General features: G+C 45.6%; 1 protein-coding gene, 1 long non-coding RNA gene and 1 other non-coding gene across 7 annotated transcripts in view; 1 reads left to right on the forward strand and 2 right to left on the reverse strand.

The window, feature by feature from the left end:
* Nucleotides 1-4695, reverse strand: part of LOC115837266 — a 9323-nt gene extending 4628 nt beyond the window's left edge. Inside the window, exon 1 of the long non-coding RNA XR_004032321.1 lies at nucleotides 4558-4695. This is a non-coding gene — a long non-coding RNA (uncharacterized LOC115837266). The remainder of the gene's footprint in view (nucleotides 1-4557) is intronic.
* An 18463-nt stretch (nucleotides 4696-23158) lies between these two features.
* Nucleotides 23159-77338, reverse strand: ARHGEF37 (Rho guanine nucleotide exchange factor 37). 5 transcript variants are annotated; one of them, XM_030826734.1, is made up of 14 exons: nucleotides 77085-77338; nucleotides 76538-76776; nucleotides 60267-60463; nucleotides 56766-56889; nucleotides 48315-48462; nucleotides 41229-41428; nucleotides 39685-39815; nucleotides 38950-39054; nucleotides 37532-37642; nucleotides 35943-36272; nucleotides 33877-34005; nucleotides 30747-30942; nucleotides 29054-29211; nucleotides 23159-26148 (listed from the first exon to the last, which is right to left on the reverse strand). In XM_030826734.1, exons 3-14 carry the CDS (start codon nucleotides 60450-60452, stop codon nucleotides 25939-25941), a joined length of 2028 nt encoding a protein of 675 aa, XP_030682594.1. In that variant the 5' UTR covers nucleotides 60453-60463; nucleotides 76538-76776; nucleotides 77085-77338; the 3' UTR covers nucleotides 23159-25938. The 5 variants fall into 5 exon arrangements, 4 of the variants coding, with proteins under 4 accessions (XP_030682594.1, XP_030682592.1, XP_030682601.1 ...); XR_004033106.1 differs by lacking the exon at nucleotides 76538-76776 and adding an exon at nucleotides 31517-31664 and having other exon boundaries at nucleotides 26094-26148; XM_030826732.1 differs by lacking the exon at nucleotides 76538-76776.
* Nucleotides 51277-51381, forward strand: LOC115831832. Its single transcript, XR_004027324.1, has one exon. It is a non-coding gene; the product is annotated as a U6 spliceosomal RNA (small nuclear RNA).
* Nucleotides 77339-105721: the final 28383 nt, after the last annotated feature.

A 105721-nucleotide genomic window follows, 5' to 3' on the forward strand; every position in this document is an offset into this window, starting at 1 on the left:
AGCTTGCAGTGAGCCAAGATTGCACCACTGCACTCCAGCCTGGGCGACAGAGCGAGACTCCGTCTCAAAACACAAACAAACAAAAAAATGTGTGGAATCAGAGGAGTCACCTCTAAACTCCTCCGCAAGCCCCCTCTACTCCTAACTAGAGAGCATGCCTTTTCCCAGAAGCCAACACAGAGCAGGAATAAAGGTTTTCAAAACAGCCCAGGATTCAAATCCTAGCTCAGCCACCAGCGTCTAGTTAATGTACCCTCTGATCCTCGGTATCTTCCTCTTTGATATTTAATATTACCTACTTCACAGGATTATATTCCTATTTAAGATTACCTACCTCGCAGGGTCATGTGGGTTTAAATAAGATAAACACATTGTCTGATATATACTTGTAGTAAGCACTCGGTTGTGGCTATTATTTTTTTCCTCTAGTTCTTCTCCTCTTGGCTGAATCAGCTGTGTGGGTATAAAGACTGATTTGCCATAAGGTAGGAAATTCCAGGTTCAAATTCCACAGAGTTCAGTGGATTAGATGTCCCTGGCTTTGTCTCTTCATTTGCCTTGGCTTGAGTTGCTATCTTCCAAGTCGTTCCTTTAATAAACCGTCATTCTCAGCAGAGGGACCATCCACTTCCTTGTTTATCGCCACTTCATAAGTTAGAAATAGTTGAGAACAAGAGTTTGGTTGAGCTCAGTTGTTTTTTCAAATTGGGCTTCCATTAGAATCACTTGGGGCAACATTTTTAAAAGCATCAGGTCAGCGTGTTGGCTCACGCCTGTAATCCCAATGCCTTAGGAGGCCAGGGCAGGAGGATTGCTTGAAGCAGGAGTTTGAGACTAGCCCAGGTAGTCTACAAAAATAAAAATTAAAAAAATTAGCCTGGCATGGTGGCATGCACCTGTGGTCCCAGCTGCTCAGGAGGTGGAAGGATAGCTTGAGCCCAGGAGTTTGAGCTAAGATTGCACCACTGTACTCCAGCCTGGGCAATAGAGTGAGACTTTGTCTCAAAAAAACAAAAACAAAAACAAACAAACAAACAAAATGCTAATGACTGGATCTGGTCCCCTTCCTTTTCCTGATAAAATTCGTTGAGAGAGTGGGGCCCACTCTCAACCCAGGTGATTCTGATGGAAGCAGGGGCAAGATCCACTGGTTTCCCCTAGTGTTTTTCAAACTTTAGCATGCATCAGAATTGCCTGTAGGGCTTGACCTGTGCATTTGCATTTCTAACAAGCTCCCATATGATGATAGTGATGAGGCTGCTGCCAATCTGGGGAGCACACTTCACTGACACAGATGGACATGAACCTGAGTGGACCTCTGTGGGCTGTTTCCTTCCCAACATCCTGTCCCCAGCTGGTAGCAGCTCCTGATGTGCCTTTGGAGAACTGCCCCTCCTCAACCCTTAGACCAAAACATGTAAGTGACACTCATCCACCTCTTAACTTCAGAGGCAGGCACATGGGCTAGGTCTGGCCAATCAATAGAATCTATACCCCGGCTCCACTTAGTGATCCGGTCAGCGATGGGCATGTCACTTCATATAGTCCAGTGAGAGTCAAGGCTGGGACTTCTGCTGGAGCCCTTGGGAAGAGGTGTTAATTTGGCAAGGTGTGAACCTGACACTGCTGGTGGCCACGCTGCATTTGTCTAGGAAGAGCCTGCCTGAAGGCAAAACAGGCAAAGGAAAACAGAAGAGACTAAGAGAGACCGAGTTTTGATGACAGCCTCTTATTCCCAGGATCCAGCCAAGCCTGAGTCTAGATCTAAATTTTTCAGGTGCATGAGCCAATAAATTCCTTTTTTACTTAAGCCAGTTTGAGGTGGATTTTTCTCATATGCAGCTCAGAGAGCACTGACAATGTGGTACATCTCCAGCGCCTTTTCACCCAGAGAGTGTGATTCCAGCTTCTCCCCTGGATGCTGCTTCCATCGGGCAACGACCTTCAACAAGTCCCCAGAACTGAGCAGCAGAACTCTGAAAGGTCACTTAGTCCCATCCCCTCCTTGTTTATATGGGAAGACCCAGGGCCCAAGAGAGGCAAGGACTTGCCTGGAGTCTTGCATACAACAGAGCCAACTGTGATATCAGCCCTGGCTCTGTCAATAAATACACCCATACCAGAAGGGTGATAACAGCAGAGGCAGTGCCAGAATACCAGTCAAGTCTCCTTCTCAAGGACAGTCCCTGCAGGGACAGGAGCTCACTTCTTTAGCATGAAAAAGGGTCTTATTGACCTTTTCTCAATGCCTCAGTTTCTCTAATTACAATTAAAGAAACACACTCATAAATGTTGTTACTCTTAATCATAAACGGAGTGTACAGACATGGCAAAAAAAAATTTCAAGGGACACAGATGAACAAAAAGGGAAAATGAAACCCTCCAATAATCTCAGCACCCTGGCTAACACTGCTAACATTTTGGAGTTTTGCATATTCTCTCTCTCTCTCTCTGTGTGTGTGTGTGTGTGTGTGTGTGTGTGTGTGTGTGTAGATTTGCCTTGGGCGAGGGACCCAAACTATCCTCCTGAAGAATAATTGGGGCACATCGTTTTTTGTTTTTTGAGACAGAGTCTCTCACTCTGTCACCCAGGCTCGAGTGCAGTGGCACAATCTCCACTCACTGCAACCTCCACCTCCCGGGTTCAAGCAATTCTCCTGCCTCAGCCTCCTGAGTAGCTGGGATTACAAGCGTGCCACCACGCCCAGCTAATTTTTATATTTTTAGTAGAGATGGGTTTCACCATGTTGGCCAGGCTGGTCTTGAACTCCTGACCTCAAGTAATCCGCCTGCCTTGGCCTCCCAAAGTGCTGGGATTACAAGCATGAGCCACCATGGCCAGCCCAAAAGGTACATCTTAAAGGTGAGAAAGGAAGAGACCTCTGATTCTCTGGGGTTTGTCAGACAGGGTTCTGCAAGCACCAGAAACTAAAGAGATGGGGTGTTGTTTTTGTTTGAAGACCAATGGAAATTTACAAAATTGATGAAAGACTAGAAGAGCAGACGCAGGTTAGCAGAAATTAAGGAAACTCTGAAGAGCCAAGAAGCAGGAAGCAGGAAGCAGGAAAAGCAGTCACTGCCTTGAACAGGGACATAGGTCAGGATGCTGTAAACGGCCCCTCCACAACTGCTATTGCTACAAAGACAATGGCCAGAAACCATTCCCCTCTCCTTGCAGAGTCAAAGTCCTTGGAAATAGCATTTTAAATAAAGCATTTCCCACTGATTTGCCCAGGAGGTGAGGAGAGGAAGGATCTGACTCCTTTGCCTTCAACTGGAGGAGGCTAGCGGTGGGAGGCAGGAGCCAAGAATGATCCCTTTCCCAAGGCAGTGGGGAGAGAAGACACTTTCCCTTAATGGAACTGGGGTGTTTACTGGAGGAGGAACAGTGCTCTACAGCCCCAAACCAAGAACTGCCCACTAGTGCAGCCTAGAAAGAGCAAGAGCTTGGGAGGCTGCTGCTTCTAGGAAGAGTTTGTAACTGAGCCTGGAAACTGGTCGCAACCTGGCTACCCTAGCACACTGTTGGTAAATGTGTAAACAATTGTATTTGAGCGTGTATATAAATAAATAAAGAGCTGTAACACTAGATGTTCAGTGTGTAATGGAGTGACCATAGCTATGTGGGACATGTCTTTTCCCTATCCCAAAGCCCCCGGAGTAACAAATGGAGAACCAGCCAAACGAAGCATGCCTGGATCAATAAAGCGGGTTTCTATAGTGGGGTATAGACTGCACCTGGGCCTGGGCCTGCAGGTGTTAGCTTCCAGGCTCCTGCAGACGTGGTCGCAGGGGACTGCCTCTAGGCAACAGAGTAGCTTCTTTTCAACAGTGCCCTCATGTGGCAGTGCCAGAAACTGCAGGGCACCTAATGATGAGGCTTCCCAGGTTTTTGTCATTCGAGATATGGGAACTAGCAGTGCCCCTTTGGACTAAGTAACTATCCTAGACATCCTAAGAGGGAGAGTCTCAACTAGGGAAGAGAGTCGTTTTCAGAAAAGGTGGGCCAGATGTGGTGGGTCAAGCCTGTAATCCCACCAACTCAGGAGGCTGTGGTGGGAGGCTGAGGTGGGAGGACTGCTTGAGGCCAGGAGTTCAAGACGAACCTGGGCAACATAGTAAGCCTCTCATCTCTAATAAATAAATAATAATAATTAAAATAAAGAAGAGGTGGGAGAGAGGCTCAAGTCATTAAATTTTAGTAATAAAAAATCATGGGGCAAAGCATCCTTCTATGTGAAAACCGATTCACCAAAATTGTTTGGGTGCCAATCTTCTACTCTCGGCCCTTGAGTCCATCTCATAATTTTCCATCATGCTTGACCATGGGAATATCATGCACCTGCTTGTCCACTGCCTTGCTCAAGTTCAAATATACTAGGTCACTGTTACTTCCTTGTTAAAGAGGGAGTTTAGGGACTCAGTAATTGAAGGGAAGAGGGTAAACAAAATCTCTGCCCTTCAGCATCCACTTTGATCCTGGACATGGTTTGTAGGAGACTCCCACTGAACTGGAAGTCAGTAGTCTTGATCCTTGGTCCCAACTTGGCCATTTACCTGCTGCGCAATCTTGAGCAAGTTGCTGAAGCTCTCCGAGCTCCTCATCCCTCCTCAGGCAAAGAACCTCTGCATTGCTCACACCAGCGGCCTGCTTTGAATGAAGTTAAGGCTGTAAAAACCTAGAAAGGACAAAGTAGGTAAGTATTAACAATAAATAATGTGGGGAGGCTTTTTACTGCAATAATGCCTTTTCTGTGTCTGCAGAGTTGGAGAATGAAATACGGTTCTGGGTCAGAAAAAAACAGCTCTTAAAGGATCTCTTTCTGTGTGTGTGGTGTGTGTGTGTGTGTGGGGGGTGTGGTGTGTGTGTGAGAGTATGGTGTGTGTGTGGAGTGTGTGGGATGTGTGTGTGTGTGGTGTGTGGTGTGTGCGTGGTGTGTGGTGTGTGCGTGGAGTGTGTGGGATGTGTGTGTGTGGTGTGTGGTGGTGTGTGGTGTGTGTGGTGTGTGTAGTGTGTGGTGTGTGGTGTGTGTGTGGTGTGTGTGGTGTATGTGGTGTGGTGTGTGTGTGGTGTGTGGTGTGTGTGGTGTGTGTGTGGTGTGTGTGTGTGGTGTGTGGTGTGTGTGGTGTGTGTGGTGTGGTGTGTGTGGTGTGTGTGTGTGTGGTGTGTGGTGTGTGGTGGTGTGGTGTGGTGGTGTGTGTGGTGTGTGTGTGGTGTGTGGTGTGGTGTGGTGTGGGTGTGTGTGGTGTGGTGTGTGTGTGGTGTGTGGTGTGTGTGTGTGTGTGGTGTGTGTGGGTAGTATGTGTGGGGTGTGTGTGTGTGGTGTGTGTGGTGTGTGTGTGGTGTGTGTGGTTGGTGTGTGTGTGTGTGTGGTGTGTGTGGTGTGTGTGGGGGGGTGTGTGTGGTTGGTGTGTGTGTGTGGTGTGTGTGGCGTGTGATGTGTGTGTGTGTGGTGTGTGGTGCCCTGAGGGTTGGTGTTGCTTATATTACATGGCTTGGGAGTGGGTAAAGGATGCATCCGTAAAGGACAATATGGATTCTGTAATTAGAAGCTAGAGAAACAGGTAATGAGCAGGCAATACACCACCACACATGTGATTTCAGTCCTCCCAGCAACTCCATAAACTGGTACTAATCCAATTGACAGGGAGGAAGTACAGCCAGGAAGAGCACCTGGCACTGTTTGAGGGCACGCTCTGTATTTCTTCAGGGTGCCTTGCTGGCTTTTGGAGAGGACTGGAAGCAGGTGTAAGGAGCCATGGGGAGGATTTTGAATTTTGAAAATTGACTGACTTGGCATAGTGGCTCATATCTGTAATCTCAACAATTCGGGAAGTCGAGGTGGGAGGATCTCTTGAGCCTGGGAGTTTGAGACCAGCCTGGGTGAGATCCCATCTCAAGAGGAAAGAGGAGAAAAGAGAGAAAGAGAGAAAGAAAGAAAGAAAGAGAGACAAAGGGGAAAAGAAAGAAAGAAAGAGAGAAAGAGAGAGAAAGGGGAAAAGAAAGAAAGAGAAAGAAAGAGAGAAAGAGAGAGAAAGGGGAAAAGAAAGAAAGAGAGAGAAAGGAGAAAAGAAAGAAAGAAGAAAGAAAGAAAAAGAAAGACAGAAAGAAAGAAAAAGAAAGAAAGAATCAGGGCACCCCCAAATCTTATGGGGTCTCCTCCCCTGCCTCCTGAGGCATGTGACTTAGGCCTGTTCAATTATTGTGTTCAATGTCTCTTGCCACGGGACTTGATTTGAGATGGACAATAGCCCCAATCTCTTCCATGAGAGTTAGTTCCTAGTTCTTGGGCTCATAGTCTTGTGGGAGAGAAGTTTTATTTCCACTAGCTGCCAGATTTGAATCTGGAGTTTTCAGCAATTATTTTGCAACTTCCTGGGGGGATATTGGTCTGAGAATGAAGTTAACACAAGTGATAGAGATAGAGAAATCCTAAGCTGCTGGATCCAACTGGGTCTGATGCTAGAAAACCCTGTATATTTCAGTCACATGAGCCAATCCCATTCTTGGTCAAGCCAGTGGACAAGAAGAAAGAAAGAAAGAGAAAGAAAAAGAAAGAAAAAAGAAAGAAAGAAGAAAGGAAGGATGGAAGGAAAGAAGGAAGGAAAGAAAGTTGGCCTTTTTTAAAGGACCAAGACAAAAGAGGTGGAATCTGGGCCCAGGATCAGTGAGGGAGACCCAAGGAGCTGGAAAGAAACCATGTAGTAGATGGAACTACTACGGATGGAACTCTGTCTCTAAAAAAAAAAAGAAAGAAAGAAAGAAAGAGAAGAAGTAGGAAAAGGAGGATGGATTACTATTACTTCCATCCTCCTTTTCCTCCTTCTTTTCTCTTTCTTTTTTTTTTTTTTTTTTTTTCCTAGAAACAGGGTCTCACTCTGTTGCCCAGGCTGGTCTCTCAAGTGATTCTCCCCACTTCCCACCTTGGCCTTCCAAAGGGCTGGGATTACTGGCATGAGCCCTGACTTCCTTCTTGAAGAGCCTACCGTGCGGGTGTTCACTCACCCCCAGCCTCAGAGGCAAATCATGATTGGTCCAACCCCGTCATGATGTTTCCACCCCCCTTACCAATGACTGGATTATGTATGAACATGTGATGTGGTTCTGACCAATGATACACTGGGGGCTTTGGGGGAAGATTAAAAAGATAAAAAGACACAGAAAAAAAAAAAAAGACAGAGAGACATGGCCGGGCGTGGTGGCTCACGCCTGTAATCCTAACAATTTAGGACGCCGAGGTGGGTGGATCACTTGAGGCCAGGAGTTTGAAGCCAGCCTGGCCAACATGGCGAAACCCCGTTTCTACTAAAAAAATAAAAAAATTAGCCGGGCGTGGTGGTGCATGCCTGTAGGAGGCAGGAGAATCGCTTGAATCCGGGAGGAGGAGGTTGCAGTGAGCTGAGGTTGCACTGTGCTCCAGCCTGGGCAAAACAGAGCGAGACTCCGTCTCACAGAAAAAAAGAAAAAAGAGAGGCAGGCAGCCCTTCCTCCTTGGCTGGAAATCGTCATGTCTGGAACTGCAGCAGCAATGTGTAACCAAAAAGAGAGCCAGCCTGGGAGCCAGCCGACACCTGAGAAGGGCAGAGCAGAAAAATGGAAAGAACCTGAGCCGTTGACTATGGCATTGGGCCAGTGATTAACCAACCCTGGGCCATCCTACTTTGGGATTTATGAGTGTAGTATAGAAAATTGTCTCTTATTGTTTTGGCCAGTAGCATTGGGGTCCTCTCTAACTCGTAGCCATAGCACTAAGTGACTCAGACAGACTTCATTGATTGAGAGTTCCGGAAGAGAGATGACATTTTCAATACCAGCTATATATATATATAAATATATTTTTATATATTCTCTATAATATATAAATATATTTTTATATATCTATAATATATAAATATATTTTATATATTATAGATAATATATAAATATATTATAGATAATATATAAAATATATTTATATATTATGGATAATATATATATATTTAATATATAAATAAATATATAATCAATAATAAATAAATATATATTATCTATAATATATAAATATATATTATCTATAATATATAAATATATATATCATCAATAATATATAAATATATATTATCTATAATATATAAATATATATTATCTATAATATATAAATATATATATTATCTATAATATATAAATATATATATTATCTATAATATATTTATATATCATCTATAATATATAAATATATTTTTATATATCATCTATAATATATAAATATATTTTTATATATTATCTATAATATATAATACATGTATTATCTATAATATATTATATATATATATATTTAAGACAGAGTCTTGCTCTGTCACCCAGGCTGGAGTGTAGTGGCATCATCTTGGCTCACTGCAACTTCTACCTCCCAGGGTCAAGCAATTCTCACGACTCAGTCTCCCGAGTAGCTGGGATTACAGGCACATGCCACCACACCCAGCTAATTTTTCTATTTTTACTAGAGACAGGGTTTCACTGTGTTGGGCAGACTGGTCTGGAACTCCTGGCCTCAAGTGATCCACCCACCTTGGCCTCCCAAAGTGCTGGGATTATAGGCATGAGTCACCATGCCCGGCCAATGACAGCTATTGAAGCTCTAGGCAAACCACCTCTCCACTCTGGGCTTTAATTAAGAAGGAGGTATAGAATGGTGGCAAGAGGATGAGCTTCAGAGTCTTATAACCCAGATCCATCACTTACTAGCTATGTGCCTGATATGATTTGGCTGTGTCCCCTCCAAAATCTCATCTTAAATTCCCATGTGTTATGGGAGGGACCCAGTGGGAGGTAATTGAATCATGGGGGCAGGTCTTTCTCATGATGTTCTTGTGATAGTGAATAAGTCTCATGAGATCTGACAGTTTCAAAAACAGGAGTTTTTCTGCACAAGCTCTCTTTTTGCCTGTCGCCATCCACGTAAGATGTGACTTGCTCCTCCTTGCCTTCCACCATGATTGTGAGACTTTCCCAGCCATGTGGAACTGTAAGTCCAATTAAACTTCTTTCTTTTGTAAATTACCCAGTCTCAGGTATGTCTTTATCAGCAGCGTGAAAATGGACTAATACAGTGCCCTTGAACACATTCATTCTTCTTGCTAAGCCTCAGTTTCTCCATCTGTAAAATGGGAAGAATAACCTGTACTTCATCAGGCTGCTGTGAGGATTGAGTCTATGTGTACTAGTCTGTTCTGGTATTGCTATAAAGAAATACCTGAGACTGGGTAATTTATAAAGAAATGAGGTTTAATTGGCTCATGGTTCTGCAGACTGTACAAGAAGCATAGCAACTTCTGCTTCTGGGGAGGCCTCAGGAAACTTGCAATTGTGGCAGAAGGCAAAGGAGAAGCAGGCACATTTTACAGGGTTGCAGCAGGAGGAAGAGAGCAAGGAGGGAGGTACTATGCACTTTTAAACAAACAGATCTCACAAGAACTCACTCACTATCATAAGGACAGCATCAGGGGATAGTGCTAAACCATTCATGAGAAACCACCCCAATGATCCAGTCACCTCCCACCAGGTCCCACCTCCAGCACTGGGGATTACAATTCAACATGAGATTTGGGCAGAGACACAGATTCAAACCATATCACCGTGTGTAGGGTATCTGACCTGCAATTACAGTATCATAATGGCCATTTACAGAAAGATAACTTTTATCATAATGGCCATTTACAGAAGGATCACTTTTGTCTGTGCTTCATTAGACCAGGATCTCAATGATGCCCAAACAATGACTGATGAAGGGGTGAAACTTTATCAGCATTTCCTGAGAAGCTTTTTGAGAAATACAGATTCTCAGACTCCATCCATGGAGATCACAATTAAATAGATCTGAGAAAGGTTCTGTGTATTAGTCAGGACTCTTACAGTGGCAAGTAGCAGAAACACGTCAAGTAAAACTGGGTGAAGCAAAAAATAAAACAAAACAAAAATAAATTTATTGGCTCATGTACCTGAATAAACCAGGTGTATAAACTTCAGGCACGGCCGAATCCAGGTGCTCATAACATGACACCAGATGTATCTGTCTGCCTCTGTTTCTTTCAGTCTCCCTCTCTCTCTCTTACTCTCTCTCCCTCTCTCTCATCCTTTGTCATGGTTTGCCTGTTTGTTGGCTTCATTCTTAGCCACCAGTTCCAAGATGACAGCCACCAGCCAAAAGCCTAAAGTCTCTGAGAAAAGAGAACCTCTCTTCCTTTACAGCCTTGACAAAATTCTGGGAGCTGCCACTCCAGCCTCTGGATTGATCACTCTGTCTGTGACTGGCCAGGCCTAGGAAAATGCGTGTGCCTGGAGTTTCAAGGGACCAAGCAGCGTCTTCACTCACACCACATGGTTGATGTGTGCGGTAGGTATGGCCTCAAGAGAACATGGAAGCTATCCTTGGGGGAAGAGGAAATAGGTTCTGAGCAGATAAAAATGCTACAGGGCTCAGCATCTGCATTTCTCACCAAGTCATGCAGTTAATTCTGATTCCCAGGCAAGGCTGGGAATGACTGCTGGATGGATCACTGGTTTTAGGCCTCATTGGGGCTGTAGACTCTCCTTCCTCTTAGGAAATCTTAAACTAGGGAATAAATAAAATAGACTAAAAAAATGGCCCTGTCCTGGTAGAAAGAGGGCCTTGGGGGCCTCCTATCATCTTCCAAGTAGCCCTTAAGACACCTCAGGGGCTCCCTGAGCTGCCACCTTTGCAAAGCTCCAATTCTCTGCATTGCTTTCTCAAACCCCTTTGGGTCTGATTCTTCAGCCCTGCATTTGGTGCAACTGGCCAGGGTGAGGCTCAAAGAACTCACCCAATGCTGTCACCCACTGCAGCCCCCACCCGCATCTTAGAAGTCAGTGAGCCAGTGCCAGAGGAGTAAATAGGGACAAAAATTGCCGGTGGCTGGCTTAGAAGGTGCATCAGACATTCAGACATGCCACGTCCGTCAGATGCTTCTGGCTTTGAAAGCCTATCTTGGCCTGAGGCCAAATGACTTCCTAGGCTCTGCAGAGCTGCTGGGCCCTGGGGCTGCGTGGGTGGTAATGACCTGCCTGCCTGCCAGTGACGGAGGGGATGGCGACAGTGCTACATCAGTTGTAGCAGAGGGAGATGCTACAGGAATACGTTGGCTGGGGAGATGTGGTGGAGGATAAAGTCAATTTCACACTTTATTAGTCAGTTCAGGGCCAATTGAGGCCATCCAGAAACAGGGCTGAGGCCCCAACTCTCCCTCCTCCCTTCACCAGCAAGAAAATCCTCTTTCACCTGAAATTCTTCTTGTCAAAGCAGGAGTATTTCTTTCTACTCAAAACCCCACAGCATTCAAACAAGGAGTTGCAATCCCTTTTATTCTGCAAGAGATGCTGCAGTTGAGAGAGGCCTGCAAGCTAAGAAGTGAGCAAATGGTGGTGGGGTGTGGAGGCTGAGCCATGTTTTTAATTCATTTGTTCATTCCTCCATCATCCATTCAGCATATGTCTCTGGGAGCCTACTATGTGGCAGCAAACTGAGCTTGATGCTGAATGTAAATCATCATAATAATAATAATGGAATCCTCATTTGTGTACTTGTTCATTTATTCAACAGCTTTTCACTGAGTACCAACCACGTAGTAGACGTGGTGCCAGGCTCTGGGGATGACATGTGAACAAGACAGACATGGACTCTGCCCTTATGAAGCTGACTCAGTGGGAGAGACCCTCAAGTAAAACAGTAAAACAGCAACCTCAACAGAGAGGGAGAAGGACCTGAGTAGAAGGCTATACAGAAAGAGCACCTGAACCAAGCAAGGAGGACTTCCTGGAGGAAGTGACATGTCCCTGAGATTTGAAGGACAGTTTAGCAGGGGTGAAGGAGAGTGGGGAGGATGAAAGAGCACATGTCAGAGAGAGCAATAGAGAAACTTCAGCTCAGCCAGGGCAGAGAGTTCAAGTAGGGGTGGGAGGGGACTAATAAACAGAGGTTGGACCATAAAGCCTTGGAAGGAGTGACACAGTGAAATCTGTGCTTCTGAAAGCTGGCCCTGGTGGTGACCTTTCGAAGAAAAGAGGGAAGGCAGGAGGAACTGAGCTGGAGATGCCTTGAGAGGCTATTGTAGGATAAGAGATGCACACTCATGGACCCTAATGTGGGGTGTTTGTTGGCAGTGGGCATGATGAAAAGTGAGTGCTTTCGAGAGATCTGAGGGATGTCATGCTCTGCTGGGGCTCCCTGTAGTTCAGACAGTTGGGTATAGTGGACAGATTAGACTTCCAATCAGACAAAGCTGAGTTCAGAACCTGCTCTGTTCTTAATTCCTGTGTAGCCCTTGGCAAGTCCCTCGGTCTCTGGGCCTCCGTCATAGGATGGGACTCGTTATAGCCATCTAGTGAGATGACAGTGCATTAAAAAGTGTTCACACAAGGCATCTGTAAGGGACATGAAGAGAATGGTAAGCAGTCAAAACTCAGCCCAGGCCAGCAGTAGTGACTCATGCCTGTAATCCCAGCACAGGCAAGGGCATCTTTTGAGGCCAGAAGTTCAAGACCAGCCTGGGCAGCAAAATGAGACCCCTTCTCTACAAAAAATAAAAAATTAGCTGAGTGTGGTGGCACATCTGTAGTCCTAGCTACTTGGGAGGCTGAAGTAGGAGAATCCCTGAGCCCAGGAGTTCGAGGTTGTAGTGAGCTAAGATCATGCCACTGTACTCCAGCCTGGGCAACAGAGTGAAACTCCATCACACACACACACACACACACACGCACACACACACACGCATACATACGAAGAAAGAAAAAAAGAGAAAACCTCAGCCCACAGGAAAACATCTCAGTGCAATCCATCCACTTCCCTGCTGCATTAAAGCAAACACAGTCACTGAGCTGGTGTCCTTTCCTTATGGACTGGGGTTGAGATCTTAGCTCTGGATTTCTCTCTGTGGCCTTTCTGGTCAATTGATTTCACAGGACCTCAGTTTTCTCTTCTGTAAAATGGGGATAACAATACCTACATTGACAAGGCTGTTGTGGAGATTGACTGAAAGATGCCTGTAAGGTGCTTAGCACAATGCCTGGTATGAAGTAGCTGTTGAATAAATGATCATTAGGATTCTCATTAATATTCTCCAGTCTCATCATCACCCATCAAGGTAACGTAAGCACTGGCTTTATGCCAGATCCTGTGCTGGGTGTCAGAGATGAACGGAAGATCATGAAAATGTCTGTATTTTTAAATACTTACTTGATGTAACTGCTGTGTGTGTGTGTGTGTGTGTGTGTGTGTGTGTCTCAGTCAGTCACTTAACCTACATATCAATCAACCCTAGGACATAGGTACTGTTAGTATCAGCTCCATTTTACAGAAGAGGAAGTTGAGGCTCCGAGAAGGTAAAGAACTTTCCCAACATCATGCCAATCTGCCTCTTGAGGGTCTGAGGTCACCATCCCAGTGTGAGCCAGCCTCTCTGCTGAATCGGCTCTACCCAACTGCCACTGAGGACCTCCTTAGTTGCAACTGACAATGACCCCACGTGGCGGTCAAATGCTCTGGCAACTAACTGCGTGGGTTTGAATCCTAGCTCTGCTGCCTAGCATCTCCGAAACCTTGGGCATGTTATTTAAAGAACTGTTCCTCAGTTCTTCCTCTGCAGAGGGAATCACACAGGATCGTTGTGAGGGGACGGCATAAAGGAGACAGTCACCCGAAGCACCTGGCCCCAGCCTGGCATGCACAAAAATTCAAGAGATGTTGGCTATTATTCTTAAGCAAAAGGGGAGTCTATTGGTGCCTGTAAACAAACTACAGAAAAAGCAGGGGTGAAGCTGAGCTTGGGTCACTGAACTATGGGACTTGAACACTATCAGAGGGGCCTGTTGGCATCCCTGTGCCTCTTTCTCTTGGTCTTTCTCTGCCTCTCACAATTTCTCTCTGTCTCTCTGACCCTGTCTTATTCTATTACTCTTTCTTGTTTTTGTCTGTTTCTGTCCCGCATTCTCTCTCGGCATCACCTTTATTCAATCCCGCCCATTCTCTATGTTCTCTCCTCCTCTCTCTTTCCCTGCTGTCTTCCTTGTGTCCTCTCTGTCTCTCTCCACTAAGGTGTCTTGTCTCTTCTCTCCTCTTCACATGCCAGCTTCATTCTCTTGGGCCCATGTCCCCAAGATGTGAGACCGCGGGCCTCAAGTATGGTTGCCAGATAAAATGCAGGGCAGAGGCTGGGCGCGGTGGCTCACGCTTGTAATCCCAGCACTTTGGGAGGCCGAGGCGGGCGGATCACGAGGTCAGGAGATCGAGACCACGGTGAAACCCCGTCTCTACTAAAAATACAAAAAATTAGCCGGGCGTGGTGGCGGGCGCCTGTAGTCCCAGCTGCTTGGGAGGCTGAGGCAGGAGAATGGCGTGAACCCGGGAGGCGGAGCTTGCAGTGAGCCGAGATCGCGCCACTGCACTCCAGCCTGGGTGACAGAGCGAGACTCCGTCTCAAAAAAAAAAAAAAAAAAATGCAGGGCAGCTAGTAAAATGTGAATTTCAGACAAACAGTGAATAATTTTTTAGTATAAGTACGGTCCCAAAATGTTGCATGGAATAAGAAGGATAAAGACCCTGACTTTGAGGAGCTTACTTTCTCATGAGTGAGCCAGACAATAAACAAATACACAAACAAGGAAACCAGGAGTGATGTGTTCTGTAATGAAAATAAGACAGGACCGGGCACAGTGGCTCACACCTATAATCCCAGCACTTTGGGAGGTCAAGGTGGCAGACTGATTGAGCTCAGGAGCTTGAGACCAGATTGGCCAATACGATGAAACCCCATCTCTACAAAAAATACAAAAATTAGCCGGGCATGCTGGTACAGCTATTTGGGAGGCTGAGGTGGGAGAATCACTTAAGCCCAAAAGGCAGAGGTTGTAGTGAACTGAAATTGCACCACTGCACTCCAGCCTGGGTGAGAGCAAAACGCTGTCTCAAAAAAAAAAAAAAAGGTTTTATTTTAATAAAAAAAAGAAAATAAGACAGTGCGATACAATAGTGAGTGGTGAAGGGTGAAATGGGGAGGGCTGGAGGCCACTAGATTGAGTGGGCAGCGAAGGCGTCACTCAGGAGCTGACATTTATGCTGCATGGCATAGGAAAACTGGCCATGGGCAGATCTGGGGGAAGAGCATTCCAGGGAAGGGAACAGGCACTGCAGTGCAAAGGCCCTGAGTCAGGGATAAGCTTAGTTAAGAGTCACTGAGAAATAGAGACAGAGCAAGTGTGGCCCTCATATGGTGACCAAGGGGAGGGTTGTGCAAGGTGAGTGGGACAGTTAGGACCTCTTAGTTCAGAGTAAAGAGTTTGGGTTTTGGTTTTCAGCAGAGGACTGACATTCTCCAATTTCCTATTTTGAAGGATCACTTTGCTACTCTATGGAGAGTGGGTTGTGGGTGAAGGCTGAGGTGGGAGCAGAGACCGTCAGGAGTCCAGACAAGAGATGATGGGTGAAGTTGCGGAGAGGGTGGAGGTGGAGCAGAAGTGGACCAATTTCAGGTAGGTTTGGGAGGGAAAATGAAAGGATTGAATGTGAAGGGCTGAGAAGAAGAGAGGAATCAGGGATGAGGCCCAGGTTTCTGGTGGGAACAATTGTGTGGATGACCAACACTGTTTATTAAGAGGGGAAGACTATGGGAAGAGTGACCCAAAGCCTCTCTTCCCGTCATCTTCCCCTTTTAGTAAATTGCAGGTTAGGTGTTTGCAAGCTGCAAGTTGCAGGGCAGGTGTTTATTGTTGATGTTGCACCTTACAGGGGGCTAAAGAAATGTGACCAAATTTTGGGGGCAGGATTATATAATTTAAATTTAATATCCAATTTTATTAAAAATAATGTATTACATGCATATTGTTATCCATTAAGAAAAACAAAAAAAAAATTATACCCACAGCATAAATGACAGAAAGTAAATCTGGACAAAGTGCTTTTGGCTGGTAGCTGTGATTTTCAAGGTGGGAGTGGGGGCACATTGCTCCAAAGGGGAGTGCCACACCCTGGAATCTGGTGTGGGAGGTGGGATGGGGGTGTGTAAAAAGAAGGGGATGGATGTTGAGATTTTTCCAATTGTGTGTGTGTGTGAGTGTATGAATGTGTTTGTATTCTTTTTTTTTTTTCCTCACTCTGTCGCCCAAACTGGAGTGCAGTGGTGAGATCTCAGCTCACTGCAGCCTCAGCAGGCTCAAGTGATCCTCCTGCCTCAGCCTCCCGAGTAGCTGGTACCAAAGGCATGTGCCACCATGCCCAGCTAATTTTTGTATTTTTTTGTAGAGACGGGGTTTCACCATGTTGCCCAGGCTGGTCTCGAACTCCTGGACTCAAGCAATCCTCCCGTCTTGGCCTCTCAAAGTGCTGAGACTTTAGGTGTGAACCACCGCACCTGGTCTGTGTTTGTATTTTATGGTTGCTGTTCTGACCCATGACATTTCTGGGGAGCAGGGAGGATGAAAAATGGAAATAAAAGCATTTAGAAAGATGATTAAAAAATTTAAAAAAAAAAAGTAGGGGGAAGGTGCACTCCCACACGCCGGCCAATCAGCTGCAACTGCACCATCACAGACCAGGGAGGCGCCTGGAGACTGCAGTAACTCAAGATGGCCGACTGATCACCAGAGAGTATTTGAGGACATGGTTACAGTTACGTTCCCAGGGGAACAACCTTTGGCCTCTTAAGACATCTACTTGCTTTCAGTTTTGAAAGAACTCACGCAGCCATGGGGTATTTTTCAGAATTCCCGGCGGTGAAGAGTCAGAGCCATGGGCATTAGGGAGAAAGCTGAAGGCACAGCGGGTGTGAGTGTGGGGTCGCTGCCTGCAACACTTGGAAGAAATACGGGGAAGGGGGTGGGAGGGATCAAAACTGCCTTGTGTGGCCAAGGATCAATTTGTTATTAAGCACTTTTATGTGCCAGACAGAGTGCCAAAAGTCTCCCATGATGTATCCTGTGTCGACATCCCAACAACACCGTAGGCAGGACTCTTTCCTGATTTGCCCACAAGGAGGAAAGTGAGGCTTCAGAGAGATTAGCAACTTGTTTGAAGGCGGCCACACAGCTAGTGAGTGTGGGGACAGGATTTGAACGAGGGCATTTTGCATGGGAAGTCTGGCCTTCTGGCTACCACCCCCACCTCTTCATCCTGAGACCCTCTCCCAAGTCTGGCCCCACATTGCTCCCTAAGACCATCCTGTCCTCAAATGGGAGGGTTGTAAGCAGCTCTAGGGCAGCCACCAGAGCCCAATACGAAGTCCCTTGCACTGACAGTCATACTGTAACCCTGTGCCCAGTTCTCAGTGCTGCCTCCCGCTATGATCTCTGTATCTTTCATCGGCCTGATCTCTCCTTTCCCAGAGCTTAGTGCTTGAACCCCAACCAAAGATTGAAACCCTGCTGCCCGCAGTCTGACCTGGCTCTGACCTCTGACCTGCCTGGACACTAGGAAATGCCCATTCCCGTGTCCCATGGCGGCTCCAACTGCCTGCTGGACACCTGCTGCCTCCCCCACATCCCTGGGGAGTGTGCCCCAGGATCACCATGCCCTCCCAACTCCCGTGATCCTTCACCTGACTCGGCCCTCTTCTAGCTGGATCTGTGTCCCCAGCTCCAGCCCTGCCCCAGGGGAGAGGCCTGGGGCTCCATCCAGACCACTAGTCTCATGACAGCCCAATAGCATGAGGCCCATGGCAGCTGGCTGCTGTTGAGACTTGTGTTTGGTCTTTTAGCTTGCAGCTCTTGAGAGCTTCCTATGTGCCAGGCATTGAATTAGTCCTGTAAAGTGGATTCCCTCGTTTAATCTCAAACAGCCCTGTGAGTAGTGAATAGAGGCTGCAGTTATTGCTATTAACGTGCTGCTCTATTCCCATGCCAGAGGCTCTACTGATGTGCCCAGGAGCCCTGAGACCCCAAGACCAGCAGCCTCTGCCCTGGCCAGAAGCACCATCCCACTTCCCATTTCCCAAACCTGGGGCTCACTGCCCCCTTCCGAGTCGGGGCCAGACACATGCTGCTGAGGCATCATGGCTGGAAAATTGTGTTTCCTCCTCCCCTCCACCAGGGCTGTAGGGCCTGGCCCTTCCCCAAAGCCTGGCTCTGCGCTGACACAGTGCTCTTGGATTTCCTCCGTGTTTGTCTGCTCTGGGCCTGGCAGTAATGGTCTCAGCTGGCCAAGACTGGGGCAGCTCAGCAGACTACCACAGCCACTGATCCTGGAGCATGACCAGCTCAGCTCTTCTGGGACTGAAGACATTCCAAGAGCTCCATGTAGGAAGGGCTGACAGCCCCCTGAACCAGGGAAGGTGTGGATAGACCTAGAGATGGTTTCCATTGTTCCCCAAGGGCTGGGCTGCCTGAGGGACCATGTACCAGGGATGTGCCAGGGATCCCATAGCACTAAGACCCAGCCCCTCCCTGCAGCCCTGGCTTCCGAGTGGTATTTTGCTGCCCAGTCAGAAAGCAGAAACTACTTTATGCATTAGAACAGAAGGAATTTGGGCTGAGCGCGGTGGCTCACACCTGTAATCTTTGCACTTTGGGAGGCCTAGGTGGTTGGATCACCTGATGTCAGGAATTCGAGACCAACCCAGCCAACATGGTGAAACCCTGTCTCTACTAAAAATACAAAAATTAGCCAGGCATGGCGGCGGGTGCCTGTAATCCCAGCTACTCAGGAGGCCGAGGCAGGAGAACTGCTTGAACCTAGGAGCTGGAGGTTGCAGTAACCAGAGCGTCACCTGCACTCCAGCCTGGGTGACAGGGCGAGACTCCATCTAAAAATTAAAAAAAAAAAAAACAGAAGGAATTCATTCTAGGGAGTAGGTTACACAGGTGAAAGATCTGAGAAGCACCCCAGAGATGAACAATAGCAAAAAGACATTACAACCCCTCCACTGGAGGGATGCAAGGAAGATCCTAGTGTCTAGGATCTGGCGTCACCAGACAGAAACTGGAAGCACAGCCAGGCCTCTCTGATGGCACCTGGGACCAGGAGGGAGGGGCTGTCCAGTGGGAGCTGGGACCACGGAGGAGACCGGTCACTGGCAGAGATGCTACCTGAAGCAGAGAGGGGGGAAACTGAGGCATTTCTCCCACCTGCCAGTGCCTCCCATTGGCCAAACCTACCAGGCAACCAGAGGGGAGGGGAGCCGGGGAAATGGAGTTCCCCCGGCACAGAGCAGAGCAGGGAAGGGCAGGGAACAAACATGGCGGCAAGCAAGCAAACGACCCACCTCTGGAGATAGGAGCTGCTCAGGATGGGAGGGCGCCAGTCCTGGGTTTCCCCCGGCCCAGCCTGCCTGAGGGTCAGGGCTGTCCCAAACCGGCAGCTGCTGCTTACAACTCAGTTTCCACTCACAGGCCCTGAGGATATCCAGACCCTGGAGGACCAATGACAGGCAGACAGGCCCAAGATGGGGAACCCAGAAGCACCCTGAGATGTCCTGCCTGAGACCTCCAGGATTAACTGAACGCCAGCAGCTAGTGCTCCTGAGCCCAGTCATAAGTGACAGTCTATGAGGACAAACCTGGTCCCCACTTCTTTTCACTCCCTAAGCTACTACTGAAGCCTCCAGCAGACTCTTGGGCCCCCAAAAGCTGCTGCATCCCCTGGAAACACCTGAAAGGATGCTCCTGGCTGCAAAGCGCCCTGAGCCTATGACCACAGGAACTGCTCCATCAGTATCCACTGTGCCTGCTTATTGCCTGATTACCTGCCCGGCTTGTCCTTGTGCAGATGCAGTGGATGCCAGAACACCTTACGGCTGGAGAGAGGCGGGGAGACCCTCGGGTGCTTGTGCCCACGAACACTGCCCCAGTTTGGCAGCACCAGGGATGGGAGAGGAAGGAAAGCCCCAGGAATGCCTGTGGGGTGTGACAGCAGCCCTTGAGTGAAGAGCTGTGCCTAACCCCAGCTAAGCCCTCAGGACCCAGGACAAGGAGCCTTCTACATAGGAGAGTGGCCTCATCAGCATCCCACATACAGGGAGGCAGACAGGCCCTGCAAACCTTCCTCTAAACTTCATGCATCTCCTCGGAAGTCCTATGATAATGACAAGTAGGTTTATTGGGCACTAATGAGCTGGGTGCTTGGCTGAGTGGTTTATGTCAGCATCTCATTGAATTCTCCAAAGAACCTTGTATGCTAGTATTATGGGGAGCCTGTCTAGTGGGTCAGAAAATATGACCAACAATAAAAATTTGAAGACAATAACAACAATAATAACATTAACAAAGGGAACAATGCTTCCCAGAGATCTAAGGAAGGGAAATTAATGTCTGATGAAAGGATGATTAAAGTGAGGACGCAGAAAGGGATTTCACAGGAAATACAAAGATACGAAAGTAATTCTTCAGAGAAGATCTCCACCAAGAACACTCAACCCACATTCAGGCAGAATATACAAGGAGGCAAACTGTTGTGGACCACGCGATCTCCACATGGGAGATGTCACATCAAAAAATAAAAATAGGCCGGGCGCGGTGGCTCACACCTGTATTCCCAGCACTTTGTGAGGCCGAGGCGAGTGGATCACCTGAGGTCAGGAGTTTGAGACCAGCCTGGCTAACATGGTGAAACCCCATCTCTGCTAAAAACACAAAATTAGCCAGGTGTGGTGGCACATGTCTGCAATCCCAGCTACTCGGGAGGCTGAGACAGGAGAATTGCTTGAATCCGGGAGGCGGAGGCTGCAGTGAGCCGAGATCATGCCACTGCACTCCAGCCTGGGTAAGACAGAGTGAGACTTTGTCTCAAATAATAATAATAATAATAATAAATAAAAATAAATAAATAAACAAACAAAAACTCTGGCTCCTGGCGGCTTCTCTTGAAATATCAGAATGGTACCATGGCACCCTCCTTCTGATGTGGGAACAGTTGGTTGGAGCCAAGAAGCTACAGCTTTTTAGACCGAGTGTGCATGCTCTGGTCAACACAGTCCCCACCACCCCCTAATGCCTTTCACTTGGCCCTTCCTCTCATCTCCACTAACTGCCTGGCACCATGGGCATTTCGGATTGATCCCAAAGGCGCTTCCCAGCCGTCCCTTAGCTGATCGGAAGAGCCCTGCTGCCACCTGGTGGTCACAGTTCTCCTGTGCCATCAATGCATATCAGTGATATTCCTGATATATCTACCACCAGGCACACTGATTGTCTCTTATTTAATCCTTTTACCAACCCTGGAAGAACAGGAATTATTGTATCCATTTTACAGATGAGAAAACAGAAAAGGTAAGTTGGGAAATTATAGATAAGAAAAAAAAATGAGCAAAGTTAACTGAATAAATCATTCAGGATCCCAGATTCCATGATGTTGCCAGGAGTGGAATCTAGCTCTTTCCTTTGCCCCAGCCCAGGGTATTTTAGGCTCTGTCCTGCCACAAGAGGCCTTAAAATGACTCTTTCATGTTAGAAGTTAAGTCCTGGTGGAGGGGGCCAGGGATCCCTTGAGACGGGCCAGAACTCTGCAGTGAGTACTTTTGAGTCTGAGTGGGAGGACAGAGCAGCAGCCTGGGGGCCATCAGCAGATGTCTTCATAAATAGAAACCATGGTCCATCCATAGTCAAGGCATTTGCTGCTTGCCTATGGCCAAGTAGGTCTTGGACTCAGATTTTTTCTTTTTCTTCTTTTTTTTCAAATAAATAAATAAATAAAAACAAGGTCTCCCTCTGTCACCCAGACTGGAGTGTAGTGGCGCAATTATAGCTCACTGCAGCCTCGACCTCCTGGGCTCAAATCCTCCTGGGTAGCTGGGACTACAGGCATGAGGAACCGGGGCCTGGTGTGGACTTAGATTTCCTAAGGCCAAGTGCTGGGCCTTTTCATGCCACCACGCTGCCTCCCAGGCCTGGCGAGGCCTCCGTCCTGTAGAGGACAGAGTAATCCCATAGGATTGCTTTATTTTTATTTTTAGTTTTTTGAGACAAGAGTCTTGCTTCGTCACCCAGGCTGGTGTGCAATGGCGCGGTGATCTCGGCTCACGGCAACCTCTGCCTCCCGGTTTCAAGCAATTCTCCTACCAGAGCCTCCTGAGTAGCTGGGATTACAGGCGCACGCTGCCATGCCCGGCTAATTTTTTGTATTTTTAGTAGAGACAGGGTTTCACCATGTTGGCCAGGATGGTCTCAAACTCCTGACCTCAAGTGATCCACCTGCCTTGCCCTCCCAAAGTTCTGGGATTACAGGTGTGAGCCATCACACCCAGCAGGATTGCTCTCTCCAATCTTACGTATCCCACAAGGCCCAGCACCTGCACCACCTTCAACAGGAAACTGCCCCTGGCCACCTCAGCCTTCCCAAATCTCTCCCTTGTCTGAGCACCTATATGCCTGGTCCATAGCACCCCTCTGGGGCTGAGGGCATCTTTTCCTGTAGGGCCAGATAACTGCTTGATGTCTGACTCTCTAGTCAGCCAGGAGAGTCCTTGAAGGCAAGGCTTTGGTGTTCCTATCCTCTCTGGGATGCTTACTAAGCAATATGTATTGAACATCCAGTACTTGAGGCACATGACAAAGGCTTAGGGAGATTCTGGGATGAATCAGAAGTTCTCAGCCGCAAGGAGCATGCAGTTGCCTGTGGGCACAACAGGCACACAGTCAGAGCCTGGTGATCTTCCCAAAGTACAGCCCTGAGCACATCACTCCTCTGCTTGAAACCCTTTCATGCCTCCCCCACTGCCCTCAGAACAAAATCCAAGGCTCCTTGCCATGTTTGCTGCACCTCTGGGCCTCCAAATGTTCTCTCTCTGCCATCTTCACCTAACCACTCACTGGGCCTCAGCTTGGACATCACCTCTTCCAGGAAGCCTTCCTTGGCCTCCAAGTCTGAGACAGAGGCAGGCCTCTTCCCTGGCTTGCGTGGCACCTGCCATTACTCCATCCTGACACTTACACAGCATGTAATTGATGGTTGCCTCATCTGCCTCCCTTAGAGACTGGAATCTGGAAGACCGGGCCTCATCTGTCTGATTTCTTTCTGTATCTCCCAGAAGCTCAGGCTAGCTCCCTGAGGCATAAAGGGTGTCCATTAAATGGACACCTGAGCAAACAAGATGTCATTTTTATATACAGCAAGTGTCTAGCAAACAAATGGCACAGTGGGGCATCTGGCTACCCAATGGTTAGAGTCACACAAATTCCAGAGACTTTCCATCTTTGAAGTCCTTTATTCCCGGCAGTTCACATCAGTTACTCGTTGAGCTGGGGCTCGTCATATTAACCAAGAATTCATTCATCTTTTTTTTGATATTGTAATCTTGTCCTCATCTCCACAACTGAGTTGGGGCCTGAGGGGTTTAAGAGTTCTCACTCCATCACGGGAGGCAAGGGGTACCCTTGTGAACCAGACTTCAACTCCTGGAAGTCTTGTTCAGTTCATAGGCAAATATCTTTGCAAGTTTAGTATGTGACAGCCCAACAGTGAAATAAATAAGACGCAGTGCCGTGGTTCTTGGCATTTGGAGAGGGAAAAGGCACATTACACAGATTCCCCTGGAGAAAATACAGGCCATTCTCATCTTCTCAATATGCATTTTCCCACTCTTCAGTGACTTTTAATCTTATCCCCTGGTCTGTGAGAAACCATAACCCACATGCTACTGAATACATTTTTATTTTCCCTTCATGACATAGACTTGGTTCCAAGTATATTTTGTTTTCCTCCCTTATGCCTACAGGACATCCAATTTCGTTCAGGTCCCTTTTAATGGCACTTAATAAATATACATTCTGAGACCTGGCAGAACAGGCTGTCCCCTTTCACACTGCCTCTAAAGCACCTGTTTGAACTAGCTAGTGCAGAGTTCAGTTGGGGCACATCCTAGCTTACAGCTCATGGCCGTCTCTGGCACCAGGTCTATCTCTTCAATACTTTGTGTCTAGGATAGAGGTCCTTAACCCTGGCTGCACATTAGAAGCACCTGGGAAGCTTTCTGAATTCCTGAGGCCCGAGCCACACCCTAAACCAATTTCATCAGAATCTCTGGGTGGGACGGAGCCTGGATTCTGCCAGTTGAAACCTGCCATGGTAACTTCAGTGAGCAGCTACATTGAGAACCCCTGAGCTACAATTCTAGCACACAGTAGGCCCTCAGTAGGTATCTGTGGAGCCCACGAGTGGGTTTCCTATTTCATTTTCTGTTCCCCTATGCTCTCTATTTTTATCAGAAATCTGAGCAGGAAAGAGCAGACAGAATGAGTCAAGAGCATCCTCTAAAGTGAATTCGCTGCTGAGAAAGGAATTGTAGGGCTTGCATTTCTCTTGTATCATGCCATCTTCATGCTTTAACAGGCCCAGAGGAGGCAAGTTATAGACTGTCTGACACAGACATGTATATATTTCTTAAAAGCCCTTCAAAAACCAGAGCTCGCTGCTTAGGCACTATGGTCATAACACAGACATGTTCCTGGAAATATAGCTAAACTACCTCCTGTCTGGCGCACATTCTAACTTGGGTTGCTTACAAACTTTGTCAGTTGTATAAGATCACACTTGGTCACCTTTTCCCATTTCTGTGAGTCTTGCAATTTATCTCTGCCCAGAGCAACAGCCTAGACATGACAACCCCAAGCAGTGACCGCACTGCACCCAACATTGCCCCAGCGGCTCAGTCCTCCTTGAACAGGAACTGTTTTTGAGGGGCTCCAATTTCCAGGTTCTAGAATGGGGTGGCTCACTTACCAAGTTGAAGAGGCTGGCTACACAGAATGCAGTACTGAGAAGCCCCCCAAGGTAGAGCCTGGGTTACAGGAAAGAAAGCTATACTGATGAACAAGGTTTGCTGCCACAGGCATGGGTGTGGGGGAGGGCAGCATGGCGGGGGCCTCCCCGAGATCACTGCTGTCATTTACATTTGTATCACACTTCACAGTTTACAGGGAGTTCTGCATGCTTAGCCCCATGTCATTCCCAGCACAACCCTGTGAGTTAGGTCTTTCTGGATGGGAACACTGAAATTGTGTCCTACATCTAAGGTCCCACAGCCAATTGCATCATATCCACGGTTGCCTCCAGGACCTCAGGGGCCACCTGAAACCACCGGGGGTTCCCCCTGGCTCCCCTTCTATCCAGAAACAGGAAAGCAAGCCATTCCGTAACCTCCCCACCCACCCGGCCTTATCACCGCCTTCCCAGAGTTTCCTCTATGATTTAGATACCCCTTTGTTCCCTAGTCCAGAGAACACAGCAGTAGCTGTTCACCCGCTGCCAACAGCCTCACACACCCCACCTAACACAGTATCAAAATCCCCTCTTCTCTGGAACAGCCTCTGAATTTGCCCACACACATTCCAGAGCTATGACTTGGTCACATCCACTCCCAGGACCAGTCAAGAGTCTTGGGAACCTCTCTGCTACACCGATAAATCCACGGTTTCCCCACTTGAGAGGGCTCCCAGTGGGTCACTGCCCAAGATAAACTCAGCTTCCAGCATAGAGAAATAAAAGCTGACTCACTGGTTATGATGTCTCCTGATACCATGTGTAGGAAGTGAACTGTCTGACCAGGCAGTTCTAGACTCCTCCAGAACCCGCTTCCTGCAACCACACAGCATGCAGGTAACATTATCCCGTGTGACCCACGCCCACAGGCAGGCCTGGATGGAGGTACAGCTAAGACTGGCCGTAAGCTATGGAGAGTCCTGGCCAATCAGCTGTGACCTGCAGTCCAAATGCACTGTGACCCCACGTCGGAATGAGTTCTTCGTGCAGACATAATGAGCGGTCCTGGCTGGAGCCTCCTGTGCCCCCGCCACACCAAGCACTCTGCGAGGCCCGCCCACGTCTTCTGGCTGCCTCCTGAATGCGCTTCACCCATGCTGGCCTGGTCTCCCTTCCGCCTCCACCTTTCCTTTGCTTCTTTTCCCTCCAGGGTCAGAGCCTCTAAGCCTCCCCCATCACTTGCAGTGTGGGCTCCAAGGAGGATACCCTAAGAGGGCAGACTCCAGCCCCACAAAACTGGGCTTGGGCCCCTGGCCAGGAAGCCAGAAGGCACATAACCCCTCTGTCCATTCACTTCCACCAGGCTCCACTCGGGGTTCCCCTTCTTGTCCTGGGCCTCCAGGATGGTCACGGGCTGGCCTGCCTGCAGGCTTACTTCATGGCTGCTTCTGGCCACAAAAGGGTACGCGGCTATGACCTGAAACACATGGGGAGTGACACAGAAATGGTCAGGGTGAGAAGGTAGACAGACTGGATCCAGAGAGGCTGTTTATCCTGTTCCCATCCACCTGGCTCTCGTCCCCATTGCTGGATGCTCGTCACCTCCCAAGTACATCTTTTGTGCTAAAGGCAATGACTGCAACTGCTAGTACCACAGCCCATATTATGTGACTGGCACTGTCCCAGCACTCTGCTGGGTTTGGGTTTTCACAATAATTCTATCATTCTATTTGCTCCATTCGTCAGATAAGAAAAGTGAGGCTCAGCGAAGTCAAGGAACTTACTCAAAATTGCACAGCAGTGAATCTAGGCCTGTCTGACCTCCAAACAGGTATTTTTGATTCCACATCACTGAGCAGACTCAGCACCCTCTCCCTCTCCAGATCTAACAGTTTGAGCTGCTCAGGCCAGTTTCCCAGCTGAAAGTGGAGACAAGGATTTGGGCAAGTTGTTTACCTTTTACGGAAGGGTATAGAACTGGGCCAGGTGTGGTGGCTCACGCCTGTAATCCCAGCTACTCAGGAGGCTGAAGTGGGAGAATTGCTTGAGCCTGGGAGGTTGAGGCTGCAGTAAGCCAAGATCATGGCACTGCACTCCAGCCTGGGCCACAGAGCCAGACCCCGAAAAAAAAGAAAGAAAGGAAGGAAAGAAGGAAGGAAGAAAGAAAGAGAGAGAGAGAGAGAAAGAAAGAAAGAAAGAAAGAAAGAAAGAAAGAAAGAAAGAAAGAAAGAAAGAAAGACTGAACTAGAGAAAACAATTGGCGAGGAGGGCATTTATTAGGCTAATATTTAACCTCTCTGAGCCTGTTTTACCATCTGCCAAATGGAGGGAATGGTCCCATCCCCTTCAGGTCACTGAGAGAATTTCATGAAGGAATACATGTGTAGGGTTTTACACAGCGCCTGATACATACATAGCAAGGGCTCAATAAATGCAGGCTGCTTCGGTTTTTTGTTTGTTTGTTTGACCATTACTGTCATTACTGTTGATCAGGCCTCAGGAACATTAAGCACCATGGAAGGGCTGGGATGATCCCGGGCAAGTCCTGCAGAGTCCCAGAGGAAGCAGCTGATATGCTTGGGCAGATAGACAGCTGAGCTCACCCAAATGAGCCCCTGAATGGGGATTCCCTGAGACAACACCCCCATTGACTGGAGATGGGCAGCGGGGGCAACCTCATTCCTTTCCCCAGAGGCACCGGGGCAGAGGCTGAGCTGAGTGGTCAGGCCCTCCAGTGGGGCTCTGGTGGGTCGTTTGTAGCCCCTGGTGTTTTACTTCTGGCTACTGCTGAAGGATGCTGGCCTGACAGCCTTCCCGGTGGGCGTGGCACAAGCGCTAGAGCGGAGGGTTACCAGACACCTATGCAGCACTCACAGCCTGCGGCAGGCTCCTCCAGCCACCCTGGCCCGAGACATCCAAGTCTGTCCAGATCCTTTCTGTTGCTCCTGCTTCCCCTGTGGTGCACCCCCCATCACCCTCAACTGCTGATCATTGTGAGAGCAGCCTCCATTGAGGGAGGTTCACAGTACATGCAGCCCGGCTTTACTGTCTCATCCCATCCTTCCAACATCCCACTGAACTTCTTCCCCGCTCATGGACTCCATCCCTGCAAAGCCAAATCCCTTAATGGCTTCCAAACACTTTATTTTTCAGATATAATTCACATTCTATAATACTCACCCTTTTAAAGTGTACAATTCAGAGGTTTTTAGTATATTTGCAGATACATGCAACCTTCCCCACTAGCTAATTCCAGAACATTTTCATCACCCCCAAAACGAAACCTCACCCCAGTTAGCAGTCCCCATTCCCCACCTCCCACCGCCAGCCCCTGCCACTCATCCACTTTCTATCTCTACAGATTTGCCTATTCTGGACATTCACATAATGGAATCCTATGTGGCTTTTTGCATCTGACTTTGTTCACTTAGCAGCATGTGTTCAAGGCTTGTCCACGCTGCAGCATGTACCGGTGCTTCATTCGTCTCTATGGCTGAATATATTCCATTGTACGAAGAGCTCACATCGTGTTTATCCATTCATGTTGATGGGCCTGTGGGTTGTTTCTACTTTTTGGCTGCAATGAATAATGCCGCCATGAACATGCATACACATGCTGCCCATTGCTCTTCAGAGAAAGATTGAGACTGACACCCTCGTCAAGGCCACAAGGCCCTGCTGGCCTGTCCCTGCCCACCTTTCCAGCAGCATGACACTCCAGTCTGTCCCCTTTCTTCTCCAGCCACACTGGCTTCATTCAGTTCCTCATACACCTCCTGCCCTCTCCTGTCACTGGGCCTTTTCTGCAGAGCTCTTTCCATCTGCACCCCAGTACACTCTCTTTATCCAATTAATTCCCTCTCTCCCTTCCTGTTTGAGAAAAAGCACCATTCTTCTCAGCAAAACCTTTCCTGGACCTCTCCACACCTAGGGCTCTGGTACTTGTCTCTACTATTAACTTTAACTTCAGTTAGTCATGAAATTATTTTATTAATCACTGTTTTCCCTACTCTCAGATTAGAAGTTTGAGGAAAGCAAAGACCATGATTTAGTTTTGCTCATCATTGTATCTCTCATCTAGTACAGTGCTGGGCAAATATTGAATGAATGAATGAATTAATGAATGAATGAATCTCACTTGCCCTGCTGATGGGGAACGAGGGGTTAGTTCTCTGTGGTTGCTGTCATAGGGGTGGGAGGCCCCTTTCTTCAGGTCCCACTCCTGGCTGGGACACTGGCATGGCCATTGATCAAGGCCTTGGTCTCACAGAGTGGCAGCCCCACCAGACAGGAGGGGCATAGACTTTGAGAGAGAAGGAAAATCCAAGCCACAGTCCGGATGGCTGATGGGAGGCAAGCCCCCAGCCCTCTCCCATACTCACCTGGTTCACGGTGGGAATAGAGGGCACTGGAGCTGGGCTGGGCTCCGGTGTTAGACATCGCAGGTCTTTGTTCAGGCCCGCCTGCCTTCGGAGCTCCTCTGCACTGGGGACCACATGGTACAGCTGCAGTTTCCCAGCCGGCACATAACCACGATGTCCTAGGGAGCATGCAGAAGGTTAGCAGGCTGTGGGCCACCTTCCCGTCCCTTTTAATGAGGGAGAAAATCAATGGATATAAATGTCTCCAACACAGCTTCTCGACACCCAAGAGAACCAAAAGGTCATCTAGGAACCCTGAACCCCCCTGCCCCACACTCACCATTTCTGGCTTCTGCTTACACACCCCAGTGATGGGGGGCTCATTCCCTACTGGACAGACCACTCCCTTTGGTCAGCTATGATAGAGGCTAAAAGTTTGTCTCCGGACTGGCATGAAAACCGCTCTCCTGATGGAGCTGCCAGCTCCCATGCCTCTCTGGTGTCTGCCCAGAGCAAGAGCTGCTTCCTCTCCCCAGGACTGCCTTTCCCAGGAGGCAGAGACTGCCTTTCTCCTCTCCACGTGACCCCAGTTCCTTTGTGTTTAGCAACTAGTCCCGTGCTGTTCTGATTGCTGTCATTATGAATGGCTATCACTTCCTGAGGGCGTGCCAAACTACAGAGCAAGCATTTGATTACATAGTCTTCACATCAGCTCTTGAGGGTAGCCGATAATATTATCCTCTCCATTTTACGTTGAACCAGCCGAGCTCAGACTGGCTCCATGACTTTCCTGAGATCACACAGTCCGCAAAGTGGTGGAGCTGGAATCCAAATCCAGTCCTCTTGGCCTCGGGGGGCTTGCTTAATACCCGTTCTGTTGTTCCCACCTTAAGTCATGGAAGTGCTGTTTCATGATTTCTGTCTGATTTGTACTGCTTTCTTAATTTTTTAGTTGAATCACTTTTTAAAACTTAATCTAGTACTATACAATAATATGATTATAATCATGGAATTATGGACTGCTTATATTTTTTCTAATACACATTAAAATGCTTAAGTAACAATTATAATACACTGTCTGAAGGGGGAAAAACTGTCTGTGGATTCCCTGACAATAATCTCAGGCACCCCTCATCTTGTGGGTCACACACCCCTCTTCGGAAGATGCCCTCCTGGGCCATCTCACCTGGATTCATGGTGCCACTTCCCTCCAACCCAGTTACACTGGGGCACCCAGACCTCAGCAGCACTTCCCAAGGCCATAACCAGTATGGAGTGGGCAGGATGATCGCTCCTCTCATTCTGCACATCAGACTTCTGGCAGTATAGCCAGGCTCCAAGCATTCTATCTCTGTGCCCATCTCCATCTTTCAGGGTGGTCCTGGAGTTCTCTCCATACAGCCCTGTTGACCCCAGTGGTCTGCAAGGCCCTCCAGGCAGGGGCCTTGTCTTATATGCTCAGTGCCCAGCACACTATAGGTGACTCATGATAGACCCTGCAATGAATGCCTGAATTCCTCCTGTTGGCTTTTCACACTCCATGGAGTCACTCTAAGCTGACTGTGCCCTGAGCCCTGTGTGTGTCACCTGTGCCTACTCCCATCCTGGAATGCACAGCCAGACTTTGGCCCACAAAAGTGCCCGGGTCTCTGCACTGGCTTCTGTGGGGTAGTTTTCCCAGAAGGAGAAGAAGGGCTCACAAAGGCCCACGTACCCCCGGTGTCCACCAGCCAGCGGCCGCTGTTGCCTTTGGTGTCCTTGTTTTGAAGGATGGCCACGATTTGGCCCCGAGGCAGAGTCAGGTCCAGAGTCCCAGTCCCACTGATGTTGCTTGTCACCTGGTACAGCTTCCCAGGGCCATACCTGCTCAGGAGAGCCTGCACCTGGCGTTCAGACCCTGGAAGGAGCGGCTGGGAGAGGAGGAGCACAGACAGACACAAGTGTTTGAATAAACCTGTCAAAGCTGGCACCAACATTTGCTCACATCTTGACAGCCAGGAGTACTGGGCCTGATCCTAACTCTGCCACTGAAGGGCCCACCCTGATCAGGGCAACAGGGCCCTCACTAGCAGATGGCTGGCTCTTAGCAGCCTATGGCATTTTGGAAGAAACTTCTAATTTCTGGGATTCTCTAAAATTCTAATTCAAGTTCTGAAATCTCTCAGTTACTGAACTCCTAGGATTGGGCCCTAAATTCTGCCCATACCATCAGGCTAAGTTATCCCACAGCAGAATGCCTCGGACAGGTCTTTCAATTCCATTAGAGTGTGAGTTTCATGTGGGCACCAGACCTTATTCATCTGGTTTCTTAAATAGCCAGCCAGGGCCAGCACATGGCAGATTTCACATATGCACGAACGAGGGCATGTAACCTTTGATTCCATGAGTTTTCAGTCCACAGGCATTTATGGAGCACCTGCCATTTACAGGGCACTGTGGAAAACTTTGTGAATGCTGTAGTAGAAACACAGGAAAGAGTTTTACCTAGATGAAAATTGCCATCTAGCTGGAAAGAATGATTCGGTGGCCCTTTCAGCTTATCCAAAAATCTTCTGGCATTTCCTGTTTTTCCATTCCATGATACTGCTTCCAGAAGAGTATCAACAAGGAGAGACTCATGGATGCTTGTCCTCTTTTTGTAAAATCAATAAGAAACTGAATATGTTAAATATATATTTACTCTGTCTTGAGAGAGACGTGTGTGTGTGTGTGTGTGTGTGTGTGTGTGTGTGTTCACCATGCTGTATGTGGTTACTCCTTGGGGGGAGGTGTTGGGTGTGGGGAGGCAGGCAGAGATGCCCCTCAGGAACATTTGGCCACAGACTCTGCCACCTCCTTGCCCCAAAGGGGATGGCGTCTCAGGATTTAGAACCAGGAGACCCCAATGTTTCTAAACAGGTCCTTAAACAGGAATGTAGAGACGAGGTAGTTTTCTTTGAGAAGAGTGGTGTTGTGGTCATTTCTTTTAGAAGAGTGATATGCATGTGAGTATAAGAGCCAGTGGTGTCACAAATGCTGGCCTTCTTTCTCAAGGCTGACCGGCCCCTCCCTATGCAGAGAACAGCGTCATCCCCGGGAGGGCTCCCAAGGAGGGCTTGTGAAGATCCCGTGAGGGCTGCTCCTGTCCGGGGAGACCACCTCACTTGTGCTGGGTTCTATACCCTCAGCCAAATACAATAGGAATGTGCAGGAGGTTTGCATGTGCGTGTGTGTGTGTGTGTGTGTGTGTGTGTGTGTGTGTGTAGAGGTGGGAGGGTGGGAAGGGATGACACATTCAAGTGGCTGCTCTGCTGTTTATCCTCTGCACCCTTGCTCTCTCCCCAAGTCTCAGGGCCCACAGCACACCCCTAGTCAGTGAGGCCTCTGCTGGGCAAAACTCTCCATGTAGAGTAAGAGCGGGGACAGATGGGGCCAATGAGGAGGCAGCCTGCAGCCTTGTGGCAGACAGCAGGCTGTGAAGTTCTCCTATGTTCACGGCACTTGGGCCAGGTGTGGGCCACCTTTATCTGTCCTGTTCTGCTGGGCTCCTGTTCTTGTTTCTCTGTGTCCGTGGGGCCCCATTCTCCCTCTGGGGAACTCAGGGCTCTCTCTTGACTCTTCAGTTCACATGTTGCATGTGAGGGGACAGTTTCAATTTCTCAGATCCAGGTCTTGCCACAGTCTGAGGAGACCCTTCTCCCTACAGCTGCTTCAGTTACTTTTAAAACACAGACTGCCTGGGTACACTTTTCAAGTGACTAGAACAGATAATCGCTCCTTATATTTTAAAGGAAAATACATTTTTTAAAAAGCATGGGCCAGGCGTGGTGGCTCACGCCTGTAATCCCAGCACTTTGGGAGGCTGAGGTGGGCGGATCACTTGAGGTCAGAGGGCAGGGGTTCGAGACGAGCCTGGCCAACATGGTGAAACCCCCTCTCTACCAAAAATACAAAATTAGCCAGGCGTAGTGGTGGGTACCTGTAATCCCAGCTACTCGGGAGACTGAGGCAAGAGAATCGCTTGAACCTGAGAGGTGGAGGTTGCAATAAGCCAAGATCGCACCACTGCACTCCACCCTGGGTGACAGTGTGAAACTCTATCTCAAAAACAAAAACAAAAACAAAAACCGAAAGCATTTGGTCAGCCAAAGCTTTGTAAACCATCATGCAGCTGAAATACTCCACAGCAATAGGAAATTTAAATGACATAATCAAAATTTTTATTTATGTTGAATGCTCATGTTGAAGCTGGCATTAGAAGGCAGGGAAGGAAAAGGATACCTTTGCTTGGCTCACTGCAACTTCTGCCTCCCAGGCTCAAGCAATTCTTCTGCCTCAGCCTCCCAAGTAGCTGGGATTACAGGTGCACACCACCATGCTCAGCTAATTTTTATATTTTTAGTTGAGACAGGGTTTTGCCATGTTGGCCAGGCTGGTCTCGAACTCTTGACCTCAAGTGATCAACCCACCTCGGCCTCCCAAAGTGCTGGGATTACAGGTGTGAGCTACCATGCCGGGCCAAGGATACCTTTTGATGACAATTTGAAGAAGTTCTAGGTTTTTGGATGTCAATGCCAGTTGCCCATCATTATGTCTAATTTCACTTAAAAGGTCTGGGTTTTCTTTTTCTTGACTCAGAAGTTCTGTGCTGTTCTCCTACTTCTTGGATGTAAAGAGTATGTATGTATCTGAGTGTGTCCCTCACCCCCAGCTCAAAGAGAGAGGAGAGAGAAGAGAACATATTTCCATGGATAACAGAAAACATCGGGGGACAAAAAAGGAAAGGAAAGAGGGGATGGATGGAGCCTCACCCTACTGGCCAGTGAAGAACTGGACAGTCTTTGGGGTGGAGGAAGGATGCTTACTTGTGTGGTGGGAGGTGGCAGCACTTTCTCAAAGGTCTCTTGAAAGGAGCGAAGCTGGTTACTCGTCTGGCCCAGTGCATCCTCCACCAGCTTCCTGAAGGCAGGCTCTGGGACGTGGTGGTGGGGCAGCTAAGTGGGGACAGACACTGTCAACAGAGCTGGGCAAGAGGGTACAAGGAGATCCCTGGCTTGGTTTATATTACTTTCAACCCGAGGAGTTCTGAGTGATACTCTGTCCTGAGACCTTGACCCTGTGCAGGATCTCTTGCATTTTCATCAGACAACCTAGGAGTGAGTGAGGCCCCACAGCTTGTCACCAGATTCACAGCTTGTCACCAAACTCACTGATCTCAGTGCTGACCTAGAGTCTTCCTCCTACCAGGATGCAGGGAGATTGAGGTTTCTGCCTGCAGCCTTTCCTGGGCTCCACAGGGACAGGCCACGTGCATGGACCACAGGATACAGATAAGGCAGGCTGGCAGCTGTCACCAGCAGACTCTGACGGACCAATCAGGAAGCGCCCTTACTTTCTGCTTTTATAAACGTGACCACCTCTCTACTGGCATCCCCAAACACTCCCCAGGCTCTGCACATCCCAGCTTTAATGCAAGGGGTTGGGGCAGCTCAAGAGAGAAAACCTCTAGGCTATAGGAGAGGGAAAAGATCACCTCATCAGATTTACTCTTCTGCCCTCAAGGAAGAGAAACACTTCTTTTACTGATGGTTCAGGCCTAACTCAATTCGCAGAGTGTCTGTGACAGAACTCTGTGAGGGCCAAAAAGAGGAAAAGCTTGTAGTCCCAGTCCCCCTGCTTGAGGAGAAACACATTCATGGATCCCTGCAGCAGAAGGCAGGCTCTGGAAAGTACTGAGCACAGTTCCATCCACAGGGCTGCTGGAGTACAGAGGATAGGGAGATGACTTCTCCCCCTCGGGAGATGGGGAGCTCTGACAGCTTCATGGAGAGACTCATTCATCTGCCACCTGTTTGGGGAGCTCCTACTCTATGCCAGACACTGAAAGTGCTGAGGGACAATGGAGAGGGGCATTCTAAGCTGAGGCAGGCGTCTGTGCAGAATGGCCACATTCAGCAGCTGTGTGCTGGAGGGGAGCGCTGTGGGCTGGAAAGGCGATGGGGCGGGGAAGGCAAATCTTAGTAGAATTTTCATGCAGAGAATTGGATGGGGAGAAGCTGAGCTGGAGACCATGACACACAGGAAACAGCATGTTGTATGAGGAGTATTGAAATTGCTCCCAAGGTTGGACCCAACAGCAATTCAGCTCTGATGTTGACATCTGAGAGCAAGATCTGGAAGCAGTTGGGTGTTCTTTCCTGTATCAACTCCAGTCTTCCAAATTCTTAAATCAAAGTTTGCATTTGGAGGTTTATCCAAACCTCTGTGGAACCTATTTATGCTTTCAGCCGGTAGCTCCTTTTACAGGCTCTTGAGTGTTGTGGTTCAGAGCCCAGGCCCTGGAGCTGAACTGTCAGAGTTCAATGCTTGCTATTAGCCGTGTGGCCCTAGACAAGCTACTTAACCTCTCCGTGCCTTGGCTTCTTTATTTTTAAAATGAGGATAATTATACCTCCCCTGTAGGTTTGTTGTGAGGATTGAATGAGATCATGCATGGAGAGTGCTCCAAACAGGTACATCCTAAATACTCATGAGAAGACGGCTGCTAGAAGTAGTAACACCGGCTTGAGACATTACTCCTTACTGTGTAGAAATGACCTTCTGTCTCTGTCATTAACTTCAGTACACTCCAGAGATCAATCCCAAGGTCTGCTATTGTATGAGCAAAGCTTCTTCTGCTTCTGAGTTGCAGGACTTGGGAATGGTCTGGAATCTCAGTCCTATCCTTGCTTTCATGGTCTGACTTCACTAACAGAGGGAGACTGGGCATGAGAGAGATCTGGAAGGTTCCCACTGCCTCCTCCTAAGGGCCTGATGACCTGTTTTCAGGCCCATCCTCCCTCCATCCTAGCCCCTACACACAGCTGGCTGATGGGGCTGCAGGGCCTTGCCTGGCTACTCCCCACAGGTGTCCAGGTCCCAGAGGCCTTACCTGGGCCATGCTGCCTTCTGCCCTCTGCAGCACTTGCTTTGCAAGGTCCCTCTGGAGGGTCACGAACGTGCGCAGGATCTGGCCCAGCCACTGCATGACCAGCTGGTTAAACTGTGGGAGCTCAGCCACTAGCAGGGAGTTGAGTGCCTGGTATGTGTGCCGGGCGGCCTCCTCCTGGTAGGTCACACTGCCCACCTCCAGCAGCTTCTCTTCCACCCGCTCAAAGTCCAGTAGCTTGTCCAGACGCTTCTTGATCAGATTCTGAGGGCCAAGCAGGGCTTTGGCCAGGCTGCACAGTGGCTGCCACACCAGGCCTTCTAGCCGTTGCTTCTGTGGGGAGACATGAGAGTGGGAGTCAGGAATGGAGGTGGCAAAGGGCAGGGGCTGTGAGAAGGGGCTTTGGAAGCATGCAGGCCTGGGTTCCAGTCTAACTGCCACTGACTAGCTGGGACCTTTAGCATGTTATCTAGCTTCTCCGGGCCTCAATCTGCCCATCTGAAAAATGGGGACGATGCATGTAATGAGCTTAACAGAGTGCTTAGCACAGAGTAGGCATTCAATCTTATATAGCACTTTGAATCATTATTATGCAAAGACCTTGAAAAAGTTTTTTTTTTTTTTTTGAGACAGGATCTCACTCTGTCTCCCAGGCTGCAGTGCAGCGACGCAATCACAGCTCACTGCAGCCTGTCAGGCTCAAGCGATCCTCCCACCTTAGCACATGCCACCACACCCAGCTAATTTTATTATTATTATTTTTTGTAGAGACAGGGTCTATGTTGCCCACGCTGGTCTCTAACAACTGGGCTTAAGCAATCCTCCTGCCTTGGCCTCCCAAAGTGCTGGGATTATAGGCATAAGCCACCTTGCCCAGCCTTAGAAAAGATTTTGTATAGAGTGGTGGTCAGATCCCAGCTTACCACTGACCATCTGTATAAATGACCCAGGAGGTCACCTCCTCTCAGCCTCAAGCTCTCATCTGCAGAATGGGGCTATTCATAGTAGCCACCTCCAAAACCACATGTTGAGGATTAAATGATGTAAGGAATATAAAGAGCTTAGTATAGAGCCTGGCAGATAGTGAGGCTCAATAAATGTTAGTGGGGGCTATTTTTATCAGTAAAGTGCACTAATAATAATCTCTATGCTGCTGATCACTCAGGAAGATTACAGATGTGGTAATTGTGTGAAGTGCCTGACTTCTTTTTTTTTTTTTTTTTTTTTTTGAGAAGGAGTCTTGCTCTGTCTCCGGGCTGGAGTGCAGTGGCATTATCTTGTCTCACGGCAACCTCTGCCTCCCGGGTTCAAGCAATTCTCCTGCCTCAGCCTCCTGAGTAGCTGGGACTACAGGCACACGCTGCCATGCCCGGCTAATTTTCTGTATTTTTAGTAGGACAGGGTTTCATCGTATTGCCCAGGCTGGTCTCAAACTCTTGAGCTCAGGCAATCTGCCTGCCTCTGCCTCCCAAAGTGCTGGGATTACAGGCGTGAGCCACCGCGCCTGGCCAAAGTGCCTGACTTCTAAATATTATTCTTGTAAGCTCTACCACCTGCCTAACAAAGAAAGGAGAAAGGAAAGTTCCACTCACAAACTTCAGGAAGGCCTCAAGGTGAAGGTCTCTTGCCAAATTGCAATACTGCACTGCAGGCCCCTCGGGGATGTCCAGATTGTATTCGTGCGGCCTGAAGTAGAGGAAAGCCTGGACCCAGTACCAAGGAGAAACATCCAATCGTGGCCTGTCATGGCCATCTTACGCTGGAATCCCCTTTCACCATACCTTGAAGAGGTTTGCCAGGCTCTCTACACACCCCCAGTGAGAGGGACACACACAGCTGATTCTATCCTCACACAGCTTAAGTGATTAGAAAGTTCTGCCTTAGACTGAATCTTTCTCCTCATTCCAGTGCTTCTTGAACTTCATACATTTACACGCCACCTTTGTGGGGTTCTTTTCTTTTTTTTTTTTTTTTGAGACAGAGTCTCACTCTGTCACCCAGGCTGGTGTGCAGTGGCATGATCTTGGCTCACTGCAATCTCTGCCTCCCAGGTTCGAGCAATTCTCCTGCCTCAGCATCCTAAGTAGCTGGGACTACAGGCGTGTGACACCTTGCCTGGCTAATTTTTTTCATATTTTTAGTAGACACAAGGTTTCACCATGTTGGCCAGGCTGGTCTCGAACTCCTGACCTCAAGTGATCTGCCTGCCTCGACCTTCCAAAATGCTGGGATTACAGGTGTAAGCCACTGCACCCAGCAGTGCGTTTCTTTTTCCCCATGTCCATAGTCCACATGTTCTATTAATACTTTTCTCTAACTTTTCCTATTTACACCAATGCATTAAAAAAATGCCCCATAGCATTTAAATCTTTATTTAATTAGTTGCTCACATTGACGCTTCAGGAGATGTCATCAAAAATCTGAAAAATACCTGAATTTCCAGGTATGTTTTTCTTAAAGTCAGAAGAACTGGGCCCATATTCCCACCCAGCAACAACCCCTCAGAGCTGAGGAATAGCTGCTGCTTTAGATTTGATTCATGTATTCATTCATTCAGCCCTTCAAATTCCAAATATTATTTTATATTTAAGTTCACTGAAAAGCCTCATAAACAGCCTGTTAGACCCTAGGTTCCTATTGCATTGGATTGCCTATTACCTGCACACTTCACTCAGTAGCATTACCTGCCTGGCCCCATTAGGCACCTGAGTTTGTCTCCCCTGCTCTAGATGCTGGTCTGGCAGGGTTGCTCTGCGGGGCTCTGGTTCCAGTGAATTTTGGCCTTACGTGGTAGAAACTCCAATGGGCTCAAGAGCTGCCCCCAGTATAATGACCTGGGGCTGAGGAGTGCTGGCCAGCATTCTTCTGGCGGCAGCCAGAGACAGCATGACCTCATCTGGTTGGTTTCTGAGGCTGGTGCCTTTCCCAGCTTGTAGGCTGGGCCCTGCAAGCCTCCTGCCAGGGGAATCCAGCCCAGACTTGCCCTTTATGAACCCTGCAGGGTCCTCACCTGCAGATTGTCCAGGTAAGCAGCCACGTTGTTCTTCAGCTCAGTCACACACAGAGACACCCATTGGAACCTCTCTTCTAAATCATCAAATTCCTTGTCTTCTGTCTGAAAGTAATGTGTGTAGGGGTTGAGAATATCCACACGGGGGCAGTGTACACCGGCTCCAGTGTCCCAAGTCCTCACTGGGACAACCTTTCTACAGACTCGCCTACCAGAGCTGGTTCTCGCAACCCCAAAGCTGAGTGGGTGGTATAGCCTAGTAGTTTTGCATTCAGAGCACGGAATCAGATACACAAGCATGAGCCCCAGTTCATTGGCTTCCTAGCCGTGTGACTCTGGACAAGTGTTTTACCCTCTCTGAGTTTCTGTTTTCTCATGGGGATAGTGGGAACACTTATTTCATTGTGTGAGCATGCTTGGTTGAGAGCAAGCACTCCACCAACCTGAGCTGCTAGAAGTAGCTATTTAGGGCTGGTCCTTTGCCCAAACCCAGAGACCAGCTCTCCTATCTGTGTAAATAGGCCCCAAAGAGAGTGGCCCAAGACACTGGAGAAACCCCTCCACTGGCTCTTCAGAATCAAGTGGGGTGCCACCTCTGCCTCTTCCCAGCACCTCAATCTCTCAGCCTCCACTGCCTCAGTTCTGAAAGGAGCCTAAGCCCCCTGTCTACCCGCTGTGCAAGGCCTGGCCTTGGGGGTGGCTGGATGTGACTCTTCCTCCCAGGCCCACACTCACCCTGGGGATCAGCCCCGCCTCCTGCTTCAGCAGCTGGCTCAGCCGGGTAGTCTTCTTGGAGAGGGTGTGCGTGTTGATGCGGGCCAGCCGCTCCCGGAGGGTCAGCTGCTCTACCTTGGTGTACTTGGAGGCTGCAACGACAGAGAAGAGGGGAAGCACAGTGATCAAGCTGACTCAGGAAAGCAAGTGTCACGGACATGCCTGGCTGGGCACCTGCTTGGGCCCTCTGCTCCATCAGGGTCACATTCATCAGGTTGGTGAGTGACACAGGAAAAGCACAGGGTCCTCTGTCCGAGGTGTGAGCCCTGGCTGAAGAGCTTCCTGCCTGCTTGACTTTGGGAAGTCACCACTCCTTGGGGCCTCAGTTTCCTCATCCGTAAAATGGGACCAGCCACCTTGCAGGATTGCTGGGAGAGTCACCTAAGACACAGGGTCTGAATGAACTTCCTAAAGAAGAACCCAGGGAGAAGAGATTTGCCTGGGGTCCCTCAGCCACTTTGAGCCAGGCCAGCTGGGAACCACGCTTCCCGGTCCTGACTCAGTGCTTCCTACTGATCTGTCATAGGATGGAGAAGCAGGTGGGGAGGAGATCCAAAGCTGCTTAGTATAGCATGGCAGTGAAGACTCCAGGCCTGAGTTTGAAACCTGGCTCTGTCTCTTACCAGTTCTGTGGTAGGAAGCAAGTGATGTATGCTCTCATTTTACCCGACTGTGAAATGGGGCTAACAGGGCCAACCTCAGAGGGTTAGTGCAAAGACCAAATATGACAATGAAAGAAAAAGCATGGCACAGCTAGCCCTTAGTAAACATTAGCTGAATTGCCATTTTTATATTGTCTCAGTCATGTAATTGAGTTTCTCTTAACTTGGGACACTGCTTCGTTTTCCAAACCTTTCTCTTTTAACAACCTGAGAGGCAGGGGTTCCCCCTCTCCCCACGTATATGCACAGCTCTTTACCTCCCCAGTATTGGTTTCTCCTCCACAGTGTGGCAGTCATGTGGTTTGGATGAGATTGATCTCACCTTAGCTCAAGGGGTGGGTTGCTGACTGATACAAGCCAATTTATATAATTCCAACCCCCTGGCAACAGTGATTGATTCAAAGAAGGGCACATAACCCAGGCCTAAGCCAATCAGTTCATGATGCCCTAACTATGGTGATTAATTCAGGGTAAGCACAAGACCCAGGTGGGTCCTATCAAAGAGAAGCTTTGATTTAATTTTTGTGGCTAAGGGGAAAATACCCTGCCTTATCCTGGTAAGTGTGGTGTGCAGCTGTGAGTCTTGGAACAGCCACAGCTTACTATTATGAGGCAAGCCAGCCTGAAGATGAAGCTGATACAGAGTAAAGAGCAGAGACAAGGGAGTTACAGGGAAATGGAGCCAGCACCCTGATCGAACCCTACCTAAAGCTCGCATTACCTCTGGATTTATAGTTACATAAGCCACTACATTCTCTTTACTGGTGAAGCCGATTTTAGATAAATTTTCTGTAACTGGAAGCATTCCCACAAATGTGTCCCCTTAAATGCCCAAGTCCTTACCCACTTCCTTGCGCATCTTGTACTCATTGATATTGGTGTTCACGTCCTGGAGGGCAGAGAGAGCCCTCTGAAGGACAGGGTAGGCACTGGCATCAGGGACTGTGTTCTCCAGGATTTTCTGCAGCAGCAATGGGTACCTGGTGATCCTCTGCAGAGGAATTACCAGCAAGAAACTGAGGCCTGAAGATCCAGCTTGTGGCCTGAGGGAGAAGGCTGGTATTAGGCAGGTAAAGCCCACCCTTTGGAGGACCAGGGGGCCTGGGCTCTAGTCCTCACTCTACCATTTAGCTCACTGTGTGATCTCAGGCAAGTCACCCTCTGTCTGTGGTCCTCCAGTTCCTCATCTGTAACTTGTGAGTTCTAGATGTTAGGCAGGCAGTGACAGTTCTGGGCCTTGGTTTCCCATCTGTCCCAAATCCAATGTTCAAGCCCTCTGCCCTCAGCTTGCTCGGCCTCTCCACAGCAGACATGACTGACTACATCCTTGCTCTCGAAACACTTTCTTCTTTTGGCCCCAGAGACACCCTCTGTCCTGCTTCTCCTCATACTCTGCAGGCAGTTCTCTCAGCCTCCTCTGCTGGTCTCCCTCCAATGCCGGAGTGCCCTGGGTGTCCTCTCCTCCCTCTCTCTCCACTTTCTCTTAGTGACCTCATTTGGTCCTATGGCTTTAAACACATCCCAAGCCCAGATCTCCACCTCCAACTTCTGTTCCAGAGCTCCAGACTGACACGTACAACTGGATCCTTGACATCTCTGCTCAGGTATGTCCCGAGCGCAGCTCAACTCTGTGTTGCGTATCCACATGATATCTTATTTAATAGAATGGTCTGCTGCCTTAAAGAAATGTTCTTGTTTTTTTGTTTTGTTTTTTGGGACGGAGTCTCACTCTGTCACCAGGCTGGAGTGCAGTGGTGCGATCTCGGCTCACTGCAACCTCTGCCTCCCGGGTTCAAGTGGTTCTCCTGCCTAAGCCTCCTGAGTAGCTGGGATTACAGGTGCACACCACCACGCCCAGCTAATTTTTTTTGTATTTTTAGTAGAGGTGGAGTTTCACCATGTTGGCCAGGATGGTCTCAATCTCTTGACCTCGTGATTTGCCTGCCTCCGCCTCCCAAAGTGCTGGAATTACAGGTGTGAGCCACCACACCCGGCCAAAAAAAATGTTCTTAAAATCACAGGAACTTAATTTTTAGAGATTTATTTAAAGTATTTAGGGGTAAAAAGTCATAATTACAATTTCCTTCAAATTAGCATAAAAATAAAGCAAACGGCAAAATGTTAACACTTGTTAATTTTAGGTGGAGGGTATGTATCTATCACATTATAGTATTTTTCTATAGTTTTGAAACTTTTAATGAAAAAAAGTTAAAAAAAATTATTACTTGAGGCCAGGAGTTCAAGACCAGCCTGGGCAACGTAGCATGACCTCTGCTTCAAAAAAAAAAAAATTAACCAGGCATGGTGGTGGCTACTCAGGAGGCTAAGGCAGGAGGATTGCTTAAGCCCAGAAGTACGAGGATACACTGAGCTATGATCATGCCACTGTACTCCAGCCTGGGCAACAAAGCAAGACCTCATCTTTTAAAAAAAAGTGAAAACAAAAAAACTCTGGAACTAATGGTGCCAAGGTCCCTTCCAGATACACCACTGATGCACGGATGACTAGTTATAGTCTCCTTCTTAAGGATGTCTGGAATTTCATCAAGAGTCCCCAAGTCAATGGCATCTGGGAAGGGGCTCCACAGTCTTTTCTTGATTATGACCAGTAGACCCTAGGCCCAGCTTGGAGAAAGCCACAAAGGTTTCAAATCTCAGCCATCTAAGTGTGCCTTCTCCTTGAAGACTCAACCAATGCTGCTCAGGACCTTTCCCTGGGCCCTCCCTGATGGTACTCGTGCCTCTGGCTCTCCTTCCTTAGGAAAATCTCCAGACCAAATGTCCAGGAAAGATCAGCCATGAAGCTAAGAATAGGCAGAGCAGGTGGGAGCCCCTCAGAAGCTGCAGGGGGCGGGATTACCCATCAGGAGACGCCTACACTGGCCATCTGCTCTCACCAAGGGTGTCCTGGGGCTTGGCTGACTGTGGGCAGGGGAGGTGGAAACCACTGCCAGGTATTTGCAAAACTCCATCCTCTGGGCTTCCTTTCCATGGGAAAGAGCCAACTGTCTCCCGGGGACAGCTATCGCCTCACAAATTAGAGAGCAAGTGGTCCTGGAAGAGATGATCATGTACTTTCCTCACAATCATGAAGGAATTACCAAAGAATGAGGGCATCTGCTCACATTTACAGACTTTCTAAGGTAATTTGGACAATACTTTTTTATGCAGATTTTCGGAGAGGCAACAGAAATTGAAAGATGATACACAGAGCTGGGTGAGTGTGGAAAAACAGGCCTTCGTACATTCTCTTGGTGGGAGTATCAACTGGCAAGATCTTGGAGGGGCAGAGGAGTTTGGCAATTTGTAAAGGGTACAAACTCTTTCTTCCATCAATCTCATCCTAGAAACATACCCACAGAAATCCAAACCCAAGTGAGCAAAGATAAAGGTACAAGTTGTTCAGTGACTCTGTTTGAGTTAGTAAATAATTGGAAACAACCCAAATGTGCTTCAATAGAGGAATGGCCAAATAAACCATAGTCTAAGAACAGTCCAGGAAAGAAACTCTGCAGCCATTAAAAAAAACACTGTGCTGGGCGCAGTGGCTCATGCCTGTAATCCTAGCACTTTGGGAAGCCAAGGTGGGCAGATTGCTTGAGTCCAGGAGTTGGAGACCAGCCTGGGCAACATAGCGAAACCCTGTCTCTACAAAAATACAAAAAATGAGTCAGGTGTGGTGGCACACACCTGTAGTCCGAACTACTCAGGAGGCTGAGGTAGGAGGATCACCTGAGCCTGGGAGGTCAAGGCTGCATTGAGCTGAGTTCATACCACTGTACTCCAGCCTGGGTGACAGAGTGAGTCCCTGTCTCAAAAAAAAAAAAAAGAAAGAAAGAAAGAAAGAAAGAACACTGTAGAAATATCCATGCTGTCCTGAAAAGATATTCATTACTATGGTTAAGCATAAATGTAAGCTCTAGAACAGCATGTATAGAAGAAGCCTCATAAAAATTCTATCTATCAGACGGGCGCTGTGGCTCACACCTGTAATCCCAGCACTTTGGGAGGTCAAGACTGGCAGATCACGAGGTCAAGAAATCAAGACTATCCTGGCCAACATGGTGAAACCCTGTCTCTACTAAAAATATAAAAATTAGCCGGGCATGGTGGCGCACTCCTGTAGTCCCAGCTACTCAGGAGGCTGAGGAAGGAGAATCGCTTGAACCCAGGAGGCAGAGGTTGCAGTGAGCTGAGTTCACACCACTGCACTCCAGCCTGAGTGACAGAGCAAAACTCCATCTCAAAAAAAAAAAAAAAATTCTGTCTATCAATCTAATCATCTATCTGTCTGTCCATCTATCTGTCTCTCTATCTATAAATATACAGTAGAAAATTTGGATGGAAAACACTACTAGTGGAATGGACTTTTACTTTTTACTTTATATACTTGTGTGTTGTTGGAACTTTCCTTTTGTTCAAGCATATGTTGCTTTTATATTTAAAACCAACACACCTAGTTGATAAAGGAAAACAAAGAAGGTTATTTGCCTTCTGCAAACTCTGCTGCCTCAACCATCATTCTAGAATTGCAGTGCTTTGTGCTGGAAGGGCCCACCTCTGCAAGGTCGCCTTTTCCACCCTGACAGCTCTACCATTAGGACAGTCCTACGTAGGGCAGAGCTTCCTGCCCACTGCAAAGTCGAGTTTTTTTATTCCCTTGGCTCTCAGATGGGAAGAGTGGCCTTAAAAGACAATTGGCAAAAAAAGAATGAACATCCCACCCAAATAAAGGGTGGGGTCAGCGTGCATTTTGGAATCCCAAGGAATCTAATAACCTGGTGCCATCTATCCTAGCAGACTGAGAAAGAACTAATTATGGCTGGCGTGGTGATTCTTATTGGCCAGGCTCTGGAAAGTAATGCCACAGGCATTTAACGGGCAGGGACCAGGTACACTGGATGTCTTGCAAGGACAGTCCTGAACTGCAGCTAATTGTTCCATGTCTCATATGCCCCCCTGGACATTCAGAAACTGAACAAAGGCCTCGAAATGTGCTACACTTCTAAGAACCTAAATATGTTTGTCACACTTGGACTCTAACCAGTCATACATCATAATACTGGGAATTACTATGACACTACCTTTTATAAATCCCAATTTCAACGGTGTTATTTCCTTCTTTCTCTTATCATAAACAAGAAAGTCAGGTTTAGGCCAGGCGCGGTGGCTCATGCCTGTAATCCCAGCACTTTGGGAGGCCGAGGTGGGCGGATCACGAGGTCAGGATATCGAGACCAACCTGGCTAACATGGTGAAACCCCGTCTCTACTATAAATACAAAAAGTTAGCCGGGCGTGGTGGCCGGCGCCTGTAGTCGCAGCTACTCGGGAGGCTGAGGCAGGAGAATGGCATGAACCGGGGAGGTGGAGCTTGCAGTGAGCTGAGATCGCGCCACTGCACTCCAGCCTGGGCGACAGAGCGAGACTCCATCTCAAAAAAAAGAAAAAAAAGTCAGGTTTATTGTCACTGTCAGTTGCTATTCTAGGGTACACACATTCTGTGCCCTTTCATTTTTCTGTACTTTTTGTACAGAACAGCTTCAGATATCTGTCTTTAAATCCAAACTTATTTATTTTAAGTAGCTGCAAGCATCTGATGGCTTCCTTATATCTTTTAGTAGTGGTGTCCAAGCATATGCACACTGAACTATATAGCATTTTATTGGAAATGATTTTCCTTTTATTTCTCCTTTATAGTGAAGCCATTATATTGATTTTTTTCAGTTACATATATAGGTAGGAGAGATATATTTATTTATACATATATTTCAGGATATGTCTTAGGATAGTAAATTTATGTAATATTTGTTATAACAAGGGAGTATGGCACTGATAAAATTGAGAACTACAGTGTGGTCTCAGAGAAAACAGAATCCCTGCCTAGCCGAGATAACTATAATACGTGGGATTCATTGAGTGTCACTCGTGTGCAATGAATCAATGCCCCATGCGGGGCTGTTATCCCTCCCACCTTACACATAAGGAAACTAGATCCTTAGATATAAAATGGCTCTCTCATGGCCAGGGGCCAAGCCACATCCACCACCATGTAGCCCGGCTACAGAGCCCGTGAGCAAAGCCCAGCTGGCCTGGCTAGGAAAGACCAAAGTGCAGAGGATGTAATAAACAGCAGCCTCTGAGCCAACTAGGGCTCCCACACACAGTGTTTATTAAATGTCTGAGCTAGATGCCAGCACTGAACTCTTGAGAGATGTTACATCTAAGTTTCTGGCGTCTCTTAAAAAATCAGAGGCTCTGGCCACAATAGACCCTCATTTCTACATGGCAGCTGAGGCAGATGGTTTGCAAAAAAATCACTGCTATTATTCCTCCCCAAATTCTCTACAAGCCTTTGTCACTATGAAGCTCCTGCTACCAAGAAATGGAGTTTATTTCCCCACCCCTTGGGTATGGGCTGGCCTTAGGACTTCATTTGAATGACAATGTGCCAGTTCCCAGCTAAGACCTCTAGATGCCAAGCCCTCCCCACAGCCCTTAGAACCTTGAGACTATGATGTGAATAAGCTAAGAGCCGGGAAGAGGAGAGAACATAGGACCACAGGTGAGGCAGCTTATGTGTCCCAGATACATGAAAAAACCCAGCCAGGATCAGCAAAGCTGACCTGCAGGTGACTGCAGATATTTGAGGGTGCTAATGATTCCAGGACAATCATTTACTGAGTACACCTAAATTGCTAATATGCAGAAGTATGAGCTAAATAAATGTTTGTTTTAAGCCACTACATTTTGGGGGTGGTTTGTTATCTAGAAAAAGCCACTTGATAGCAACAATTAGCTAAGGCTGTGCTGCAGCTGCACGCTACACAGGGTCTGTTGTCTCTAGTTTGCGTGGCCTCCACTTCTCCCTTTTATCTCATCTCTGGCACCTTGCTTCCCTTTATATCTGTAAACTATAGAAATATATTTAGTGACTCTTGCAGAAGCCTGTTTGTAAGACCCATGAAGGATGAATAAAAAGGGAAAATGAATACAGTTTTTTGGGGAGCAGAGAGGGGCTAGGACACACGTTCTTGAAAAGGAGACTTTAGGCCTGGCACAGTGGCTCACGCCTGTTGTCCCAGCACTGTAGATATTTTTTACTGTAAAAAATACAGCCAGTCAGATATTTTTTACTGTAAAAATTTTGATGTTTTAAAGTTTTTGAATCATGTAATCATGTTACCCATTCAAAAATTTAAATTTGAATACATATTCTCTACATTTTTCTACCTGGGGCTTCTACCCATTGGTGCTAATTCTAAGCTATGAGTCCACCATGGACTGGTGATACTCTCCCTTTTCCATGTGGCAGGACTTCAGCCTGTAGAGAGGGAGCCTCAGGTGACACACACCTGCTTCTCATCACTATGGGAACACATGGGTCCCATCATCTCACTGCCCTTTCCTGTGCTTCTCATGAGCACTGTTCCCAAATGTTTCCGCTTCTCCAACCCTGGACATGTGGTAGGATGGCAGGCCCTGCCTCCTGGCTGTTGAATGAAGCTATGATTAGTCCTGGCCAATGAATTACGAGAAGTGATTAATATTATTTCTGGACCACAGCATTCAATTGCCAGCGTTAGACTTTCCAGAGCTCTTTTTTCTTAAGCCACAGTTACTGGCAATATCCCAGACAGTGGGTGGCTGCTGTGAGTTTGGGTCCCGAAGTGAGGATGACAAAGAGCAGAACCCCAAGTCAGCCTTCAATGGAGCACAAGGAAGACATAAACCTTTGTTGTTTGAAACCACTGAGATGTGGGAGCTGTTTGTCTCTGTGGCACAGCCTGCCCTATCCTGACTAACACAGGCGCTGACAGAGCAACACTCCTGAAGCAGCATGAATGGCATGAAAAAGGGGTGAGACCGTAGCTGCCCCTGACCCGGGTCAGTGGGGTAGGAGCGAGTGCTCACTGGCTGTTCTACTCACACCACCGCCTCAATGGTGCCCTGGATGTGCCTCTGCAGCTCCGGCTCCTTCCGGTACGTGTCCACCAGTAGCAAGGCCTGGTCGTAGCTGGCACAGTAGACCTTATAGACTTGCTCCAACTCCTCTTGGAATTCCAGAAATATGTTACCTGAGGGTGAAGATGCAACAAGGGGTCGTCAAGGGCATGTCTGTGTGTCCCCTAGCTTGGAACAGGGAGGCAGTAAGTAAACCCCTCCAGCTCTCCAGTGAGATTGCTGCGTTTACCAGCATGTCACCATGGGCAAATGACCTCATCTTCCTGACTTTCTGTTTTTTTTTTTTTTCATCTTTTCACAGGGTTGTTCTGAGGATTGAGTGACAAAATGATATACATCTTAGGCTGGGACACTGTGAGCACTTACTAAATGGTAGCTATAGTCATACCAGGAATATTAATAATGCTCACATTTGGACAGTGCTTTATAGTACACAAAATACACTCATAACCATTAGCTTGTTTTTTTGTTTTTGTTTTGTTCTGTTTTGTTTTTCTTTTGAGACAGTCTTGCTCTTGTCGCCCAGGCTGGAGTGCAGTGGCGCAATCTCTACTCACTGCAACCTCCGCCTCCCGGGTTCACGCCATTCTCCGGCCTCAGCCTCCTGAGTAGCTGGGATTACAGGCTCACGCTACCATGCCCGGCTAATTTTTGTATGTTTAGTGGAGATGGGGTTTCACCATGTTGGCCCAGCTGGTCTTGAATTCCTGACCTCAGGTGATCCACCCGCCTCAGCCTCCCAGAGTGCTGGGATTACAGCTGTGAGCCACCACTCCTGGCCGCTCATTTTATCTTTACAATTAAAGACAAAATGTGTGGCAAGCACAACGATAAATCCCCAATTTACAAAGACATGCTGCAGCATAACACAACTGGTTACAGTGTGGGCTTGGATTCGAGGGAACTAGGGCCAGATTTCCAGCAACCCTTCCCCAGTTGCGGAAGGGAAGTGTTTCACTGAGGCAAGTGTTTCACTCCTCTGGCCCTCTATTTTCTCATCTATGGAATATGCAAATAGAAACAGTACTTATGGCCGGGCGCGGTGGGTCACGCTTATAATCCCAGCACTTTGCAGGCCAAGACGGGTGGATCACGAGGTCAGGAGTTCCAGACCAGCCTGGCTAACATGGTAAAACCCTGTCTCTACCAAAAATACAAAAATTAGCCAGGTGTGATGGTGTGCCCCTGTAGTCCCAGCTACTCTTGGGAGGCTGAGGGAGAATTGCTTGAACCTGGGAGGCGGAGGTTGCAGTGAGCCAGATCGCGCCACTGCACTTCAGCCTGCACAACAGAGCAAGACTCCATCTCAAAAAAAAAAAAACTTTGTTTGCATATGTGTTATTTTTAATCGCCATCCTCATATGTCATATTACATATGTAATATATTTATTATATATGTCAGGCCTCTGAGCACAAGCTAAGCCATCATATCCCCAGTGACCTGCACGTATACATCCAGATGGCCTGAAGCAACTGAAGACCCACAGAAGTGAAAATAGCTTAAGTGATGACATTCCACCATTGTGATTTGTTTCTGCCCCACCCTAACTGATCAATGTTCTTTATAACCTCCCCCACCCTTAAGAAGTTTCTTTAGGCTGGGCGAGGTGGCTCACGCCTGTAATCCCAGCACTTTGGGAGGCCCAGATGGGCAGATCACAAGGTCAGGAGATCGAGACCATCCTGGCTAACACAGTGAAACCCCGTCTCTACTAAAAATACAAAAAAATTAACTGGGCGTAGTGGTGTGCACCTGTAGTCCCAGCTACTCAGGAGGCTGAGGCAGGAGAATGGCATGAACCCAGGATGCGGAGCTTGCAGTGAGCTGAGATCGTGCCACTGCACTCACTCCAGCCTGGGTGACAGAGCAAGACTCCATCTCAAAAAAAAAAAAAAAAAAAGAGGTTTCTTTATAATTCTCCCCACCTTTGAGAATGTACTTTGTGAGATCCACCCCCTGCCCCCAAAACATTGCTCTTAACTCCACCGCCTATCCCAAAACCTATAAGAACCAATGATAATCCCACCACCCTTTGCTGACTCCTTTTTCGGACTCAGCCCGCCTGCACCCAGGTGAAATAAACAGCCTTGTTGCTCACACAAATCCTGTTTGGTGGTCTCTTCACATGGATGCGTGAGACAATACACATATGATCAGTGCCACGAATTAAAACGAAGCCAAATAAAGAGTTAGAAACTGGTGGGGGATGTACTTGGGGAAGGCCTCTCGCAAGATGTGAATGTCTACCAGAGAGGCAGAGGTAACTAGCCCTGGGAACAAGCAAGGGAAGAGCAGCACCAAGTATTAGGGAAGGACACCTGCAGAGGCCCTGAGGCAGGAGAGTGCTGGCCACAAGGGCAACAGCAAAAAGGCAAGTGTGGCTGGAGTAGGTGAACAAGGGCATAAAGTAGAGGAAATAAATCTCCAGGTGGATGGTGTCAAAAAATAAAATAGGTTGGGTGCTGTGGCTCACGCCTGAAATCCCAGCATTCTGGGAGGCCAAGGCGGGTGGATCACTCGAGGCCAGGAGTTTGAGACCAGCCTGGCCAACATAGTGAAACCCCGTCTCTACTAAAAAAATTCAAAAATTAGCCAGGCGTGGTGGCAGGTGCCTGTAATCCCAGCTACTCAGGAGGCTGACGCAGAACTGCTTGAACCCTGGTGGAAGAGGTTGAAGTGAGCTGAGATTGTACCACTGCACTCCAGCCTGGGCAACAGAGCAAGACTGTCTCAAAAAATCAATTAATTAAAAAATAAAAATAAAGTAGAGGAAATAAGCAGGAAACAGAAGCCAGATCGTGTAGGGTCTTAAAGTAAGTGGAGTGCAGTAAGGGATTCAGGTTTTATTCTGCTGGTTGCAGGAAGCAACAGGAGGGCTTTGAGCAACGGTGACATGATCTGATTTCTGCTTAAAAGGATCACGCTGGTGCTCAATTTCAGCATCATATACACTAAAGTTGGAACAATATAGAGATTAGCATGGCGCCTCTGCAAAAATGACATGCAAATTTGCGAAGCATTCCATATTTTCAAATCAGAAACTAAGGAGATTAGTTACCTATAGTGGGTGGACGGACTTGAGAGGAAGTGGTGAGGGTGAAGAAAAATATATTAATCACAAGAAGGCAGGTGGGGAACCAGGGACCACAGGAAGCCCAGCTGACCCTACTGCCTGCCAAAGCCATGGGCTAGACCTGTGACCTAGACAAGGTCTGTGTTGGGACACATCAGTTGGTGGCCAGAGGTGCATGGTCCAGTTCTCAGCAAAGATCCCCATGGGGAGATCACCGTCCCAGGGCCTACCCTTTCCCAGTGTCAGTTCAGCTGATGCCTAGCAAGAAGTCCCAGGAGAAGCCCCTAGAGCCAGACAGAACATGACCACCCGAAACTGCAGCCAGGAAGAAGCTGTGTGAGAGAGAGATCAGCCAACTGCAGAGACGGCCCTGCTAAGAGATAGCCTGGGTGTGGCCGTGAAACCTAGGCCAGTTCCCACACTCTCCTCAACATGGGCGGGCGTGTCCTCAGGAATGAGACAGACATGCCAAGGAAACTGTGTCATACCAGTGTGGCCAGGGGTAAGGGTGTTTCAGTAACTAAAGGATGGAGGAAAGTGAACTCCCAGAGAACAGAGTGGTCCAAAGAGGCACGAATGCCAATTACACCAAAGGAAAGGCTTTTTTCCTTCCTGCTTGTCCTTCTCCAGTCACAGATTAGCAAACAATGTATTCCTAGCATCAAAGGGGACACTTTATCTCTAGCTGGGATTAGTTGGAAAGGAGAGAAAGGGGGGCAGCACGGTCAAGACCTAGGGCTCTAGAAGAGCTGGGTTCAAATACGAACTCTGCCTGGTCAAGCTGAGTGAACTGGGGAAAGTTACTTAGCCTCTCTGAGCATCAGAGATGTCTTTGGTAAAATGGAGATTATTATTAATAAGCAATAAGTAACGATATTATGAGAATTCGAAGAGCTCCTTCAGGTTAAGTACCTGGCATCATTGTTGGCACAGAGATGGATACTATTTTCATGCTCATTTTAAGGTGTCAGTAACTGGGACTCAGAAAGGAAAGAGCTTGTGGGTGGCAGGGCCTTGTTAGTCAGATTCCAAAGCTCTTGCTGTAACCACTAGACCTACAGTGCTCAAATACAGTAGTAACCAGCTACACGTGGCTACTGGGCACTTGAAATATGATGAACCCCAAATGCGATGTGCTGTCAGTGTAAAAGATACTGGATTTCAAAGACTTCATACAAAACAAAAGTAATAAATGATGAATGTTTATACTGATTACATGTTGAAATATTATTTTGGATCTATTGAGTTAAATAAAAGATATCATTAAAATTAATTTCAGTTGCTTCTTTAATTTTCTTAATGTAGCTACTTGAAAAAATTTAAATATTTGTAGCTAACGTTATATTTCTTTTTTCTTTTCTTTTTTTTTTTTTTTTTTTTGAAATGCAGTCTTGCTCCGTTGCCCAGGCTGGAGTGCAGTGGCACAATCTTGGCTCACTGCAACCTCCCTCTCCTGGGTTCAAGCAATTATCCTGCCACAGCCTCCCAAGTAGCTGGGATTACAGGCACCCACCAACACGCCTGACTGACTTTTGTATTTTTAGTAGAGATGGGGTTTCACTATGTTGGCCTGGCTGGTCTCGAACTCCGGACCTCAGGTGATCTATCTGCCTCAGCCTCCTAAAGTGCTGGGATTACAGGCATAAGCCACCATGCCCAGCCTCCCAAAAATCTTTCAAAATGCTGTTACTAGGCCAAGAGTTTGCAACCAGCCTGGCCAACATGGTGAAACCTAGTCTCTACTAAAAATACAAAAATTAGCCGGGCGTGATGGTGTGCGCCTGCAATCCCAGCTACCCGGCAGGCTGAGACATGAGAATCGCTTGAACCCAGGAGGCAGAGGTTGCACTGAGCCAAGGTCACGCCACTGTACTCCAGCCTGGGCGACAGTGAGGGACTCTGTCTCAAAAAAAAAAAAAAAAAATGCTGTTGCTGCCCTACTGGGAAAAGGGCTTTCCTTGCATAGCAAGGCCTAGGGGCTAGAAGGGGAATAGAGAGACAGCAGGCAGGAGCCAGAGCAGCCTGACCTGGCACATAGTTGCACTGAGGAGAAGAAAAGCCATGTGGGTTATTTGGGCCTCTTTTTGGCAACCACAAGAGACAAGGAGACTCTGCAGACTCTGTAAAGGCCAGGGAACAGGACTGCCAAATTTGCAGGGGAGAGAGGAATACAGGATGCTCTGTTACATTTAAATTTTAGATAAACAATGAATAATTTTTTAGTGTAAGCAAGTCCCGTGCAACATTTGGGACATACTTATACTAAAAAATTATTCGTTGTTTATCTGAAATACAAATTTAACTGATCATCCCATATTTTAACTGGAAACCCTACAGTGAAGTAGTGAGGGCAGCCCATGGACGTATCACCAGGTGTGATCAGGAGACAAAGTAACATTTTGGCTCTGTGGCTCCAGCACGAAGGCAGACTGAGAAATGAAGACCTTTACAAGGAACCTCACCAAACCTCAAACATGTAGCTATAGGAGAGCCCGAGCTCAAAGTCTTTAGACCCTTCGAATGTTTTCAGCCTGAGGCTATATCAATTTCCATTCAAATAAGTGTTAATTATTAACCGAAATAATGATCAAATGATGAAAGAGAAAGTACCTGTGAGAACATCTATAGGTACTTTTTAAATTTTTTTATTTTTGAGACAGAGTCTCACTCTGTCACCCAGGCTGGAGTGCACTGGCATGATCTCAGCTCCTTGCAACCTCCACCTCCCAGGTTCAAGCGATTCTCGTGCCTCAGCCTCCTGCATAGCTGGGATTACAAGTGTGTGCCACCACACCTGGCTAATGTTTATATTTTTAGTAGAGACGGGGTTTCACCATGTTGGCCAGGGTGGTCTCAAACTCTTGACCTCAGGTGATTTCCCCACCTTAGTTTCCCAAAGTGCTGGGATAATAGGGATGAGTCACCATGGCTGGCCTACAGGTACTTTTTAAAATCTTGTTCTTTAATTTTGCATTCCTTTATCATTTGTAGGGAATAGTAACTCACATTGCTATTTTAGTAAAGAACTGTATTTTCAAAGGAATGATAAACACACAATACACAGGCTTTAAGTCTCACCTTCTACCATGCAGAAGCAATTCAGTGTAGCAGTTCAGAGCTCTGACTCTCAGGGCCAACTAGCTGCATTCAAATCCTGGCTCTGCCCCTAGCTGCGTGACTAAGCAGGTTATTGCCTCTCTCTGTGCCAAAGATTCCTCAACTGTAAAGTGAGATAATGGTATCTACATTTCAGGGTTATTTTGAGATGAAGTGAATTAATATATGTACATAAGAACAGTGTTTAGCATTTTGTAAACACTCAGAAAGTAGGTTTTTAAGATTTGTTTGTGTATTTAGGCCAGGCATGGTGGCTCACACCTGTAATCCCAGCACTTTGGGAGGCCAAGGTGGGCGGATCACCTGAGGTCAGGAGCTCGAGATCAGCCTGGCCAACATGGTGAAACCCTATCTCTACTAAAAATACAAAAATTAACTGGGTGTGGTGGCGGGCGCCTGTAATTCCAGCTACTCAGGGGGCTGAGGCAGGAGAATTGCTTGAACCTGGGAGGCAGATGTTGCAGTGAGCCGAGATCATGCCATTGCACTCCAGCCTGGGTGACAGAGCGAGACTCCATCTCAAAAAAAAATAAAACTTTTTTGCATATTTGTTGTTTTTAATCCTCATCTTCATCATTCATGTCCAGGAAAAGTTAGAAGATTGGTGGTGTAAATGCCAGGGAGACTTGGGTGGCCACAGCACTGGGTACCTTCATCTCCTCCTCCTTTCTGCCACTGTAGTGAATCTGGCACCCACCCATTCACCTATATCTCCTGACTCCACTAGGAAACCCCTCACCATGGGAATCCTGGCAGCAGATGGGATGAGACAGAAGGAGACAGGTATGAGGTTTGGACCCACTCCTCCTTTCTTTCTGCTGTGGTCATCCTAACCATTTCAGAATAAGAAGATTATCCTCCTCAGGAGGCTGAGGCAGGAGGATCCTTGAGGCTGGAAGGTGGAGGCTGCAGCGAGCCATGACTGCTCCATTACAGTCTAGCCTGGGCAACAGAGTGAGATCCCATCTCAAAAAAAAATATTAAACCAAAGGAGACTATCCTCATTTCTCATCTGGGCCACAGTAAAGCCCCCAACTGATCTCACTGCTTCCACTCTCACCACCTCCTCATAATCCTCATTGTCCACAACAGCCAAAGAGATCTTTGAAAAACATAAATCAGCTGGGCACGGTGGCTCACGCCTGTAATCCCAGCACTTTGGGAGGCCAAGGATCAAGAAGTCATGAGTTCAAGACCAGCCTGACCAATATGGTGAAACCCTGTCTCTACTAAAAATACAAAAAGTAGCCAGGCGTGGTGGTGCACGCCTGTAGTCTCAGCTACTCAGGAGGCTGAGGCAGGAGAATTGCTTGAACCCGGGAGGCAGAGGTTGCAGCTGCACTCCAGCCTGGGCGACAGAGCGAGACTCCGTCTCAAAAAAAAAAAAAGAAAAGAAAAGAAAAGAAAAACATAAATCAAACCGTGTCACTTCCCCACTCAAAACTGTCCAATGGCTCCCCATCACAGTTAGAATAAACTCCAAACTCCTTGCCATGACCTATAAAGCTGTGCATGATCTGGTCCTTGCATGCCTCTTCTATTTTATCCCCTAACAGTCTCCCCTGACTAATTTCCCTGGAGCCACATCAAGCTTCTGTCTGTCCTTTAAACATTCTGGACCCATCCTTGCCTCAGGGCCTTTGCACAACTATGCTCTCTACTCTCCCTTCAGATATTCTCAAGGCTAGCTCCTTCCTGACACTCAGATCTCAGCTCACATGTTCCCTCCTCCAGAGGGCTTCCCTCACACCCAGAAGTTACCATGACTATTTATTTCCTTCAGATTACAAATTATTACCTACAATTCTGTTGTTTGTCTGTTTATCTTCTGTCTCTGTCACTAACTTGTCAACCCCATGAGAATAGAAGCTCAGACTCTCTTGTTGATGCTGTGCCTGCACACTGCAGGTGCTCATTAAATAACTGTTGGATGACTGAATGTGAAAGAGACACAGACTAAAGATTTAGCTGCATCACTAACAATTCTGTGACTGAGCATGTTCCTCTCTGTCTCTGGGGCTCAGTCCCTGTAAAGCAACGGGACTGGACTAGTTGTTATTTGAGGGCCCTGCTGGCTCTGATATGTTCTATTTTGGAGATCCCCAAAACAGACTGCCATTGAGCTGCATTTCTCTGGAACTCTGGAGACAGTTAAGCAGTGACCACTCGCTGAGAACAATTCCACGAGAATCTAAGGCTGACAACACCTTAGGTTTTTTGCTTACCAACTAGCTGCACTTGTTCCTCTTCCTTGGAGGCTGTCTCCTGCAGATCATGGAGCAATCTGCTGTTCACTTTGATGATATCATCCATGTTTGAGAACAGGACATCCAGATCTTCCTGTGGCAACTGGAAGGAACAAAGAAGCCATGGGAGGTGGTTGGGAATTCCATAGAATGTATTTGCAGGCTTTCAAGAGTAGGACAGAACACTCACACCATTCCCATCACTCTTGAGAAGACTGGCTGCCCCAGTGGAATTTTGCAAGGGTTTTGAAATGTTATAAATTAGGTATTTTCAGGCCAGACGCGGTGGCTCACGCCTGTAATCCCAGCACTTTGGGGGGCCGAGGCGGGTGGATCACGAGGTCAGGAGTTCAAGACCAGCCTGGCCAAGATGGTGAAACCCCATCTCTACTAAAAATATAAAAATTAGCCTGGCGTGGTGGTGGGCACTTGTAATCCCAGCTACTCTGGAGGCTGAGGTAGAGAATTGCTTGAACCTGGGAGGCGGAGGTTGCAGTGAGCTGAGATCGTGCCATTGCACTCCAGCCTGGGCAACAGAGCAAGACTCCATCTCAAAAAAAAAAAAAAAATTAGGTATTTTCATTACTCTACAAGAAGAGAGGAACAGATGGAGTACTCAGTGTGGAAGGAAAGCTGAACCGGGGTTTTAGCCTAGGTCTGCCGCCAGCTAGCTTCTCTCAGTTTCCCCATCTGTCATTGAAGGGTGAGAAGTTAGACTTCTTTCCAGCTCTGACATACTTGACACCTACCACCATGACCTCAAGATGCATTCTCTGGCCCCTATTAACCAGGCTATACCACTGTTTAAAAAGATGCAGGACATCTATATAAATGCACAAGCGTGGAAGGATGTGCTGGACACACACTCAAGTGGGAAAGCTAACTGCAGAACAATATCTAGAGTCTGCTCTTGTTTTTGTTAAAATAAATAACAACATATATAGTCATGAACTGCATAATAACATTTTAATCAATGATGGACTGCACATACCAGGGTGATCTCATAGGATTATAATATCATATTTTTACTGTACCTTTTCTGTGTTTAGATACATAAATACTATTGTGCTGCAGTTGCCTGTAGTGACATGCTGAACACATTTATAGCCTAGGAGCAATAGGCCATACCATCCAGTCTAGGTGTGTAGTAGGCTATATCATCTAGGTTTGTATCAGTGCACTCTATGATGTTCACACATGATGAAATTACCTCACTATGCATTTCTCAAAACATATCCCTGATGTTAAGTGACATATGACTGTATTTGCTTGTTTCATGCCTATAGAGAAAAATCCCAATTTCTGGAGGGTAAAATAAAAGAAGTACTTCACTTTCTACATTATCTACTTTGGTATTTCATTCAACGAAGACAGACTAATTTTTTTTTTTTTTTTTTTTTGAGACGGGGTCTCGCTCTGTCACCCAGGCACCCAGGCTGGAGTGCAGTGGTGCGATCTCGGCTGACTGCAAGCTCCGCCTCCCGGGGTCACACCATTCTCCTGCCTCAGCCTCTCCGAGTAGCTGGGATTACAGGCGCCCGCCACCACACCCAGCTAATTTTTTGTATTTTTAGTAGAGACGGGGTTTCACCATGGTCTCGATCTCCTGACCTCGTGATCCACCTGCCTCGGCCTCCCAAAGTGCTGGGATTACAAGCGTAAGCCACCACACCCAGCCTGAAGACAGACTAATTTTAAGTCTGTTATTTATGTGTCAAGACTGGGATATACTCAACTTAACAAAATATTTGCCCTTATGGAGCGCAAATGCTAGGGGATGCTTGAAATGTAGCAAGCAAGAGCCTGCATTATTTCTGAAACCCGAAAAAGAAAATGCAAAAAATAAGCACTATAATAGTTAACTCTCACAGTGATAATTTCTCCATGTCACCACCCTGCAAATGAGATAGTTAGAATGCAGGTCATGGCTGGGTGTGGTAGCACATGCTTGTAATCCTAGCTAATCAGGAGGCTGACTTTGGAGGGTGAGATGGGAGGATCGCTTGAGCCTGAGAGTTTGAGACCAGTCTGGGCAATGTAGTGAGACCCTGTCTCCTAAAAAAAAAAAAAAAAAGTTTGCCTTGGGCTTTCCTGGGTGATCTGAGCCTTGCCCTGGCCTTTTGGGTTCCCCTGCCTGAGGGCCTGCAGGGGCTGTGGTTGGAGACCTGAGGAGGGGACAGAGCCCAGCCCCTCTCCTGTGGCTGAGCAGGCCTCTGTGTCCATGACACCTGTCTTCGGGGACCTGGGAGCTGTGGGCTTATGCCCTCCCTGCTGGCTCCCCCAGCCCCTGCTGCTTGATGCTCTTGGAACTCTTCCCTAAGGAGTCAGTCCCCTAGAGGCCTATCAGGGAATCCTTTTGTATCTGCACTTTGGGTTTTAGTTTCAAAGCTCCATCAGGTACAGCTCATGTTTCAGGATGTGTGGAAAGCTTGAGAAAGGGCTCCCCTGGTTTGTCCTAGCTCCACCTTCCTTAGAGGGAGAGGGCTGTTGCAGACCCCCATCCATGCCACACCAGCTCAGCACTGCACATCTCGAGGTGATTCCCAAGACAGCTGGTGCCTCCTGGCCTTCCTGCACCAGGCCAAGGGGCACCTCAGAGGACGCTGGATCCTTTGCCTCTTCTTGGTTGAGGGATCTCTCTATATATGAATGTGTGTATATAAATATAATTATATATATATATATATATATATATGAGATTTATTTTTGTCTGGAATTCTGTTAGAAATGTAAAGAAAAAGCAAATGCTATTGATTTATCGAAGGGTGCCCAAAGAGGTTGTAGTCAATTTTTGGTACTAGGAAAGGCACCAAATGCATTTCCTGACTTTTAAGCATTTCCTTGTTGGAAGCCATAGAGGGCCAGGCCAAGTTGCTGACAATGACTTTGCAGATCGAATAAAGAGACCCTCGAAGGGGAAGCAGGAAGAAGAAGAAGAAGAAGAAAAAGAAGAAGAAGAAGAAGAAGAAGCAGAAGAAGAAGAAAAAGAAGAAGAGGAAGAGGAGGAGGAAGAGGAAGCGGAAGCAGAAGCAGAAGCAGAAGAAGAAGGAGGAGGAGGAGAGGAGGAGGAGGAGAAGAAGAAGAAGAAGAGGAAGAAGAGGAAGAAGAAGAAGAAGAAGAAGAAGAAGAAGAAGAAGAAGAAGAAGAAGAAGAAGAAGAAGAAGAAGAAAAGGTCAGTTTAAGCAATCTGTTCCAAACTTGAAAAGGGCTTGTTCATTAGCTCACATAGGTCTCCTGGTGATTATTCCGCTCACCAGTTAGCCAAGGAATACACTAAGACTCTAAGCCATGGAAGACCTTGCTGGAGGTTGCACGGCCAAGGAAAAGAAGCACTGGGGCTTACATCCAGGTCTGTCAGACTTCACATCCACCATGCTTCCTTTCTATCAAGCTTGCCCCAGGAATGGATGGGAAATCTCAGAAGCTGGGACCCACATTTGCCCCTATAAAGACAGGTTGTGTGTGACCCCACTAAAGTACCTGCTGGAGGCGGCTCCTGATGTCAGAGGCACAGAGCTGGAGCATGTGCAAATAGGAGACCTCGGTGTCGATGAGCTCCCGGACAGCCAGCCTCTGATGAAGCAGTGATCTGTCCTCAGAGGCCCTACCTTCCCCGTCCGGACTCCCTGACCTGGAGGACGGCTCGTCGGCTCCATGCTTGGCCATGTCAGCAGGTTCTGGGAAAAGCAAAAGCATCCCCACTCACTTCCAGGAAGAACTATTGGGACATGCTGTCTCTAATTCAATGACAATTACTCATCAAGAGGCCTAAAAACATCTTAAGCTGCAAACAGAGTCAAGATGAACTGTTTATTAGCATTTGTAGGCAGTACCTGAACAATATTGAAAGGTAGGTAACAGCTCTGCTAACTCTTGACATTTTAGGTGGTGGCTCATGCCTGTAATCCCAGCACTTTGGGAGGCCAAGGTGGGCAGATCACCTGAGGTCAGGAGTTCAAGACCAGCCTGGCCAACATGGTGAAACCCCGTCTCTACTAAAAATACAAAAATTAGCCAGGCATGGTGGCGGGCTTCTGTAGTCCCAGCTACTCAGATACGCTGAGGCAGAAGAATCACTTGAACCCGGGAGGCAGAGGTTGCAGTGAGCCAAGATCACACCACTGCACTCCAGCCTGGGCAACAGAGCAAGACTCTTTCAAAAAAAATTTTTTTAAATAGATAATTCTTGACATTTTGAATTCATTTCCCAGGACCCAGACAACATGCTTGCCTGGCTTTTCTTCTATTTCCAATCCATCTCTTGACCTAGATTTCTTTATCTGGTGCAGCTGAATCTTTCACCCTCTCCCAGTGGTCCCCCTACACCCCATCCCACCAGCTACCCCATTTAGGCCTTACTACCCATCGCCTGGGCTATTTCCACAGCCCCCAGAGTCAACCTTCCTAATCCACACTGCTCTCCTGCCACCACCACACCCATTCTTTCTGGACACGTTTCCAGTTTAAACTCCCTGAAACAAAGCTTGTGAACATGGTGTGCCCTGCTGTAAGACTTTAGTAGCTTCCTGCTGCTCAGTGATCTGATTCCAACCTCATTTCCCCTTCACAGACTGCACTCCAGGCTCTAACTTCATTTCCTCTTCACAGGTTGTACTGCAGTGGAAAGAGAGTTGAGCGCTCTTCTCCATACCTGCATTGGCGTTTCCTGCTTTTGTACTTGCCATGCCCACTCCTGTGTTCCTATCCACCAACATTCACTTCTCTAAGGCCACTCTTGATCCTCCCCTCATTTCTCACTGCCACCAGCTGCACTTTTCTTCTCTGAAACTCCTACAATCCTTTATCTCTAACTTATAAAGTATCAAGGGCCCGGGTGTGCTGGCTCACGCCTGTAATCCCAGCACTTTGGGAGGCCAAGGTGGGCGAATCACCCGAGGTCAGGAGTTCGAGACCAGCCTGGCCAACATGGTAAAACTGCATCTCTACTCAAAATACAAAAATTAGCCATGTGTGGTGGTGCACACCTGTAATCTCAGCTACTCAGGAGGCTGAGGTAAGAGAATCACTTGAACCCAGGAGGTGGAGATTGCAGTGAGTTGAGATTGCGCCACTGCCCTCCAGCCTGGGTGACAGAGCAAGACTCCATCTCAAAATAATAATAATAATAAAGTGTAAAGGGCCATACCATGGACAAGATGATCTGAAAAACTTTCCTACTACAAAACACTTAGGAATGCCAGATCAGTTATAATAAACTTTTTAACTGCGTGACAGATCTTGTAAGAGAGGAAAAAGAAATCACTGGGGCCCTCAAACAGGGAATTGAAAACTAGGGTGGGGAGCAGCTGAGCTGATGCAGCTGTGGCCCAAAGTAGAGGGGTGGGTAGGGAAGACAGTATTTGAAACTCAGTGAACCAGAGACTTGAGCATTAGTGCCCAGGTAGGAACAGGAGACAAGCTCCTTCACAGAACTGTGACCCCCCATCCACAAGGACTTCTGTGAAATGGTGGATCAGAAAAAAAAAAGAAAATGCAGCTATCCACACAGAAGATGACAAAGACAGTTCATCCTGGCTTGGGTTCTGGGTGAGGAAAAAAGGTCTCCTTCATAACATAAATTCGTAACAACACACCTGCCTTCACTGGGTTTAGGTCCAAATCAATGCTACACATGTGGTCCAGGTGGCCCAAAGCTGATAAATTTATACAAAAAGAAATCCTGAATTCTGAGTGGCCACAACAAAATAAAATGTTTCCGGAAGGACACGTCTTTAACCTAGGCCACAGATAACCATGTCCTGAGGATGAGTTTAGAATAAAATATATAAGAATGCCCCTGTGAGTGAGTACCAGCAGAAACAACAAGAGCAGGAGTAGACCCCAAGAGTGTCAGATAACCAACCAGTCAGATACAGGCCAAAACAGAAATGGGGAAAGAGGAAAGACACTAGGACAAAAAATAGAGACCTGTATAATGTTTTACACGCACCAAATAGGGCTGGGCACAGTGGCTCATGTATGTAATCCCAGAACTTTGGGAGGCCAAGGCGAGAGGCTTGCTTGAGCCCAGGAGTTCAAGACCAGCCTGGGCAACATAGTGAGATTTCATCTCTACAAAAAAATTTTTTTGTAATTAGTCAGGCATGATGGTGCATGCCTGTGGTCCCAGCTACTCAGGAGGCCAAGGTAGGAGAATTGCTTGAGCCCAGGAGGTGGAAGTTGCAGTGAGCCAAGATTGCACCACTGCACTCTAGCTTGGGTGACAGAGCAAGACCCTGTCTCAAAAACAAACAAACAAACAAAAACAACAACAACAAAAACATGGACACAGTAAGATATACAATTGTTACACAACATCCCTCATGTTGTCTTTTCACCTAATTCACTCCAGTCCCCATCCCATCCTAATCCTTGCCAACCACGAACCTGTTGTCCATTTCTATAATTGTGTCCTTTCCCAAAATTCATGTAAATGTAGTCACACAGTATGTAACCTTTTAGCATTGGCTTTATTCAATCAGCATAATTCCCTGGAGATTCACATATATTTTGGGTATCAATAGTTGTAGTTCCTTCCTTTTTATTGCTGAGTAGCTGAGAAGCTTTATTTGTTTAAAAAAGTACAAAGGAAATATGGCAAAAATGTTAAAATTAAACAAAGCTAGGAGGTAAGTACGTGGGTATTTGTTGTTTTCTGCTTTGTTATTTTCTGGATGGTTAAAATACTTCATAATATTTAAAATGGCACAGATCCCATGTAACCTTGTGCTCAGGGTGCTCATTTTCCTGGCTAGACACTAAGCTCTTGGAGGCAAGATGAGCACCTATTCATCTTGTATCCTCCTCTGTGCCTCACCACATCAATGATTAATACTATTTGCTACATAAACGGTTCTTGTGGATGTATTAGTAGTTGTCGAAGTTTCTGTCTTAGGCTGAAAGCATTGTTCCATGGATTGGAGAGTACATAAATGGGTGTTTGGGGAGGGCAGGGATGTACAGAGGGCAAAGGCCCGGAAAGATCCTGAAATAAATCTGTCTGATGCATAGCTGTATTCTAGCTCCTGAACACACCCCGTGATCTGCTGATTTGTCCCTGGCCTGAATGGCAACATTCACTACCTGTACACAGCTTCTCTAGAAAGATCCCCATAGAATTTCAGGAAAGCTATTCAGGTTCCACAACTCAAAACTCTTGCTAAATAAATAAAATCACGAGAAATACTTTACAGAGAACTACTAAAGACTTAAAACAGCATTAATTTGCACTTAGGTTAATTGCAATCTAGACCTCCTAGCAGGCAAAACCTCTCTGTAGCAGCATGTGTTATCCCTTAGATTATAGCCTGTGTAATGGAAAAAACCTCATTGTTATTTCTTTAAAAACATCATGCCCTTATTTGATCATTACACATTGTATACAGGTATCAAAATATCACATAGACTCCCCAACTATTATATATCCATTTAAAATAGCATGAAAAATAAACTAATAATTGTTTAAAGGAAAAATATCTATACTATTCAGCAATAAAAGAAATGAAGTACAACTGACCCTTGAACAGCATGGGTTTGACTGCATGGGTCCACTTATACACAGAATTTCTTCTGCCTCTGCCACCCCTGAGACAGCAAGGCCAACCCCTCCTCCTCCTCAGCCTACTCAACACAAAGACCACAAGGATGAAGACCTTTATGATGATCCACTTCCACTTAGCGAATAGTAAGCATTTTTTCTCTTCTCCATGATTTTTTAAATAACGTTTTCTTTTCTCTAGCTTACTTTAAGAATACAGTATATAATACACATAACATACAAAATATGTGTTAATCAACTGTTTATGTTATCAGTAAGGCTTCCAGTGAACCGTGGGCCATCAGTAGTTAAGTTTTTGGTGAGTCAGAATTTATAAGTGGATTTTCCCTGGCACAGGTTGGTGCCCCAACCCCCATGTTGTTCAAGGATCAACTGGATTGATATGTCCTACAACATGAATGAATCTTAAAAACATTATGCTTAGTGAAAAAAGGCAATCACAAAGGGCTACATATTTTATTATTGCATTTATATGAAATGACCAGAATAAGCAAATCTATAGAAACAGATAGAAACAGAAAGATTGGCAATTGCCTAAGGCTGAGGGGATGGAGAATTGGAGTTTGGAGCTGAAGGGTGCAAGGTTTTCTGGGGAAATGATGAAAATGTTCTAAAGTGTGGTGATGGTTGCACAAGTCTGTGAATATACTAGAAACCATTGATTTGTACACTTTAAATGGGCAAACCATATGATATAAATTATAGCTCAGTAAAGCTGCTACCAAAACAATATTATAGAATATAAAATGCTGGCAGGAATGTGGAGAAACTGGATCTCTCTACACTGCTGGTGAAAACGTAAAATGCCTAGGTACAGTGGCTTGCACCTGTAATACCAGCACTTTGGAAGGCTGAGGCGGGCGGATCACCTGTGGTCAGGAGTTCAAGACCAGCCTGACCAACATGGCAAAACCCCGTCTCTACTAAAAATATAAAAATTAGCCAGGCGTGGTGATGGGCGCCTGCAATCCCAGCTACTTGGGAGGCTGAGACAGGAGAATTGCTTGAACCCAGGAGACGGAGGTTGTGATGAGCCAAGATCGTGCCACTGCACTCCAACCTGGATGACAGAGTGAGACTCCATCTCAAAAACAAAAACAAAAACAAACAAAACCAAAAAAAAACAAGAAAATGTAAAATGGTACAGCCACTCTGGAAAATAGTTTGTCAGTTTCTTCAAAAATAAAACATACACTTTCTGTATAACTCAGCAATTGCCTGTGTGGACATCCCACAGTAAGAGAACTTATGTACAAAAACCTGTACATTAGTGTTCACAGAAGCTTTATTTGTAATATTCAAAAACTGGAAACAACCAAAATTTCCTTTAATAGATGATGGTTAAACAAACAGTGGTACATCCATGCCACTGAATACTCAGAAATGAAAAGGAACGAACTGCTGATACAGCAACAACTTGGATGGCCCTCGAGGGCATGATGCTGTGTGAAAAAAAGCCAATCTTTAAAGGTCACATACTGTGTGATTCCATTTAACAACAAAGAAAATTGTAGAGATAGAGAACAGATTTGTGGCTGCCTGGTTAGAGATGGGGATGGACAGCAGGTGGGTGTGAGCATAAAAGAATAGTAACAGAGAGAACTTTGTGGTGACAGTGTTATTGCTACAACAGAATATTCTGTAATTTAACTGAGGTGGTGACTACACAAATCTACACATGATAAAACGGAATAGAACAATCAAACACAAACACATATATTATACCAATGCCAATTTCCTGGTTTTGATGTTGTGCTATATTTAAATAAGATGTAACCACTGGGGAAACATGGGTGAACAGTACAGAGGACCTCCCTGTGCTATTGTTGCAACCTCATCTTGATGTATAATTATTTCAAAATAAAAATGTAAAAGCAAAATATTATACAGATGCTCTTCGACTTACAATGAGGTTATGTCCTGAAAAACCCATTATAAGTTGTAAAATGTGTAAGTAAAAAATGCATGAAATATACCTGACACCTAGTGAACATCATAGCTTAGCCTAGATTACTTCAAATGTGCTTAGAACACTTACATTAGCCTACAGTTGCCCAAAATCATCTAATACAAAAATCTGTTTTATAACAGTGTTCAATATCTAGAGTAATTAATTGAATACAGTATCCAAAGTGAAAAATAGGATAGTTGTATGGGTACTCAAAGTACGGTTTCTACTGAATGTGTATCACTTTTGCACCATCTTACAGTCAAAAATTCATAAAGTCGAATCATCATAAGTCGGGGACTGTCTGTATAGCTTAAGTTATTCACTATCTTTGCAATACTCTCAGGACAAAGCAGCTTAAAAGCCTGGGAGAAGCCAGGCAAATGGTCTCACACCTATCATCCCAGCTACTCAGGAAGCTGAGGAGGGAGGATCACTTGAGTCCAGGAGTTCGAGGCTGCAGTGAACTATGAGCGCACTACTGTACTCCAGCCTGGGCAACAGAGAGAGACCTCATCTCTTAAAAAAAGACAAAGGCTGGCTGAGCACGGTGGCTCATGCCTGTAATCCTCAACTTTGGGAGGCCGAGGTGGGTGGATTGACTGAGCTCAGGAGTCTGACACCAGCCTGGGCAGAAGCAATAGCCTGCTGCAGAAGTATTAACTCTAGAACATTCAACTTTTTTTTTTTTTTTTGAGATGGAATACAAAAGTCCTAGCTCTTCAGGAGGCTAAGGCAGGAGGATTGTTTTGAGCCCAGGAGGTTGAGACCACAGAGAGCCATGCACGGCATGGCCATGATTGTGCCACTGCAGCCTGGGCATCAGAGAGAGACTGCCTCAAAAAAGAAATAAAGAACTAAAAGAGGTCCTCTGTACTATTCACCCATGTTTCCCCAGTGGTTACATCTTATTTAAATATAGCACAACATCAAAACCAGGAGATGGGCATTGGTATAATACATGTTTGTGTTTGATTGTTCTATTCTATTTTATTACATGTAGATTTGTGTAGCCACCACCTCAATTAAATTACAGAACACACCTATAATCCCAGAACTTTGGGAGGACGAGGCGGGAGGATCACTTTAGCTCAGGAGTTTGAGACCACAGTGGGCAACGTGGTGAAACCCCATCTCTATAAAAAAACACATAAAAATTAGCCAGGTGTGGTGATGCACATCTGTAGTCCCAGCTACTCTGGAGTCTGAGGTGGGAGCCATTCTCTGCCTGGGAGGCAGAGGTTGCAGTAAGCCAAGAGCCAAGATCACACCACTGCACCCCAGCCTGGGCAGGAAGAGCGAAACTCTGTCTCCAAAAAAAAAAAAAAAAAAAAAGAATAAAATAGCCAGGCCAGACGTGATGGCTCACACCTGTAATCCCCACACTTTGGGAGGCCAAGGTGGGCGGATCACGAGGTCAGGAGTTCGAGACCAGCCTGACCAACACGGTGAAACCTCGTTTCTACTAAAAATACAAAAATTAGCCAGGCATGGTGGTGTGCACCTGTAATCCCAGCTACTCAGGAGGCTGAGGTAGGTGAATTACTTGAACCTGGGAGGCAGAGGTTGCTGTGAGCCAAGATTGTGCCACTGCACTCCAGCCTGGGCAACAGAGTAAGACTCCATCTCAAAAAAAAAAAAAAAAAAGTTGAATGATCTGCAGTTAATACTTCTGCAGCAAGCTACTGCTTCTGATTCTAGAATAGAATAAAACTGAGTTAATTCTCTTCTCTCTCTTCTCTTCTGTTCACACTGGCACAGAGGGATTTGGGCATTCCCACATTCATTCAACAAGTATTTGGAGCAACTACTACATGCCAAGCATTTTGCAGGATTCCAGAAATAAAAAGATCAGGAAAAAGCAGGTCTACCATTAGGATCAAGAACTTAAAATATCTGGTTATGGCCGGGTGTGGTGGCTCACGCTTGTAATCCCAGCACTTTGGGAGGCCGAGGCGGGCGGATCACAAGGTCAGGAGATTGAGACCATGGTGAAACCCCGTCTGTACTAAAAATACAAAAAAATTAGCCGGGCGTGGTGGCAGTCGCCTGTAGTCCCAGCTACTCGGAGAGGCTGAGGCAGGAGAATGGCGTGAACCCGGGAGGTGGAGCTTGCAGTGAGCTGGGACTGTGCCACTGCACTCCAGCCTGGGCGACAGAGCAAGACTCCGTCTCAAAAAAAAAAAAAAAAAAAAAAAATCTGGTTATTTGTTCCAGGTTTCACTCCACTAAAGGCAGAGGAACTATTTAAATTAAAACATGATGTAGGTTGGGCACAGTGGATTATGCCTGTAATCCCAACACTTTGTGAGGCTAAGGTGGGAGGATTGCTTGAGCTCAGGAGGTGGAGACCAGCCTGGGAAACACAGTGAGACCCCATCACTATCAAAAAAAAAAAAAATTTAAATTAGCCAGGCGGCCAGGCGCGGTGGCTCACACCTGTAATCCCAGCACTTTGGGAGGCCAAGATGGGAGGATCACCTGAGGTCAGGAGTTCAAGACCAGCCTGGCCAACATGGTGAAACCCCGTCTCTACTAAAAATACAAAAATTATTATAAGTCGGGCATGATGGCGGGTACCTGTAATCCCAGCTACTCAGGGGGCTGACGCAGGAGAATCACTTGAACTTGGGAGGCAGAGGTTGCAGCGAGCTGAGATCTCGCCACTGCACTCTAGCCTGGGCAACAAGAGGGAAACTCTGTCTCAAAAACAACAACAACAAAAAAATTAGCCAGGCATGGTGGTGCATGCCTGTAGTCCCAGCTACTTGGAATGCTGAGGTGGGAAGATCGCTTGAACTCCGGAAGTTGAGGCTACAGTGAGCAGTGATCATGCCACTGCACTCCAGCCTGGACAACAGAGTGAGACCCTGTCTTATAAATTAATTAATTAATTAATAAAACATTATGTGTCAATTAAAAACATAATAAAACTTTTAAAAAATGATATGGACATCCTGATTATTTAATCCCTTTCAAGAGGGAAGAAGTAACAAGAGGAAACGATACTCCAAACCTTTTTTTTTTTTTTTTTTTTAAGAGACAGGATCTCACTCTGTCACCCAGGGCTGGAGTACAGTGATGCAATCCTGGGCTCAGGCAATCCTCCCACGTAGCTGGGACTACAGACATGTGCCACCATGCCCAGCTAATTTTCTAACTTTTTGTAGAGACGGGGTCTCACTTGTTTCCGAGGCTGGTCTCTAATTCCTGGCCTCAAGTGATCCTCTCATCTTGGCCTCCCAGTGCACTGGGATAACAGGCACGAGCCGCTGAGGCTGGCCTAGTTTTGACCAACTGGAGGAACTGAATGGAAAAATGGAACTAAGCAGATCCCTGGGGAAAGTGAAACTATCATTTGAAAGTTCTTTCAGAAGATAAAATGTCAGGGCAGGGAAAGTTGAGGATCCGTCAGCCAGCTGACCACCAAGGCTTTAAAGAGGAGCCATTTTATTTATTTATTTAAAAAAATTTTCTTTTTCTTTCCCTTTCTTACTCCCGGAAGGAGCCAATTTAAACATTTAAGGAAGGGGAAAAAAAGGAAAACAATCTGCTCTCAAACTCCAGGAATGGTTCATAGAAAGCTGTCAAAGGTGAAGTTCAGACATCATGAGAGCAAAGGACCCTGTTGAAGAATAAAGGGGCCGGGCATGGTGGCTCATACCCATAATTCCAGCACTTTAGAAGATCAGGTGGGCAGATCACATGAGGCCAGGAGTTCGAGACCAGCCTGGCCAACATGGCAAAACCCCATCTCTGCTAAAAAATACAAAAACTTAGCCAGGCGTGGTAGCACACGCCTGTAATCTCAGCTACTTGGGTGGCTGAGACACAAAAATTGCTTGAACCTTGGAGGCAGAGGTTGCTGTGAGCTGAGATCATGCCACTGCACTCCAGCCTGGGTGACAGAGCAAGATTCTGTCTCAAAAAACAAACAAACAAACAAAAAAACAGGCCGGGCACGGTGGCTCACGCCTGTAATCCCAGCACTTTGGGAGGCCAAGGTTGGCGGATCACGGGGTCGGGAGTTCGGGACCAGCCTGACCAACATGGTGAAACCCTGTCTCTACTAACAATACAAAAAAATTAACCGGGCGTGGTGGCACACGCCTGTAATCCCAGCTACTCAGGAGGCTGAGGCAGGAGAATCGCTTGAACCCAGGAGGCAGAGGTTGCAGTGAGCTGAGATCACGCCACTGCACTCCAGCCTGAGTGACAGAGTGAGACTTTGTCTCCAAAAAAAAAAAAAAAAAAAAGAATAAAGGGAGGGAACACCTACAGAAACAAGAATGTGCACACAGGGACCCTGGCTACTAAGCCTGGTTTATAAAGATAGACACCATAGTCAGAAGGGAGGATCCTGTACAAAGGGCTTCCAGAACTCTAAAACCCCCAAAAGAGCTGGAATCAACAAAATTATAAGGATAACTTCCAAAGTCCCATCCCTACTATCACTACCAAGCATATTTTAAGACTGATGTTCAGAAAAAGTAAGAGAAAGGCACACTATTTGGTGGCCGTGCTTTCCTCTTCTTAGTTCTAAAGATCCATTGGGAGAGGTATGGTGAAGGTTAGGAGCCCAGGCCCCGGAGCCAGAAAAACCTCATTTCAAATGCTGACTCTGCAATCCATTAGCTGGCTTTCCTAGGATATTTATATAACCTTTCTTACAGGGTTGTTATAAGATTTCTTAAGATAATCCAAGTAAAATATTTAATAGAGTGCCCGGTACATGGTAAACTCTCAATTATAATAGCCATGGTTTTTTGCTTCTATTACTGTTAAGTTGGAAAGGGTAGCATTACCATTGATCAGATGTATGAAGTTGTCTAAAGACACATGGTCGATCTAGATGCATAATATTTAAGCAGGTGCCATGAACAGCTAATCATAATAATAAGAAGAACTATATATCAGAGCCTTACTGAGAATAAGACTAATACCATAGAAATAGAACTGAAAGACTGAGAAAGAGACTGAAATGATGGCATGACTCACTTCAGCCATGATAGAGACTGATTCCCTTTTTCGTATGAGCGAATACATTTTTATTCCTCATCCTCCTTTTGCCTAAGCCACTCTGAGCTAGATTTCTGCCACTTGATTAAAACAAATAGTTCATTAGCCCTTAGAAAGGGAAACAGAGATCATCTGGAGTCAGCATAGGCTAATTTAATAAAAACTGGTCATGCCAGAGTTTCCTCATTCTCTTACTGACAGTCAACTAAATCAGTAGATCAAAGGAATGCTGTAGTCCAGTGTATCTGGACCAGGAAGGTGTTGTCAGTCTCTTGTGACATACTTACACACATGGAATAAGAGGCAGTGGTAGAGGCTGGTGCAGAGGGCAGAGACAGGACAGTAATAAGGACTAAAAAGTGATAAAACTACCAAATTTGAAGAGTGTTGATCAGTGTCCACCGCTGGGCTCTGTTTTGTTTTATTAAAGATATCTACTAATTTGTGCTTTCCAACTCTGAGACCATCTGGGTCTAAACTTCCACCACCTTTCTCCTGGACTGGTACAACAGCTTCCTGACTGGATACACAGCATCAGAGTGGAGTGGTCTTTCAAAAACATAAAATTGGGCTGAGCATGATGGATCACACCTGTAATCCCTGCACTTTGGGAGGCCGAGGCAGGTGGATCACCTGAGGTCAGGAGTTCGAGACCAGCCTGGCCAACATGGCGAAAACTCATCTCTAACGAAAATTAAAAGAAAAATTAGCCAGGCATGGTGGTGCATGCCTGTAGTCCCAGCTCGGGAGGCTGAGGCAGGAAAATCACTTGAACCTGGGAGGTGGAAGTTGCAGTGAGCTGAGATTGCACCACTGCACAACCTGAGCAACAGAGCAAGACTCCATCTCAAAAACAAAAACAAAAAACAAAAAAACATAAAATTTGTCACTTTACTTCTCTGCTTGAAACCCAGACAAGTCTAACCCTGATTTCCACCACCCTTCAAAAGAACCACTCCTTTCCCGTGATAATTATTTTGTTTATTCTATTTGTTGTATTACTCAGAGGTTCATTCAAAATAATGTAAACTCCATGAGGGCAGGGATCATGTGTCTATTATTCATCAGTGCATTACCTAGTGTTTACTCTAGATCTAGCATATAGTTGGTGCTCAATTAATCGAATTAATGAATGAAAGGCATGGGCAAACACTGGCAGAATAAAGATCAAATTGTCAATGACATTGTCGCAACTGGAGTTAGACTGATATGATCATACACAACTCTTGGTTCTTCTTGGAAGCCACCAAAAAGTTTGAGGTCAGCTGTGGAATAGCAACTCCGTTTGAATTTTATATAAAATGAAAAATACAGGCCAGGCACAGTGGCTCACACTTGTAATCCCAGCACTTTGGAAGGCCAAGGCAGGCAGATCACTTGAGGTCAGGAGTTCGAGACCAGCCTGGTCAACATGGTGAAACCTTGCCTCTACTAAAAATACAAAAATTAGCTGGGCATGGTGGCACATGCCTGTAATCCCAGCTACTTGGGAGGCTGAGGCAGGAGACTCGCTAGAACCCAGGAGGCAGAGGTTGCAGTGAGCGGAGATCACGCCACTGCACTCCAGCCTGGGCAACAGAGCAAGACTCCGTCTCTAAATAAATAAATAATACAGTATGCACTGTGTAGTGTTTTTTGCCTGGGGCTTTCTTTCAGAAAAATTATTTTGAGATCCATTCATATGGAAGCATGTATCAATACATCATTACTTTCCATTGCTTAGCAGAATTCTGTTATATGGATATACCACAATTTGTCTCTTCATATACCGAATAAACAACTGTTTGTTTCCTGTTTCACTATTACAAGAAAGCTGGACCTGGGAGTGAAGTTTCTGGATAACATGATAAGTGTATCTTTAACTTTATAAGTTAAGTGTGTATTTAACTAAGACCTTTTTGAAAGTGGTTGTACCATTTTACATTGCAACCAATGGTATATAAGAGTTCCAGTTCCTCTACCTTCTGGTCAACATTTGGTAGAGCCAATCTTTTCATTTTAGCCATCCTAATAGTTATGAAGTGATATTTCACTGTGGTTTTAATGTGCATTTCCCTAATGAGTAATGATCTTGAGTATCTTTTCAAGTGGTTATTTGCCACCTATATATATTCTTTGGACAACATCTTAAAAAATTGTTTAAATAATGAAAGAGGCTCTTGCTCATTATATAACTAGATAAACAATATAGAAACACATAAAGAAGGCCAGGCATGGTGGCTCATGCCTGTAATCCTAGCACTTTGGGAGGCCAAGGCAGGCAGATCATCTGAGGTCAGGAGTTCAAGACCAGCCTGGCCAACATGGTGAAACCCTGTCTCTACTGAAAATACAAAAATTAGCCAGAAGTGGTGGCACATGCCTGTAATCCCAGCTACAATCCCAGCTACTCAGGAGGCTGAGGCAGGAGAATCACTTGAACCCAGGAGGTGGAGGTTATTGTGAGCAGAGATCATGCCATTGCACTCCAGCCTGGGCGACAGAGCGAGACTCCATCTCAGAAAAAAAAAAGAAAGAAAAAGAAACACATAAAGAAGAGTTCATAGTCAAAATTAGAAAAAAACATCCTAATATTTTAGAAACTACTATGAAACAAAATAGAGCCACAGAGCCAAAAAGGGAAGGAATTTTCCAAGTCACTGTGCTTACAGAAAAGGACTTCTCTATGTTGATAAATAAATGATTGGAAGTGAGGAGGAAAGAGAGCAACAGACATCCCCTCTCCCATACGCAGACAGACATACACATTCTCTCTCTCTTTCCTGGAGGAAAAACTCCCCTTTATAAATACATGGAGAGGACAGGTGGTATGTGTCTTAACCCAAATCAAATAGCAGCTATTCGTCCTTAGCCATATTTCCCCAGCTCTATTTGGAAGGCCTAAAAAGGTCTTCCAAAAGAGGAAGGAGACAACACAGTATGTTTTTAAAGCAGTTATTTTTATAGATAAGTGAGCCTGCCCAGGCTCTGTCATCATAAGTTTGGATCCATAGATTTAAAGTTCTTGAGCCTTCCAGTATTAGGGAATTAAGGAAATAATAACAATTATTAGAATTATAAAATTCTCTGGGTGCAGTGGCTCACACCTGTAATCCCAGCACTTTGGGAGGCTGAAGTGGCAGGATCACTGGCATCCAGGAGTTCATGACCAGTGTGGGCAATATAGCAAGACCCTGTGTCTACAAAAAGTAAAAAATTAGCCAGGTGTGGTGGCATATGCCTGTAGTCCCAGCTACTCAGAAGGCTGAGGCTGGAGGATTGCTTGAACCTGAGCGGTTGAGGCTGCAGTGAGTTGTGACTGCATCACTGCACTCAGCCTGGGCGACAGAGCGAGGAGATCCTGTCTCTAAATAAACAAACAAATAAACAAATTCTTCAGCTTATCAATAAACAAGCAATAGGCTTTGGACAGTCAAGCTCTACAAATGCCATTTTGCTTCTGTTACAGCACATGAAAACACATTCCCTACCTCATTAGTTAAATAAAAAGCCATTTATTTGATCTAGGGCAGAATCAACCAAGCTACTGTTTACCACAGTAATCTGCTGATCCAAGAGGGATGTGAGCCAACTGCCAGCAACTCTTGTTCCCTGGCAGAAATTCAGCTGAGGCTCTATTGCTGAGTAAGGGTGGATGCTGCTCAGGTCCCAGTTTATGTCCTATTTCCTCTCATTTAAAAACAAACTCTATAGGCCGGGCATGGTGGCTCATGCCTGTAATCCCAGCACTTTGGGAGGCCGAGGTAGGCGATTGCCTGAGCTCAGGAGTTTGCAATCAGCCTGGGCAACACGGTGAAACCCCATCTCTACTAACATACAAAAAATTAACCGGGCGTAGTGGTGTGTGCCTGTAGTCCCAGCTACTCAGGAGGCTGAGGCAGGAGAATTGCTTGAACCCGGGAGGCGGAGGTTGCAGTGAACCAAGATCGTGCCATTGCACTCCAGCCTGGAAGACAGAGCAAGACTTCGTCTAAAACAAACAAACAAAAAACAACAACCAAAAAAACAGGGTGTTGACCCCATTTGAAAGAGGCAAGTGAAGCCCAGTAAGCACTCCTTGTTACAGTATCTGGTAGTTTCTACTTTCAGCTTTTGATTTGGAGTCAAATATTGAGGGTAGTGCCTTGCTGCACCCTTATTTAGGATACCATCATGAAGGTATGTGGTGTGGTCTGTAAGTCTTAATAGGGCTGACTTTATTTTTTCATGTTTATAATTTTTTAAATTGTATTTTATTTCAGATACAGCCCAATTTCTTCCAGGTCATCAATCTTTCCTAACTACCACAGCTTTGATTTTGTGTGTCATCACTTTTTTTTTTAATTAATGCATAAGAGATGTACATAGTTTCAGGGTACCTGTGATACTTTAATATATTTATAAAGATCAAATCAGTGTACTTGGGATAGCCATCACTTTAAATATTTGTCTTTTTTTTTTTTTTTTTTGAGACAGAGTCTTGCTCTGTCGCCCAGGCTAGAGTGCAGTGGCACGATCTCAGCTCACTGCAAGCTCCGCCTCCCAGGTTCACGCCATTCTCCTGCCTCAGCCTCCCGGGTAGCTGGGACTACAGGCGCCCGCCACCACGCCCGGCTAATTTTTTATATTTTTAGTGGAGATGGGGTTTCACCGTGCTCTCGATCCCCTGACCTCGTGATCCGCCCACCTCGGCCTCCCAAAGTGCTGGGATTACAAGCGTGAGACACCGCGCCCAGCCATTTGTCTTTTCTTTATGCTAGAACCATTCAAATTATTCTCTCCAGCTATTTTGAAATATACAATAGATTATTGTAAACTATAGTCACCCTATAATCGTCAGCACTTTTATTGAGCATATATTATGTCAAGCACTAGCCTTTATGTTCATTCTTAAGTCTGACAATAACCTGGAGGATGAAGCAGACACTCTCATCCCCAGTCTACACATAAAACTGGGCCTTGAAGAGGTTAAACTATGCTTCCTGGATCACACAGCTAGCTGTCTGGACGCACAGCAGGTACTCCTCCACCAGCTGCCTCCCTTCAAAGGAGCAAAGAAAGTGCTCTGAAACCACCGTGCCTGAGTGCCAGCCTGCAGGCATTCCTTACAGCAGGAATTCATGTCAAATCTCAAACTGTGCACAAGGCTTTGTGTGAACCCTTCTGCGGGGAGTGGACACAGATCTCTAAGGGGTCAGGGACCCCCAGAAGGTTAAGAACCAGTGCCTGGGCAGGCTGTCCGCTTACCCACTGTAAGTTTCTGGCGTTCAGAAGCCGGATGTTTTGACTTCCAGTCCCAGCTTTGGCACGACTTTTCTGAGGGACCTTAGCCAAGTCACCTCACCTATGGATCACGGATTTCTGTTCTCTTTTTTCCTGGCCTTGACTGTCTATTCATAATTATATTTTGCTTGGCAAGGATTCTTTACCATTGTATTTTTCCATTGTTATAATGTATGCATTCTTTCTAAAAGCTGTCTGAAGTCCTGCACAGAAGAAGGCAGACAGAAACAGGAACAAAGAAGAATAATGTTTTTCCAGGCCGGCTTACCTCCCTGGGCCTCAGTTTCCCACCTGTAAAACGACTAGGGTAGGCCATATGGACCAGGTGGCTTACATTCCCATAAGGCTCAAGACACAAAGCTAGCTACCAAGCAAGTTGGGACCCGGGAGGTCGTCGCATCCTGCCTTTCTCTGTCCCACCTCCCTTTTCTGATCCTCCCAGCAGCTGTTTCCTGCACCCCTCCCCAGCCCAATCCTGCTTGACCAGGCCCCAATCGCCCGGCGGACTCACCTGCGCGCGCAAGGTGCCTGTCGGCGCTCACGCACGGAGGTCGGCCGCCCGGGCAACAGCGCAGCCGGGGCAGGAGGGGTTCGTCGCCCAGCTCCCGGCACCCGCGCCGCTCCGGGTGGCTGTGCCCACCGAGGGCGCTGGCGGGCGCGGCTATGCCCACGCAGCTGCCTGCGTGCGTGCGCCGCGAGGGGGTGGCTGGTCTCCAGCCTTTGTTAATTGTCTTTCTGGAGCAAGGTTGTTTTCTGTTCGCTGCTCCCGGAGTCAGCCCCGGCCGGCTCGGAACCGTGCCCTGGCTGGCAGCCAACCCGAAGCATTGCAGGCGGAGTTTAGCGACGTGCCGGCACCCACCCTCCCGCGGCCTCTCATTAAGCCACCTTCTCCGCGGGCTCGTCATCCCGAAAACAGGAGCCGGCATTTAGGCCACCCGGTGGGAATGCTGACCCCGGTATTACTGGATACCTATGCTCCTGCCCGAATCACCAAACTTTAGGGCTGGGCCTCAATTTAATTCTTAGTGTTGGTTGCCGAGGAGCCCTTGGTTCTTGCCCCAGCTCTCCTGGGAGCCCTGCACAACCTTAGCCAAGTCGGCCAGTCTCTTCCACGACATGACGGTGTTGGTCCATTCTTTCACTCTACTGGGAGCAAGACACTGTTCTGGGCACAGAGAACACAACACTTAACACGATAGACAAGGTCCTGGCCTTATTGGGCTCCTGTGCTAGACACTAAACCCACCATTGAAAGTGATAGTTGCTATGAAACGCATGTAAAGTTTCATATCGGGGCAACCAAACCTTGTTTGTAGCATCAGGAATGGACAAGATTAGCTTTTCTCATTCTGCCACTTCTTTTATTCTTATTTTCATTTTTAGGGCTTAATTTAGGGCTTATTATTTATTATTACTGCTGGTAGTAGTCGTATTGCTACTAAGGGCCAGGCGCTATACTAAATGTTTTACTTGTACTGTCTCAATTATCTCATTCACAATTTCTCTGAGAGATAGGTATCATTATTATTATCCTCATTTTCAAGAGAGAGAAACTTACGCTACAGAGGTGAAAATAACTTGCCCATGACACACAACTACTAAGTGACAGTGCCAGTATTCGAATTCAGACTATCTGTGGGTTCAGGGTGCTTAACCACCACTCTACACTCATAAAAACATGAAAGCCAAAACAGTGTCTTCTCTTGAATGTGACAGATGAGGGCAACTGAAGGGGAGAGGGGTGGTGTAGCTTGCAGAAGAGAAAAACCAAGGGTGCCGGGCGCGGTGGCTCACAGCTGTAATCCCAGGACTTTGGGAAGCTGAGGGGGGGGCAGATCACCAGGTCAAGAGATCGAGAGCATCCTGGCCGACATAGTGAAATCCCGTCTCTACTAAAAATAGAAAAATTAGCTGGGTGTGGTGGTGCATGCCTGTAATCCCAGCTGCTTGGGAGGCTGAGGCAGGAGAATCACTTGAACCCTGCAGGCGGAGGTTGCAGTGAGCTGAGATCACACCACTGAACTCCAGCCTGGCAACAGAGCAAGACTCTGTCTCAAAAAAAAAAAAAAAAAAAAAAAAAAAAGAAAAGAAAGAAAAAAGAAAAGCAAGGGAAGTTGAGGACTTTTCAAAAAAGTAGTCCTGTGGATTAGACCTAACCTGTGTGACCTTAGAGGCCACCAGGATGCAGAAAGCTGTAAGGAGATGCATTGCAATTTAAAATGTAAGGAAGAACTTTTCTAACAATTTGAGTATTTCAAAAATAACATCAGTTGGCAGGGCACGGTGGTTCACGCCTGTAATCCCAGCACTTTGGGAGGCCAAGGAGGGTAGATCACTTGAGGTCAGGAGTTCGAGGCCAGCCTGGCCAATATGTTGAAACCCCGTCTCTACTAAAAATACAAAAATTAGCTGAGCATGGTTGTGGGCACCTGTAATCCCAGCTACTCGGGAGACTGAGACAGAAGAATCACTTGAGCACTGGAGGTGGAGGTTGCAGTGAGCCAAGATTGCACCACTGCACTCCAGCCTGGGCGACAGAGAGAGACTCTGTCCCAAAAATAATAATAATAATAATAACATCAGTTGCCTGGAGAGCATATCCTGTCACTAAAAGTAAACATTCAAGCAGAGAAGCTTATTAGGGATGCTTCAAAGAAAAGTCAGGTACAAGTTAAAAACTGATTGAGGTGATCTCTAAGGTTCCCTTCAATTTTGATATTTTGTCTATTCTAACCTACTGATAAAGAAACCAACTGAGTCTTAGAGTGGCTAAGGGGCTTGTCCAAAATCAGCCGGGAAGTGAAGAGCTGACCCCAAAGCTGAGACTGATTCCTAGATCAGACTTCCTGATTGTTTCCAGGTGAGGGTCTTGTGAGTGCTCAACGCCTCAGTTCACACTCCTGTAAAGTGTGTATGTGCCTGACCAGTTTTTCCTGAATGTGTGAAATCATCTGCTTTACATGTTTTACTTTGCATTTTTTTCAGAAGTATGTGATGGAATACTTTGCACTTGTAATGTGCGCCCATCTTCCTTGCTTGTGTTGAGTATTCTGTGGTTTTAGATGTAAGTGTCAACACTCCCCGGGGCAGCTGCTGTATTATAGGATCCCAAGTATTTACTTGGCAATTTAAGGAGACCGAAATAAGCTGAATAATATCTTTCATTTGAAACTGATATTTCTTTTATTCTATTTTAGGACTCAGTTATTTTGAGTGGCATTTCTAATGCACTGCCACTAATTCCACCATCTTTCACCTTAGTCACACAGATTTTGATGAGCAGCAATCTACTTGTTGGCTTCAGAAGGGGCATTATTTTCTCAGTCCTCTGGAGAGATGTTTGCTTTTGACTGGAAACCTCTAACAAAGGAATCCATTTGCTTTCTAGAACATTTACAAAGAAATGGACATCACCTTGCCCTCAGTGACACTAATCCAAAGAAAAAAGGGTTCCCTTTCACTTCTACCTTTGACAGAGTGATCCATTTTTAAATTTTATGTATTTTGAAAAGAAAATACATGTGCCAGTTCAAAATTCAAAAGCATACTGTCAGGGTTAGCTTATTGATCTTTAGATTCCTCTTATTGCCTGGCATAATGCCTTGTGCATAGTAGGTGCTGAGTAAGTGTTTGTTGAATGGGTGGATAAGTGAGTGTGAAGACATTGTAGGAGGCAAAGAGGTGGATTAGCGTGGGGCAGCAGACATTTGAGAGTCAAGAGACAACAGCCCCTTTCCTTGGCATTTTTTCTTTTGCCTGAGGTATATGGGCCTTAAAGGGAGCCCTGACAGAATTCCTAGACCAGTTGCAAATTTGACCATGACTTTATTAAGGGATTTTTACTAAAATAAGCAGAACTGGAGTCTTTTGGGTTGCACATTACCTAAAGACTAGTTACTAGCCAGAGTCCATGGTTGCAAGCAACAAAAGCTGATTCTGGTTAACCAAAGCAGAAAAGGAATTTCTTGAAAGAGTAATGGGAAGCTCAAAGAATCAGCAGAAAGGCTAGAGAACAGGGTTAGTAATATAGACAGGCGCCATGGGAGGCCAGGTGGCCAGATCCACAGAGGAGACCATGCCAGAGGAAGGATGCTTCTGTTGGGGACACTGTGCAATGCCACTGGCCCTGCCATTCAGGCTCTGGTCCTGGGGACTGGATGCCATAGATGACCTAGCTGCCATTACTGTTACCGGATACTGAATGTCACCACCACTGAAATTCACTAAAATTTACTGAATAAACTTTACACATTGCCTGCTTCTCTTCACTCTTCTTTCCAGAATCATAATCAGAGAAAACTGATACCAAGGCCTTTTGGCTTCCATGAATGAGATCCAGGGCCCTGCTTTACACAACGTCCTGTTTCCCAAATGCATAATGGTAACATGGAGGCTGGGCAGCCAGGAAAATGACAAATGTCCACATGGCAGTCATCTTCTAATAATTTGTAGGCCCCAAACTAAAAGAATTGAATATGATCAGTATAATGTGCTTAATACAGCAACTGAGCTGAACTCTCAAAACCTGGAGAAGTGGGTGCTATATTGTTTCTCAACCTTTTATAATTTTAGCTAATCAGAGAACTTCTTTATAGCACTAATACTTTCTTCCCATACCATTTCTTTTAATCATCAGAATCACTTGCAGTTCCAGAGGTAAGCAAAGGAAGGTTGAGAAGAAAGAGGTAAGTTGTGCCAAATGTGTACTTAGCACCACAATACGGGCAATGCTATGAGTCAAGTAAATACATTTTTCTGATAAATTTTTAAAAAGCTGTCTACTTCTTTTAGAGTCTCAGTCTTGGGATCATATCTAATTTTTTATTCTACTTTGTGAAATCTACCACTCTTTCCATAGTAATAATGAAAATAGGTGCTACTTATTGAGTGCCTAATACATGTCAGTAATGTTTCATAGATTGTTTCTAATCCTGACAATCATCCTATATGATAGATATTATTTGCATCTTACAGATGATGAAATCGAGGCTCAGAAAGATTAAGTAACTTGTCCAAGATTATATAGCTCATAGGTGACTGGGATTTGAAGCCAAGTCTACTACTATACCACAGTGTTTCTCATGTGGTTGCTTTCTGCAAAGATCTCTATAACCATGTAAAAAGTGTATTCTACTAAGTCTAGAATGTAAGTTTTGAGACTTATTTCTTCTGTCCCCTGAGATATCAATTTTTTTTTCAGACAGAGTCTCTCATTCTGTTGCCTGGTCTGGAGTGCAGTGGCACGGTCTCGGCTCACTGCAACCTCTGCCTCCCAGGTTCAAGCGATTCTCGTGCCTTGGCCTCCCTAGTAGCTGGGATTATAGGTGTGCACCACCAGGCCTGGCTAATTTTTGTATTTTTAGTAGAGATGGGTTTTCACCATGTTGGCCAGGCCGGTCTTGAACTTCTGACCTCAGGTGATCCACCTGCCTCACCTCCCAAAGTGCTGGGATTACAGGTGTGAGCCACCATGCCCGGCCCTGAGATATCAATCTGTAAGAAAGACAAGTCAAGAAATTATTGGTTGGCCGGGCGTGGTGGCTCACACATTTATCACATAACAGACAAATTTATATTATGGCGGCTAAACATTTATCACATAACAGACAAATTTAGTAGCCTCATTACTAATGTATAATAAATTTTATAACAAGACTGTCTGCTTTATTGAGCCTATAAGCCAGGCATTCTGCTAGACGATCCTAAAAGATAAGCGTTACCATCTTCTTTCTACAAATGAGAAACCTGAAATTTTGAGAGATTCAGAAGCTCACACAGGCCTTGCTATTAGGAAATGACAGAACTGGGACTGAGACCTCAGTAGTATGACTTCAAAGCCTGCATTTCTTCCAGCATCTCATACCCTCTCTGGGCCTATTTTACAATTTGTTTGTTTATTTGTTTGCTTTTGAGACGGAGTCTCGCTTTGTCACTCAGGGTGGAGTGCAATGGCATGATGTTGGCTCACTGCAACTTCTGCCTCCCGGGCTCAGGAGATTCTCATGCCTAGGCCTCCAGAGCAGCTGGGATTACAGGCATGTGCCACCATGCCCAGCTAATTTTGTATTTTCAGTAGAGACGGGGTTTCACCACTTTGGCCAGGCTGGTCTGGAACTCCTGACTTCAGGTGATCTGCCCACCTCGGCCTCCCAAAGTGCTGGGATTACAGGTATGAACCACTGTGCCTGGCCCTGTTTTACATTTTGTATTGAAAACCACCACTTGGCCAGGCGCCAACACGCCCAGCTAATTTTTTGTATTTTTTGACGGGGGGGATGGCGGGGGGTTCACCTTGTTACCCAGGCTAGTCTCAAACTCCCTGAGCTCAAGCAATCTGCCCAGCTACTTAGGATGCTGAGGCAGGAGAATTGCTTGAACCCGGGAGGCAGAGGTTGCAGTGAGCTGAGATTGCGTCACTGCACTCCAGTCTGGGCGACAGAGCAAGACCCTGTCTCCAAAAAAAAAAAAATACTCCTTTGGTTGCAGTGACAGAAATCCAACTTATCCAAAAACTACAATGTCCAACAGAAGAAAGGACCATCTCTACTTTGTGTCTCTTCAAGAGAGGAAGCCCCTTGAAGAAGTTCTCCAGCAGACCCTTCCTCATGTCTCATTGCTTTGGATAGTATCCCATGTGCGTACCTAAACCAATCACTGGCCTAGAGGGATGAAGACCCAACACTGGGTCAGTCCCCTGAGCATAGAGCCATGTAGCCTTAACAAAACTGGGATCTTACTGGGTAAGAGGAAAGAAAAAGAGGAATGCTCTTAGGTAGGCAGCCAACGGCGTCTGCTACAACAGGGAGTTGGCAATTCTACAGGGAAATTAGGGAGCCAAAGATAAGGTGACCTTTCCTACCGAGTCTGTAAAGAAACATTTCTTACCAAGAAAATGAAAAGTTATACCAGACAGAAAGTACAGACGAGGCATAACAATATGAAACTAGCTTGTGTTTTCAGAAACTGCAGGAACTTCATTATAAGTGGATTGAATGATGTGCATGGATTATTCAGTGACAGACAAGACTGGAGGCATAAGCAGGCACCAGATCGTGGAGGGCACGGGTGCCATACTCAAGAATTTAAATGTAATCTGTAGGTAATGGGGGAGCCATTGAAGAATGAGAACAGCATAATATTATTTCATTCTAGAAAGATCATCTGTCTAGAGAGTGGAAAATGGATCCCAGAAGACATAAGGCTGAGGTGAGAAATCATTTAGGAAGTTGTAGTATTCGGCCAAAGGAGAGACAAAGCCTCAGATTAAGGTGCAGTGATAGTGAGGTAGGAGAGGAGAAAGTAAAACTTTGATGAAGTATCTGTAGAATTTGGTGACCTATGGGATGTAAGGGGATGAGTACCTGGGCTGACTCTGGGATTTTTATCTTGGATAGTCAGGTGGATGATGGATGAGACAAAATTTGGGCTAGCTGATACCTGTGCTATGCAAGTGAAGGTGTCAACGGGAAGATGGATGTAAGGTTCTGAGAGAGGGAAGTTTGGATTGGCAATATAAACTAGGTCACTGGCATATCCATTGTACATGAAGCCATAAGAGGAATGAGATCACTCTAGGAAAGCAGTAAATGCACAAAAAGAAGAGGGCTAAGGCCAAAAAACTGGTGAACACAACCAAGGGGCAGGCAAAGAAAGGGGAGCCAGCAAAGAATGAGATGGAGCAGTCAGATAGAGCTGTGAGGAGACCCAGCCTTTTAGTAAACTTCCTGATAGACAATATCCTCCAACTTCTGTGTTTCAGTCTGGTCCCATACCACCAGATAAAATTATAGTGGAAATTCTGGATCAGTACCCTTCCAAGTATTGTCTGAATGATTGTAATATTTGATTTTTATTTATTGGTTTCTAGATGAAAGTTTCCTGTGTTAGTGCACCTCTGCTAGAAACTGCATGAGAAAAAAGTCTAGTGAAAGGGAAACTCCCTCTCCTGAAACATGCATTCAGTTCCTTGGAATACAATCTCAAGGTCTTGTCACTACAGATTTAATAATCTGCCATTGTGTGGGCAAGGATAGAAATAATTTATAAAGGTGCAAGTTGATACAACCATTTTCACTCAGACATTTCATTTCTATTAATTTATCCTATCACACAAAGTGTATAAAGATATTTGCATAAGGATGTTTAGTGTGACTTAAAAAACCTCCAAGTGAAAAGTTAAAAATAGCCCATATAACTATCAACAGGATACTGGTTAATAAATCCCAGTATCTCACACAATGGAATACTATGCAGCCAATAAGAACAAGGTTAATCTATGAGTATTGACATTTAAGGATATCCATGCTATAGATAGGATATATTGTGAATTTTAAAAAGCAGGTTATAGGCCATATATTTATATATATGTAAATATATATATGGTGCATATATAATCTACTGAATCATTCAACAGATATTATTGAAGCAGGCACTGTTCTGGGGATACATTAGTAAACAGGACAGAAAAAGTTCCTGTCTCATTGAGCTAATATTCTAGTGAAGGAGGTAAAGTCAATAAAAGAGTAAACACACACACACACACACACACACACAATTTTAGATACTAATACATGCCATGAAGGAAAATAAAGCAAGGTAAGAAGTTGAAGAGTAACTGGGCATTGAGTGAATGTGGGTAAGGGGATATTTTAAGTAACTTGGTCAAGAAAAGTGCTCCTATGGAGAGAACATTTTAGCAGTGACCCGAATGAAGTAAGGGAATGTATTAGAGTTCTCCAGAGAAAAAGAACTAACAGAGTGTGTATACATACACACACAGAGAGGTTTATTTTGGGGAATTGGCTAATGTGATTATAAGACTTGGAATGCTATGGTTTGGATACAGCTTGTTTGTCTCTACCAAAACTCATGTTGAAATTTGTTCCCCATGTGGTGGTATTAGGAGGTGGGGCCTAATGAGAGGTGTGTGGGATATGGAGGCTTTACCCTCATGGGTGTCTTGGTACCATCCTCAAGGTAGTGAGTAAATTCTTACTCTGGTGGGACTGGATTAGTTCTTGCAGGAATGGATTAGTTCCTGTGAGAGTAAGTTGTTATAAAGCCAGGATGCCCCTTGGGTCTTCTTTCTTTGCATGTGCCTACTTCCGCTTTGACCTTTTCTGCCAGCTTGTGACCCAGCACAGAAGTCCTTGCCAGAAGCCAGGGCCACGCCTTTGAACTGCCAAGCCTGCAGAATTGTGAGCTAAATAATTTTTTTTTTAAAATAAATTACCTAGTCTTAAGTATTCTTTCATAGCAACACAAAATGGACTAAGGCACTTGGTAAGTCCAAAATCTGCAGTGTAGGCCAGCAGGCTGGAGATTCAGGGAAGAGTTGTAGTTTCAGTCCAAACACAATCAGTTTGGCAGAATTCCTTTTTGCTTGGAAGAGGTCAGTCTTTGTTCTCTTAAGGCCTTTAACTGATTGGAGAAGGCCTACCCACATTATGGAGGGTAATCTGCTTTACTCAAAGTCCACTAATGTAAAGTTAATCTCATCCAAAAACACTTTCACAGAAACATCCAGAATAATGTTTGACCAAATATCAGGACACTGAGGCCCAGCCAAGTTGATACGTTAACCCTCACAAGTCCATCACTTGTCAGCTTGGCACCCATATGCATCTCCTTAAACCATGCTTCTAAATAAAGACAATAACAAGTTCATACTTCCACCTGATATTACACACTATTCTGCATACAACTGAAAATGCACCAACCCTTTCCCCAGAAGAGAATGCAAAGTCCTTGGGTAATGTTTACTTGTCTCCTTGATAGCCTGTAACTTAAATACTACCATGTGAAGTTAATAATATTTACATACTATGATATGAAGTCAATACATCCTATGTTACGTAAGAGGATAAGAGAAAGAAGAAACAAACTATATATTCTCTCCATATAGATAACCAGTTTTTCCAGCTTCGCTGGTTGAAAAGACTTTCTTTTCCTCCACTGAATTGCTTTGACACTTTGGTTGCAAATCAATTGACCATATAAGGGTGGTTCTATTTCTGGACTCTCTGTTCAGTTCAATGTATCAATTTATCTATTCCTATCCCAGTATTACACTATCTTGATTATAGTAGCTTTATATAATAGGAAGTCTTGAAGCCAGGTATTGTAAGACCTCCAAGTTTGTTCTTATTTTCCAGGGTTGTTTTGGCTATGCTAGGTCTTTTGCACTTTCATATAATTTTAAAAATCAGGTCATCAACTTCTTTTTTTTTTTTTGAGACAGGGTCTCACTCTGTCACCCAGGCTGAGTGCAGTGGAGAGATCACAGCTCACTGCAGCCTCGACCTCTTGGGCTCAAGCAATCCTCCCACCTCAGCCTCCTAAGCAGCACGCACCACCATACCCAGCTAACTTTTTATTTTTTGTAAAGACGGGGTCTTGCTATGTTGCCCAAGCTGGTCTCAAACTCCTGGGCTCAAGTAGTGCTCCTGCTTCGGTCTCCCAAAGTGTTAGGATTACAGGCGTGCACCACCGTGCCTGGCCCAGGTTGTCAATTTCTATTTTTAAATAGCCTGCTGTGATTTTGATTAGGATTGAATTTAATCTGTGGATCAATTTGGTGATAAATGACACCTTAACACTTTTTTGTCTTCCAATCCATAAACGTGCACTGTATCCCCATTTACGTAGGTCTTCTTTAATTTCTCTCAGCAAAGTTTTGTAGTTTTCAGTGTAGAGGTCATACTCAACTTTTGTTGATTCCCTAAAATTTTATTTTTGTATGTAATCCCAGCTACTCAGGAGGCTGAGGCACAATAATTGCTTGAACCTAGGAGGCAGAGGTTGCAGTGAGCCGAGGTTGTGCCACTGCATGCCAGCCTGGGTGACAGAGAGAGACTCTGTCTCAAAACAAAGCAAAACAAAGCAAAACAAAATTTGGCCGTTTGCGGTGGCTCATGCCTGTAATCCCAGCCCTTTGGGATGCTGAGGTGGGTGGATCACCTGAGATCAGGAGTTCCAGACCAGCCTGACCAACATGGTGAAACCCCATCTCTACTAAATACAAAAAATTAGCTGGGCGTGGTGGCGCATGCCTGCAATCCCAGCTACTTGGGAGGCTGAGGCAGGAGAATCACTTGAACCTGGGAGGCAGAGGTTGCAGTGAGGCAAGATTGTGCCATTGCACTCCAGCCTGGGCAACAAGAGTGAAACTCCAACTCAAAAGAATCAAAAACAAAACAAAATCTAGCCAATTAAACATCTTTATTTTTGTGTACAATGTAAGTTAAACTTTTTTTTTTTTTTCGAGATGGAGTCTTGCTCTGTTGCCCAGGCTGGAGTGCACTGGCATGATCTCGGCTCACCGCAACCTCCGCCTCCCGGGTTCAAGCGATTCTTCTGCCTCAGCCTCCCAAGTAGCTGGGACTACAGGTGCACACCACCACGCCCAGCTTATTTTTGTAATTTTAGTAGAGACGGGGTTTCACCATATTGGCCAGGGTGGTCTTGAACTCCTGACCTCGTGATCCGCCCGCCTCTGCCTCCCAAAGTACTGGGATTACAGGTGTGAGCCACTGTGCCTGGCCAAACTTTTTTTTTTTTTTTTTTGAGATGGAGTTTCGCACTTGTTGTCCAGGCTTGAGTGCAATGGCAGGATCTCGGCTCACTGCAACCTCCGCCTCCTGGGTTCAAGCGATTCTCCTGCCTCAGCCTCCCGAGTAGCTGGGATTACAGGTGCCCACCACCATGCCTGGCTAATTTTGTATTTTTTTTAGTAGAGATGGGGTTTCGCCATGTTGGTCAGCCTGGTCTCAAACTCCTGACCTCAGGTGATCCACCCACCTCGGCCTCCCAAAGTGCTGGGATTACAGGTGTGAGCCACTGCACCCGGTAATATAAGTTAAACTTTAATTTTAATTTTCCAATTGTTTGTTGCTAGTATAGAGACATATAACTAATTTAGATACATTGACCTTGTACCTGGAACCTTGCTAAATTCATTTATTAGTTTTAGTAGGTGTTTTAAAAATTCATGATTTCCTATGTACCAAATCATATCATCTGTGACTAGAGAAAATTTTACTTCATTCTGTCTAATTTTTATGCTTTGTATATCTTTTCTTGCATTATTGTACTGGCTGGGAATTACTACTGCATACACATTAGAATGAATAAACATGAAAAATACTAAAAACATCCAATATAAAACAGTACTCCTACTTTGGAAAAAAATTTGGCAGTTTCTAATAAAGTTAAACATATGGTCAAGTGCAGTGGCTCACACCTGAAATCCCAGCACTTTGGGAGGTCGAGGTGGGCGCATCATCTGAGGTCAGGAGTTGGAGACCAGCCTGGCAAACATGGTGAAACCCCTGCTCCACTAAAAATACAAAAATTAGTCGGGCATGGTGGTGCGCACCTGTAATCTCAGCTACTCAGGTAGGAGGCTGAGGCCGGAGAATCGCTTGAACCTGGGAGGCGGAGGTTGCAGTGAGCCAAGACCGAGCCACTGCACTCCAGCCTGGGTGACAGAGCAAGACTCCGTCTCAAAATAAATAAATAAGGCCGGGCATGGTGGTGTGAGCCTGTAATCCCAGCACTTTGGGAGGCCAAGGTGAGCAGATCACCTGAGGTCAGGAGTTCAAGACCAGCTTGGCCAACATAATGAAACCCTGTCTCTACTAAAAATACAAAAATTAGTCAGGTGTGGTGGCAGGTGCCTGTAGTCCCAGCTACTCGGGAGGCTGAGGCAGGAGAATCGCTTGAACCTGGGAGGCAGAGGTTGCAGTGAGCAGAGATTGCACTGCTGCATTCCAGCCTGGGGCAACAGAGTAAGACTCCATCTCAAAAATAAAAATAAATAAATAAATAAATAAATAAATAAATAAATAAATAAAATAAACAGAAACTTCTCTTACTAGGACCCAGCAATTCAACTAGTTGGTATTTGACCAAAATAAATGAAAACATGTGCCCATAGAAAGCCAAGTACAATAATGTATATACCTTCTTTATTTATAATAGCCAAAATTTTAAACCTGTATATCCACTTATAGTATAAAGGATAAACTGTGTCACATCCAAACAACAAAATACTACTTTACAAAAAAAGAAACAAACTACTAATGTATACAACAACATGAATGTATCTCACATATATTAGGCTGAGCAAAAGAAGCTGGACACAAAGAGCACATACTATATGACTTCATATACATAAATATACATACACATTTTTTAGAACAGGGAAAACAAATCTATAATAAAAAAATCAGAACAGTTGTTATCTCTGAATGGGGAAGTGACTGACTAGGAAAAGGCTTATAGGAACTTTCTGGAGTGATAGTAATGTACTGTATCTTTTTTTTTCTTTTTTTTGAGATGGAGTCTCGCTCTGTTGTCCAGAGTGGAGGGTAATGGCACAATCTCAGTTCACTGCAACCTCTGCCTCCCAGATGCCAGCGATTCTCCCTGCCTCAGCCTCCCAAGTAACTGGGATTATAAGCACATGCTGCCATGCCCAGCTAACTTTTGTATTTTTAGTAGAGACGGGGGTTTCACCATGTTGGCCAGGCTGGTCTTGAACTCCTGACCTCAGGCCTCTCAAAATGCTGGGATTACAGGCATCAGTCACCACGCCGGCCAATGTACTGTATCTTGATAGGGGTGTGGGATACAAGGGTGTATACATTTGTTAAAGCTCAGAGAATTGCACACCTAACATTGTATATTTCTCAGTATGTAAGTTTTACCTCAAAACATTGTATAAATAAATATTGAATTTTAATTAGGTTTGCTTTTTCAGAGGTACAGGTTAGCAATTCTGAGTCTATCTTCTGTACATTTTAGGCTTAACCAAGTATATTGGCCAGGCACGGTGGCTCATGCCTGTGATCACAGCACTTTGGGAGGCCAAGGCAGGAGTACTCTTTGAGCACAGGAGTTCAAGACCAGCCTAGGCAATATGGTGAAACCCTGTCTCTACAAAATAAACAAATAAAAAAATTAGCCAGGCGTGGTGGTGCACACCTGTAGTCCCAGCTGCTCAGGAGCCTGAGGTGGGAGGATAACTTGAACCATAGATAGGTAGATAGAGGATAATAAGAATCAGGTTTCTGACTGTTAAGGGAAAAAAAAGTATGTGTGCAAAAGAAGAACGCTAGAATGCACCTTGTGAAGTTGGACTGGAATTAGATGTATATAAACTGATGAGAAAGAGAAAGAGAGGAAGAGATATCTGTTTGCTAAGAGGTCCTAGAAGTAATGACAAACCAATAGAGATAAACACATTTGGCACCCAGATCTTGGTTTCTAAAATACTACCATTCTCCACTAAAAGGAACCAGGGATCCTCAAAGAAATGGCTGATTCCATGGCTAAGGTAGAGAAAGTACAAGAAGGCCTGAAACAATTTATGCCGAAAACAAAGTGTCAAAGAATTAAGGGGACATGTTAAAAGAACATGGAGCCCAAAGGATACAGGAGTCAGCTTGAAGGGGCTTTCACTGACCAAATCTGGATAATTTAACCACCAAAATAAACGTTAACAGTTTATAATCTATTAAGTAAAATAATAATCCATAAGTTCATATTGATATAAATAACTGGATGTATAAAGAAATAAATGAAGAAGAATGTAAAATTCAACTAATAAATATAGAAGGAGTGGTATATTTAGAAAAACCTTAACGGATGCCACAGTGAAAGTTTAGTGTGGAACAGTATATTTATGTAGTCTCAAAATACCTTGCCACACATTACTTATTAACAAACAAAGGGGAAATGGTAACTTTGAAGTGGAATAACTTTGTGGACACCACCTTAACCAAAAGATAAAAGCTAATGTTATCAATACTGAAATATGCTGGGCTGGCATAATGTAATTTTTGATGTGATGCAAAGGAAAGGACACAATGTTATTTCAGAGGTATTCCTGCCAAAAAGCATAACCTGAATCTCATCATGTACAAACAAAATAGATGCAAATTAAAGGACGTTTTACAGAAAAACTGGTTTGTAGTTTTCAAAAATGTCAAGATGAAGAAGCATAAAAGCTGAAAATTCCAGACTGAAGGAAATTAAGACGACAAGAAATAATAAAATGTTTGATCCTGAATTGAATCCTGGACTGGTAAAAAATATAAATCATTACTGAGACAATCAATAAAATCTGAATATGGACTATGGATTAGACAATAGTATTGTATCAACATTAAATTCCTTGATTTTGATAAATTACTACAGTTATAAAGAAAACATAGTCTTGTTATTGGGAAATATACACTGAAGTATTTAATGAGTAAGTGACATGATTATATATATAATTAGAAGAGATATACGAACACACATATATACATATAAAATTGAAAGTGGGGAGTAGAATGACATGTTGGCCAGGCTGGTCTTGAACCCCTGACCTCAGGTGATCCACCCACCTCAGCTTCCCAAAGTGCTGGGATTACAGGTGTGAACCACTGCACCTGGCCCACATAGGGTTTTTGAAGGTTCAATGAGTCTAAACTTCTTCCAAAGCCAGTTTCTGGGCCAGGCGCGGTGGTGCAGCCCTGTAATCCCAGCACTTTGGGCGGCCAAGGCGGGTGGATCACCTGAGGTCTGGAGTTCATGACGAACCTAACTAACATGGTGAAACCCCATCTCTACTAAATATTAAAAAATTAGCCAGGCGTGGTGGCACATGCCTGTAATCCAAGCTACTTGGCAGGCTGAGACAGGTGAATTGCTTGTACCTGGGAGGCGGAGGTTGCAGTGAGCAGATATCGCACCATTGCACTCTAGCCTGGGCGACAAGAGGGAAACGCCGTCTCAAAAAAAAAAAATTAGAGTTTCTGACATTACAAAGCTAAGACCAGATCGTGGAATCAGATGTCCTCACCAAGTCATGATGACCATGAAAGGCCCTGTCTGATCAGTAGTGTAGTCTAGATCTAGGCTGTAAACCTCATAAGGGTTGGGGCTATCTTTTTTGTTCTTCATTGCAGTCCTGGCACTTAGTACAGTGACAGGTCCAAAGTGGTATTCAATAAATAAGCCCAGTGCTTACAGCCTTAGAGACATGCCTAATGGCTATCGTTGCTGGTGGCCACCTAAAAGGCTAGGTATATTTCAGTGTCTCTTGGTAGCCAGTATGTTTTTGCCATTCATAAATATATGTTGTATAGTAGATAGTAGCGCTGATCTGGGAATCTGGAAAACTGGCTCTGCCATTATTTTGACTTTGTCCCTTGTTGCCTATGCCTGTCACTCATTAAGCCACAAAATATTTACTAAATACTTATTACCCAGTGTGCTAATGCTGGGGACACAATGCAGATATAACTATAACAGGACTTATTCTCTGCTGTCATGGCTCATCGGTCCACTGGGAGAAACCAGTTTATAGCAATTATAATACAGTGAGATGGCACTATACTAGAAGGAAGAACAGGGTGCTTTGGGAGTAAATAAAAGGCCCCGTTTTTCTTATCCTGCATACATGAATTGATGTGCCCTAATGTGGTCCTTTTCATTTACCTTGTTCTGAAAGCACCATAGGTTTGCTCAATCTCCTAACACTTGCCTGGCTCCTCAAATGTTATTTTGGCCTCCTTGACTGTAGCTCCTTCCTGGGTATTTAACATCTGACTGTCCAGATTCAGCTTTCTGGCTGTGCCTGATGCTAGGCCACGGAAAGCTGGCTAGAATAACAATTACTGATCATATCCTCAAGATGGCAGCATTGTATAATCATTAAGATCATGATGTGCCATGGGTTTATTAACATACCTTGCTGTGCCATACCATGGGATCTACTAAGAGGATGTCTGGGAGTTTTTTTGTTTTGTTTTGTTTTTTTGAGACAGAGTTTCACTCTTGTTGCCCAGGCTGGAGTGCAATGGCGCGATCTCGGTTCACGGCAACCTCCACCTCCTGGGTTCAGGCGATTCTCCTGCCTCAGCCTCCTGAGTAGCTGGGATTACAGGCATGCACCATCACACCCAGCTAACTTTGTATTTTTAGTAGAGACGGGGTTTCTCCATGTTGGTCAGGCTGGTCTCGAACTCCTGGCCTCAGGTGATCCACCTGCCTTGGCTTCCCAAAGTGCTGGAATTACAGGCGGGAGCCACCGCGCCCGGCCGAGGAGGTCTGTTTTTATATCTTCCCTTAATCTTGAAAGAGATGAGCAGTTTCCTTCCCAGGGTGCTTTGTAGTCCTGAGATGCATAAACTGGAGAAATGAAAAAGCAGGTTCTTTGGAGTAAGAAAAATTTGAGTTCAAGTACAAGATGCACCCTTGACTCATTTAGTGCACCCAGGCAAGTTAAGTAAGCTATCTGGGCTTAAGTTGCCCTATCTAAAATTTAAAACAATGAAATTATTTTCCCAATGAAATTTTTTAATGATATAAGATAACATACGTAAGACTAATATTGTATAAGGCACCGTATAAATATTAAAGCACTTTGGGAGGCTGGGGAGGATGGATTGCTTGAGGATAGGAGTTTGAGACCAACCTGGTCAACACGGCGAAACCCTGTCCATCTCTACTAAAAATACAAAAATTAGCCAGGCGTCTTGGTGCATGTTTACAATTTCAGCAACTCAAGAGGCTGAGGCATAAGAATTGCTTGAATCCGGGAGGCGAAGGCTGCAGTGAGCCGAGATTGCGCCACTACACTCCAGGCTGGCTGACAGAGTGAGACTCTGTCTCAAAAAAAAAAAAAAAAATGTAAAGTAATTATTACCTATGCGTGGGAAAATCAATCAGTGTAGATGAAAACTCAAACTCAATATCTTCATGTTGATTAGAAGGAAGGTTCTAAAACCTTTAGAATAATCTAGAAATTTTTATCTGTTTCCTATGACACATCTGAAAGTCTACAGTGATGACCTTGTCAAAAGGAGTCTTCTACACGAAGATATCAGAAGTGGTCGTGTCATAGTTGTTACACTTTCTTATTTTTGGCTTTGGACAATAATTGTGAAGTTTCTATTTCAGCTGAAAGCTTGTTTCCCTCCCCCAGGAAGGTTAGAGAAAGTCACCTTTGGCTTGAATTGCCTAATAATAACAGCAGCAGGGTATATTTCTAAGAGGTTTATGGCCTAAACAAAGTGCTCTCACATATCCTATATCAACTAGGGCAGAAGCTATGGCAGTCAATGATACAGTGTAGGACACAAAAAAATACAGGCTAAGAAGAATGACAGAACTTGAAATTCTAAGCCACAAATCAAAACGTGGCTTGCATATAGGTTAGAGGGGGCTAGAAGGTAAGCAGAAAGAGTCTTAAGTCTATCATTTGCCTGGCCTACAGAACACACACAACAAAGCAAGATTTAGGAGCTCAGCTCAGGTTCGGAGTCTGACAGGAAGCAAGAAGGGCTGGTGGGTAGCTAAGGTTTAAATAGGTCAATTGGATTTAGAATCTGACAGGGAGAGGCAGAAGAAATGAACACTGATGAAGCAGGAATAAGCAGCATTGTCTAGGAAGGATGGCTGGTGGGGACAGGAGGACAGAGGTGAGTAACCGGGATCAGACAGCTGGATCAAGGAACTGGACAGCACGCCAGGAACAACTGGGTTTGAGATTCAGACACGATGAAGATGGGTGCTGACTCTCAAAACTGTGGGAATTCAGGCACAGCTGGAAGTCAGACCCTGACTGAACACCAAGCGGCAGAACTGAGATTTATTGAGCTGCAGATGAACTATGTAAATGAGCCAGGGGGGGAGGGGGATGATTTAAGTCAAATGTAGGCCTACTTACGTAGTCTCTGCTACTTTACTCCCCATTCAGATCTAGAACAGGCAGTAAGCTCTGGACAGGACACGTCCCCTGTAAAAGTAAACAGACATACATCATAGAACAGTGGTGTGGAATATAAGGAATCCTTCTTAAAAGCTGGTGTTCTTGGGTAAGCTCCGGCTTCCTCACACATACGATGGATACAATAGCTGCAGTTACCCAGCTCTTATACTGGCCAGGAAAAACACAAGTTAGTGAATTACAAAATACTCTATGAACTATACAGTGCCATATAAATACAAACTGACTTTTTATGCTTTGTGGATTACGGCCCTAAAACCCAAAGTTCTTTTTTTGCCCAAAGTTCTTTTTTTCCCTACTCAGGGCCCTGGCTCTGTTCACTGCAGAAAGTCTTTTTGCAGTGGTGTTGGGCTTAGCCAGGCTGAAATGGAGCAGTTAGTTCATTTTCTGTGATAAGTATCAGTGCTTCCTGGCATTAGCATGGAGAATTAAGAGTTAACAGGATGTGTTCTTAGGACCAGCTCTCCTCAGGAATGGCAACTCAAGCATCTTCCAAATTTAGTCTCACAAAGAAGAGTTAGATTACTATAGTGAGTAATAATGAGTCACGAGGAGCACAGTTTCATGCCCTTGCTAATGAACAATGCAGAGGAAGAGAACAGGGGCTGAGAAAAGAAAGGGACATAGAAATCGCAGAAACTCCAAAATACTATAAAATTCTTCCAAATAAAAATAGCTAACACCAATATTCCAAAATGCCACATATGACAGCACATTTCCAGGAATTAATGGTTGTTGTGATTAAAATAGAAAATTTAAAATACAATTTGATTATCTAAATATTGCCGGGACAGACTGATTAGAATAAGGTAATGGGAGTGGGATAGAAAACACAGGCGAAATGCAGCATTTAGTCTTTTTTTGTGCTTCTCAAGTACTGGCCTTATCAGTAATGTTTTCAATGAGTAGATGGAACATTGATGACTTGAATTTCCTCCCTGTCAGGACATATCTCTGGCATTGTATATATTACACTGTGGAGTGTTCATTGCAGACAAACGAGTTAAAGCCTCCGGCATTATTTCACAGTAACTCTTTGCCAAGAATTAGACTACGTTGAAGAGTAAAAGTCATTTTGTGTTTTCCCTTTATGAAAATCTATGCAAGGACTTTTCAGACTAAAAGAGATTTACAGAGTTCACTTAAGTAATGCCCCTCCCCCACCCCCAGGGAGAGCTATATTGAAAACTAAGGTATAATTATTGCCTTTTTTTTTTTTTTTTGAGACGGAGTCTTGCTCTGTTGCCCAGGCTGTAGCGTAGTGGCGTGATCTCGGCTCACTGCAACCTCCACCTCCCAGGTTCAAGCGATTCTCCTGCCGCAGCCTCCCGAGTAGCTGGGACTACAGGTGCTTACCACCACGCCCAGCAAATTTTTGTATTTTTAGTAGAGAAGGGGTTTCACCATGTTGGCCAGTCTGGTCTCGAACTCCTGACCTTGTGATCCGCCTGCCTTGGCCTCCCAGAGAGCTGGGATTACAGGCGTGAGCCACTGCACCTGGCCAGTATCTTCTAATTTCTAACTACCTATCTATTGGTATGTTTCGCGGTTAGAGAATCTGATTTTCCTAACATTTAAGTATTAAGGAGCACAAGTCAAGATCTGCCTGTCAGAATTTTACATTTTATCTGAATTTTAAGAAGCTGTAAAAGACAGAGTATGTTAGTTTCTTCCTTCTACTTCAAAATATAGGAGTCATCATCAGTAAATAGCACAATTTTTTTTTTCTTTGAAGGTACAAACAGGGTTTTACCATATTGCCCAGGCTGGTCTCAAACTCCTAAGCTCAAATCATCTGCCCCCCCACCCTCCAAAGTGTTGGGATTACAGGCATGAGCCACCGCACCCAGCCAATAGCACAATATTTTTAAAGCAATCTTAAAATCTGACTTATCTTTTAAAAGATTACAACATTGAAGTCCAGGAAAATATTTAAGGTAGAGTCACAATTAAAATTAGATTTCCTGACTAAGGTCAGGATAACATTTTCTGACATAATTTAACCTGTCCTTAAATGCCCAACTAAAGGGATAATTTGGTTTCTCTTCTCCCACCCCAAAATAATTTTTAAGAATAAAACAGACCAGGAGTGGTGGCTCATGCCTGTAATCCCAGCACTTTGGGAGGCCGAGATGGGCGGATCACCTGAGGTCGGGAGTTCAAGACCAGCCTGACCATTATGGAGAACCTCGTCTCTACTAAAAATATAAAATTAGCCGGGCGTGGTGGCACATGCCTATAATCCCAACTACTTGAGAGGCTGAGGCAGGTGAATCACTTGAACCTGGGAAGCAGAAGTTGCAGTGAGCTGAGATCATGCCATTGCACTCCAGCCTGGGCAACAAGAGCGAAACTCTGTCTCAAAAAAAGAAAAAAACAAACAAAAAAACCATGAGATTACTTTTTCTCATACTTGGCTCACTGTAGTTTTGATTCTGAAGACATCTATTCTGTTTTCCAGGAAACTCATTCTCCTCACCCCGCCCCCTGCTGCTTGCTTCCACAGAATCTAAGAATCTGTAGAACTCAATTGCTTCACTAATGGGCAACAAATGTGTCTTGTTAGCTATGTCATAAAACAGACATTTTTAATAGCATGAGCACATCCTTGCAAACAACAGACTTGCAAAATTCTTGAGATTTTGAAATTGGGGGGAGAGAGAGAATAGGAGAATTGCACTATTAAATTTATTCAGTTTTAGAACAATATACTGGTCAGAAAAGAAAACCTAACAATCTCTTTTAAGTCTGTAAAGATAAATGAAAAGATTGAATAGTCCATGAATATGGGTTTAATCACCACAAACTATATCAAAACACAATTGGAATTGTTGTTTATGATACAAGGAATTTTAAGAAGAGTAGCATTTCTAGAAATATATCCTAACCACTTAATTTTAGATGCCAGCAAAGATTTAGCTACAGGAATATTCATTACAGCATTAGTTTGTTTATATTAGCAAAAGTTTGGAAACAACCAGAATACTCAACTAGGATTGGTTAGACGTTGTTCCATCAATATGATTCATATTTAACATATGGACATTAAAAATGATATTTCAGAAAATTAGTTATATGGAAACAGGTCTCCGACAAATCACCACATGAAAAATACAGATCTCAAAACAAAATGTATACCGTGACCAGTTTTTGCACATTTCTTCCCCCCCAAGACGGAGTCTTGTTCTGTTGCCCAGGCTGGAGTGCAGTGGTGTGATCTTGGCTCACTACAACCTCTGCCTCCTGGGTTCAAGCAATTCTCCTGCCTCAGCCTCCCGACTAGCTGGGACTACAGGCATGTGCCACCATGCCTGGCTAATTTTTGTGTTCTTGGTAGAGACAGGGTTTTACCACGTTGGCCAGGCTGGTCTCGAACTCTTGACCTCGTGATCTGCCCGCCTCGGCCTCCCAAAGTGCTGGGATTACAGGCATGAGCCACTGTGCCCGGCCAGTTTTTGCAAATTTTAAGAAATGAAAAATAAAATACGTACTTATATTTTTTGGGACAGGGTCTCACTCTGTTGCCCAGGCTAGAATGCAGTAGTGCGATATGGAGATATACTGATACACATACACATATATACATATGCATAGAAAAATGCTGGAATTTTATACAGCAAAATGTTAACATTTGGTGATTACCTCTAAGAGATGTTTTTTTCTGATTTATCTGAATTTTCTAAATTTTTCAAATGTCACATTTATAAGGAAAAGAACAGTAAATATTTTATACATATATAAATACACACACACACACGCACACACACACACATATATATGGTTTTTTAAAGATCATTGGGTTGTCTGGTTGGGCGCAGTGGCTCACGCCTGTAATCCCAGCACTTTAGGAGGCCCAGGCGGGAGGATCACTTGAATCACTTGAGCTCAGGTATTCAAGACCAGTCGGAACAATATGGTGAGATCCCTTTCCCGCTTTCTTTCTTCCTTCCTTCCTTCCTTTCTTTCTCTTTCTTTCTTTCCTTCCTTCCTTCCTTCCTTCTTTCCTTCCTTCCTTCCTTTCTTTCCTCCCTCCCTCCCTCTCTCCCTCCCTTCCTTCCTTCCTTCCTTTTTTTTTTCTTTTGAGACCAAGTCTCGCTCTGTTGCCCAGGCTGGAGTGCAGTGGCACAATCTCAGCTCACTGCAACCTTTTCTTCCTGGGTTCAAGCCGTTCTCTTGCCTCAGCCTCCTGAGTAGCTGGGGTTATAGGCGCAAGCCACCATGCCCAGCTAATTATTGTATTTTTAGTAGAGATGGGCAGAGACGGGGTTTTCTCATGTTAGCCAGGCTGGTCTCAAACTCCTGTTTGGCCAGGTGCAGTGGCACATGCCGGTGGTCCCATTTACTTGGGAGGCTAAGGCAGAGGCTTGCTTGAGCCTGGGAGGTTAACACTGCAGTGAGCCGTGATCACACCATCGCATTCCAGCATGGGCAACAGAAGGAGACCCTGTCCCAAATAAATAAATAAATAAATAAACAAACAAATAAACAAACAAACAAAGCAACTCCATCTTGGAAACTAATCCACCATTTTGGCTTAAATGCTGTTCCAGGAAGTCCTTGAAAATTCCCAGTTTATCTATCGTTCCTTGTGTAACAGCAGATATTTACTGTAAATCCTACTCTTAGGTCAAACAACTTTGTTCCAATTTTAGTATATGTGCTGCCGAAGCGAGCACAGGTCAAACAACTTTGATGTTATCCATTTCAATTGTCCTACAGGTCACATCTGTTTTTTTCTTTCTTTTTTTTTTTTTTTTAGACGGAGTTTCATTCTTGTTGCCCAGGCTGGAGTGCAATGGCACAATCTCGGCTCACCGCAGCCTCCGCCTCCTGGGTTCAAGTGATTCTCCTGCCTCAGGCTCCTGAGTAGCTGAGTTTACAGGCATGCGCCACCACGCCCAGCTAATTTTGTATTTTCAGTAGAGACGGGCTTTCTCCATATAGGTCAGGCTGGTCTCGAACTCCTGACCTCAGGTGATCCGCCCGCCTCAGCCTCCCAAAGTGCTGGGATTACAGGCATGAGCCACTGTGCCCGGCCTCCTACAGGTCACATCTGAACCACTCCTTTCCCTGTGGTATATAAGCCCCGGGTCTAGGGGGTAATGGCATAGGGATCCACCATCTTGGCTTCTGTTCCTTGAACTCAATGGCTTCTGTTCAAAGTCCCTATTAAATGTTTCTTTCTTAAATACGGTATTTGTCAGCTTCTTTCTTCAGCATCCCAACTTCCTCAGACTTTGGAGTACTTTTGCACAGACTTACCCACCGCAAAACAGTGTCATAGATGGAGCAATCCACTTTCACAAAACCCCATGGACAATGCAGAGGGGGAGAACAGGGACTGATTAAAGAAAGGGACAGAAATGGCATCACCATCCAAGACTGAAAAACAGGCTGAATGGATTATCACTCTGACCCAACTGCACATTCCTAATGTCTTCATGTTTTCAATTACTCCATGAATTCCCTTATCTGATGCTAATTATGCACAGGACTGTGTAAGAGTTAAACAACACCTGACGCTGGTGGCTCACACCTGTAATCCCAGCATTTTCGGAGGTTGAGGCAGGTGGATAATCTGAGGTCAGGAGTTTCAGACCAGCCTGGTCAACATGGAGAAACTCCATCTCTACTAAAAATACAAAATTACAGCCAGGTGCAGTGGCTCATACCTGTAATCCCAGCACTTTGGGAGGCCAAGGGGGTGGATCACCTGAGGTCAGAGGTTTGAAACCAGCCTGGTCAACATTGTGAAACCCCGTCTCTACTAAAAATACAAAATTAGCTGGGTGTGGTGGTGCATGCCTGTTATCCCACCTACTTGGGAGGCTGAGACAGGAGAATCGCTCAAACCTGGGAGGCGGAGGTTGCAGTGAGGCAAAATCGCGCCACTGCACTCCAGGCTGGACAACAAGATCGAGACTCCAACTCAAAAAAAAAAAAAAAAAAAAAAGAAGGAAAGAAAGAAAGAAAAACAAAAATTAGCTGGGCATGGTGGCATGTGCCTGTAATCCCAGCCACTCAAGAGGCTGAGGCAAGAGAATCACTTGGACCCGGGAGGCAGAGGTTGCAGTGAGCTGAGATCGCGCCACTGCACTCCAGCCTGGGCGATAGAGTGAGACTCCATCTCAAAAATAAATAAATAAACAACACTTGGAACACTGACATTCCTAAGGCATTCCATTTTTCTATTTACTTGCACCAAACAATTCTAGAGATTGGCAGGCTACCCTTCTGTTTTTAGCATCCATCTAGACTTCTTGTGCTTGTCTCTATCATTTCACTCAAAGCACATTCTGGCTACCAGTGACCGTTCCTTGAGTAAACACTGTGGCTTTAAAAAAATGGTTTTTGTTTTTATTATTTTAAAACATTTTTGTAGAGATGTGGTCTATGTTGCTCAGGCTGGTCTTGAACTCCTGGCCTCAAGCGATCCTCCTATCTCAGCCTCCCAAAGTGCAGGGATTATAGGCATGAGCCACCACACCCAGCCAAGAAAAAAAAAGTTTTAAAATTCATCTTGAATTCCCTACGAACACAGAAGTAATCCCTGGGATATGATTGTCCTAATTTGTGTTCTACTCTTTCCTTTTTCTCTTTCTTTTGGTAGTAGTTGTGGCTGTAGTCCTGTCATTGCCACTAAGATCTCTATGATTTTGGGCAAGCCACTTTGTCTTACTGGGGCACAAATGATATGTGTGAAAGTACTCTAAATTGCAGGCTGGGTACAGTGGTTCTTGCCTGTAATCCTAGTGGTTTGGGAGGATGAGGCATCAGGATCACTTGAGTCCAGGAGTTCAAGACCAGCCTGGGCAACAAGGCAAGACACTATTTCTACAAAAAGTTAAAAAAAAAATTAGCCGGCCGGGCGCGGTGGCTCACGCTTGTAATCCCAGCACTTTGGGAGGCCGAGGCGGGCGGATCACGAGGTCAGGAGATCGAGACCACGGTGAAACCCCGTCTCTACTAAAAATACAAAAAAATTAGCCGGGCGTGGTGGCGGGCGCCTGTAGTCCCAGCTACTCGGAGAGGCTGAGGCAGGAGAATGGCGTGAACCCGGGAGGTGGAGCTTGCAGTGAGCTGAGAGCGCCAGTGCACTCCAGCCTGGGCGACAGAGCGAGACTCCGTCTCAATAAAAAAAAAAAAAAAAAAAAAAAAATTAGCCAGGCATGGTGGTGCCTGCCTATAGTCCTAGCTACTGGGGAAGGTTGAGGGAGGGGATTGCTTGAGCCCAGGAGGTCCAGACTATAGTGAGCTATGGTGGTGCCATTGTACCCTAGCCTGGGTGACAGAGTGAGACTTTGACTCATAAGTAAATTGCAAAGCATTAAAAAATACAATTATGATTATTGAACTAGGTGATCTCTATACTTCCCTCAAGGTCTAAAATTTTTATTCTACATTTTTGATATTTTTAGTGAATTCCTCTGATCTAAGAGCCAGAAATTGCTCTTTGGTACATTTAAAAGACTCCTTTCTTTCTTTTTTTTTTTTTTTGAGACGGAGTCTTACTCTGTAGCCCTGGATGGAGTGAAATGGCATGATCTCAGCTCACTGCAACTTCCGCCTCTCGGGTTCCAGTGATTCTCCTGTCTCAGCCTCCCGAGTAGCTGGGACTACAGGGGCCTGCCACCACGCCCGGCTAATTTTTGTACTTTTTAGTATAGACGGGGTTTCACCATATTGGCCAGCTGGTCTCGAACTTCTGACCTTGTGATCCGCCTGCCTTGGCCTCCCAAAGTGCTGGGATTACAGGCGTGAGCCACCGCGCCTGCCTTAAAAGACTCCTTTCATTACACCAAAGCTGCTGCTGATTCAGTAAGTACAGAATGATTTGTGACTTTAATAGCAACACCAAAAACAGGTTATTCTTCTATCTTTTAGGCTGAAAGTTACTGCAAATGATACATGACTTTAAGAAGAAGGCTGAGTCATAGCCAACACCTGAGGACTTCATTTTCTATGTTAAAAAAAAAAAAATTGCCATTCTTAAATCCAATAAATTGAAATCTTAAGAAACTGAAATCACATTTGAAAAGGCTAGACCCACTCACATCTCATTTTTGTGCATTTCGCTGGGCACTGTCACTGTTGGAATAGTGACTATAGCAGGCAGGAAACAAAGGAGGACTCATACCTTATATACAAAATTATAGAATCGCAGGGTTAGAAGGGTTTCTAGAAGTCATTTAGACCAGTAGAATTTCATGGGCTTACAGACGTTCTAAAAAAAAGGTGAGGAGGATTAGACATACAAGTACCTATCATTCATTCATTCATTTATTGAGACAAGTTCTCGCTGTTTCTCAGGCTGGAATGCCGTGGTTTGATCATAGCTCACAGCAGCCTGGAACTCCTGGAGTCAAGTGATCCTCCTGCCTTGGCCTCCCAAAGTGTTGGGATTACATGCATGAGCCACCGTACGCAGCTTTCAACTTTTTTTTTTTTTTGAGACAAAGTCTCACTCTCTTGCCCAGACTGGAGTGCAATGGCACAATCTCGGCTCACTGCAATCTCTACCTCCCCAGTTCAAGCGATTCTCCTGCCTCAGCCTCCCAAGTAGCTGGGATTACAGGCATGTGCCACCACACCCGGCTAATTTTTGTGTTTTTAGTACAGACAGGGTTTCACCATGTTGGCCAGGATGGTCTTGAACTCCTGACCTCAGGTGATTGCCCTTCCTCGGCCTCCCAAAGTGCTAGGATTATAGGCGTGAGCCACGGCACCCGGGCTCAACTTTTAACCAAGCAAGAATATTTTAAAAACCAAAACCATCTACCATCGGCACAATTTTATAAAAGAGCATTTTAATGACACATATGTGAAAAGACTAAATCTCAGAATGAAATATAATGTGAAATCAGATAAATAAATGAAAGATGTATTGCTTACTTTTCTCACATCCTCATAGCAAACTTTGTTAGCGACTAGTACCTGTCCATACACAGATCTTTGGGAATCACTAATTTAGACCACTTCATGCCCACCCTTACCCACCCCCGGCTTCAGTGAGCGTTTTTATCACAATACCAAAATATCCGTCTAAATGTATACCTCATCCCCTAGAACTCCTCAAGCTGAGGAATCCATTAAACTTTGGATGTGTGTGGGAAAATTAGCAGAATAGGAGTGATCTCTGGAAAACTCAAGATGCTTAAACTTGGCTTTTTTTTTTTTAGACCAGAATTAATTAATTAATTTTTTAGATGGAGTGGAGACTCGCTCTGTCTCCAGGCTGGAGTGCAGTGGCACGATCTCGGCTCACTGCAACCTCTGCCTCCCGGGTTCAAGCGATTCTCCTGCCTCAGCCTCTCGAGTAGCTAGGGCTACAGGCACATGCTACCACGCCCAGCTAAGTTTTGTATTTTTAGTAGAGACAGGGTTTCACCATATTGGCCAGAATGGTCTCGAACTCCCGACCTCAGGTGATCCAGCCGCCTCGGCCTCCCAAAGTGCTGGGATTACAGGTGTGAGCCACCGTGCCCGGCTGCGTTTTAAGATCAGAATTTAACAGCAGATTTTAACTTAGTCAAAACATGCTTTAGAGTCACCAAAGGAGAATGATGTCTAATAGTGCTGATTTGGGAGTTGGGCACCCTGGGTGTTGGTTGGGCTTTAAAACTTCCTGCTAAACTTCAGGGGAAGTCTCTTCCCCTCTCTCTTCAATTATCTTCCGAGATGAACCCTATTACTAATTACTTGACCACCTTTCAAAGTTGCAGTTAAAATTCGTCACATTTTTCTTCCATTTCTATTTAATTAATTACTTTTTTTGAGACAGGGTCTCTCTGTTGCCCAGGGCTGGAGTGCAGTGGCGTGATCTAGTCTCACCACAACCCCACCTCCCGGGTTCAAGCGATTCTCAGCCTCCCGAATAGCTGGGGTTACAAGTGCGCGCCATCACACCCGGCTAATTTTTGTATTTTTAGTAGATACGGGGTTTCACCATGTTGGCCAGGCTGGTCTCGAACAACTGACCTCAAGTGATCTGCCCGCCCCGGCCTCCCAAAGTGTTGGGATTACAGGCGTGAGCCACTGCGCCCGGCCCCCATTTCAATTTTAATTAAATTTTATTTAGGATAGGTTTAGCTTAAATTTTTACGACTGAGGTCTGACTTAAGATGATCGCATAAACCATGGAGCTTTCTTTTGTGAACACTATTATTATTAAGCCCAATTTTCCCAGGTCAAATTTTGTAAAACAAAACGGTCAAAATTTGATTCTCTGATCGATTTTTAGTAAAAAAGAAAAAAATTACCGTGTAGTTTTAAATGTTGTCAGTTAAATTTTGTAATAGTTACCTCTAGTCTGTTCAGGTTAATACTGCGGTTTTCAACATGACCAACATACGATTTTTTTTTATTTT

Source organism: Nomascus leucogenys, chromosome 2 (assembly GCF_006542625.1).
Source record: "Nomascus leucogenys isolate Asia chromosome 2, Asia_NLE_v1, whole genome shotgun sequence".
Classification (NCBI taxonomy): domain Eukaryota; kingdom Metazoa; phylum Chordata; class Mammalia; order Primates; family Hylobatidae; genus Nomascus; species Nomascus leucogenys.

What these genes read in the sequence shown, in the direction of transcription:
- ARHGEF37 (XM_030826732.1), bottom strand. Translation starts at nt 60,452, where the DNA reads ATGGCCAAGCATGGAGCCGACGAGCCGTCCTCCAGGTCAGGGAGTCCG. An exon ending in AGGCGGGGCTGATCCCCAGG is followed by an intron (nt 39,055 to 39,684) that starts GTGAGTGTGGGC and finishes CATTACTTTCAG; the next exon opens with ACAGAAGACAAGGAATTTGA. An exon ending in CTTACCTGGACAATCTGCAG is followed by an intron (nt 37,643 to 38,949) that starts GTGAGGACCCTG and finishes TACTGGGTCCAG; the next exon opens with GCTTTCCTCTACTTCAGGCC.